This window comes from Hemiscyllium ocellatum, chromosome 16 (genome assembly GCF_020745735.1).
Source record: "Hemiscyllium ocellatum isolate sHemOce1 chromosome 16, sHemOce1.pat.X.cur, whole genome shotgun sequence".
NCBI classification, from domain to species: domain Eukaryota; kingdom Metazoa; phylum Chordata; class Chondrichthyes; order Orectolobiformes; family Hemiscylliidae; genus Hemiscyllium; species Hemiscyllium ocellatum.
The window spans coordinates 69,364,702-69,508,880 of NC_083416.1; the positions used below are offsets into that span (position 1 = coordinate 69,364,702).

Genomic DNA, 144,179 nt, shown 5'->3' on the forward strand with positions numbered 1-144,179 from the left:
GCTAACCCTTTCCAGCTTCAGCTCCTCATTAGTTTCTTCTAACACCACTAACCTTATTCTTCAGTAGCCTCCCTCTGGTCTTTCAATATGCAAGCTTGTTTGTGATTAACAAAATATGAGACGTAGGTTAACATAAACAAAAAGTGACAGACAGGATCTGATCTGTTTTTGTTGCCTTACTTCAGTGACTTATTGTTGTGAAGCTCTCCTGACTTTGACTTTATTCATTTTAACATATCTACTCGTTATGTAAAATTCAAAACACAAAGTTTCAATTATGTAGGAATACTGAAACTTGAACAAAGCCTTTTCATTAATTTTTAAATATGCTCTAAAAATATTACACTTTAGTGCATTCAGCATTGCATATCGACAAATCCAGCTGCAAAATCAGGATCAGTAAGTTTGGCATAGTTATTCGATCAAGAGTTGTCGGGTTGGATGGAGCTTGGTAACACAGTGGAAAGAAGCATGGGATTCTGAAAGTTCACCTGCCAGTGTATTAGCCACTACATTAATGTTTACTTCTAGGTTCATTGGTCAATGGATTGAACGGAAATGATCATGAGTATGTATTTCTGTTTTAACTCCAGTAATTAACCCTTCAGGAATTTTGAACAGTACATGGGGAAGTGACAAATGGAGTACGCACATTCAAAGACTGCATCTTGGTTTCATGATAATTCATTGGATACGATGCTGGGATATACAAGGTCCTGCAGGGAGATAATGTTCCCCATTAAGAGAATGATTGTCAGCAAAACAGAGGCCATGGTTGGAGGGAATAGAGTAGGTCAGTAGCAGAATATGGAGCTATGTACCTGGATTCAATGCTGAAAGCTGTTCAATGACTAAGCATGGCAAAAAAGGTGAGACCTGTGACGCATTAAACTGTATCATCATGGATGTGACCTGCCCAAGCATAGTCAGAGCATCACTCCTCCCATTAGCCATGTCTGCCACCACTTCCGCCCCCACCAACACCAATCACCTGCATTCTGCTGACACATCCCCCCCACATATCCCACTGTCACCATTCCCGGCCCCCAGAACCCTGAGGGGAGCACCACCCCTGCTCATGACTCCACCCCCATTCCCCCCACCATCACACCCATTCCAGTTACTGGCTCCGCCCCCATTCCCAGCTCCACACCCACACCAGATCCCAGCTCCCAGCCCTGCCGAGTTTTCACCATCCCTCCAGACCTTCCCCTCATTGAGGACAAACGATCAGTCCTCAGCAAAGAACTGACCTTCATCCCCCTCCGTCCACGCATCAATGAATTTAATACACGCCGTGATGTAGAACACTTCGTCCGCTGCCTTCACCTCTGAGCTTACTTTCACAATCAGGACTCCTGCCCACCTTCCGAGGACCCCTTCGCCCACCTCCAACACACTGCATCCACCTGGACACTCCACACTGGCGTATCAACTGCCCACAACCTCTTCATTTCCAACTGCTGCTGGGACATTAACCACCTCAACCTGTCTACCCCCCCTCCCCCACTCCAACCTCTCACTCTCACAACGCGCAACCCTCCAATCCCTCTGCTCCAATCCCAACCTCACCATCAAGCCAGCGGATAAAGGGGGCACAGTGGTAGTGTGGCGCACTGACCTCTACACCGCTGAAGCCAAACGCCAACTCGAGGACACCTCTTCCTACTGCCCCGTGAACCTTGACCCCACCCCCCCATCACCAAACCATCATCTCCCAGACCATACAGAACCTCATTACCTCAGGAGATCTCCCACCCACAGCTTCCAACCTCACAGTTCGGGAACCCTGCACTGCCCGGTTCTACCTCCTTCCCAAGATGCACAAGCCTGGCCACCCTGGCCAACCCATTATCTCAGCATGCCCCTGCCCTACTGAACTCATTTCTACCTACCTCGACACTGTCCTATCCCCCCTACTCCAGGAACTCCCCACATGTGTTCAAGACACCACTCACGCCCTCCACCTCCTCCAAGACTTCCGTTTCCCCGGCCCCAACGCCTCATCTTCACCATGCATATCCAATCCTTCTAACCTCCATCTGCCATGATCAGGGCATCCTTCTTTAGAGACCACAATTTCCCTTCCCACATGGTTAAAGATGCCCTCCAATGCATTTCGTCTACATCCCGCACCTCCGCCCTCAGACCCCACCCCTCCAACCGTAACAAGGACAGAACACCCCTGGTGCTCACCTTCCACCCTACCAACCTTCGCATAAACCAAATCATCCACCGACATTTCCGCCACCTCCAAAAAGACCCCACCAATAGGGATATATTTCCCTCCCCACCCCTTTCCGCCTTCCGCAAAGACTGTTCCCTCCGTGACTATTTGGTCAGGTCCACGGTCCCCTACAATCCACCCTTCCATCCTGGCACCTTCCCCTGCCACCACAGCAACTGCAAAACCTGCGCTCACACCTCCTCCCTCACCTCCATCCAAGGCCCTAAAGGAGCCTTCCACATCCATCAAAGTTTTACCTGCACATCCACTAATATCATTTATTGCATCCGTTGCTCCCGATGCGGTCTCCTCTACACTGGGGAGTCTGGGCACCTCCTAGCAGTGCGCTTTAGGGAACATCTCCGGGACACCTGCACCAATCAACCACACCATCCTGTGGCCCAACATTTCAACTCCCCCTCCCACTCTGCTAAAGACATGGAGGACCTGGGCCTCTTTCACCGCCACTCCCTCACCACCAGACGCCTGGAAGAAGAATGCCTCATCTTCCGTCTCGGAACACTTCAACCCCAGGGCATGAACATGGACTTCAACAGTCTCCTCATTTCCTCTTTCCCCACCTCACCCTAGTTCCAAACATCCAGCTCAGCACTGTCCCCATGACTTGTCCTACCTGTCTATCTTCTTTTCCGCCTATCCACTCCACCCTCCTCCCTGACCTATCATCTTCATCCCCTCCCCCACTCACCTATTGTACTCTATGCTACTTTCACCACACCCCCACCTTCCTCTAGCTTATCTCTCCACCCTTCAGGCTCTCTGCCTTTATTCCTGATGAAGGGCTTTTGCCCGAAACGTCGATTTTACTGCTCCTTGGATGCTGCCTGAACTGCTGTGCTCTTCCAGCACCACTAATCCAGAATCTGGTTTCCAGCATCTTCAATCAATGTTTTTACCTACAGGAGTGTATTCTCTGCCTGTGCACCCTATATCCACCTAGCCTCTCGCACGTTGTACCTTTCCTCTACAGCTCCTTCTGCTGGTATCAGCCTGGCTGGTGCTATTGATGTTTCTGATCATATTGGTCTTCATCTGAAGTCCAAGATAAAAGAGTGGAAGTGGCATCAATGTGTAGAGACTACATCTTTTTATTTTGCTGTATTTTTAGTCATGGACTGAAATGGGTTGAGGGCTATATTAGCAACCAAGGACTATGGGTGATATTGCTGCATTTTTTAAAAACAAGTTCTCAGCAGTTATTGGAAGAGCACTGTTTTTACTGCAAATTGTGGGGGGAAGGTAAAAATAATTTTCAGATGAACTGGCACCAGGATGATGCATACAAAGGGGGATTTAGTTGGCAACAAGTTAGTTTGTGGAATGGAGATCGATTGTCGATGACAAAGGCGTTCTGCCTGCCAAAAACTATATGGTTGGCTGGCAAGTAGCTGAATAGCTTGTGGATGTAAGTATTTTAGCCAGAAGGCTTTGATCTTCAAGAAAGCAAAATGGTATCCGTTTTGCTGCAGTAAAAAAAATCCTGAAGAAAGCCAGTCTAATTTCCTTCACCAATTGCTGCAAATCTGTGGCTTTTAACTAGAGACTTTGTACTTTGTGAATCAGTCACTCTCTGCCTCTTGTAAGGAAGTGGACATCACCTGAAGAGAGAGAGAGAGAGAGAGAGATCAAGGAATGAGATCGTTGACCAAGTGAGCCCTAACAAGCTAAAGAATGAGCGGGTATGCAGTGGCATAACGGTAATATCACTGGACTATTAATTCAGAATTGTAGCTAATTTCTGTGGTCAAGGATTATATTCACCATGGTTATTGGTGAAATTTGAATTTAATAAAATCTGGAATTAAATACAAGTCTAATGGTGACCATGTACCTCTGTCAATTGTCGTTTACTAATATCTTTTAGGAAATCTGTCATCCTTACCTAGTCTGGCCTACATGTGACTCCAGACCCACAGCAATGTGATTGACTCTTAACAACTGCCAATCTGTCAATTTGATGGGCAATAAATGCTAGTCAGCAATGCCCACATCTTGTGAACAAATTTAAAAAAAGACTGTGATGAATCCTGTGGACAGAAGCCATTGAACTACCTTCTTAGTTTATCCTTTCCTCATAACACCAACACTTTTTCTCTGTCTGTATGTGTGTGTAGAGGGAGTTGAGAAGGGGGTTATAAGTTTAACTAATACATTTATGTCAACAGTTGAGAGCTGTTTCCCTGTAGCTCAAACTTATTTATAAATAATAAATAATATTTCTTGCTAAGTATGAAAACCTGGTCTGTACATTTTGCTAACCTGGGTCAATAAAGACAGGAAAATTGGGAAATTTTATCTAACTTTATCAAAACTTTATCTTCTGTGAAACTCCAGAAATATCGAGGCTTGATTTCCAGCACATTATCTCAGTGAGTCATGCAAAATGCCTGTCTGATAGATTACGAATCCAATGTGAAGAACAGACATACAAAATCCCTCAGAAATGTTCCACACAATCTAGGCTGACACTTTAATGCAGTACTGAAGGACTGCTGCATCTTTGGAGGTGCTATCTGTCAACCTAAAAGCAGCCTCTCATTTTAGCCGGACAGAAAAAAAAATCATATGGCACCTTTTGGATAACGAGAAGAAACTTCAAATCTCTTATCAAACCAACATCACTGAACAATTGACCTTTTTTGCTTCAGGTAGGACTTTGCTGTGTGGAAATTGGAAATCATATTCGATTACATAACAGCAGTAAGAATAGTTCAAAAAAAGAGCTGTGAAGGAGATTGCATTGTCCAGGGAATGTTATTCTCACTTATCATATACTGACATGTCTCAACCACCATCATTAATTTAGTAACCCTCTCATTCAAAGTCATATTTCCTTTACTTATTCATTCATTCATACTTCCAGCCATTCTCTCCTCATTAATTCAGTCATTCATTCAATCACTTTTAGATTATTCTAATTTAATTACCTCAACCGCATAATTTTATATCATTTACCAGCTCCCAAACCCTGCTACTTGGCTGACTTTGTAAATAAACTTTCATTGTAAAATCTTTCCGTTTTCAGAATTCGCATGTGAACAGGAATATAGAACATTCAGAAGCAGGTGAACAAATCTTAAGCCATCAGTAAAACTATCAATGAAAAGTCTCATCAACAAAGAGAAAGCAAAACACCGCAGTCACTGAAACAAACAGAAAGTGCTGGAAACACTCAGTAGGGCAGGCAGCATCCATGGGAGAAAAAAAATGGGTTCCCAATTCAGGTCTGGCCTATGAGCAAAACTGGAAAATGTTGGAGATGTAACAGGTATTAAGCCTGTGATAGACTATGGGGAGAGGGGGAAAGAACAATGGCAGCAGGGTGGCTCACTGATTGGCACTGCTATGTCACAGTGCCAGGGACCTGGGTTCGATTCCCCCCTCGGGTGACTGTCTGTGCGGCGTTTGCATATTCTCCCCATGTCTGCACAGGTTTCCTCTGGTTCCTTCCCACAGTTCAAAGATGTGCAGGTTATGTGGATTAGTCACGGGAAATGTAGGGTTACAGGGATGGGGTGGGTCTGGGTGGGTCGCTCTCTGGAGAGTTCATGTGGACTGAACGGCCTGCTTCCACACTGTAGTGAGTCTATGAACAAAAGAGAAGATCTGTGATAGAGTGGAAGGCAGGAATGGTTTAAGACAGAAAATTCAGTCGATAGTGTAACGGGACAAATGAGGAAGCAAAAAAGGGGTCAATGGAATAGAATTACTCCCCATAGAAATGGGATAGAGGACACAATTAGAAATAGCTGAACAATCTTGAAGTCCAGATGGATTTTGAGCCAGATTTTTGTTTCCAAGGCAGGAAATTTCACAGCTCGCTGCACCAGCCTTGGGAAGAAGTGCCTCATCTGAATAGATTTTAATCTCAGTCGGACGTATGAAGGAGACCTGCTACCCCAGATACAGATCGGAGAAGGCCATAGTAACTTCAGATGCCTGAGGCAGACTGTTCATTAGGCCATGGTTCTCAGGGATTTCACACCACTTGTTACCTTAAATTGTCAGCCCTCACCTTCTATCACCCCGCAATGGCATTCCTTGCCAATCTATGACTCATCCATCCACCCCATAGTCCTTATAGACCCACATGCCAAGTTAGTACAACTCATCCTGTTCCCGTGGATATTCATTGTCTCCATGGCAATTTCACTCCAATTATCTGCAACATACCCATTATCCAGCAATGGGCATATCTCAGATGTCATGTTGAGATTAAAAAAATAGTAATTAAACATTTAATTAAATACGTGGTGGATCAGTACAAAAGCAATTGTACAAAAAGGCACTTCACAGCTTGGTAGCTACAGACCATATCTGTCCTTTACCAGCATTTCCACATGAAAGTAAAGATGGGCTCTAACTGAATTCTAACGACTGTGCTGATTTGGTTTGAGTCATTCCCCTTCCTCTTTCTCATGCTGGTGATCAACTGGAAATGGGGAAGGGGTGTCAGAATCTGGGACCGTCTCACCACTGTTACATGCCTATGGAGACATTGAAAATTTTGCAAAATTCTGGTCCACCATGTCCAATCAAAAGGTGAGGTGTCATTTTTCAATCCTCCATGGCGAATTATTGGAATAGTGTTGAAAGCTGAGGCTGGAAAGATCAGATTGGAAGTGAAGCAAAGATTTCAAAAACATTGAAATCCCTTAGTCTCTTACACCAAGAGGTTGGGAAACTGTATTACAAACACTAATGTGAAAATCTTGTTCATGATGTTGCTTTGGAACAAATAAAATATCAGGTGTCCCCCACTTTATTGCTAGAAAAGAGACGGGGGGGGGTGGCGAAACTGTACGCATGGTTCATTATTCACATTTATATGTGATTGATACTACTTTAATAACAAATACAATACATAAAACCATATTGTTTTATGTAAATTCACATGGAATAAGATAAATTTGTTTCGCCTTCCAGTTCTATCAAGGATTCCATTACATCCATTTCCGTCCCTCAGGTAAAATTCTATAGATAGCCAATCTCATACACCTGCTTGTGTGTAACAGGAATGGTGGATGGATTTGTCCATTCATTTTTATGGAAAGAGGCTACCATTATGAACAGTGACGAATCTGGTGCCACATGACGTAAGGCCATTTTAGTCTGCGATTTGAGAACTCAACAGCAGGATATTTTTTTCAGGTAACATGAGTAAAAGCTTATAAAGGGGGAAAATTCCTCTGTGCATTCCGTGTGAAGCAATTATAAATCTGTCTAAAAATGGTTTGGAGTTCTATTCTGTTTGGTCCACAAAATAAATGTTCTCATGTGATCTTAACTTTGTCCACCCCAATCCAACACTGGCACCTTCGCATCATTGTTTATTGGACTGTGAATGATGGTTAAGAAGGTAATGCTGCCACCTGTCAGTTACCAGCGGTATTGCAATGTTAGCCTGAGCATCTCTAAGCATGAAGTCACAGAAACAAATCATTTGGTGGTTGCTGCATTTGTATACCTACAGATAATTATCCTGCATAGAGAATAACTCTGTTGCACTGCAGGTGTCAAACTTGTAAATTTCTGTATCATATTATAGCTATTAATAATATGCATAGTGAGTATCTTATTAAATAAAATGAAGGGGGAAGGGGGAAAGTTTAAAGGAGATGTTAAGAGTCAAGTTTTTTTTACACAGTGGGTGGTAATTGCCTAGAAAGTGCTGCCTGAAGAGGCAGTAGATGCAATTACATTGGCATATTTAAGAGACATCTTGACAGATGCAGTGGGTTCTGACATAACTTCCCTCCTCGAGCAACCTCACGTTATAAGAAAATCGCACAATAGCCACACCATTTAAATTTAATGGGGCTGGAATCACATTATAGCCTATACAGGTAAGGAAAGTTCACGTTCTACAAATAATGGTCTAAATTCTTCAATCGCATTAAAGCCAATTCTGTTGAGGAAACGTGTTATAGCAGAGCAGACTGTACATGAATATGCATGGAATAGAGGGTTATGGATTACGTGGAGGACAAGGGCTTTTAGTCTAGAAAGGCATCTTGAGTCAGCACAAACTTGCAGGGCCAAAGGACCTGTTCTTATGTTATACTGTTCTTTGAAGTAGCAGTAATATGAACTGTCTTCAGGATACATTGCAGAAATTCACCAGTGCTCAGTGAATCTCTTAAACATTAATTGGCCCTGCCTCAGTATTACTTTCCAATTTTTTCAATGCTTTCCTGACTCTGTGGAGGATCTCCAGGCTCTATGCCTGTGACTCATGCTAGTGTGTCTCCTTATTGTCTCCTGGTTACAACCCAGCATTTCTGATTTATATCCATATGATCAATCGGACTGACCAATATAGATGCAAACAAATATTAGTATCTGCTGTTATTGCTGTTCTACTCTTGCTACTGTAAACATAGTTAGATCAAATTAAACCTAAACTTTACTCCCTCGTTTGAATGTAAGTATAAATTGAACAAATCTTAGTGAACTCAAAATTTCCACATTCCAAATGATTATACTTTTCTTTTAAAAGAAATCAACACGTCCAGATGAATTATGATACCTCTGGAACAGATGGAACTTGATCTCAAGCCTCCTGGCTGAGAGGTAGGGCACTACTACTGTACCACAAGAACCCCCTCCAATGACTGAAAAGTTAATAGGCAGCCTATAATGATTAATAGATTATCATTCTATGACTTATGTCTCTTAGCCAAAATTGTACCCATGGAATCACTTGTCCTTTTTTTCCGCAAGTCTTAAATGTTTCTCACAAGTTGGTTGCATGCCCTTGTTTTTCAAAGGGAATAAATTGATGCTGTTGTACAAACATAGATCTTACTGTATAAACCATTCTGATGAAGAGTCATTGGACTCAAAATGTTAACTCTGATTTTTCTCCACAGATGCTGCCAGACCTGCTGAGCTTTTCCAACAATTTCTATTTTTGATTTACAAATCTGCCATTCTTTCAGTTTTTAAAACCTTTCTATTTCCACTGGTTATCGCAAGCATTCATGAAATCTTGACATAACTGATAGACATTTGTCGAAGTAAGCATACCTTTACAACACCTAATTGAACAACTCCGAGAGATAGGAACTGCTGAAACCTGCATGTCATAGAATCCCTGTACTGTGGAAGCAGGCAGTTTGGCCCACCAAGTGCACACTGATGTTCCAAAGAGCATCTTACTCATGCCCACCCCATAATCCTACAACCCTGCAGTTACCATGGCTAACCCACCAGGCCTGCACATCCCTGGATATTATGGACAATTTAGCATAGCCAAACCACCTATGCTACAAATCTTTGGATTGTGGAAAGAAACTGGAGCACCAGAAGGAAACCCACACAAACACAGGGAGAATATGCAAACTCTACATAGCCATTCATCCAAGGATGGAATTGAACCCAGGTCCTTGGTGCTGCAGAGGCAGCAATGCTAACCACTGGGCCACCATGCCACTCCTTTCTAAGCTGTGCAATGGAAATGTGGTTCTGCAGGCCATAAAGATATAGATATTCAGTAAAAAATAAAATTGTATATTAAATACTTAGTGTCAGATCTACTAGGTCAGCAAAACTTTTCCAAAATTCATACAGAACTATATTGCTCAGTGTACAAATAAATGTTGAGTATATCTTTAAAAAGTCGTTATTCATGCTTTGATACTGTTGGACATTAATTCTCATGTGCAAGAATCATACAGAAAGTAGAAGCAAGTTCTTATGAGTGACGGCATAAAACTTTAATCAATTAACACGAGACAGTAAGTCGAGTTGGCAAGAGAATGCAATATTTACCAATTCACCAACCAGCACACTTTGTCACTCATCCAGAGTTCAATTTTAGGCAACATTGTATGTCTCCTTGTGGAAGGGATCTGTGGCATTTTATAATTGAGTCCAGAATAAATATGGTGATGGCTGAAAATGTTCGAGTAAAAAATGAGGTCTGCAGATGCTGGAGATCACAGCTGAAAATGTGTTGCTGGTCAAAGCACAGCAGGCCAGGCAGCATCTCAGGAATAGAGAATTTGACGTTTCGAGCATAAGCCCTTCATCAGGAGTGAGCTTTGAGGGGCCACGAGTGTGGGGGTAAGTACATGAAAGTTTTTGGTACTTACTGTCTTTAATCTCTGATATGGCTAGGAAGAACTGTTTGTTGAGTTTGTGGATTCTTCTGTAGATGAAGAACAGCAGGGGTCCTTTGCAGGTCTGTGAGAGTGTTGTCCTGAGCTGGGGTAGGATGACCCTTTTACAGTATTTGTTAAACATAGTTAGTGTTACATAGTTTGTCTGCAAATGGTTGATCTTATTCCTAACTCATTGGAACAAAATTAGACAAGAAATCCAGTATTTGTTGCCAATCCTAGTTCCCCTTGAGAAAGCAGTGGTGAGCAACCTTTTAGAATCAATGCAGTCCATTTGGTATAGAAGGACCCAGATGTAATTAAGGAGGGAATTCAGTCTTTTGACCCACAAAATAAAAGGCAAAACATTTCCACATCAGGATGGTGACTCTGGAGGGGAACTTGCAAGTGATGGTGTTCTCATGTTTCTGTTTCTGTTGTTCCTCTCCAAGATAGTGGCCACAGATTTAGAAGATGATGTCTAAGGAACCTTGATGATTCTCTGCAATGTTTCTTGTGGATTGTTCACGTCACATCTTATGAATGGATAAAATAAAAACCTTGCCCTTGGACTACATATATGTCCTAGATAAGTTCCTGTTTCCTTTGGAAATTCATTCTTTGTGAAATTTATTACTGAGCCAGTTAACTATAGTTGTTTAAATGGGTCTTATATTTATACATTTTTCCACAGGTTTTTAGGACTATTGCAACATCATTTAAGTAAACTACACACCTTAGGCACTTTAGCTACATCTTGATTCATAAGTCTTTGGACTGAGGCTTGGACATTTATAAACACAAATGGCATGTCTTGACATTGGCTGTGCATGAGCGTTAATGGCGGAAGGAGCAAATAATTGTGAATTTCACACAAGCTGCTTTGTCCTACGAGGTATCAACTTCTTGAGTTTTGTGGGAGCTGAAATCATCCAGGCAAGTGGGGAGTATCCCGTCACATAGCGATTTGTGTCTTGTACATGGACAGGTTTATTGGAAGTCATGAAGTGAGTTCTCTGATTTGTTCCTTTCGCTACAGAATCTATGTGGCTAGTCCAATTTGGTTTCTGGTCAGTTATATCCACCAGCCATTCCCCTTCCCCCCACCATCCATCCCCCACCCCCTCCCCCACCCAACTGCCCCAACCCTGGAAGATGTTGATAGTGAAGAATTCAGTAATGGTAATGTCATTGAATGTCAAGTGATGATGGTTAGACTCTCTGTTGTTGGTCATTGCTTGGCACAAATGTTGCTTGCCACTTGCCAGCCCAAATCCGTTTCTTGTGTGGGCCTTGCGGCATTTTAACATTCTGCTTCAACATCAGAAAAGTTAGTGTGTGGTGCTGAATATTGTTCAACCACTAGCAATGGCACAATATTCATTGCCACTTCTGACCTGATGATGAAAGAAATGTCATTGACAAAGCAGCTGATGATGGTTGGGTCCAGGGCACTAACCTAACAATCTCCTGCAGAGGTGCGCTGGAGTTGAGGTAATTGACCTCCAACAACCACAAGCATTTTTCTTTGTGCCAGGTTCCAATCAGCAGAAAACTTCCTCCTGACTCCCATAGCCTCTAGTTTTGCTTGGTTTTACTTTTGTTTAAATGCACCTTAAGCCAAAGGCAGTCACTCTCACCTCACCTCTGGAATTAAGCTCTTCTGTCTATGTTTCACTTGTGACACATGAGCATCACTGGCTGGCCAGTATTTATTGCCTGTCTCTAATTCTCTTGATAAGGCGATGGTTTAGGCGGACCCACAACATCCTTAGGAAGGGAATTCTGGGATTTTGACCCAACGATACATTTCCAAGTCAGGATGGTGAGTGGCTTGGAGGGAACCATGCAGGTGGTTGTGTTCCCATGTATCTGTTACCTTTATGCTTCTAGATGGAAGTACGTTTGGAAGGTGCTGTTTATGGATCTTTGATGACTTTCAGCAGTGCATGATGTGGATAGTACACACTGTTGCTACTGAACATCAGTGGTGGAGAGAGTGTATACTTCTGTATGTGGTCAAGAGTGTGTTGCTGGAAAAGTACAGCAGGTCAGGCAGCACCCAAGGAGCAGGACAATTCATGTTTCGGGCCAGAGTCCTTCATGAAGGGCTCCGGCCCGAAGTGTCAATTCTCCTGTTCCTCGGATGCTGCCTGACCTCCTGTAGTTTTCCAGCAACACACTCTCGATTCTGATCTCCAGCATCTGCAGTCCTCACTTTGTCATTCTGAATGTGGTGCCAATCAAGTGGGCTGTTTTGTCCTGAATGGTGTCAAGCTTCTTCAGTGTTGTTGGAGCTGCACCCAAACAGGCAAATGGAGAGTATTCCATCACACTCCTGGCTTGTGCTTTGTAGGCTGTGAACAAACTTTGAGAAGACAGGAGATGAGTTACTCACTGCAGCACTCTTAGCCTCTAACATTGGTTTTATATTACTAGTCTACTTGAGTTTATGGTCAATGGTAACACCCAGGATGTTGATTGTGCGGAATTCAGTGAGGCATTGGTTGCAGTGTCTCTTATTGGAGATGATCATTGCCTGGCAGTTTTGTGGTGTGAATGTTACTTGCCAGTTGCCTGGGTATGCCAGACCTTGTTACATTTAAACATGAACTGGACTTGAACTATTGTGCTGGAATAGTGTAGAGAATAAAGGAAAATAATAAGAAATTGTTTAATTCCTGCATGAAGACTGAGTGAGATTGAGTTAGAGAATAATTTTCTTTTGTTGTTTTATATATCTCTTACGTATACCTGATGACAAAATGTATTTAACAAAGGAGTTTCATCTAAGGATGGAGCCATGTAGGGGGGAACCATAAATGGATGAAAGTTCAACTGCTACATAACTGAAATACCAGGAAAATATTGCAACTTGAAAAAAATCAAGTGCTGCATATTTTTGCTATGCTTTTTAGAGCAGTGAGTGGGATATTTTGAGTGGCACTGAGTTTCTTTCAGCTAAGGAAATTCTGCCTGACGACAGCCTTCTGATTTGTTGAAGTGCAGCTTGATACAAAGCCGCAAGGGCAACCGGAAACATCCAGAGGCTTTAAACTGAAAATATCCATCAGTCAGTCTCCTTGTTCATGGAAAAAAAACACAAAAATAGAAAGCTTAAAAAGAAGCATTCAAGCAAGAAAAGACTTGAATCCATCCAATCAACTATTAATGTGAGGAGTGACCATTGCTTTACATGATGTGGTGTGCCAGTGTTGGACTGGGGTGGACGAAATTAAATATCACACAACACCAGGTTATCATCCAACAGATTCATTTGAAAGTACAAGCTTTTGGAACACTGCTTACTAGCTACCTGACAAAGGAGCAGTGCTCTGAAACCTTGTACTTTCAAATAAACCTGTTGGACTATAACCTTGTTTTTAACATTGTTTTACTTACAGCAGAATGTTATCAGTGTGAAGAAATCAAGAGGAACTGTGTGAGATCACTTCATCCATCCTTGAAACTGGACTTCTGGTCTTTGCAGTTTTGTTTATCCTGTCTATGTTCATTCTCACCCTTAAGATGTGTCAAAACCATCTGTCTTTTGCTTGTCTTTAGCATGAATTAGTGTTTGTGCATTTGGGGATTTTAAAGGGGATTTCATGTAGATCAGAAATCCTTTCTTTTCTCTGCCATTTTGTTAAGTTTCATTTCACAATAAACATAAATATTTTCTGTTAATGACAAAACCTGGTGTGAATTGCTCTTGCCCTGAGTTGCAGTCAGTCAGGCAAATTGATCATCTCAGTGGTCTGAAGGGATTTTATACATTTGTGCTGACTGGTGGAACAGTGGGGCATGATTGTTAGTGTACTCTTGCCAGTTAAGATGTGACATACTGAATGGAGACAATGGGATAAGGATTTTTCTCTTTCATTTTTAATCTATTGTGGCGAAAGTCTTTGCAGGAATTGTGGAAATTCTGACAATTCTCCCCCCAACTCCAAGGAATGTTCATCAGTAGTGCTGAAAACATTGCAAATGCCTGCCTACATTTGGTAAGTGCTGTTTACATGTCATTACCTAATAATTTATGTATGCCACACAAACTTTGTCAGGTATACAAGAATTCCTGGGTCATTGCAATATAAATGTCTGTGCAGATATGGGTGAATTTTCAACAACTGCAACTGAGGCAAAACAAAACAATATGGAAAGGCTACCATTTGTTGTAGACAATGCAGAAGATTAAAGATACATTCAAAACTAAGTTTCAAAATAAATGTTGACATGATTTCTTCACTCAGCATTTCCAGTGACAAGAACCAAACAATTTTACTCCTTCTCAAAGTGGGCAATCTCCTGGTCACAGAAATAACAATGATTTTCAATTATGTAATAGTCTGAGCACCCTTGATTTTAATCACTCCATCATTGGAAAGTACGTTGAAGATTGCCAAGGCTCTAAGCTCTGGGTTGCCCTCTCTAAAACTCAATTTTCTCATTTTACACACCAATTAAACCTGCATCACCAACCCTAGGAACTCCTTAATTCCTCAGCTTTGAACTCTGTGTGTTAGTGGTTTGGTACAAGACATGTGTAAATACTTAGGGGAATTTTAGCATCTTTATTTAAATGGATTTGGCTAAATTCCAGATAATGTAAAAATAGCACCATAAACTTTTCTCTAAATTCATTCATGGAATATAGGCATCTCTGGCTAGTTCTGGAATTATTGCCTATTCCTTAAGAAGATGGTGGTGAACTGTTGTCTTGAACTATTGCAGTCTATTTGACGTAAGTAAACCCACAATGCTGTTAGAGTGGGAGATCTAGGATTTTGACACAGCGACATGGATGGAACCACAATACATTCCCAAGTTATGATGGTAAGTGGCTTGGATGGCAACTTTCAGGTGATGGTGTTACCATATATCTATTGCCCTTGTCCTTTTAGATAGTAATGGATGTGGGTTTGGAAGGTGTTGCCTAAGGAGCTTTGGTAAATTTCGGCAGTACATCTTCTAAATGGTACACACGGCTGATACTGAGCATCGGTGGTGGAGGGAATGGATGTTTGTCATCCCAATTAAGAGGCTGCTTTATTCTAGATGGTGTCCAGCTTCCTGAGTGTTGTTGGAGCTGCAATCATACTGGCAAGTGGGGAATATTTCATCACATTTCTGATTTGTGCCTTGTAGATGATGGACAGGATTTGAGGAGTCAGGAGATGAGTTACTTGTTTTTGGATTCCTAACCTCTGACCTGCTCATGTAACTGCAGCATATATATGGCATGTTTTATTCAGTTTATGGTCAATAGTGACCTCCAGGATGTTTGTAGTGGAGGGAGGAGGTTCATTGATTGTAATGCCATTAAATTTCAAGAATGGATGGTTGGATTCTGTTTAACTGGAGATGGTTATCACCTGCCTTTTTGTGGCACAAATTGCTAACAACCCTGGATACGTCCAGATCTTGTTGAATTTTGACATGGAATGCTTCAGTATATGCAATCATCTGTGAATATCTGAAAATCTGACCTTATACTTGAGGGAAGGTCATTAATGAAGCAGCTGAAGATTGTTAGGCCTATGAAGTTATCTGAGAAACTTCTGCAGGGATCTCCTGGAGCTGCATCCATGACAACTTCCATCTAGAAACACAAGGGCAAAAAGTACATAGGAACACCATTGCCTGCAGTGTTGATCTAATATTCCTCACATCCTTTTTCCTACCTTTCCACATAATCCTTAATTTCCCTTGCTGATCAAGAAACTATCTCAGCCTTAAATATGCACAAGGACTCTGACATCACAATTCCCTGTAGCCAGGAGTTGCAAAGACTCAAAACCCTCTGAGAGAAGAAATTCCTCCTCATCTTAATTTTAACTTGGTGCCTCTTAATTCTGAGACTGTGCCGTCTGGCCCCCGACTTTCTCATGAGAGGGGTCATCTCTTAGCACCTACCCTGTGAAACCCTCAAGAATCCTATATGTTTCAATGAGATCACATTGTTCTAAACTCCATTACATAGAGTCCTAATCTTTGTTTAACAAAGACAATCAGACTACTAGGACACACTAGGAATCATCTCAATGAACTTTTTCTGAACTGTCTCCAATGAAATAATATTTTCTTTAAATAAGGATATCCCACCTTGCAGTAATACATCCAAGCCCCTTTCTGTTACAGTTTTCTGCAATTTCTCCCATTTAATTAATACTCTTTTCATTTTGTTCTCCTTTCCAAAATGAACAATTTCACATTTTTACCCTTGTTCAAATATAGCCTTCATGTCAAGTGCAGTCAGTCTCACTTTCATCTTCGGAATCAAATTCTTTTCTCACTGTCTGAACGAAGTCTGTAATTAGGTCATTTATATTTCTATAAACATCTTTAACATCATAAAATGTTCCACTGTGCTTCAAAGGAAGATTAGTAGACAGACTTTGATACTAACTACATAAGGAGATATTAGGGTAGATGGTCAAAAGTTTGGTTGAATGAGTAGTTTTTAGACAAGTGGAGAGAGAGAGAGAGACAGAGAGAAAAATTATGACGGAACAAGGTTTCTGGGAGGATGTCCAAGATTTAGAGTCTGACTGCTGAAGGTAAAGTCAACCGGTGGTGAGGCAAAGGAAATTGAGGATGTGATTTTCTAATAATGGAAGAGAACAAATGTGGTTTTCAGAACATTGTGATTGACAATGAAGGGCTTATGCCCGAAATGTCAATTCTCCTGCTCCTCGGATGCTGCCTGACCCGCTGTGCTTTTCCAGCAACACATCTCAACTCTGATCTTCAGCATCTGCAGTCTGCTCTTTCTCCTCCTGATTGACAAGCCTGCCAGACTTCTTTAAGGATGTGACAGAAATGATGGTCAATGTGCACGTAAGACTTTTCAAAGATAGCAGATGGAAGTCTACTGATGAAGATCAAATGGAATGGAATTAGTGAATGAAATAGCAGTTGTAGGGAGGAAGCAGAGAGTAGTTGTTAAGGGCAGTTTCTCATATTTGTTATAGTTTCCTCTATATTTGCTTTAAACTTATTTCTACTTACTATGTACATCAGTGATTGTAATTTTAGATGGAGTGATGCTTAAATTCCATAATGGCCCCCTGGCGTGGTGAAGCATAGTGTGGCGAAGCGTGGCGTGTTGTTGTGTGGTGAAGCATAGTGTGGTGAAGCGTGGCGTGTTGTTGTGTGGCGAAGCATGGTGTGGCGAAGCGTGGCGTGGCATGACATGGCTATCTCTTGACCTGGCACAGCAGCGTCCTCCTGGTGTGTAATGTCAATCGCACGCTCTGGAAATGGGACTGGTGTGAACTGGAAGCTAAGCGCCAGAGTTCTCTGTTATATTGAATTGTTATTTCTGTAAATTTGGACATTTTATTTCTGTACTGTCTAAAATCTTGTAACAAAAGAAACTGTGCCTGGGTACTTATCTATCTAAGTCACTGCTGTAATTGGAAATGTGTAAACGTTTCACTATACTCAGTGAGTATATGTGATAATAAAGACTATTCTAATTCTAAAAAGCTTAACCATTAAAACAATTCACAGGACTGAATAAAAATACAGAAGATATTAATGTGATGGTTGCATGATCAGAAAGTGGGATATAAAAGTCAAATCACAGTAAATGTGAGGGATGCACTGGGATCATATTGTCTAAAATAGAGCTCTACCTCTCTCTTGAGGGAAATACTTACTGAGCTGAGTGAACAGAAAAACTGGCAGAGATGTAGGGTGGCACTAAAATGCACAGTAATTAAATTCATTGTGTTTAGATATCCTGCAGAGCCTCTGCTGTGCAATTCTTTTCATTAGATTTATTGTGAGATTTTCATTGAATATAAAAACATATTGAGATCCTCAAGGGATACACAATTTGAAATCATTGCGTATTTGGGTAACCCAGAGACTGACAAGGTTGATCGAAATGTAGGCATAGAGAGCAGTATACATTATTTTTCAACAGCCTGAAGAAATCTTGCTGTTTCTTTTGTTCCATAAGATTTGAATGAGCAACGTTTCCAGTATGCACATTCTGCTGGCTGTTATAATTGCATCAGTGCCCCATGTATCTCATAGGAACCTATATGCATTCAGAAGGCTCCCACATGATTCAGCCACTGCTTGAACTGCAAAGCCCCATAGGCACTGAGATAGAAAGGCATACATTGACTGTCACAACCTGAACTTCCAGTTTTCTTGTGCAAAATGAGTTATAACACTTTACCTTTCTTCAGTTTGCTTAGAGTGCTAAAGTAAATATAGCATTTGCCACTTGGCCTTTCAGGTATCTTCTCACGTATGTCTAGTCAGAGTATCATCACTGCTTTGTTCCAATAGCATAAAGATAGAGATAGAGAGACCTTGCAGTATCCTGATGATTTTTTCAGCATCATGAAATAATTTAGAGTACAATCAATGTATTGCAATTTTAATTCAGGGAAAATCTGAGAGGTTCAGCGTGGGAATTCCAGAACTTAAAGCAGCAATAGTCAAAGGTAAGAGTGGAAATCTCACCATGCAAAGAGTTTTCTTCTGCTCTTGGAAGTTTGGGGGATGGTGGAACATAATTATGCAGGAAATGAAAAATTAATTTCTCAGATGATGGGATGAAACTACAATATTGCATCTTTAGAAGTTTGTGTTCTCTACATCAGAGAGACTGAGCACAAACTCACAGAACATCTTTAATCTGTTCACACCAACCAGCCCCACTTTCCGGTGGCCATCTATTTCAACTCCCCTGATGACATGGGCCTCCTCCACTACCTAAACAATGCCATCTGCAAACTGAAGGGGAAACATCTCAATTTCCACCTTGAGAGCCTACAACCACATGGACTCAACACTGAATTCACCAGCTTCCAAATCTCTTCTCCCTCCCCCCACCTCATCCTAGATTCAACCCTCGAATTTGGCTCCACACTCTTGACCTGACCTACATGTCCATCTTCCTTTCCACCTATCCACTCCACATTTCCCACCAACCTATCACAATCATCTCCTACCTTCGCCCACCTATTGCCATCCCAAGTACCTTTCCCCCAGCCACACCCTCCCATTTATTTCTCACCCCCTTCCCCCCTCCCCAGTCCTGATGAGGGGTTAAGCCCAAAATGTCGACTCTCTTGCTCCTCAGATGCTGTCTGACCTGCTGTGCTTTTTCCAGCATCATGTTATCGACTAATGATTCAGCTTTTCACAGCAGCAAATGTCAGGAAGCATTTTTGCGCATAATTGCACAAACTGAATGCTCCTGACAAAGCAATCTCACGAGAATTAATTGCATCTTATAAATTAAGTTCAATGAAAGTGAGGAATACTGGCCTTCAGATTCACAATTGCATTTAAAAGCAATACAATAAGCTATGCTTGCTGGAGTTCGAGTGCATATTGGTTGCTTTTTCTCCTTTAGGGTTCATTGATGCGCAACTGTTTAAAAACCAAAAGTCATCATTTCAAACAGAGATAATACGATTATTTTTATCAGAGAGTTATGAATCGTTGCATCTCTCTTCTTCAAAATAGGATGGAGGCAGAGGCTTTGTATATTTTAAAGACAAAAGTAGATAGATTCTTGAGTAAGATGGAGCCAAAAAGTTACAGCTGGTAGGAGGGACTGTGGAGTAATCAAACCAACCATCATCTTACTAAATGTCAGGATGGGTTCACGGGCAAAGTAATCTTGTCCTGCTCCTAATTCGTATGGTCATGTACATGAATGTATTGCTATACAACTATGGGTTGTCACCCTCTAGGAGACTAAGGTTTCCTCTTCAGCATACACGCTTTTGATTCATGGCATTGTTTTTCTCTTCTGGTGACTGTATTCAGTTTGATATTTTCACAGGATTGTGAATGAAACAAGGCTCATCATACTTATGTAACATGCGCTGATCAAACAACATTGAGCTGTTTATGCCATCAAGTCTGGGAACTTGAACCAGGACAGAGTATGTGAGTTTGAGATTCTCATACAAACACATGGGCTCATGGAAATGTATTACAACGTTATGTGTAGGCTAAGTCAAATGATGTAATGAGTAATGGTTAAGAAATAAACAACATGTCCAATTTGCATACAATCACACAACCTTCACTCAAGACAACATGAACACTAAAGGAATCATAGCTGATAACAACCACACATCCATGACAATGATACAAGTCCATCTGGGATGATAGACTACAGAGCAAAGCTATAGCACCAGATCTGGTCATTTCAAAAGGTAGTCAATTTTTGGAATTCTTTATTGAAAACGACTGTTGAGGCTGTATCATTAAGTATATTCAAGGCTAAGGCTGTCACTTTTAATCAGTAAGGGAAATAAGGGCTAGTGATTTGGAAGGAAAGTAAAACTGAGGATTATGGGCTTCCCATTAATGTCGTCTGACTCTTATGGATTATGCTAGATGGATTGGCATATACCACAAAGCAGCATCAGTGCCTTTTAATTGAGAGTTTGAAACAGGCTCCATCTACCCATTAGAATGAAACAAAAAGATCTCACAGTATAAAATAAAGGGGAGAGGAACTCTTCAACGGTCCTTGCTAATCTTTATCACTCGACCACTGTGAGCAAAAACAAATTATCTGGTCACCAATCTGATTGCTGTTTTTATAGTCTAATTTCTCAGTTTTCATAAACACAGTACTCTGTCGTACCTCACCAATCACCATCCCTGATCCTGACACCTCTATTACCCCATCTAGACTCTTTCAATTAAACTTTGGGAAGGCAAAAGCTATTGTCTTTGAGCCCTGCCCTAAACTCTGTTCCTTTGTCATTGATTTCATCCTTTGACACCATTTCAGTTTGAACTAGACTGGTTGCAAGGTCTGTGTTAATTTGACCCCAGGCTGAGTTTGCTTTCAAAGTAACTTGGATTAACATTTTCTTTTCTTGTTAATCTTTGAAGGTTGAATCCTTATACACTTTTGCCAAAAATGCAATGATGATGAGATCATACAAGATTTTTAAAACAACCTTATGTTGGTTGAGTAGAAGCAAATGGCAGAACCAGCGTTTGACTTGACACTGAAAAGCCCTCTTTAGTAGAGAAAATCTCTGCAGGAGTTCCTCAAATTAGTGTCTGAGATTCAAACATCTTCAGCGGTTTCATAAATGATGTTTGCTCCATCGTAAGGTCAAAAGTGGGCATGTTTGCTGACGATTACACAATGCTCAGCACCATTCCTGTCTCCTAAGATACTGAAGCAGTCTAGATTCAAATGCAATGAGATTTGGACAATATCCAGGCTTGGGATGACAAATGGCTAGTAAAATTCACACTATACAAATGCCAGGCAATGACCATTTTCAATAAAAGATAATCTAACCACAGCTCCTTGACATTCAATGGTGTTACCATCACTGAATTACCCCATTACCAACAGCCTGGGGGATACCATTGAAAAAAAAACTTAACATAAACACTGTGGCTGCAAGGGCAGGTCAGAGGCTAGGAACATCGCAGTGAGTAACTCACCTCCTGGATTCCCAAAGTCTATCTAACATCTACAACTTACATATCAGATTCTGGATTAGTGGTGCTGGAAGAGCACAGCAGTTCAGGCAGCATCCAAGGAGCAATAAAATCGACATTTTGAGCAAAAGCCCTTCATCAGGAATAAAGGCAGAGAGCCTGAAGGGTGGAGAGATAAGGTACAGGAGGGTGAGGGTGGGGAGAAAGTAGCATAGAGTACAATAGGTGAGTGGGGGAGGGGATGAAGGTGATAAGTTAGGGAGAAAGGTGGAGTGGATAGGTGGTAAAGAAGATAGACAGGTAGGACAAGTCATAGGGACAGTGCTGAGCTGGAAGTTTGGAACTAGGGTGAGGTGCAGGAAGGGGAAATGAGGAAACTGTTGAAGTCCACATTGATGCCCTGGGGTTGAAGTATTCTGAGGCAGAAGATGAGGCGTTCTTCCTCCAGGTGTCTGGTGGTGAGGGTGTGGTGGTGAAGGAGGCCCAAGACCTCCATGTCCTCGGCAGAGTGGGAGGGGGAGTTGAAATGTTGGGCCACAGGACGGTGTCCCAGAGATGTTCCCTAAAGCGCACTGTTACGAGGCGTCCAGTCTCCCCAATGTAGAGGAGACCGCAACGAGAGCAACGTATACAATAAATGATATTGGTGGATGTGTAGGTAAAACTTTGATGGATGTGGGAGGCTCCTTTAGGGCCTTGGATGGAGGTGAGGGAGAAGGTGTGGGTGCAGGTTTTACAGTTCCTGCGGTGGCAGGGGAAGGTGCCAGGATGGGAGGGTGTGTTGTAGGGGGGCGTGGACCTGACCAAGTAGTCACGGAGGGAACGATCTTTGTGGAAGGTGGAAAAGGGTGGGGAGGGAAATATATCCCTGGTGGTGAGGTCTTTTTGGAGGTGGTGGAAATGTCGGCGGATGATTTGTTTATGTGAAGGTTGGTAGGGTGAAAGGTGAGCACCAGGAGCGTTCTGTCCTTGTTGGAGGGGTGGGGTCTGAGGGTGGAGGTGCGGGATGTGGATGAGATGCGTTGGAGGGCATCTTTAACCGTGTGGGAAGGGAAATTGTGGTCTCTAAAGAAGGAAGCCATCTGGTGTGTTCTGTTGTGGAACTGGTCCTCCTGGGAGCAGATACGGTAGAGGCGGAGGAATTGGGAATACGCGATGGCATTTTTGCAAGAGGTAGGGTGGACTGTAATAGAATACTCCCCACTTGCCCGGATAGGCGCAGCTCCAACAACACTCAAGAAGATTTACACCATCCAGGACACAGCAGCCTGCCTGATTGACACTAAATCCACGAGCATCTACTCCCTCCACCACTGACACTCAGTATCAGCAGTGTGTACTATGTACAAGATGTACTGCAGAGATCCACCAAAGCACATTCCAAACCCACAAATAGCAGACACATGGAACACCACCCACCAGTAAGATCCCCTCCGAGGCATTCAGCATGCTGATTTGGAAATATATCACTGTTTCTTCATTGTCGCTGGGTAAACATCCTGGAGTTCTCTCCCTAAGGACATTATGGGTCAACCACGACAAACGGTCTACAGCAGTTCAAGAAGGCAGCTCACCACCTCCTTCTCAAGGGCAACTAGCAATGGGCAATAGATGCTGGTCAGTTATTAAATCATACAATTACACAGCACAGAAACAGACTCTTCAGTTAGTGAAGGCCAAGTCCCATGAGTGATAAAAGTAAAACACATTAAGAGCACCTGATTGCTACATTCAGAGACTATGACCTGGATCTTTTGAGGATATTACAGAGTTTAACATAGGCATGCTTGTTGTACGTAATTTAATCTGCAAAATAATCATAAAATTGCAAGCTCTTTCTTTGTCATTAAACTGAATAATTTTAATTCATGGATCTTTGTAAAAGAAAACAATTTGCTCAATATCCTGGCTAATATTCCTTCTTCAACCTTCACTACTAAAAATAGAAAATTCCTTAATTTGCACTTTGCAAGATCTTCTTGTGTGCAAATAATATGCTAAATGACAATTGTAATTACATTTGAGGAAAATAATTTATGGCTGCAAAGCACTTTGGGAAGTGATAAAGTTCTATATGCTTATTAATCCCTTTTTAAAATCTGTTGAATCAATGTGGTTATTGTCCTAATATACTTCAAAAATGTTCCAGATTTGTGTAAGGATTTGTGGCTCAGGAGCCGGTTGTTGTGATTGTGGGTATGTTCGCTGAGCTGGGAATGTTAGCAGACGTTTCGTCCCCTGTCTAGGTGACATCTTCAGTGCCTTGGAGCCTCCTGTGAAGAGCTGCTGTACTGTGTCTTCTGGAATTTATTTGGTTCCGTTTCTGCTGCTTCTGGTTGTCGATTCCAGTTGTTCGTGTAGTCGCCGGTATATTGGGACCAGGTCTATGTGCTTGCTGATGGAGTCCATGGATGGATACCATGTTTTGTGAAATTCTCTGGCTGTCCTCTGTCTTAGTCAGCTGTCTCTAGTAGTCATACATGCAGATGACAGGGACCACATATTCGACTGGGACAACACAACAATCATAGGACAAGCTAAACTGAGGATAGCCAGAGAATCTCTAGAAGCATGGCACCGGAAGCAGAAGGAGCGGACCCATATAAATTCCAGCAGCACTTCACAGGAGGCTCCAAAGCATTGAAGATATCACCTCGACAGAGTCTGCAAATCAACTTCCCAACTCAGCAAACATACCCACAACTATGAAAACTTCAGTACAGTATTTGGATTCAGGTACATTTGATCAATTCGAACAATGGCCTCCCTGCATCTGGTGCAATGATGAGTTCGAACACAAGGTAAATTGCAAGACAGCTGTTGATGCTCACATTGCTGTATGCTTCATGTCCACACAAGCTTGTTTCACTTAAAAAGACCTGAGTAAGCCACCGCATGCAAAGCAAGGCTTACATCTCTGTGCATTTCCACACATCACTATAAGCTTGAACCTGTCTGCAGACATTTTTAGCAGGCCTAAACTTCTTATCTCACAGACACACAACTCTGCCCAAAGGTGCATCCATTCACAGATATACAAATTACCTCTAAATAAAATATTCCCAGCTCATTGATGCACAATGTATTTTTATCATTCCCTTCATGTTGCAAATTAATTGCCCTCTCATTTTGATCTCTTTTTGAATCTGGATCACTGACAGATAAATGTTCCTGTATGTTACACTGAGACTTGAAGGATCACATTATTTAAGAATGCCATCAATCTGAGCAAAAGCAGTTCTGGCTTGCGATCATTTAAATTAGATTCAGGAGAATTTGAAAATCAAACCATGAAATCTCAGTCTTACATTAATTATACTGTACATGAATCCTCACTATCCTTTGCAACTTCCACTCATTGTTTACAGCAGTTATGTGCTGATGACACAGAGCAATCAGAAGCAGCCAATCATCCATCACAGAGAAAATCTTTGTCATGCAGGATTGAATTTTACTAAAAATCAGCTAAGTGTCAGTTCCATAGAGTCATTCTGCCTGTGTGCTCTAGTGAGTTTCTCATGCAATTCTCTATAGTTCCCCTCATTATTTCTGCTCCAGGCATCAATGGTGCCTCACATGTATTATCATGTAATCAGCAGTGGCAGATGTGTTTGCCACTGTCATGACCTGGATTTCCTGGAACTGGTGCCACTGGTGGCACGATGGCACAGTGGTTAGCACTGCTGCTTCACAGCGCCAGTGACCTGGGTTCAATTCCCGCTTCAGGCACTAACTGTGTGGAGTTTGCACGTTCTCCCCATGTCTGCGTGGGTTTCCTCCGGGTCCCTCCCACAGTCCAAAGATGTGCGGGTCAGGTGAATTGGCCATGCTAAATTGCCCGTAGTGTTAGGCAAGGGGTAAATGTAAGGGTATGGGTGGGTTGTGCTTTGGCGGGTCGGTGTGGACTTGTTGGGCTGAAGGGCCTGTTTCCACATTGTAAGTAATCTAATCTAATTTATTGCCCAGCCATGCACCAGAGAAAGCACTGGCAGCTTGGAGCTGTCCTTCACAGTGCACGGAGTGGGAGGGGTACAGAAAAGAAATCCTCCTGATGGCACATAATGGGGCATGGGTGACACTTCTTTGTAAAGCCAAGCCCACATTCATAAATATATTGCATCTTTACCACAGCACCCCTCAAATTGACTGTCATTGTAACTGCAACTACAAGAAACAAGCTGCGTAGGTTACCTAGCCTTCACTCCATACCATGTTAGAATCCTTCATAAGGAAGTGCTACTCTGTCCCTTATGCTTAATGTAGCATAACATTTTCTCATTGTTCAATTTGGGAGTATTTCAAACCGGTAAGACTTCAAATGGTAGGAAATGTTTATTTATCCAACAACACTGAAGGTGAAGAAAAAGCCAATAACAGAAAGGTGCATTTGCTTTATGAGCTGATAGGGATCACTTCTTGTTCAAGCAAAAACAAATTTACAGTCAATGAATGATCACTGCATCCAGCTCCTGTCTATTGGAATCAGCGATCAGTGAAATCTTTGTTGTGCCTAAATCTGCCTTGATGTATCAGGTTAATAGGATTCTCCCCCTGCTTAATGTCCTCACCTTCCTCCTCAGAAGATTGCTGCCAGCTGTCCCAGCTCTTCAGCATTCCTCATATCCTCACATTGCCAGCTCCAGCTGTGCAGAGCAGGATAATGTGGCAGGGTAGTGTAATATAAGGTTCCCCCTAGACCAATCAAAGTAGTGGAACCTTCTGTTCAGGAGGTTTGTCATCTGCCCTGGTCAAAGATTGGGCTACACTCACTACACATGATGTCTACACTCCCCCTCAGCTGGGAGTGACATAACAGAGTTAACAGCTCTTTATATTCTGTATTTTTGACTGTAGACTGAAACAGGAAAAGGACAGTATTAAAAATCATGAACTGTCGAAGGGATAGCTGTACTTCTTAAAAGCAAGGTATCTGATGCTTATTACAAGTGTTGCTTGAACTACTGCTTGTTCAAGCTGTCAGGAAGGATGACAGGCCAGTTGGAAGCAGGGATTACACACAGAGGGACATTCAACACACAACAAATAGCTGTTTGGTTTGTGCAATACTGACCACTTGTTGATTACAATACCATGTGATTGGGTCTCAGATTGATGAACTGCTTGGAGATGTGAAAATTTGGTTAGAAGTTTTTGAATGTCCAGAACAAAAGGCGCTGTTCTTTTTCTCTACAGTAAAGAAAAACCTTGTTCAGTAATGTTACAATAGCTATGTGGATTTCCCATCCTTAGCTCCATGCCATTTTAAAATCTGTTTAAGGCAGTTCCACACTGTCCCTTATGCCCAGTGTAGCATGACATCCTCTCCATAAGACCACAAGAAATAGAAAATGGAGGAGGCTTAACATTCCTGAACATTCACTCCTGCCTTCTCGAATGAAGCAGACACCTCCTAATGGAAATGTTACAAGCATTCATTGTAGCAACACGAGTGCAGGATTTAGGCTCCTGTGTTAAAATCCCAGCCAACTTCATTGGCCTGTTGAAAGCAGAAACTCAATAAAAATTCCCAAATTAACTCAAAATTTAGCCTGTTAACAACACTTCAATGATTTATGATTTAGTTTTCAACAAAAAGTTATTGCTGACAAAAATAAATCAACAATCAATTAATGCACCAAAACAGAACATTGAAATAGATAGCAAATAGGGAATATGTAACATTTTCCTCATCAGAACATTGTCCTAATAGTTTTCAGAATGATTCTGTTCTGTTGCTCCATTACCCAAATTGTTTGGATTAAACTTTACCTAAAATGCACACCAATAATATAGAATTAATTCTTCTTGAATATCAGCAAGTATTACCATTGATGAATCATTTATTCTGCACAACTCCTGCACTGTCATTGTTCTTATGCTTTATTTTATTTTAAAATGTCTTGTTCTGCTCTCGGTCTTTGTGTTGTGCATATTCAGAGAAATCAAGTCAAAGTCTTAACATTTTCCAGACCGCTTGTCCTTTTGCAGTATTTCAGAGTCAAGATAAGAACAAGCTGAGCACAGTAAAGGAGTGTGTATGGCACTGGTTAAGATAGTTAGGGAAAATTAGATTAGATTACTTACAGTATGGAAACAGGCCCTTCGGCCCAACAAGTCCACACTGACCCGCAACCCACCCAAACCCATTCCCCCACATTTACCCCTTCACCTAACACTACGGGCAATTTAGCATGGCCAATTCACCTAACCTGCACATTTATGGATTGTGGGAGGACACGGGGAGAATGTGCAAACTCCACACAGAGAGTCGCCTGAGGTGGGAATTGAACCCGGGTCTCTGGTGCTGTGAGGCAGCAGTGCTAACCACTGTGCCACCCACAAAACATAAAGTTCCAAACCAGCACTCTGAAGCATCTATATTCTGGCTTTAGTTAATACTAGAAGTGGATGAATTAATCGAGGCAAAAGTGAGGACTGCAGATGCTGGAGATCAGAGTCCAGATTAGCGCGGTACTGGAAAAGCACAACAGGTCAGGCAGCATCCAAGGAACAGGAAAATCAACATTTTGGGCAATGATGAAGGGGTTTTGCCTGAAATGTCGATTTTCCTGCTCTACGGATGCTGCCTGACCTGCTGTGCCTTTCCAGCCCCACTTTAATCTAGACTGTGGATGGATTATGTCAGGTTTAGATCTGGAAATAACTATTTCATGCTTTAACCTGACAGCTGCCCTAATTGCATCTGCTTCTGTAATTTAGAAAGCTTTTGGGGATAAATTTTAGTAACGTTACCAAAATTGATTAGAATGTAGATTTCACTACCAGAGGAGGTTGGTGAGGCAAGGATGACACCTATGTGGCAGGGTCTCCTCTGTCAGTCCTGGGGTGGGGGGAAAGGTTAGTCTTCCTTGGGACCACATTGTCCACGAGAACTTCCATGTAATTTCCCCTTATCGATCATGTCTGAGGCAAGTGAATCAAAGTGTGTAGCAAAACTCCACTTGGCAGTGTTTGACCAGGTAAAGCTGCAGTTTAAATATGGTATTGGTGCTCAGATTCCAGGCATTTCTCAGCAATGCTGAGTATTTTCACCTACAATGGGTGGGACAATATCAGTGGGGAAACCACAGAGGTGTGGTGTGGCAGTGAGATAAATTTGGGACAAACACATGAGAAACCCTCTCAGCTAAGCAGAGAAAACCAGAGTGAAACTCAACAAAGTAAAAAATGAGGTCTGCAGATGCTGGAGATCACAGCTGAAAATGTGTTGCTGGTTAAAGCACAGCAGGCCAGGCAGCATCTCAGGAATAGGGAATTCGACGTTTCGAGCATAAGCCCTTCATCAGGAATGAGAGAGAGTAGCCAAGCAGGCTAAGATAAAAGGTAGGGAGGAGGGAGTTGGGGGAGGGGCGATGGAGGTGGGATAGGTGGAAGGAGGTCAAGGTGAGGGTGATAGGCCGGAGTAGGGTGGGGGCGGAGAGGTCAGGAAGAAGATTGCAGGTTAGGAGGGCGGTGCTGAGTTGAGGGAACCGACTGAGACAAGGTGGGGGGAGGGGAAATGAGGAAACTGGAGAAATCCCACACCTCCACACTCACTTCCCTCCAAGGCCCCAAGGGATCCTTCCATATCCGCCACAAGTTCACCTGTACCTCCACACACATCATCTATTGCATCCGCTGCACCTGATGTGGCCTCCTCTATATTGGGGAGACAGGCCGCTTACTTGCGGAACGCTTCAGAGAACACCTCTGGGCCGCCCGGACCAACCAACCCAACCACCCCGTGGCTCAACACTTTAACTCTCCCTCCCACTCCACCGAGGACATGCAGGTCCTTGGACTCCTCCACCGGCAGAACATAACAACACGACGGCTGGAAGAGGAGCGCCTCATCTTCTGTCTGGGAACCCTCCAACCACAAGGTATGAATTCAGATTTCTCCAGTTTCCTCATTTCCCCTCCCCCCACCTTGTCTCAGTCGGTTCCCTCAACTCAGCACCGCCCTCCTAACCTGCAATCTTCTTCCTGACCTCTCCGCCCCCACCCTACTCCGGCCTATCACCCTCACCTTGACCTCCTTCCACCTATCCCACCTCCATCGCCCCTCCCCCAACTCCCTCCTCCCTACCTTTTATCTTAGCCTGCTTGGCTACTCTCTCTCATTCCTGATGAAGGGCTTATGCTCGAAACGTCGAATTCCCTATTCCTGAGATGCTGCCTAACCTGCTGTGCTTTAACCAGCAACAAATTTTCAGCTCTGAAACTCAACAAAAATGACAATTAGCTAATTTCTGGTGAGATTCAGCCCTCTCTGTTTTTTTGCCCCTACCAAAGCATCCAACTTCACATTTATTTACATCATATCTGGCCAATTATAACCCATTCACTTAGCTTAAGTACCTTTTTGAGTCCTCCTCAGAATTTATATTCTCAACCAGTTCCCATGCATCTGTTGTTCTTCTTTTAAATAATATCTGTCCTGATATAATGCCATAGTTCCATTCCTGTGCGATCATTCATTATAAGAAGATCGCGAAATAGCAGCACCATTTAATCAATGGGAACAGAATCACATTACAGCCAGTATAGGTAAGGAAAGTATGCATTCTACAAATAATAGTCTAGATTCTTCAATAGCGTTATAGCCAATTCGCAATGAAAAAAATGTGGGTTACAGGAGAACCAACTGTAGATCAAGCTTCAGTTAACAAGCAACTTGCCTCAGGAAACAAACCTTTCAGTCAGGCACAGAACAAAGTGTTTGAAATGAGTTTCTGATTCAGACTTAGCTTATAATTAGCATGTTACTCACTTCAGTAGGTGTCTGGATATAGTAATTAAACCTTGTATGACAGTAAAGCCACACAGTTTTCTATTGTAGCTGTAAAGTAACAAGTTGTGCAAAATGATCCTGTTTTTCCAAAAAGATGGCCCAGATTTAAGAGTCAATAGGAGACCTTCAGTACGCCTTTCACTTATACCTGCCCATTTTGGGATTTGGCAAAATCTTACACTTTGTCTTATTAGTGGCACACAGGTGTTGCTAGCAAGGCAAGGATTTATTGCCCATCTCAAATTGTCCCTGAGAAGTTTCTAATTCTAATTCGAAGTTAGTGATGAGTTGTCATTTTGAACCTCTGCAGACCAGGAGCTGTTAAAGAGGGAATTACATGATTTGACTCAGCAACAACGAAGAAACCATGAACTATCCCAGGTCACCACTTTAGGAGCACCTCAGCTTGGGTTGTTATGGTTTTGATGGTAGGAAAATGTTTAAAAATCAAACTCGACTACTTCATCAGCCATACCAAAACTGTCAACATAATCACCAAACTCTTTCTCTTTATTCCTGTTATCTAGAAAGCAGGAGACTGTCATCAGATTCCTTCAATAAACTTAAAAATAACATGTCTACTAAAACAAACATTTTATCTAAGTAAGTGGAAAAACTGATTATTAACTAAGGTACTATGCAAACTTAAATTATACCCTCCTTAATCCCATCATATGCAAACACTCATACATATTCAAGTAGGACCTGGCACACAGCTCTGGAACGCTTTATACAATTGAAGACATAGGCAAGAAAATAACATCATTCCTGTAGGTCAAGGTTTCAAATTCAGAAGATAGAATGTGTTAACCTCCTTCAGCTTCCTGCCACAAGTTCAAGTTATAGCTGGTCGTTAAGCAATAGAAAACCCTCAACCTAGGCATGTAGAGGGTCTTTGAATTGAATTTAGTTGTCAGTGTTAATCAAGGGATACTGAAACTGGAAACTTACTCTGTTTTCCAAAAGATACTTCCAAATTCCATACTACAGCATCTGGAAGTGGGCGGGGGTTACTGGGGGGAGGACAGTGCTGGAATATGTTCACGTGGCTTATGCTTTTGGCCCTCCTCATTCAATATCCTTACTGTTCAGCTCCCTCAGTGTGCAAAGAAGTAGCCATCAATGAATTGTCCAGCAGGGGTTATTCCAGTATGAAGGGCATGGAGAGTTATTGGTGTAGAGACTATGAGAGTGTGAGAACAAATGACAGGTGTTGCAGGCAATTGTGAGAGCATGAGCCTTTGTGGGAGGTGGATAAATTGGCAGAGATAGAGTGCAAGATAGCAGAAAACAATGTGTGACACCTTGGCTGAGTGGAGAAGGACATTGACCTTCTTTCTGCATTTCTGGCCAATATTCCTCACCCTGGAATCAGCACTGACCCAGTGGTGAGCTTAGACCAAGCTAGCAGGGTGTGATGGTACTACCTCCTTTGCCGATGCTCTTGGAAGAGAACTCTCCTTATATGCAAGGACTTCAATGTCAGTGTTGAAGAATCCTGGTGCCTTCCTCACTATGTTCTGACTCTGTCCTTCTCCAAGCAGGGCAGCTTCAGAATGTCACTGCTGATCTGGGTGCACGGCGACCATTTAAAAATGGCACTAATGCAAGAGATGCCAGTACTTGGTAGATATCCACTGAGTGGTGATGTGTTCCAGGAAAAACAAGTGAAAAGATGGAGCTAGACTTAGACATGAGGGGCACCATGACAACACCATGGTCAAGGCTGTCGCCAGGGTGAGGAATATTGGCCAGAATTGCAGAAAGAAGGACAAGTCCTTCTGTACCCAGCCAGCATTAAGTGCCACATTTTGTTTTCTACTACCTCACACTCACTCTCTCTCTGCTAATTTAACTACTTCCCACAAAGGTTCATGCTTTCACAATGAGTTAAGTGAGACACAGGGAGAAAACCCACTGGGATTCATGGTGAGAAACCTTCCAAGATACTCAATGTAAATTGGACTTAGCCAAACACATGTAAGCCTTTTTTGTTTTTTCCACAAAGATTGCTGAAGCTGCATTGATGAGACTGTGCATGACTTTTTAAAATTCTAATCTGTTCAGGTTATTTTCAAACATCAGTCAAGGTGCCACATAGAAATGTGACTGGAGGAAGGCAACATAAGGTGGTTCTGTCTGTTGTATTACTGGAGCTGTTGAACATCCAAGGGAAAAGAAATAATGACAATATTTGAAAAAAAACTATAGCAAGTTAATGGTACAGTAAATGAACACATGGTTGAAAGGAAGTTCTGCAAACACATAATAGACAGTTTTAGAATTAAGTTATAAATGAAATAATCAAAGATTTGGAACCACCCACCTTTCTACATGCTTTTTGTCAGTTGTGTACTTGGTTCTAAATTTTAAAAAAATTAAGTATTTTGATTAAATCAGAAATGCTGAAAATACTCAGCAAATCAGGTAAATCCATGAGGCAGAATTCGCTTTTCATCCGAACTGGGAAAAGTTACAATGTAACTGATTTTAAGCGAGTGAAGGGAGTTGAACAAAAGGGAAAGTCTGTGACAGAGTGGGAGATAGGACAGGTCTAATCCACAAACTGTTAGCAAAGGACATGGCAATCCAATAAGTAAGGAACAAAAGTTCCCCCTGTATTCCGTGAGATCTAACCTTACTCACCAGTCTCCAATGGGAAACCTTGTAAAACACCTTACTGAAGTCCATCTAGATCACATCTACAGCTCTGCCCTCATCAATCATCTTTGCTACTTCTTCAAAAAAATTCAATCAAGATAGTAGAGAAATGAAGTAAAAGTTCAAAGATAAAAAGCCAGGCAAAAAAGAAATTGAGAAAACAGAGGAAGGATGAGGTAGTGAACAGGTACATGAAAGAGATTATTACAGTTGGGCAAGAGGGAGTAAAGGTGAGAAAGATATACAAGGTACACATTTTCAGGGTGAGAACAATTATATCTACCTGACATTTTGCCAGGACATGAGCAAAAAGAAAATTGAGAAGAAAAATATATAGCACATGTAGGAAGCTACTTCAAAGAATAATCTCAGAGAAAATATTTTGGAAATGAAATAGGGCTGTCATTATGGATCATTAATATCAGACTGCACAGAATACTGTTGGGCAGACACTAGGCATTGCCTTGCAAACATAGGGAAATCAGTAGCATTTCTTCATTATTGCTTGGAATCCGATTTTAATACATGAGAGAGGAACTTTCAAGCGGATTGAAGTAGACTGAAGTAAAGGGATCACTGACAAGTGGAAAGCTTTCAAAAAAAGCGATAAAGAGAGTTCAGAGGCATCATGTTCCTGTTAGAGTGAAGGGCAAGGCAAGTAAGAGTAGGGAACAATGGATGAATAAAGGTATTGAGGTTCTGGTCAAGAATAAGTAGTAGTCATATATTAATATAGACAAGTTCAAGTGAATTTGTTGAAGAATATGAGTTATAGGAGCATTCTTAAAAGGAAAAACAAGAGGACAAAAAGGGTATGTGAGATTGCCTTGGCAGATAAGTTTAAGGATAATCCAGAGATTCTGCAAGTACATTAAGAGCAAAAGAGCAACTAGAGAGAGAATCAGGTGCCTTAAAGTTAAACAAGGTCATCTACAGTCATAGAAATATATAGCACGGAAACTGACCCTTTGGTCCAACTTGTCCATGTCGACCAGATTTCCTAAATAAATCTAGTTTAATTTGCCAACATTTGGCCCCATATCCCCCTAAACCCTTCCTATTCATGCATGCATTCAGATGACTTTTAAATGTTGTAATTGTACCAGCCTCCACCACTTCCTTCGGCAGTTCATTCCATACACGCAACACTGTCTCTGCGAAAAAGTTGTCCTTCGGTCCCTTTTAAACTTTCCCTTCTCACCTTCAACCTATGCCCTCTGGTTTTGGACCCTCACACTCCAGGGCTTTGAAACTTGCATCACATGTATGTAATCTCTGTATCTTAAGTTCCACATCCCGGATTCATTCGTTCAAATGAATATTCTGTAGTGCCACTAAACATTAAGAGGAAGTAGGTTGTTCTCTAAACATTCAGAGTTTTTAGTGTCTGTAAAATCACCTGGGAGGCATTTTTGATCCACAGTAAATAGTTTAAAAGCTCAATTAGTGCTTCCTACAGCAGTACTAGATAAAACTGAATACAGTATACCAACTAAAAGCAAACTATTGTGGATGCTGGATATCTAAAATAAGTCTAGTAGAAGATGTGGAGGGAAATGGAGTCAATGTTCAAGTCCTTATGACTCTTCTTCAGAGGAAGATGCTGCAAGACCTGGAGTCATAGAAAGTCACACAGCATGAAAACAAAGCCTTAAGTGCAACCACTCCATGCCAACCATAATCCCCAACTAAACTAATCCCACTTGCCCTCTTTTGGCCTATAGCCCTCCAAACACTTATTAATCATGTACTTATCTCTTTTTTAAAAAAAATGTTGTAACTGTACCTGCATCCATAATTTCCTCTGGAAATTCATTCCACAAACTGCAATGTGTAAAAAACTTTTCCCACATCTTTTTAACAAGCTTTTGCTGAGCTTCTCTAGCAATTTCTGTTTTTATGACAGTACACCAGTTGTGGTCTAATCATAGTTATGTATAAATTAATTGCATATTTATTCTTTTACTCGAAGGCATATTTCTAAATCCCTAGTTACTTTTATTGGTTTGTTTATTGGCTCCATATATCTGCACTTGTATTTTCATGAAATATTATTTGAGCACTGTTCTCTACCCCTTTGTAGAACTTTTCCATTTATTTTCATTCCTATTCTTCATTTTTACCTCCCGAAATGTTAAGCTTGTGAAATGTAAATAAATATAATTATCTCCTGCCTTAAAATAATCCCTGTTTAAGAACAATTGCCAGAAATTGGCAATCCCTCCACAGCAGTTGAGGCTATCTACACTATTGAGCTCTATGGATCTTTTAAAGTCTGCTATTAGATGAGAATACACTCTGCTTCTGCTGATGCTCATTCATGCAAGCATGGCATTTTCTTGAAGGTTTGTTAAATAGTTATTTTCTTCTTGAATGTTGACAGGCATGAGGATAAGGATGAATCTAGAATTAACATTGAGCATGGAATCACATCAAATTGAGTCTTTTTTTGTCCTTTCTTCTTGCTTGAAGTCATGCTGAATTGTAAATTAGATGGAAATTAGTATTTAGTGAAGGAAATTGATATTAAAGAAAACATTTTTTTTTGCCATGATCAAATAAAGCTTTGAAGAGTTTTCAGAAAAATAAAATATGATAGAATGGCGAGAATGTAAAATTGAAGTTGTTGCTTAATAGAGATAGTATTAGACAAACTACAGGAGAGGAGGGGAAAATTTGAAGGCTCTGGCAGATAATCCTCAGAGTAATAATGTTGGTTAGCCTTTCATTATGAGCAAATCAGACTTCTTTCGTGAAATGTGTAGTGTGAGGTTATGGCCTTGTTTGGACCATTAATTTATTCCTGTTGATTTTTTTTTTGTTTGGTTAATAGGGAAGAGAAACATTTCTCAACAGTGAAAGTAATAGGAATTAAACTGACACTGTGCGATGAAAACTAATTTTCAAAGTGAAAACTTCTTCCCCGAAGACCTCATTAGTGATAAACACATTCCACACTTGAAACAAGGAATAATTTCAATTCAATTGTTTATAATTCCAAATTCAGCTAATGAGCAGGCTAATAAAAGGAAACTGAGTAAAGACCAAAATTATCTCTAAACAGAAAAGAACATCCAAGGGCTGGCACAGGCATGACGGTTAGAATGGCCTCTTCTTGTGCTGTAAGCTTCTATACACCAAGATAACAATAAGTACAAAAGCAGTCCAAAGTACAGAGTATGATTTTAATTAGCATTAAAAAAAAGCAACCAACTTCCATTTGCACATTTATTATACAGAAGAATAACAACAGTGATAGTAATTTAGAACAAAACAAGCCGACAGATGATCTAGCAGTTGTATGTATTACCCTGAGGAGACTCTAACAAACTTACATTATTAGTTTCAGATCACAAATAATTCTCAGAATACACAAGCATATTCTAATCCATGAACTAACCATTTAACCTATGCTAGATATTTGTCTCACAGACTGTTGAGTAACGATGGAAGGAAAGAGGTAGGGAAGAAAGGATGGAGATGAGGAAGAGGAAAGGAATGAAACAAACCTTTTTAGGTTATACAGCAGCCTTCTTTTGATCCTCCATTACAATTGATACATATTAAAAAAAAGACTGATAGTTTGATTTTAATAGGAATTGATATAATTATTAAGCAACTGTTAATACTTTGAATATTGTGCAAACCTGATCCAGCAATTACGTACTGTCACGGTAAACATTCGGTATTGACAGAAATAGTAATTCAATTGATGTATGATGTATACCACACAAACGTTCGGTTTTTATTTACACACATAGATTAGTATACAGAGAGTTGTGGCTAAAATCATGACCTCTACTAATGTAATAGAATATAAAGGTCCAAAATGTTTGCATCATGCAATTTAAAACTTCAGCAAATAGCTTCCCATAAAATCTACTAAAGTGTTTTAAAAACAAAGTTTGCTCGTATCAGTGGCAGACCAATTACAAAAGATGATTGAAATGAACTACGCTAGCTGTATATAAGGGCCACTTTTTAGAGTCTGTAGAATAGATCTTGAATAGTCAAAATGGATACCCATGAATTATATCAAAGCCTTCAAGACTATTCTCTAAAAGCTAATCTTTAACCATTAATGGGCCTCAAGAACTGATCACTAAATACATACAGGTAATGCCTTATTTCTTTGAGAATCTAATCAGGCTGCTGGAGACAGTAATTGCTGGGAGCACATTATTATATTCATTTTTGCACTCACTGAAAAAAACAATTCTAACCACCTGTAAGCAACTGATTATAGCATTTTAACCTCTCCAAATTCTCAATAACCTTTATGAGTTGACATCTCCAACAACATAATTACTGTTTCTTTAAATATAACTCTGATAAATTTATTGTCAATCAGCCCTAGTATCTCTGATTTGTTGTAAAATATTGTCTGAAATCATTCCTGTGAAATACCTTGGAACAATCTACTACATTAAAAAGTGCAAGTTTTTAAAAAGTTGTTGCTGAGCTGCAACAAATTATTTGAGGAATAAAAAATGATTTGAATCAAGTACAGCCATAAACTCCTGTAATAGTACAAAGTTGAAAGTAAGTATGAAGGGGAGAAAGCCAATTCAAAGTGCATGAAACATTTATTTTCCCTTTCTTCAAGTTATTTTGGACAAAAAAAAAATCATTTGTTTAGAAACACTAATTTTGCACTGGTTATATTAATTAGAATTTAGTGTTAAAATTCTTCATCCTTGTGCAAATTACTTAATTTTTTTTATAGCAGAGGAAACATCTCAAGAATGAATCCAATCTATCTTGAAAATGTTTAACACTTATCCATATAAAAAACGGATCTTGTTTAATGTATTATTTTATCTGAGCAGTCATTATCCAAGTTGAAAGTAAATGCAAACCACTTGTTCAATCTAAAATACTCATAACTACGTATGACTCATAAAAACAGCGTCTTAACAGCTAGTTGGCATTCTGAACCAAACAGATGCCATCAGCAGAAATGTGGCATAATCACATAATTCACTCCAGATTAAGACAGCTTTTAATATGCTGAAAACTAACCTCTTCATCAAATTCAATTTGTTTATACTAAAGCCCAACACTTATAGTTTATTCCACATGATTCTCTTCTGTAACCCCTTTTTGCTGCCCCAAAGTAAAAATACTTTAGTTAAGCAAATAAAATTAAACTGTAGTACTTCATGTACTGTACATATTTTACATATATTTTCATTAACAGTTATAGTATCAGCTAATATAAAAAGCACCTCTCTACACAGTATAATGCTGCTCGCCTACATAACACGGTACACCAGCCATTTTCTAGCCTCCAGAATGAAAATTACAAATTAATGTTAGATTTGCAAAGAAACAGGAAAAATAGACACTAGATGAATGCACTGAAATGTATTTCAAGTGACCTTACATCCAACAAACTGGTGCAACTATCAGTGTAATATAGTTTGCAGGGGTCTCTGAGGTAAATTCTTCACCAGTTCCCTAATATTTTTAATAATAAAATGCCATTAAAATCCTACACAAGATCTATTTTCTCAAAGATAAAAAATAAAGTGAACATTAATTTTGAATATGTAAAAAAGGTATGGATTCACCAGCTTACAATAAATACATTATAACTCATCAAACTGAAACAAAACTTTGTGAAAGCTGTCTGTTTTCCATAATCTCTGTCAGCAGGAAATGGGGAAGGGGAAGAATACAAATCATCTTAGATCTGGGAGAATCAAGAAACAGATTTTGGTCTGAATTGGTGAATAGGGAAACAATATTATTACAATCTGATTTAAGGTCACCTCTGATCTAAAAAACCAACAGGTATCTGGACTTGACCACAAATGCAAAGCAAGACACAAATGACAGGAAGCTTAGGTCAGCTACCTTCTGAACCTGATCAAGTTGCACTTGCTATCAATCATATACAAAAGTTGCACTGGATATAGAGCATCATGGAAGGAAAAAAACCTTTTTAACACCAAAAATTAACGGGAAGCTGTCACTGAAAATTGTAACAATTTGAAAATGTAAAAAATGAATTTCCAAGTTAAATTAAGTAGATTATTAAAACAAAAGCCTCCCACAGCCCCACAAAAACAGAAACTTGATTACATAGACATTTACAAATTAAACTTTGGAGTACACTATCAATGACTAGCACCAGTGATTTAATTCCCTGCTCTGAACTTTGTAACACCACAGGATCCACCTAGAAACCGAACATAATTGTCCATTAATAAAACAAAGGCATTAAGTTACATGCATTTCACTCAAAACCACCTCTGTTCCTGCCTTATAAACAAAGTTTTGTACAGACTACTACTTATTCATCTGCACTGAAGACAATAAAGTGCTTAGGGGAAAGCAAATAAAAGGTAAACAAATCCAAATCACTTTGGACACTATACAATAGAATTAAACTAAACTATCTGTGGTTACCAGCAGTAATATTGGTAAGGGGAACTGTATAAAACACCAGTTCTTCAATGGACACATAGGTCCCAGCTACAAATCCCACAAAGCCCACCACGCTGATCATAATATTCTTGGCAATCTTCCATCGGCTGATTCCCTCACAATAATAGGTGGTAATTTCGAGAAGTGGGGGAAAGATTAATGCTAGCGTGCTGCTACTAATGGACCCAACTAATGTGATCACAATTTCCAGACGTGGTATCAAGATAGCCAAGACACCTGTAGGAACAAAAAACAATATTGAGAAAAACAAATCAAAATGAATAATTTCACATTCAACTTCAATTATGGAAAATCTTTTAATATAATTATTTGGCTGCAACGTGCTTAAAGTTTTGTTGGTTATTTGGGCAAACATTCCAGTCAGTTTGGACACAGTCTAGTACCACCAAGATAAATGACAAAATTCTTCTACTGGCATTTATTGAGATTGTAACCATGATTCCAGAACAACTTTGATCTTCAAACAGCAGTAATACTGAACATTTAAATAATTGCTTTAACAGGGAGATGTAACTCCAGTTAAGATGCAGGAATGTGATCACAAGTTTGGATACTGTTTCAAACTTGCCTCCTGTCCCAGAACCCGCCTCAGATTAATATCTCGTCTGAAAGACTGAGGTCACAATTTTGGCCTTAACAGTATCTCTGTCATGACAAACACAGCAAAAACAGAAAGATATATTCCCAAATGTACCATTTTTGATTTTCCCAGGAGTTTCATGGGATTGCACAATTCACGAAGACAGCCAAACATTTAAATCCAATTTTGATATCCTTGCTTTCTGGACAAGGCATGCATGAGACAGCCTGGGTCTGTTTCAGTGAATTTATTTTTGGATTGCCGGAGTACGCCTGTGGATATAATCCCAGTACATCTTGAGAAAGGGATTATTAAAATAGACAGAAAATAGCTGAAAAGTTGCAAAACAAATTTGAATTACTGAACTGTTAGGCTATCAAGAGATTTACCAGAAATTTGAGCATCTCCATTTGGATTGGTGCTGTATATAAATTCCACAATTCTCCATTATTAACTAATGGGGTTAAGGCAGATAAGAAGCTTGGCCCCGGTGTTTAGGCATCCTAGGATCCTAAAAGTTGTTACAGAAATACTAAATGCATTCATCGTAATTATCCAAAGATCCTTGCATCAAATGATTTGAAAACTTCCACTTTGACACCCCCTATTCAAGAAAGGAGGCTAAAAGTATGGCATTATACACCAATTAGTCTAACTCCATTGTTGGAAAAATATTGGAATCAGTTATTAAGGATGTAATAGCTGTACATTTGGAAAATCAATCTAATCAAACAGAATCAATGTGGCTTCATGAAAGGGAAGGTGTGTCTCATTAATTTTTCAGGAATTAGCAAATATGGCACAGTGGTTAGCATTGCTACCCCACAATGTCAGAGACCTCAGTTCAATTCTAGCTTTGGATGACTGCCTTGTGTGGAATTTGCACATTTTCCCCATTTTTTTCCTGCCAGATGCTCTGGCTTCTTCCCACGGCTCAAAGAGTAGTGTCCAGGGATGTGCCAGCTAGCTAGATTAGCTGTGGTGAATTCAGGGTCACAGCAATAGCGTCGGGCGCTCTTTGGAGGGTCAGTGCATACGCAATGGGACAAATAGCCTTTTTCTGCACTGCAGGAATTCTGTGATTCCAACTGAACCTCCAGAAGGTGTTTGACAATTTACTTCTTAAAGACTAAGTCATAATATATGAAACCAGTGTTGTATGTAGTATATTGGTATGGACAGAAAAAAGCAAGTTGGGAAAAGGGTTCTTCTTCAGGTTGGCAACCAGTGGTTTTCCACAGGGATCAGTGCTGGAACCGCAACTGCTTACAATATATATTACTGACTTGGAGGAAGGAAGTGAATGTACTGTAACCAAATTTTCAGATATTCAAATAGGCAGAAACACAGCTCAGAGAGGGACACAGTTTACAGGAAGATATTGATAGGATAATTAAGTGGGCAAAAAGCTGGCAAATGCAATATATTGTGGGAAAATGTGAATTTGTTCATTTTAGAAGGGAGTACGAAAGAAGAGAATTATTTAAATGGAGGAAATCTGCAAAAGCTGAAATACAAAGGGATTTAGGCATACCTCTGCATGAAACATCGAAAGCTAGCAAACAGCTGCAGCAGATAACCCGGAGGACAAATACAATGTAGCCCTTTACTTCAAGGACGTTGGAGTATAAGAATCAGACACTCCAACAGTAATTTTGCAACATGCTAGTGAGACCATCTGGAGTATTCAGCAGTGTCGGTCCCATTAATTGAAGAAAGGTATTCTTTCATGAGAGAGAATTGAGAGAAGGCTCACTGGGATAACCCTAGGTATGGAGAAATTGTCTTATCAACAAAGGTTAAGCCAGAGGTTGGGACTTGACTGATTGGAGTTTAGGTAAAAACAATGACTGCAGATGCTGGAAACCAGATTCTGGATTAGTGGTGCTGGAAGAGCACAGCAGTTCAGGCAGCATCCGAGGAGCAGTAAAATCGATGTTTCGGGCAAAAGCCCTTCGTCAGGAATAAAGGCAGACAGCCTGAAGCGTGGAGAGATAAGCTAGAGGAGGGTGGGGGTGGGGAGAAAGTAGCATAGAGTACAATAGGTGAGTGGGGAAGGGGATGAAGGTGATAAGTCAGGGGCAGGGAGAGTGTGGAGTGGATAGATGGAAAAGAAGATAGGCAGCTAGGACAAGTCATGAGGACAGTGCTGAGCTGGAAGTTTGGAACTAGGGTGAGGTGGGGGAAGGGGAAATGAGGAAACTGTTGAAGTCCACATTGATGCCCTGGGATTGAAGTGTTCCGAGGCGGAAGATGAGGCGTTCTTCTTCCAGGCGTCTGGTGGTGAGGGAGCGGCGGTGAAGGAGGCTCAGGACCTCAATGTCCACGGCAGAGTGGGAGTGGGAGTTGAAATGTTGGGCCACAGGGCAGTGTGGTTGGTTGGTGCAGGTGTCCCAGAGGAGTTCCCTAAAGCGCTCTGCGAGGAGGTGTCCAGTCTCCCCATTGTAGAGGAGACCATATCAGGAGCAACGGATACAATAAATGATATTAGTGGATGTGCAGGTAAAACTTTGATGGATGTGGAAGGCTCCTTTAAGGCCTTGGATGGAGGTGAGGGAGGAGGTGTGAGCGCAGGTTTTGCAATTCCTGCAGTGGCAGGGCAAGGTGCCAGGATGGGAGGGTGGGTTGTAGGGGGCGTAGACTTGACCAGGTAGTCACGGAGGGAACAATCTTTGCGGAAGGTGGAAAGGGGTGGGGAGGGAAATATATCCCTGGTGGAGGGGTCTTTATGGAGGTGGCGGAAATGCTGGTGGATGATTTGGTTTATGCGAAGGTTGGTAGGGTGGAAGGTGAGCACCAGGGGCGTTCCGTCCTTGTTACGGTTGGAGGGATGGGGTCTGAGGGTGGAGGTGCGGGATATGGACAAGATGCGTTGGAGGGCATCTTTAACCACGTAGGAAGGGAAATTGCGGTCTCTGAATAAGGAGGCCAGCTGGTGTGTTCTGTGGTTGAACTAGTCCTCCTGGGAGCAGATACAGCAGAGGCGGAGTAATTGGGAATACGGGATGGCATTTTTGCAAGAGGTAGTGTGGGAAGAGGTGAAATCCAGGTAGCGGTGGGAATCGGTGGATTTGTAAAAAATGTCAGTGTCAAGTTGGTCATCATTAATGGAGATGGAGAGGTCCAGGAAGGGGAAGGAGGTGTCAGAGATGGTCCAGGTAAATTTAAGGTCAGGATAGAATATGTTGGTGAAGTTAATGAATTGCTCAACCTCCTTGCGGGAGCACGAGGTAGTGCCAATGCAGTCATCAATGTAGCAGAGGAAGAGATGGGGAGTGGTGCCGATGTAATTATGGAAGATCGAATGTTCTACCTAGCCAACAAAGAGACAGGCAGAGCTAGGGCCCATACGTGTGCCCATGGCTACCCCTTTGGTCTGCAGGAATTGGGAGGATTCGAAGGAGAAATTGTTAAGGGTGAGGACCAGTTCGGCCAAACGAATGAGAGTGTCGGTGGAAGGGTACTGTTGGGGATGTCGGGAGAGGAAAAAACGAAAGGCTTGGAGGCCCTGGTCATGCGGATGGAGGTGTAGAGGGATTGGATATCCATGGTGAAGATGAGGCGTTGGGGGCCAGGCAAACGGAAGTCTTGGAGGAGATGGAGGGCGTGGGTGGTGTCTCGAATGTATGTGGGGAGTTCCTGGACTGGGGGGATAGGACAGTGTCGAGGTAGATAGAGATGAGTTCAGTGGGGCAGGAGCATGCTGAGACAATGGGTCGGCCAGGGTGATCAGGCTTGTGGATCTTGGGAAGGAGGCAGAACCGAGCAGTGCAGGGTTCCTAGACAATGAGATTGGAAGCTGTTTCCTGAGGTGATGAGGTTCTGTATGGTCTGGGAGATAATGGTTTGGTGATGGGGGGGGGTGGGTTCATGGTCAAAGGGGTGGTAGGAAGTGTTGTCCTCGAGTTGGCGTTTGGCTTCAGCGGTATAGAGGTCAGTGTGCCAGACTACCACTGCGTTTAGAAGAATGAGAGGTGATCTCATTGAAAAATATAGGATTCTTAAGCAGCTTGACAGAGACAATACTGCAAGATGTCTTCCTTCATGGAAGAGTCTAGAACAGGCACAGCCTCAGAATAAAGGGTCTCCACTGCAAGACTGAAATGAGGAATTTCTTCTCTGGGAGAGCTTGAGTGTTTTCCTTTCTAGCTCCTTACAGCAAGTAAATGAAGAGTCCTTGTGTATATTTAAGGCTACGATAGACAGATCCTCAAGACACAGGGGATTTGAGGAATACGGGAAAAGACAGGAAAGTGGACATGAGGAAGACTGGATCAGCCATGATTCTCATGAATAGTGGAGCAGACCTACTCTTGTTCCGATGTCTTAGGATTTTTTTTTATAAACAGTGCTGCGTTTTCTATTTCATCACAAGTGTTTTGGACTCTGAGTGGTGACTAAATTTTTGATCCTTCTTGCACGTGAAGGAAGTGTGTTTTTACAAGATTTTACAGAAATGAAGGAATTCAAAGTAGCAAATGTATTTTTTAAATGAATGTTATTGCTTTGCTCAATGGAATGAAGTCTGCAAAACTCTATTTAACAATTTTATTTTCAAGTACATGGACAATGAAATTTGACAATAGGTGAATGGGCAAAGGATGTTTGTTAAATGGATAAGATAGGGTGAAAATGTTGACCAAGGATCTAGAAAAGGTCAGGATGGTGAGTACAGGTGCAAAGAATGGCACAGAGGGTAAAGAGAGCCCTGGGATTGGTAGGTGCAGCATGGATCATCAGCATCTTGGGGATGGTAGAGGGGATATATCAAGCATAAGAGATAGACAGAGAGGCATAGCATGGCATTGAGGGTATGGGGTGTATGCATGAGGCATGGGGAGTGTGTTGGGGAGAGGGTTTGGGAGAGCTGTAGCCTGCAGTACAACGCCAACATGTGGAAGCAAGTGTTTGGTCCAGCTTGCAACCAGCAGCCTCCACTCCTGCCATGGGGCTGGCCTGGTTGACAGTTGGGATGACATATCTAATTAGACTCTTAGCTTTTTAAAAAAAAAACTTTTGAGTATTATTGGCTAGCCCTGCATTTATTGCCTATCTCTAAATAAGAGTCAATCACATTGCTACGGGTCTGGAGTCACATGTAGGCCAGACCAGGTTTCCTTCCCTTAGGACATTAGTGAACTCGATGGGATTTCCCCACCAACCAACAATGGTGATTATTACTCTTAATTCCGTATTTTTAAAAATTGAATTCAAATCCCACCATCTGCCATGACAGGATGCCAACTCAGGTTCCCAGAACATTACTTGGGTTCTCAGAATTAATAGCCTAGCAACATTATTACCAGGCTAAGGCATCCCCGTTCAGTCAGTTGGTTGGCTACCAGTATGGTCCAGACTGGAGCCCACAGTGTAGAGTTTGATTCCCATTGCAGCTGGGTGAACATAAGAAAGATTGAGAACATTTAGATTGATTCTGGCCTACTGAATGCTAACAGATAAGAACTAAATTACTCATTGGGTAGAAGAATTACAAAAAAAATGAGCATCTAAGCTCAGAAGGTAATAGGGAAAGTCTTTATTGCAAAAGGATAGGGAAATATAAAAGTTAGGAAGTTTTGCTAAAACTGTCTAGGGCACTAGCCCTTGTGAATACTGAACAATTTTACACCTCTTATCTAAGGAAAGATGAACTGGTATTTGAAGCAGTCCAGATCAGGTTCATCAGGTGATACCAAGTACAGAGGAACCGTCAGATGAGGGGAGATGAAGTACTCATTGGAATATAAAACAATGAGAATTAAACTTATTGAAACATACAGGATTCTTAGAGGACTTGACAGGGTTCATGTGGAAAGTTTGTTTCCTCTTGTGAGAAAGTCAGACTAAGGGACCACATATTTAAGATAGAGAGGAGGAGGAAAGTCTTCTCTAGATAGTTGCGAATCTGTGGAACTCTTTACCACAGGGCAATAAAAGCTGTGTTAAGCAGATACAAGGTCGAGATAAGACAGATTTTTAAGCAGTAAGGAAATCAGAGATTACGAGGAAATGGCAGGTAAATACAGTTGAGGATTATTAGATTGATCATGATCTCACGGAATGAATGGGGAAGAATCAATGAGTTGAATGGCCTAATTCTGCTCTTATGTCTTATAGGTAAACACATAAGAGAGCTATGCCATTACTAACACTGTAGTCCAGTTGGTGGCAGTGTTAGGAGGCAGCAAGTTACAGATTACAGTTTAATTGCACTTAAGAGATCCCATGAGACTATTCAATGAATTGAGGATTTTTTTTGGTTTTACAGCCACCATTTATTCAAAATCAGTTAAAGATCATCTAGTATCGCATTGCAGTCTGTGGGTGCTTGTAATGTGCAGACATTAATTATGCAGAAGTGAGGACTGCAGATACTGGAGATTAGAGTCAAGATTGGAATGATGCTGGAAAAGCACCGCAGGTCAGACAGCATCCGAGAAGCAGGGAAAAACAAAATTGATGTTTCGGGTAGGAGCCCTTCACCAGGAATGAGGCTGGAAGCCTCGAGGGTGGAAGAGTAAATGGGAGGGGTGGGGCTGGGAAGAAGGTAGTGTGCAAGAGGTGGATGGAGGATGGGGTAGAGGTGATAGGTCAGAGAGGGTGGAGGATACGGGTTTATGTAGAGGAGGGTGGGGTGCAAGGTGAGGACCAGGTGAGGGCTCACCTTCCACCCCACCAACCTCCGCATAAACCCTATCCACCCTCATCTTCGACCTATCACCTTTACCCCTTCCTCCATCTGGCTATTGCACTCTCAACTACCTTCTCCCCAGCCCATCCCTCTCATTTATCTCTCCACCCCAGAGGCTCCTACAGGAAACGTGGATTTTCCTGCTCCTCGGATGCTACCTGACTCGCTGAGCTTTTCCAGCACCACTCTAATCTGGAGGTATTAATTATGCCACAAAAATACTACATTGGTAGGTGAAGTGATTTGGGAAATCATGCAGACATGAAAGACACAACGTATATGCAGGTGTTTTTTTTCATGATACAGCTTGTTATGAGAAAAAAAAGTTTATTACTTGATGTAACTGATAAAGGAGAAATTTAATTCTTCAGTCCTCTAGAATTATTTTATAGCATTATCTGATTATGTGATGAGGTAGTCAGGGCAAGTGAAAGGTGGCTTCTGGATTCTGAAGACGTCTGACTAAACTTTTTGCCTGGGGCAGAATTACACTATTGTCTTCTATACCTATTCATACTCAGTGTAGCTGCAAGTACTGATCAAGATATATTAATTATTGCTTGTATAAGATTAGGAAACTGTGAAAACTGACCTCAACAAGAAAGTGCAAGAATATAAAAACAAACTATAACAGAAGTCTCGTTATCTGGAACTGAAACTTATGTATTCTGTGTACAGAATCACAGTTCTGCATTGCATTCAAAAGAATCTTGGGTTAGATCAAAAATTAAATGGCTTATTAATGTATTTTAAACCATCTAATAAATTGCTGATGAAGTGCATAACTTGAATGTTGACACTTCAAAATGCTGTGTGACCCCACTATTGCTAGCAACTTGCTCTTATTTGCTAAAAGTCTGCAGTGATAACATATGAATTGGCTGGGATTAAAAATTAAATCATACTACTCTATCAACATGCATGAATTCTGGGCTTATCTCACTACTTTGTGAAACACTAGTCAGATATGATTTACACTCAGTTCTGAAGTTGGGTCACTGGACTTTAAAAAAGTTAACTCCGCTTTCTCTGCGCAGATGTCGCCAGACCCGCTGACTTTCTCTCAATTTGTGCTTTTGTTTCAGATTGACATACTTAATACTCCCAGTATCAATATTCCTTATCAGCTGCCTTAGTAACCATGGAGTATTCACATCAATTGTATACAATTCTTCTTTTATATAATGCATGTATGGCAGCAATTTTAAAAAGTGATATGCTAAAATATAGAGACTACTCAATTCACAGCTGAGCATTTGTTAATTTTGTAATATATACTGTATATTTCAGATGTGAATTAGTGACACTTAAGTATAATTGTACAGAGCTTTAAACTATAGAGGTGGTATACTTGGTATCATTAAAAGCATTCTCACATTAAAAAAAACCTTCACAGTCCTGAAATTGTCGCTGCTGATAAAAAAATATTTTGGGAATTTCAGTAACCATATTTCTCTACCCTGAAACACACGTGTAATAGCTAGCCTGATTAAAAACGGAGGTAAAAACAATGACTGCAAATGCTGGAAACCAGATTCTGGATTAGTGGTGCTGGAAGAGCACAGCAGTTCAGGCTGAATTCAGTGCAAAGTCAGTAAATGTCTTCATTGAACTATTGTGATGTAAAGTTTGATTTGCATATATTCTAATTTTTTTTTAGTTTGGACTTTTGAGTTTGAACTAATGGTGTAAAAGTTTTCGGTGTCTACTGATTAATTTGTTAGCATTCCTGTCACCATGTAATGTATTTTAAAAACTATCCAAGTATGTGCTTTGGAGGAAATTGGGAATGTGTTTACATTGGGAGAGTTTAAGAATGAACAAAATAGAATGCACTACATTAAGCTTTCAGTTAGAAGATTCTTGAATTTTTGAGTGTGCTCAGGGGAAATACCTATAGCTTTGAAAACAACTTTTTGGTTGCATTTGGACAATTCTACAAAGTTCTTAGCTGAAGCTGGTCCTATATAGCAGTTGCTCCTGAGAAAGGGAGAAGTTAGTTTAGAATTGCTAGAAGTAGATTATCTTGGTGTAACAGTTTAGTTTAAAAGTTCCAGATCAATAGTGCTTGGTTGAAAATCCTGGAAGAGTTATGTGAAACAAACACACATGCTGGAGAAATTTAGCAGTTCTGGGAATATATGTGAAGAGAGAAGTAGATTGATATTTCAAGTCCAGTATATCTCTTCCAGACCTGTTGAGTTGCTCTCCAGCATTTTCTGCGTTTGTTTCAGATTTCCAGCATCTGCAGTATTTTGCTTTTATTTAAGAGTTATGTGAAGCAGTAACAGACTAGGTTCAGTTTTAGCACAAATCAAAGAAGAAGCCATCAGATTTTCATGGCCAGGAAATGAAGCCACAGTTATGTCAATCTGTACATAGGATAGAGATGAACATTCGCTCCAGTATTTCAGTACTATGAATGTGATGGGGTTGGTTCCTTGAAGTTTAATTTTTTATTTCTCTTCCCAAACAGGAGATGACTTCCAATGAAACAAAACCAGTTGGTATGTAATTAAATTAAAAGCACACTAGCTTTCTGTAAAGTACTGGAGTCTAGAGGCTGGATTGGTTTGCACTACATACACAGGAGTTTAGATGAATGAGGGGTTTGTTCAGAAACCTATAAAATTCTAAAATGACTAGAAAGGGTAAGTGCAGGAAGCATGACTGAGGAGGCTAGGACTAGGGGTCACACTAAGAATATGTGGTAGGCTACTTAGGATTGAGATGAGGAGAAATATCTTAACACAGTGATGAATCTGTGGAATTCTCTGCCACAGAAAGTGGTGGAGGCCAAATCACTGAATGCTTTCAAGGAAGAGTTAGATATAGTCCTTAGGGCTAAAGGGATCAAAGGGCATGAGGAGAAAGTGGGAATTGGGTACATAGTTGGATGATTAACTAATATAATGGAGAAGCAGGTTCAAAAGGGCTAAATGGCTTACTCCTGTTTTCTTTATTCAAATTCATTCTCCTTTAGGAGAAAGTGAGGACTGCAGATGCTGGAGATCAGAGCTGAAAATGTGTTGCTGGAAAAGCGCAGCAGGTCAGGCAACATCCAAGGAGCAGGAGAATCGACGTTTCGGGCATGAGCCCTTCTTCAGGAATAAGGAGAGTGCACCAAGCAGGCTAAGATAAAAGGTAGGGAGCTCCCTACCTTTTATCTTAGCCTGCTTGGCACACTCTCTTCATTCCTGAAGAAAGGCTCATGCCCGAAACGTCGATTCTCCTGCTCCTTGGATGCTGTCTGACCTGCTGCGCTTTTCCAGCAACACATTTTCAGCTTCATTCTCCTTTAGGCTTGGAGATGCTAGATAATATGGAACGAAAGTCAAATTTTAACATTTTGACACCTATAATATGGTGGTTCTGACTGAGTTCTGAGAAATGAAACAAATGCAATTTTAAGTAAACGAAAAATTTTAACCTTCAGCACTAGAAAAAATGCATCATTTTTGGCATCTATATTCTTCCCCCAATTGAGCCTTTTTATTGTACCTCCATTATAATATAGCAAATTACCCTACATTTTGTGTAAACCATAGGTTCCAGCAAATAAATTGGAATTCATACACATTTAGTAACTTCCAAACTGGTCAAGACATCAAGTAAATACTTTTGTGGTCAGCAAATCTTGTAAATGAAGATGTTTCATTCTTTGAGTGAGTAAGTATTGCTGGCAACACAAAAACAGATCAATGAGACGAAATCTTGGAGCTACGCAAAAGGGAAAGTGGGTGGTCAAGAGCAAGTTAGCCCACAAGACAAAGTGAGGATATGGTCAATAACTATAGGCAAATGGCACTCATATTGCAATTATTTTGCCCCAATATTTACAGCAGAAAATTAGGTCAGCCTTCCAAAACTCCTAAACAAATTAATTGTGGATTAGGGCCAGGCCTGAATAAAATTAACATAAGAAAATTTATTGCATTAAAAAAAGTGACAAATTCCCAGGGCCTGACAGTGCGTCATTTCCACCTGAGGATGCTCAAGAAAGCAGAGGACCACATTGAAAAGTTAGAGTTAGTGCCTCTACAAAGCTCCCTAGATACAGGAGTCATTCCTTGGTTTGGAAAAATTGCCCATATCACCCCATATCATTTTTAAGAATGGTGAAAGGGGAAAACCAGGTAATTACAGGCCTGCTGAACTAACATCTGTGGTGGGGAAGTTATTAGAGTTTATAGTCAAGGAGGGGGCAAGTGAGAACCATAAATTTTCAGTTTATCAGGAAGAGCTAGCATGGATTCATGACAAATAGGTCAAGCCTGACAAACCTCTACAAATGTTTTGAAGAGGTAACTAAGATTGTGGACAGGAGTATGCCTATGGATATTATTTACATGGACTTCCAGAAGGCATTAATAAGGTTTGCATAACAGACTGCTAACTAAGCTAGAAGCCCAACAGAATAGAGGGCATATTACTGACATTGTTGGAAAATTGGTTTCAATGTAAGCAAGTGTGAAGTTATCGATTTTGGACCAAATTGAGGATAGGTCCAGATATTTTCCAGATGGTATTAAGTTAATTTCAGTGAATGTTCAAAGAGACTTGAGGATTCAGGTGCACAGATGTTTAAAATTAACAAGCAGGTGCAGAAAATAAATCAAGCAAGCTAACCGAATGCTGGCCTTTATATCTTGAGGACTGGAGTCGAAGGATACAGGCATTATGCTGCAGTTAACAAAACCTTGCTTAGGTCACTTGCAGTAGATTATATTACTTAAAGTGTGGAAACAGGCCCTTCAGCTCAACAAGTCCACACCGACCCTCTGAAGAGCAACCCACCCAGACCCATTCCCCTACATTTGCCCCCTCACCTAACACTAAGGGCAATTTAGCATGAGCTGAAAATGCGTTGATGGAAAAGCGCAGCAGGTCAGGCAGCATCCAAGGAACAGGAAATTCGACATTTCGGGCATAAGCCCTTCTTCAGGCAATTTAGCATGGCCAATTCACCTGACCTGCACATTTTTGGACTGTGGGAGGAAACCGGAGCACCCAGAGGAAACCCACGCAGACATGAGGAGAATGTGCAAACTCCACACAGAGTGTGGAGACGGGAATTGAACCCAGGTCTCTGGCACTGAGAGGCAGCAGTGCTAACCACTGTGCCACTCACTTTTTTTTTCTTTTTAATTTCTGTAGTGACAGTTGGAAGTCAATGTTGTCATAACATTGAAGTAGTTTGCAAGAATTTTAATGTTTACAGACCAAACGTCTTATGGAAGTAGTTACATTTAGATTAGATTACTTACAGTATGGAAACAGGCCCTTCGGCCCAACAAGTGCACAGCAGATCTGGGCATCACATCTTGGCTTTGGAGGGAGTACAACACAAGCTTACAAGAATGATGTCTGGACTTCAGGGGTAAAATTATGAGGAGAGATTACACAAATCAGATGTTTTTTCTAGAATTTAGAAGGTTAAAGAGTGATCATATCAAAGTCATCAAGATATTAACAGCAAAAGACCACGCAGATAGAGAAACTATTTTCATTGTAGAAGTAAGGATATTGTCTGAGAATTAGGGCCAGATCATTAAGGAGAGATGTTAGGAGGCATTTCTACACACAAAGAGTGATAAATGTTTGGCACTCTGTTCTATAAATGGCAGCGGATGCCAGATAAGTTTTCTTTTTGGTTAAGTACTGAGGAACATGGGCTGAAGGCAGGTAAATGGAATTAGATCATGGTAGTACAGGCAAGAGGGGCTGAATTGTCTTCCCCTGTTCCGATATGCTGAATGAATTTTTAAAAATTGTGTGGCATGAGACATTAATAACTTTTCATACCAATAAAAAACCCACATTCTAAATACCCACCCAAACAGAACACGTTTTCATAAACAAACTGGTTCCAAGATAATTTTTATTTCTCCATCCCAATGCAAAAATAGCTTAGGTTCCAAATTTGTACAGAATTACCAGGAAAATTCTGGTATGGGGACTCACCTTAATTTCATGCATTCAAATTAAGATTACCGGACTAGTGATATAAAAATCCTCTTTTTGTATCCATTTAGTACTTTGCAACATTTAGGAAACAAACAATGGGTCACTAAATAGCTGTTACATTCAATTCTGCATGCAATTAGAAGGGCATTTGACGACACATTTTCAATGGGTCACTTGGTTCAGGTTCAAGTGTTATTGAACAGCCAACTTTAGGCAATTGGACGGGTGCAGAGGACGTGGTTACCAATGTTAAGCTGCTCATTCAGTCAGATACTGAAATGCTGAGAGAAGACACTCCACATTGAAAGGTTGCTGCGGCAGCAGGTTGCAAACTGTTAGGATTCAGAGGACGTCCAGCGAGCTAGGAGGTGTTGCAAAGTTTTAGAAAAGTACTGGAACCAGAAAAGGAGCCATTTACCATTAATATGCTGAGAGGTGGTGGAGGAAAAAACCCTTAAGCAGTAATTGCTTTGACCACCTGAGCAAGATTAGAGCTCAGAGAAACACTGGCATTATGCCAAACTGTTGACACCAACTGTTTGTGAAAAGTTGAAATTATGCCACCCAAGTGTAGGTGCTGGAAGGTGGTTTCCAAAATTCATAGGACTGCAGTCCAAACAGGGAGAGTGAACTACAAAAACACAAGTAGTCATCGAGACAGTTCATGCCAAAGTAGATTGAGGGATATTTAAAACTGGTTTTCAACAATGAAGAAATTGAAGCACTTAAACAGTTTTAATGAGATTTAGTGAACTCATATCATTAATGTTAAGAAATCAGAGGGATCTACCTTGACTGCACTTGCTAGTTGATGTACTCTGTGGGATATTAGACCCACATCAGTAGTCTGTTACCCATAGTAACACCACATTAATTTTGGATGCTGACATATGCTACATTATATTACAGTTCTGCGTAAAGTTAAGTGTGGTTTGTTGAAAACCATGAAATCTTGTAGCTTATTTTCATGTTAAGTACCTAGGATCTCAGTTTCTCAATCATATAAATGTTATTGGTATCTAGAAAGATCAGACAAATTTAGTGGCCTCGTCTGCTTTAATATTAGTTGATATGGCAAATGGATTTATGATGTAAAGCCACTTTTATTTAATCTGTCATTATACAACACTAAATTAAAAACTATCAAAGATCTTAAATTTTGTTTCTTCCTCTTTTTAAAATCTATTACAGCTCGAACACTTCCCAGTTTTGTTGAAACTTCATGGACCTGAAACATGAACTCTTAAGCCACTGATGACAAACTGAAAATTTCCATTATTGATTTTTCATTTCAGGTTTTCAGCATTTAGTTTTTTTCTTTTTCTATCTAATTAAAGTCAACATCGGATTGAAGGAAGAGACAATGTTGCCAAAAAGTACAATTTGCCTTTAGAATTCAAAGAGTAACCTAATTATGGTTCACTAATGTCTGTTAGGGAAGGAAACTGCCATCCTCACCTGGTCTGGCTTACGTGTGACTCCACACCCACAGCAATGTGGTTGACTCTTAAGTGCCCTATTGGCAATTAGGGAATGGCAATAAATGTTACCTACCCAGCAATGCCCTCATCCTGTGAATGAATGAATTAAAGAAAGAAACAGACAATAAAGAGAGAATGAGGGATACAGGTTGTAAAAGTTGCTACAGTTATTAATAAGGAATGTATTGTTAGGAGTAAACTTTGGATCTTAAGAGGTTAGAAAGGAGAAATTATAATACAGAGTTGGATGATAATATTAAATACATACATTACATTGCTCACAATAGAAAACTATTCCAAAAATAGTGATGAACCAAGATGGCATAGTAGTAATATCAATCCAGGAGGACTATTAATCCAGAGGCCCAGACCAATGACCTGGGATACAGTTTCAAACCCACAATGCAACTATTTGAATTTTAATTCAATTAATATTGTCATAATTGTCATAAAATCTACTTGCTTCACTAATGTCTTTCATGGAAGGAAATCTGCCATCCTGGTCTGACCTAAATACAACTCCAGACCCTAGCAATGTGGTAAACTCAACTGCCCTGTGACGACCTTAGCAAGCCACTTCAAGGGTAATTTCAGTGACACCCCCATCTTGTAAATAAATACATTTTAAAAAGCCTTGCGATCAGTTTCAGTTCTAAATAGCTAACTTTCTCAGTAGGTTGGTCATATAAACCAACATATATTCCATACATTTATTTCATTACAAGTCCAAAAGTTAGGGGAAGCCAATAGTTTGCTTCTGGCTCAGTTTCAAGTTTAAAGTTCTACACAATTCCAAAGTAACACAAAGCTTTTTCCTCTTGGTCTGTTTTCCAAATTTCTTATCAAAGTTCAAGCTCAAACATTCACTTAACCTGCTTCAGAGCATTAATTTTATGATGAATGCCCAAAAGCATAGCTATAACTTTTAAAAAGTGGCTTAGTGATTTATAGGATTTTGTGGATTGGGACTTTTACCTTTTCTGGCTCACATTGATCTGCACTTTGGTGTAGGGTTTTAAATGAGATCTTAATTTGTGTCGGTACAGGATAAGAAGGCTAAAATAAGCTAGTACACAACACAAATGTAAGAACCAAATATTACAGCCATCACTATGGAGTGAAGTCAAACATAAAATGAAAACCCGCAAAGACTAAATGCCCTGTTAAATACAAAGGAGTGCAGTTAAATTAAGGAACTCAATTCCAATAATCCTGAGATTACATGCTGACAAGAACAGTTAATAATGCATTCCAATACATATGTACTAGCAAAACCATGAACAAATAGGCATAAGGCACTTTATTAATGTAACAAATGTAACTTCTGAGCATTGCTTATGCACCTGTGAAATTTAAAATATAGCTTATTATATATAAGCAGGTCTTCATCAGTGCAAAATGTGGAACAACTGTCACAAGATTACATCTGATGAGCATTTACTACTAGGTAAGATGTTATACCTCAAAGGAATTTTCTACATGGGTCTGTTTTTCTTACCTCCAATCTAAGTATCCCATCTTAACAGCCTCATGGTAACTCAGACACTTTGTATACAATCTTCAATGCTTCTTTTCCTATTAGTTTGGAATGATTTGCTGCCTGACCTAGATGTTAAACTAAAACGCAAAACTTTTGCAGGAGTTCCACACATGATGCAAATCAGTTCTGCAAAAGAACCATAAATTATAAGTACCACTATGCATATAATTATATTACTTTTCTTTTAAAAAAAAACCATGAGGTGTGGGCATTGCTAACTCGGCCAGCATTTATTTCCTGACCCTAAGAGCCAACCACATTGCTGTGGGGTGTTAAGTCACATTCAGGCAAAGATGGCAAATTTCACTCTCTACAGGACATTAGTGAACCAGATGGGGTTTTCAATTATCAATAGTGGTTACATAGTCTATATTAGGCTAGCTTTTAATGGCAGATTTTTATTGGAATCAAATCTCACCATCTGTCATGATGAGATTCCAACACGTTCCCAGAACATTAGTCTGGGCCTCTGACATTACCATTACATCATGCAGCAACTCAATGATGGAGTTCCTCTCCATTTATACTTCAGCTGCTGATAGAATTAGAACCTGGATGGTTTTAAAAACAAACTTTGAACAACTATTTAAATTTTATATAACCTAGAATTTTAATTTGAAGTGCACTGCCATTAATGTATAAGACAAATATTTCACTGTCTTGGTGTCAAAAATAGCAATAAACTGAAGAATTAATTAGCAATTAAAATCATACTATGAAAATAGGGCCCCAATCTCAGAAAAGGATTCAAGTCAGTCCGTCAGTCTTAAGACATCAAGAAACTAAATACTTCAAACTGTTCAAAGCTAAACTTATAGCATTAGGTGCCAGATGCTAATAAATTCATTCACTACTTCTAATCGAAATTTTCAACAGGTGTCTGGTAAATGGATTGGGTCCGAAGTGCTTGGTGTAAGGGGGCCATGTACATGAATTGCTTAAGATGGTCAAATTCAGAAGATTTATAAATAAAGAGCACCAAAACAATTTTAACACCTAAAACAGTTATGTTTAAGTAAGGAACATTTTAATTTGCAGTTGTAATAAATGTACCAAACTAGTGGTATAAAATCTTCGAGTAAAAAGTGAGGTCTGCAGATGCTGGAGATCAGAGCTGAAAATGTGTTGCTGGTTAAAGCACAGCAGGTTAGGCAGCATCCAAGGAACAGGAAATTCGACGTTTCGGGCCAGAGCCCTTCATCATTCCTGATGAAGGGCTCTGGCCCGAAATGTCGAATTTCCTGTTCCTTAGATGCTACCTAACCTGCTGTGCTTTAACCAGCAACACATTTTCAGTAGTGGTATAAAATAACAGCTATATGCAACTGAGTAAATTGACAAATGAAATTTAATGAATTACAGACAGACAATGGTGAGATAATGTGCTGGATTTGTGAAATGTGGCATTTTTCTGGACCCAAAAGTGATTGAAGGCAAATACGTCTGCAGCAAATGTCTGAAGCCAATGGAACACCAACAGTTTCTGAATTGGAGGCTGACTCGAATACATAGTAACGCAGAGAAGGGGAGAGATATCTGAGCATTGTTCCAGAAGGCAGTCACACATCCCTTAGGATAAACCGGTCTAATTCCATCTGGATTAACAAAGCATGAGTCCATAAAGAGGCTCTTCAGCTCATTATGTCTGTGCTGTTCAAACATCTATTTATTCTGATCTCATTTTCTAGCACCTTGCCTATAGCCTATGACATTTCAAATGCTGCCTAATTTTTAAAAAAATATTCTGTGCATTCCCCTTTTAGGCAGCAAGTACCAGTTGTCATCACCTTCTGCTTGAAGGAAAAGGTTTTCCCAAATCCTGAAAATCTCCTGCGCCATACCTTAAAACAGTGCTCCCTTGATTTTGAATTTCTATAAACAGCATAAGTTTTTCCTGATCTATACCCCTTATAAATTTGTTCACCTCAAACAGGCTTTCCCCCTCAACCTGCTCTAAGGAAAGCAACCTTAGCCTATCTAGGCTCTCTTTATGAATTAATTTCTCCAGCCCAGAAAATAAAAACTGCAAACAGTACTCTAGCTGTGGTCTAAATAACATTATATTTGGCTCTATTATAACCACCTTGTTTAATGTACACAATGCCTTCACTAATACAGGCAAGTAGCCTTCATAACCATCTTATCTACGTGACATACTGCCTTCAAGGGTCTATGAACTTGAACACCAAGTACCCTCTGGTCCTCTATACTTCCTCAGGTGTGCAATCCCTTGCCTACATACAAACTGGGAAAGCTAGATGGACAATAGTCTGGATGAGGAGTTCAAAATTATTTCAACTAACATTCCACTGAACCGTGCAGTCTCTGGGAAACTCAGTGCATATTGATCAGTGTGTTGATGCATGACAAGTCTGCTTTCAGTGCAGATTCATGGAGGCATGTTTGGACCAGGTAGAGACCCAGTGGCTGCATCAACGAGGTGGGGCCTAAGTAGACAAGTAGTGATAAAGTAGAGTTTAGACCATTCTGGTACCCAGCAGCTGCACTGGCAAGGTCCAGCAAGGACTCAGTGGCAAAGGCAGTGGAGGTGAGATGGCACTGAAGGATGGCAACAGCGCAGCAAAGGGACTTGTGCCTGGTCCATGACATGACAGAGCATTTAAGAAGTACTACCAAGTTGGACGTTTTTTAAAATACCTTCATGTTTCTGCCTTTATACTTTATGTTTTGGTTTATTTTTGTGCTTAAAGATGGCGCCAGAGTGTGGAAACACTACACAATACTTTTCATTATTTTGTTAACAAGATACTAAAAATCAAATGAAATCAAGCTTCAGGAAGAACCTGCCAGACATGGAGATCAGAGAATCAGATACTGGACAAGAGGTTAGTGGGTAAATTGCTTTGAAGATATTGTTATAAAAAACTACATTCTATAAACAGAGCAGTGATGTCATATTGCAATTGTACAAAAGACTAGTGCAGCCACACTTAAAATATTGTGTACAGTTCTGGTCGCCCCATTACAGGATGTGAAAGCATTGGAAACGGTGCAGAGGAGATTTACCAGGATGTTGCCTGGTCTGGAGCAAAGGTCTTTTGAGGAAAGGCTGAGTGACTTAGATCTATTATCATTGGAGAGAAGGAGGCTAAGAGGGGATTTAATAGAGACATACAAGATGATCAGAGGATTAGATAGGGTGGACAGTGAGAGGCTTTTTCCTAGAATGATGACATCAGCTTGTACGAGAGGGCATAGCTGCAAATTAAGAGGTGACAGATTTAAGACAGATGTCAGAGGCAGGTTCTTTACTCAGAGTGGAAAGGTCGTGAAATGCCCTGCCTGCCAATGTAGTTAACTCCGCCACATTGGGGGCATTTAAACAGTCCTTGGATAAGCAGATGAATGACGATGGGACAGTGTAGTGGGATGGGCTTTGATAAGTTCACAGGTCAGCGCAACATCAAGGCCTGAAGGGCTTGTTCTGTGCTGTTTGTTCTATGTAATGAACAAATGACCTGATAATAAAGGCATCTGTAGGTATAATTGAGGATATTATTCAATTTTACATCCAGTTTGAAAAAGATGAAGTGAGGATGCAAGACTAGTATTCAAGACTTGAATAAAGACAACTACATGAGCTGAAGTGAACTTGGACACTAAACTCAACACATAAATTGATGACACATTTAAGGAGATACTTCAAAGTGTTTGAAATAAGTATGTTCCCACCATAAAGAAAAGATTGATGCTTTTTCTAAAAAAAAACTTCAGGAAAAAGGTCCAATTATGCAAAGCCAAGTGACACGCCAGATGATTGGACAGAATATAAAAGAGCAGAGAATTACTAAAAATCAGTAAGCGGAAAAACGTTAAGAGTATGACAGGAAAACAGGTAGAAACAACTGATTGCAAAAGTTTTCAGAGATTGTGACAGCGAAGGTGAATAGTAAGCAAAAAGTGAGTTGGTCCTCCAAGGAGTGACAGAGTTAACAGCAGATAAAGAAATGGCAGATGAAATGAACAAATATTTGCTTATCTTCATTGTGGAGAATATAAAATCTCCAGTAATAGTTCAAAATTAGAAAGTAGAAGGAAGTGAGCAACTTAGTGAAATTATAATTATTAGGAACACAGTACACCCTCACCCTCAAAAAAGAAATTCCCCAGGTAATTGTGGTTCCAGTCAGGAGACCCAAATTTTCAGAATGTGAACATTATTGTTGCTTGATAACAAGATTAAATGTACAGAAGGATCATCTTCTTTGTGGATATATTTCTCCCTGACCAAATAATTCATTTTTAAAGGAGCCAATTATTCAGGCTTTGAGTTAACAAGAGTGAATTTATTTATTTAAATTAGAAGAAATAATAACATTTAAACACAGAAGGAATGAGCATCCAAACTGGGAAAAAAAATCCAAATAGTATGGATTAGTCTCTACGGGTCATTTGAGAAGACCAGATAGAGAGTAAATGTTGATTGTTGAATAGTCAGTTTAGAGATTCCTGGCTTTGCAGTTTCGTGGAGATTTTTTTTATCCCATTTCGTTTCGACTAGCTTGCCTCCTTTCAGCATTGAGAGCAAGTGTGCCCCTTACTTTCAACCCAGGAGTGATTATGTGTTTCTTCAACTGTGACCCTCACAGCACACTAGCATTTGAACCTAGATTAATACAAGTGAGTATCTCAGCCTACTGGCAAACACTTGCCCCTCAAATCACCACGACGACCACCAGGGTTGAATTAGTTTTTAATCCACTGTATGATCATGGAAGGGGAGGTCATAAAATAAGTACTTTGTCTATACTACTGTCTTTTCTAGCCATGTTCAGTCCGAGATAGCTCCCAAGAGTTTAGAGTTTAGTTTGTAATGGATTTCTCCCTCGTTAAGTCCATCCCTTTGAAAGCTCCCTGACATCTCATCAGGTGTGATAACTAGGGATCTCTTCCCAGGCAGCCACTAAATTTACATCCACAGACAATTTTTCAGACGTAACAGACCTCTTAAAAATTCATTGCAATTAAAAGTTCAATATGTTTGCCACCTGGGGTTACTTTTTTGGTCATGGCACTTCTAAACATTAGAGAGTACAGGCCTAATCTCTTCAATCTCTCCACCTAGGATAGTCCTACCATTCCAGCAATCAGTATGACGAACTTCTGCTGCACAAAGTACAGCAACTCCTTTATTAGGAAAGAGGACCAAAACTGTACACAACATCCAGGCATTGTCTCATTAAAAGAAGGTTCTGGAGAACTGAAGATATCATTACTCCCCTACTCAAATCGCCTTGCAGTAAAGGCCAATAATGATATTTGCCTTCCTAATTGTTTGCTGCATCTGCATGTTAGCCTTCAAGATTTATGAACAAGGCCATCCAAGAAGAACATAAGCATTTCCCAATCTCTCTCCATTCAAGAAAATTCTGCCTGCTATTTCTACCAAAACGTGAATACTTGGGCAACTACTCCATATGACCATTTTCTTGATTATTCACTCAATCTGTCCAAATAATCTCACTACATTCCTATCTAAACGTGTAATCTGTAAGCTTTGAAATAGCACATTTGGCACCATATCCGAATCAATGATGTAGATTGGGAATAAACTTAGAATAGCTCACTAGTCTCAGCCTGTCAGTTGGAGAAGAACACATTTATTCTGACCCAGTTATCCTTCTGTTAACTAAAGCTCAATCCATCTCAATATATTACCAAGTGGTCAAATTTCCTTTACCGACTCTTATAGGACCTTACTGAAATACTTCTCAAAATCCAAATATATCACACTGGCTGGCTCTTCCTTATTGATTCTGCTTCTAATATCCTAAAAACTTCCCCCAGTTTGTCAGATGGGATTTACCCACTGTAAACCCATACTGAATCTGCCCAAATCTGAGCACTTAGACGTAGAGGTTCATTTATCACATCTTTGATAACAGGTTCTAGAATTTTCCTGACTATTGTCATCAGGTTAACAGGTTTGCAGTTCAGTGTTCTCCCCTCCCCCTTTCTTAAATAGTAGGGTTACACATGCAGCCCTTTTAACCCACAGGCACAATTCTCAAATCTCTAGATTTATGAAAGATGACGAGCAAAGCACTCATCACCATCACCTCTTTCAACAATCTAGGATATGGATCAGGTCCACGGGAACTATCACCACATGTAAATTGTGGAATCAAGTGTTTAGCTAAAACCTATCTCACTCACTAACTCACATGGTGGCCTTTCAGTGTTTATGCCTCCTGGCGTATCCCTCAATTTTAAAATCCAAGTAAGTAATTTCATCATCTTTTATGCTCTTCCACAAATGATTAGCCCAAAGTTGGATCAGCATGGACATTAACAAAAGTAATAGTACACAATATCATCACTGGTGTTTAGAGAAATCTCTGCAGCTGCACCACTCTCATCACCCTCTAACTGGATATTGGTATAGATGGTCCTTGAGAATACACTGAACACAGACTGGTCAGCTGCAGTAGTTTTCCAAGAGATGGTCTGCAATACAGATGTTTCTAAAACAGTTTATCATTTGTACTGACATCCTTTGATGTCATTTTCTGAGTTTCTGCAATAGAGGATCTGATTACAGATTCAAGTCGGAGGGTAGTCGTCATGCTTTTGGATCCAGGATAACAAACCACCTCATGATTTGTGATCCTGCCATCAGGCCCTCACGATGGAGGTCAGGTTTCTTTGGTAGTGTTCCTGATCTTAACAACAGATCCAGAGTACTGCACCATACAGCAAGTTTAGGACAATGACCTGGTAGAGTTTGATTTTTGCCATCAGCTCAATGCTACAATACTTCCAGTCAATATGGAGTGAACTTCCTTCTGGATACATGTACTTCACTAAGTGTTATCGCACTGGTAACATTCACTAACTGGTCTAACTATACTGTATGGCAAGAGAAGACAAGACAAAATGCTTACATCAGATGTTATCAAATGTAGAAACATTAAGGAATTGCAGCATGGAAGTTTGGCCCACTGTACACCAGAACAAACTAGATTATTTGTCACGACTCAGTAGTATATGTTTAAGCCCTTTTTACAAAAAAACAAAAAAGCAAAACAGGTGAATAAATATTTGAAGAACTTGTTTCTATCTCAATTACTGTGCCAATGCACTTCATGCTCCAATAAATCTTTGCACTTAGAAACATCTATCACTGCTCTTCCTCATTTGAAAACATTCAGACACTGGATAAAGTGTTTGCTTCCCCATAGCTGTTTTTTTAAAACTCAGACTTCCACCGTCTTCATGCTACAAATAGGCATCAAATCTCAATTACATTTTAATCTCAACTACATTTTCTCATCCCAAATATCTTGATGAATCTGTGTAGCATGTTACCTTACATCCTTTCTACAATGGAATGTCCAGAACTGCAATGCTGTGGTCTAGCCACTGCTTTATTCAAATCCACCATTTCACTTTCAATCTAGGTTCTTATTTATACAAATTGAAATACAATCATTTGTATCCATCTGCACTCAAAATACGTCTGTTCACCTGCAAACTCTAAACATCGTTGAGTGCACAAAATAGTTTTTTTTCCCGTTCCTAATAACCTCTGCAGCAAATTTATCACCTGGCTGCCCACTTCATGTTTTTTGCACCTTCCTACATACTGTAATTTCCATGCAATAAAATTATCAATATTGTCCTCATGTTCTGTATAAGCAACCTTATTACTAACAAAGATGGACTTCGCAGTGAACCCATTTGCCATTTACTATTCTAACAGTTCAATCCTTGTCTACGTTGCAATCTACCCACCTTGGTTATGCTCTCTTACACCCTCTTCTGTTAAGTAGCAGATACAAAAACATTTGAAAACACATACCAATAGATTTAAAAACCTCATTAGAGTTGATCTTTCTCTGCACTCTTCTCTAGCTGCAACACAATACTGTGCGTTTTATTACCCTGATATATATACAGTATGATTCATCTGGTAACATTTTGATTCACGTGACAATAACAAACCAAATTAAATATTGCTAAACACTGACTTTTGCAACCAGCTTCCTTAGAGTTATCTAATATTTATGGTTCAAATAGTGCACGTTATTACCTGTCCACTTGGTCACTTCAAAGAACAAGTACAAAAACATCTCATTTTAATGAACTGTATTAGATGTCAGATTCATGTATATATTTGACCTCTAATAAGCTAGTTGGTTTATACAGTCCCTGGTTAATCCTTCAAAATGCTAAACTTCTATGTAAAATATCTGCTCCTCAATTGATTGCCTCAACAGTCATCAGGACACAATAATTTAATCAACCTCTGGTGATGTTTATAAGCTTTGAAATTCCACTATTTGTAAAATCATTAAAAATTTAATCCTGTTTCCATATGAGCAGTCTATCTTTAGTCTTAAAGCCATTTCCTTTGATCTCGTCATATCCCATGTTCCATTTATCCCTTCTAAGCTCTACTTGCTTTAATCTATTTTCACATCCCATGTTTCATTTATCATTTCTAATCTCCCCCACAATTTCTACATTTGTGTTTTAGTATTAGCAGAATTGGAAGCTTACTTTTTTAAATTTTAAACTTAATTTACATTGAGTTTTGATGCATCTATTTGTTTACTTTAAAAGGTATCAATTAATTTGAAGGTGTTTGATTTGATATCCTATTTCCTGCTTTTGACAAGTTCATCTGAGTGATCCCATTGTTTTACAGACAGTTCCCTCTTCTGGCCTCGCCTTTAAAAACAAAACTTAAATTTTCTACCTCACACCCCTTTAAAACAATAAAAGAATCATTGCACAGGGATTTGCATTTTCTTGGTCTTTGCGGTGGTCCTTGTAATTGAGTCAAATTATTTTCACACCAGCTCCCAAACCTAGAATGTTCTGTAGAATTTCTCAGGGCCCCTTTTCAGTGTTCAGAGGCTTCTTTATAAGGTCACCCAGTCACAAAGCAATATTGTCAACATAACTATGGAAGGTAATGACATATTTGAACTCTCAAAAAGCAAAATAAGAATTTATTAGCATTCCACAGTAAGCATCACTATGCCATTCATTTTCGAGACATCACTGTACTTAATTGGAGCAGGACAACACTTTAGCAACATCTCTTTCATTCCCCCCCCCATCCCAAAATGACACACACCTGGCATACAATTCAACAGAATTAGCTATTGCCCCACATACAGCTTCCACAGTGAGGTCATGCTTCACAGAGTCATAGAGGTGTACAACATGGAAACAGACCCTTCAGTCCAACCCGTTCATGCCGACCAGATATCCCAACCCAATCTAGTCCCACCTGCCAGCACCTGGCCCATATCCCTCCAAACTCTTCCTATTCATATACCCATCCAAATGCCTCTTAAATGTTGCAATTGTACCAGCCACCACCACATCCTCTGGCAGCTCATTTCATACACGTACCACCCTCTGCGTGAAAACGTTGCCCCTTAGGTCTCTGATATCTTTCCCCTCTCACCCTAAACCTATGCCCTCTAGTTCTGGACTCCCTGACCCCAGGGAAAAGACTTTGTCTATTTATCCTATCCATGCCCCTCATAATTTTGTAAACCTCTATAGGGTCACCCCTCAGCCTCCGATGCTCCAGGGAAAACATCCCCAGCCTGTTCAACCTCTCCCCATAGTTCAAATCCTCCGGCCCTGGCACCATCCTTGTAAATCTTTTCTGAACCCTTTCAAGTTTCACAACATCTTTCCGATAGAAAGGAGACCAGAATTGCACGCAATATTCCAACAGTGGCCTAACCAATGTCCTGTACAGCCGCAACATGACCTCCCAACTCCTGTACTCAATACTCTGACCAATAAAGGAAAGCATACCAAATGCCTTCTTCACTATCCTATCTACCTGCGACTCCACTTTCAAGGAGCTATGAACCTGCACTCCAAGGTCTCTTTGTTCAGCAACACTCCCTAGGACCTTACCATTTACCATTAAGTGTATAAGTCCAGCTAAGTTTTGCTTTCCCAAAATGCAGCACCTCGCATTTATCTGAATTAAACCCCATCTGCCACTTCTCAGCCCATTGGCCCATCTGGTCAAGATCCTGTTGTAATCGGAGGTAACCCTCTTCACTGTCCACTACACCTCCAATTTTGGTGTCATCTGCAAACTTACTAACTGTACCTCTTATGCTCGCATCCATATCATTTATGTAAATGACAAAAAGTAGAGGGCCCAGCACCGATCCTTGTGTCACTCCACTGGTCACAGGCCTCCACCATCACCCTCTGTCTTCAACCTTTGAGCCAGTTCTGTATCCAAATGGTTAGTTCTCCCTGTATTTCATGAGATCTAACCTTGCTAATCAGTCTCCCAAGGGGAACCTTGTTGAACGCCTTACTGAAGTCCATATAGATCACATCTACTGCTCTTGATTTTCCCTGGTTTCTCTTCCATCCAAACACTCAGCCCTGAAATTCAGATCCTCATTCACCAATTTTCTCCTGCTCACCACTTTTCAACAGGCTTTTTCATACCCCACCTCAACAGCTTCAAGCACAGGAGAAAAGCAGCATGCGATTAGGAGACCAGGTCACAGAACCTGTCACTTTTTAAAAAAAATATTCACTCATGGGACGTGGGCTACTCTGGTTGACCAGCAGGTTTTTTGTCCGTATCTATTTGCCCTTAAGATGGTGAGCTTCCTTTTTCAACCACTGCAGTCTACATGCTATAAGGTGACCAACAATGCCATTAAGAAGGGAATTCCAGGATTCTGACCCAGCAGTGAAGAGATGGCAATACATTTCCAAATCAGGATGCTGAGTGGCTTGGAGAGGTGATTTTCCCATGTATTCGCTGTCCTTGTCCTTCTAGGTGGAAGTGGTCATGGGTTTGGAAAGTACAAAGTATCTTTACTGAATCTCTGCAGTGCATCTGGTAGATAATACATACTGCTGGTACTGAATGTCAGTAGAGGAAAGAGTGGTTGCTTATGAGTGTAGTATCAGTCAAACGTGCTGCTTTGTCTGGGATGATATCAATCTTCTTGAGCGTTGTTGGAGCTGCACCCAACCAGGCATGGGGAGTTGTCCATTACACTCCTAACTGGTGCCTTGTAGATGTTGGACAGGTTTTGGGAAGTTGGAAAGTGAGTTATTCACTGAAGAATTTCTAGCCTCTGATCTGTCCTTGTAGTGGTGTTTATGTGGCAGTTGAATTTCTGGTTAATGGCAACCCTGTGGGTTTGCTATTGGGGGCGGGGGGGGATTCAGTGATGGTAGCACAATTGAATGTGAAGGGTTGGTGTTAAGATTGTCTCTTATTGGAGATGGCCATTGCCTGACCTTTGCATGGCTCAAGTGTTATTGTAACTTGTCAGCTCAAGCATGAATATTGACTAGACCTTGTTGCAGCTGCTGAAAATGTGTTGCTGGAAAAGCACAGCAGGTCAGGCAGCATCCAATGAGCAGGAGAATCGACGTTTCAGGCATGAGCCCTTCTTCAGGGAAGGTCACTGATGAAGCAACTGAAGATGGTTGGGTCCAGGAAGCTCCCTTGAAACTCCTGTAGAGTTGACATAGAACCGAGATAACCGAGCTTCAAAATCCACAATCACCCCATGATGTGCCAGGTAAGATTCCAACCAGCGACAGTTTGCCCAATACCCACTCATTAAAGTTTTGCTATGGCACCTTGATACCACCCTGTCAAATGCAATATGGGTTAATCCTAACCCCATCGCCTGATGTCAAGGGTTGTCACTCTCACCTTACCTCTAGAATCCACACTTGAACCAAGGCTGTCATTAGGTCAAGAGCAGAACGTCCCTGGCAGAACCAAACCAGGCATCACTGAGCAGATGCTGCTTAATTGCACTGTTGTTGACATCTTCCACAAATTTACTGATGAAGAGTAATCTGATGGGACAGCAATTGGCCAGGTTGGATTTGTCATGCTGCGTATATTAAGTTTACTTTTTTATATTGTCAGCTAGATGCCAGGGACGTAACTGTACTGGAACAGCGTGGCTACAGGAGTGGCAAGGTCTTGAGCACTAGTCTTCAGTACTATTGTCAGAATATTATCAGAGCCCACAGCCTTTGCAATGTCCAGTGCCTCGAACCATTTCTTGAATGACATGGAATGAATCAAATTGACTGAAGACTACTACCTGTAATACTGGGGACACTGGAGGTGGCAGAGATGGACCATCCACTTAGCACTTTGTCTCAAGATGGCTGCAAATGCTTCAGCTTTAGATTTTGCACTGACCTATTCTATCATTGAAGATGGGGATATTCTTGGAGTTTACCCTCCACTAAGTTGTTTATTTGTACACTAGCATTCAGAACTGGATGTACCACAACTGCAGAACTTAAGATTGTTCTGTTGATTGCGGGATCGCTTAGCTCTGTGCATCAGTTGTTGTTTATGCTGTTTGACTTGCAAGTAATCCTGTTCTGTAGCTTCACCAGGCTGACACATCATTTTTAAGTACGCCTCATGCTGCTCCTGGCATACTCTCCATCAAACCAGCATTGATGCCCTGGCTTAATGATAATAGCTGAATGGAGGGATATGCCAGGCCATGAGGCTGCAGATTGTGGTGAAGTAGAATTCTGCTGCACTTGATGGTCTACTGCACCTCATGGATGCCCAGTCTTGAGTTTCTAGATCTGTTCAAAATCTGTCCCATATAGCACAGTGATAATGCCACACAACATGATGGAGGACATTCTTAATATGAAGTTGGGACTTCATCTCCAAAAGGATTGAGTGGTGGTTACTCTTACTGATACTGTCATGGATAGATACATCTGCATTTGGCAGATTGACAATAAGGCCAAATATGTTTTCCCCGCTTGCTAGTACCCTCCCCACCTACCACAGACCCTGGCTGCATGATGACCTTTACAAGCCATCAGTAGTGCTGTTGCCAAGCCACTCTTACTGGTGGATATTGAAATTCCACACCCAGAGCACATTTTGCACTCTCGCTACCCACCGTGCGTCCTCCAAATGTTCAAAGTAGAGGAGTACTGGTTCATCAAACAAGGACAGATAGTACATGGTTATCAGCAGGTGTTTCCTTTCCTACGTCTGACCTGAAGCCTTGAGACTTTGTGGGGTCCGGAGCCAACGTTGAGGATTCCCATGCAACTCCCTCCAAAATGCATACCACTGTGCCACTACTTTTGTGGGGTCTGTCCTGCCAGTGGGACAGTTCATTTCCAGGGATGGCGACAATTGTGTATGGAACAAGCATACCTATGGAATTATGCCTAACAGAATATCAGACTGTAATTGACTAATCTGTGAGACAGCTCTCCCTATTTTGGCACTAGCCATCAGATGTTACTAAAAAAGGTCTGTGCAGGATCGACTGGCTTCACCATTGAATGTTCCAGTGTCTAGGTCGATATTGGGTGGTCTGTCCAGTTTCATTTAATTTCTTTGTTTAGACTTAGTAGCAATTGATATATTCGAGTGGCTTGTTCAGTCATTTCAGAGAACAAAGAGTGAGTCAACCACTTCCACTTAAGGAGAAAGATGTTCCTCTTTTTGGTTGTCTCAGATGATTGAACATACAGCATAGAACCGTACAGCACAATATTGGCCCTTCATGCCATGTTGTTGTGCCATGCATTTATCTTAATCTAAAACCAACTTAACCTACATACTCCCTAATTTATTGCCGTCCATGTGCTTGTCCAGTTGTCACTTAAATGTTCCTAATGTCTCTGACTCTACCACCACAGCTGGAAGTGCGTTCCACGTACTCACCACTCTCTGCGTAAAGAACCTACCTCTGACATCTCCCTTAAGCCGTTCTCCAATCATCTTAAGATTATGATCCCTCATGACAGCCATCTCTGCCATGGGAAAATGTCTCTGGCTATCCACTCTATGCCCGTCATTACTTTGTACACCTCTATCAAGTCACCTCCTTCCTTCTTTTCTCCAGTGTGAAAATCGCCAGCTCCCTCAACCTCTCTTCATAAGACAAGCCCTCCAATCCAGGCAGCATTCTAGTAAATCACCTCTGCACCCTCTATAAAGCATCTACATCCTTCCTATAATGAGCCAACCAGAACTGGATACAATATTCCAAGTGTGGTCTAACCAGAGTTTTATAGAGCTGTAGCAAAGCCTTGTGTCTCTTAAACCTAATCCCCTGTTAATGAAAGCCAAAGCATCATACATCTTCTTAACAACACTCATCAATTTTCCATGTTTTTTGTTTTTGGAGTGTGCTGCTTACTGGTGAAAATTCACCTGCTGCCCTATATATCTTGAACACTGCCACATACACCAGATTGATAATCAGATATGTCCCCAATCTATGACGTAAGGTAGCACATCCAAACAATAAAGAGAAAATAACAATTTCAACTAATTAATGAGCGCTTTCATTTTACAAATGAAGATTAAATGCAGGCAATCCATTTTATTTTGTAATAGGTTGAGACCGCATTATAACTTTTCAAAAAAAGTTGACGTGAGCTAAAAATGGACCTTATTTGCTTGGTTTCTTAAATATACAAAATATTTACCAACGTTTACTAAGCAGAACCTCTATAAAGACAGCAACACAGTTGGGACTGTACATTTACATTTTGAAAGAGTATGCAGAGACATCTTAAGTAGGAAAAGCAATTTAGACGAGTTATGAGGAATGTACTATTTCCCTCTGCACAATAAATTCTGCATCAAATCTTAATCCCTCTTCGGGGTTCTTTATTCAACTTCATTACAACCTGATAAAACATTCCACAAAAGTGTAAGAAAACTGCGTCATTTCAGGTAGAGGGACAGATCTTATTAACAAGATCAACACATTACATCTCTACTTTATCGAATGCCATATTTTGATGGTATACTCTTTACGGCTAATTTATTCTCACCCCACCCCGAACCCTCCCAATACACACCAGCTGATTAAAGCAGCGATTACAGAAGGCAGGTCACAACCTGCAAATGCAAACAGGGATGGACAATAAAATGCTAGCCCAGACAGTGTCACTTATGTTCCACAAGTGAAATAAGAAAAATTAAAAAATGGAAAAAAAAACCTAAAAACTTATACCAATAGTTACAAGGACTGTCTTGTCAGCAATGCAGATATGCCTGAAAACTGGAGGTTGAATATTTCGTTTATGGATTCCCAACCTCCCTAATTAGTCAGGGCAAATTTTTAAAGCCTTCAAGTTGTATGTAATGCTGAGCCCCATCAACATCGTAACTGTGGTGATGTGCCAGACATATCTGGTGCACCGTTGATTGTTTTCTAGGTCTTTAACAGTTCACTATAGCGTACTTGGCAAGATATTGTACGAATTAATCAACTAAGAATGACAATGATAGCCAAAAGCTATAGCATTACAGCTGGGATTAAGAGCATCCAACCAATGCTTATAAAAGTTGAATGCGTACTGAGAATAATTCAGATTTCCTATAAACTAACATCGAACCATTTGAAAGAAGTACTTGTTCAACTTTGCATACAAACTTCCACACAAGAGAAATTCTAGCTAATGATTTAACAACATGGGGCCAGGTAGTGCCTTTGATGTAGCAAAACATCCCAAAGCATTTCATTTGAGCTCTCTCAAACCAACATTAACAGTAAACCGTAAAGATTTTTAACAATTAATTCACAAAATGTCATGTGGCAGTAATTGTTGGCTATTGAATTCCAAACTTCTAAACACTCTACATGTCAAGAAGCATTGCCTAACGTTATTTCAGAAAGTCTAGATCATGTCTTCCTGCACAGTGCCCAACCACAGACTCCTCCCCATAAATCAGCATTACAGCCCCCATTTGTGGAAATGTCTCTTTGTAATTTAATTAAAGTTTAAGTGTCATTTTGGTAAAGAACATCAATGCTTTTGTTGTTTTTCTTTAAAAACCCACCCAAAACTATACATGAACATCTACTGTCATCCTGAAAACAGTATACATGCAAAACACATATGCAGCAGTACACCTGCATTCTATCCCATTTGCTCAAATTTATTGCGCTTATTTGGAAGTCAGGGCGTTTTGTAAACTTTGAAAGTGCAGAATTTTCTACACAATTCCCTCTTGGCATGGTCATATAATGATTAATGCAATGATTATGCACAACCTGTTCAGTCTTTCCTGTTACAATCTGGTTATGACTTCCTGCATTGCTATCCTACACTCGTGGCTTGTTCTTTCCTAATTTTCCAAATCTGCCCTTGTGAAATTCCTCTCCTAAGTTCCACTCCTTAGCTTAAAATTCCTCTCGACAGCCTAATTGTGATTTGCTAGCACACTGATCGTAGAACAAGTCAGGGGAAGGTTATCTTAACAGGGCAGCCAATACTGGTCCCAGTGATTCACATAGTGAAACCTCCTTCTCCGTGTCCAATTTTTTGAGCTAAACATTAAATTGTCAAAAGTACTTATCCTACAACAAATTATTTGCAGTTCAGTTAGCAATCCAGAGATTTTTACTTCTACATTTCTGATTTTATATCTAGCCTGTGGTTACTCATACTTCCTGATCTGAACCTCTATTCTTTGCCTTACCTGTGCTGTCATCACCCACATGGACCACAACCTAACTGTTTCTCTACACTCCAAGCTCCTCTCCAGCCCTAGGGATACCCTCTTGGCAGACAACACAGCCACTAGGACTCATGCTTTCAGCTGATTAAACAGTATTTCCCTAACTAAGCTGGTGCCTACTATAATTACATTCCTTTGCACCATCCCATTCGAATGACTTCCACATCACAATGCTATAAACAAATTTGCTTATCCTCCATCCAGTCCTGCTCACGTTAACACAAGTTGCAAGAACTTTGATCATAGTGAATAATTGTAAGGCCTGAAACTCCTGCACTTCTACTTTCTGGATTTCTGTATCTGGCTCAGTCCCCAAGGCCCTGATGATGGGCCAAATCTGAAGTACCAACCCCAAAGGTATGATTGCCTCCCTAGTGCATGAGAATGCTCGAAACTGACTCCTGTACATCAACTCGGAGCAACACTCCTCACGCTTCAGGCATTTAAGGCAGTTGCTGTTGCTGTGGATCACATTGATATCCCCCAGCTTCTACATGCTATAACTGCAACACATCACTCACCCTGCCATCTTTATGGTGCTTGCTTAATTAGATTTCAGAAGCATTATTCAGTTGTTACTCAAAGTTTTACAAGGTGATGCTTCAACTTGATAATCTATAGATTGAATTAAATACTTGTATCTCCCTAGTACAGTTATAATTACTACCCACATTAAAAGGAAATATCTTTAACAAACTCACCCATAACCTAAATTGCAGATGGAGGTCTGAAATAAAAGTAGGAAGCACTAGAGAAACTGCTGATGCATTCCAGCATCTTTAAAAAAAAAGATCAACTTCCATCTAAGTGCTCACCAAATAAAGCCTTAAACTGTCATTAGCTGGAAGCAGGAAAAAAAAATGCAAAAGCCACATCTTCATGCCCCTCTGCACCAAAATCCCAAATTAACACTAGTACCTCAGCACACTTGAGTTCAACAAATTCAGATCATGACTACGGTTTTTACTGTATCATGGGAATCAGTAAGGATTTTGCTCTTCCCATTTATGCCTTGTCCAAAATCCTTCTTTTGAAATGGTGCCACATGGCAGGTTGGTTAGCAAATTAGAAATGTTTGGAATTGATTGGCCCTTGACAGCATGCGTTTGGAATTTGGCTAAAAGATAGGAAACAGAAGATTGGCATAGATGTACATTTCTCAGACTCAAGACAAGTTGTAGGTGGTGATCGCATGGGATCAGTGCTAGGACCCTTGCTTATATTGAATTACATAAATGATTTGGAGATGAGTGTTGAAGGCAAAGTCTCTAAATTTGCAGTTGATACTAAGCTATACGGTCTTCAGAGGGACATTGATAAGTTAGACAAATGGACAGACACCTGGTAGATGACTTTCAATTCGGAGAATTGAGGTAATGCATTCTGGTAGAAGAAAAATGGAGACTCAATAGAGTCAATTTAATCTTGAGAGGCATACATGAGCAGAGCAACCTGAAGGGTCACACGTATGATTCTCAGAAGGTGGCTCAGCAGGTTGAAGTAGCTAAGGCGCTTAAAAGATCCTTGGTATTATAAATAGAGACAGTATAAAAGCAAGGAAGTGATGCTACACTCAGCCAAATCATTGGTGAGAAGACATTTGGAGTATTGTGCTCAGTTCTGGGGCACCTTAATTTTGGAGACCATTCAAAAGATGATTTACTAGAATGATACCAGGAATGAGGGATTTTAGATGCAAAAAAAATGAGAAATTAGGATAATTCTCCTCGGAGTAGAGAAGGTTAAGGTGATCTTATTGAAGTGCTCAAAATTATGAACAATTTTGACAGAGTAAAGAATAATACTCTATTTCCACTTGGTATGTTACTAATGAGGTGTCGCAATTTCAAGATTGTCAGTAATAGAGCTAGGAGTGAGATGAAGAGAAACTTCATCACCATTAGGATTTGCCTGGGACAGTGGTGGTGGTGGACTTCACTGGAGGTTTCAAGAGAGCTGGATATATATTTGCAAGAGACACATTCAGAGGGCTAGAGAAATAGGGTTGAAGAATGGAACTAACTGGGTAGTTCTTTCAGGAGCTGGTACAGACACGATGGGTCAAATGGTCTCCTTCTGTGCTGTATGATTCTATGATCCAAAGAGTAAACCTGCCTCATTACTATCCTCACTTACCTTGCACCATCATTCTTTTTGCCATTAAGTCACTCTTGATTTTCCACTCTAACACACCTTAGCTTTGTTCCAAACCCCTCATGTCCAATTTTCCTACTTTTGTATTTGTTTAAAATCCGTTATAGGAACACTTTTTGCATCAACAATCTAGCCTCAGAACATTGTTATTTTCTCTCTCCACCAAACTGCCTACTATTGAGTACTTCTAACAATATGATTTTATTTCATATTTCCACTACTTGCAGTGGTGTTCTACTGTTTTGTAGACAGCATTCTTTTGGATTAGTGATCCTAGCGCTTGCCTGAAGATATGCTCGAAATATAACTCTAAATTGCGTTGCATGGAAATGAAACATCAAAGGCTGCTTCTGTTTGCCTAATCCACGGTAACAAAACAGAAGCTGAAAAGAACAGCTAAAACATTTCGGAAGCTTAGCCCTCCAACAAAAAAAGAAATTTACTTACAGGTAATTATTACTAGAACGGTTCGAACAGCTAAGTTAACCCACAACTCCCAGCGTTCTGAGACCTTGGCTACAAAAACTGGGACAATTATCTCTGCTGCAACGAAGAACTGGACAGCGTAGGTGATGAAGATTCCAAAAGAATACAAAATCTTCACAGACTGGTACAACCTAGAAGAAAAGTTTTGCACACAATTTAAGGCTGGAGTGATTCGAAATATGCTATCATATTTGATCTCAAACTTTCTATTTTCTTCCCCGCGCCCCCACCACATCCTACACCCCATTACACGCCATTCAGCAACCAGTACAACATTAAGATGCATGAGAAAGACACCAAGGGCAATCCGTCCTTTCATTTGTGACAGATATTGCTGTTTCCACATTATCTCACCCTTCCAAACATGTAACAGCCTTCCACATGCATCTTCATGCTAGCATAGCATGTCCTGAAATATTCAATGTTACTTTCTGCCCTTACTCCATTTTAACCTGATGGAAGAGTAATGTACAATCGGAGTCTCACTTAGATTTCAGGCGGAATAGAGGAGTGCAAAGTCTGGGAGTGAGGGAGGCAAAGGGAGTGGCCAGGAACAAGCCACCGTTTTGCCCCATCAGGAGGGGACCAAGGACAGAGAGCAGCTTTCTCCCCCAGTACGAAGAGGGGATGTGAGGAACTGCTAGGTCTGGTTTGGCAAATGGGATGAATTCAGGTTAGAGAGCCTGGTCAGCACGGCCGTGTTGGTCTGAAGGATCTGATTCCATGCTGTATGACTAAAATCTTGAGAAGCATGGACAGAATAAAAGTCAAGAGTCTTTTATTCTAGGATACAATTTTCAATTACTAGGGAATATATGTTTAAGGTAAAAAAGGTAAGTTTACAAGGAGATGAGAGAGGCAGTTTTCTTTAAAATAAACACAGAGGGTTAAGTGCTTGGAATGCACTGCCAGAGAAGGTGGTGGAAGTGGATATAATGGCAATGTTTAAGAGGCATCTTGACAAATATAAGAATAGATAGGGACTGGCAGGATACAGACAGCGCAAAAGCCACTGGTTTTCAGTTTAATGGCATCATGTGTCAGCACAATCTTGCATGTCCGAAGAGCCTGTTCCTATGCTGTGCTATACTTTGTTCTTTGAGTTCTCCAGATTCTGTAGCTTAATAATGTAACTAGTAGGACAATATTAAAATGCCAAATAAAACACAGTTAATTTGAATTCATAACTGCTATAGTTTTACTATATACGTTAGCTATGAAATGGTCTTTCCACAAGCAAGCTCATTTGTAATTTAAAGTAACTGAGTTAACCATCACGAACCTTCCAGCTCAACGAGCAAACTTACATCCAGAACCTCAACTTGAGCTACAAATCTTCTCAAAACACTCTTAAAAACATGATTTGCTATATGCTGAAAGTAGTGTTCAAAAGTTAGTCACTGAAGACAAGATTGACAACTGTTTTTTTAGGAAACAAAACTTACCAGCAGGCTGGTAAATTGAGTGTGATGCTTCCTGCAATTTCACTCCCAAAACGAATGTATCCCATGACTCCTAGTGTTAAATATAGCGTTGTAACAATTGCCATGCCCAAATATAGGATTAATGGAAATTTCTGTGGATCCTCTAACTTATTTTCTAGTGGAAGTACCTTAAACAAAACACATAATTAAACCACATCAGATATTTATCTTTATTCATTCATTCTCACAAAACAAAGGTATCACTGGAGAGGTTCACACTTATTGCTCATTCATAACTTTCTTTGAAACACTGGAAGGTTAAACTGGATATCACCTGGGAATGGACACAGATACGGTGCTTGATTAACTTATGCCAATTGATTGCATTGCAGACAAGATGCCAAAGTCATGCAGCTCAATCATTTTCATGACTTCAGCGAGTAGTCAGCGTTGTTGCTCTTAGTTGCACATATCATCAGGGAGCTCAGTATCAGTAATACCTAGCAGAAGACAGACAACCCATAAAATGAGGTGAAGCGAAGGCAGAACTCCAAAGTGCCCAATGATACCTCACAGCTCAGGACCCTAAAATGTCAACTCATGACCCACACTTTGAAAGGTTTAATCTAGCACTACTGAACACTATCCTCAACCTTTTCAACAGAAGGTGTCTTCTGGCTGTTGGTACTGTTGAGATCATTTGGAACATTGTGGTAGATGAGTCAGCCATGATTACTGATAGAGAAAGCAAACACGATTGTCAATGCTGCAACGCAGGTCTTAACAGAAGCTACAGAAAGGAGGAAAGAAAACCTGAACTTTCAGAAATGTGAGGCCATCCAGACATAATCAGAAGGGAGTGGCAAGAAATGGTGGCAAAGGTCAATACCAGAACTTTAGCCTTAGGTCCTGCAATTTATTGATCTTTCAAGTGGTCAAGGTCAATAAATGATCAAATACCAATTATCAACTATACCACTAAAATCATCCATTGATAGATTCACTTCAGTTCCATTCACCAACTAACAATATCCATAGGAACAAGAACAACTCAAGGCTAGAAATAGGCCATTCAGCCCATCGAGTCTACTCTGCCATTAAAGGAAATCATAGCTTATCTGATGAACCTCATCTCCAATTTCCGGCCTTCTCCAAGAACCCTAAATCCTTTAGTAATTATAAATCTGGACCCCTTGAAATACTAAATGACACAGCTTTGACAGTCTGTGCTAAAGCATTCCACACATTTACTTCCTTAACAGAAGAAATCCCTTCTCATCTGTCTTAAATATGTGACTCCTTACTCTGAGACTAAGCCACCAGTCCTAAATACTGCCCACATTTATCTTGTCAAGTCCCCTATGAATTCTGTATTCTTCATTAAGGTAATCTCTCATAAGAGCAAACAGGTTTCATCACAAACTGGAGGTACAGAGGTTTCTTTTCAAAGGTGGGAACAATTAACTGGGCAGATGGTTCCTGGCAAACTTCCCTTTAACTCATTTTATTTTTAGCAGGCTTTCTTCCAAATAAACTAAAAACCTTTCCAACCCAGTAATATTCAAAACCAGTAGCAAACAGGATCCACAGCGAAGCAAGCCGTAAAGAGATTCTAAGCTGTCATAGAATCAAAGATATACAACCCAGAAACAGACACTTCAATCCAACTTGTTCGTACCAACCAGATATCGTTTAAAATATTATAATTTTATCAGCCTCCACCACTGGCAACTCATCCTATACATGCACCATCCTCTGTGTGGAAAAGGTTGCCCCTTAGGTCACTTTTAAATCTTTCATACTAAATCTATGCCCTCTCGTTTGGACTCCTCCACTCTGGGGAAAACACCTTCATAATGTTATAAACCTCTACAAAAGGTCACTCCTCAGCCTTCAAAGCTCCAGGGAAAATAGCCCCAGCCTAATCAGCCTCTCTCTACAGCTCAAATCCTCCAAACCTGGCAGTATCCTTGTAAATCTTTTCTGAACCCTTTCTAGTGTCATAATATCCTTCATATAGCAGTTTTAAAAAAGTCTGAGTCCACAGTGAACATTCAATGGCTTCTTGTAAAGGAATCTCCACTCCAGAAATACCTACAAAACAATAAATGTGATTTTCCCCAAAACTCAAAGCCTCCAATATTAAAATCGTACATCTTTATTTTTAAAAAAAGAGGTCCAAAATTGGCACCCAAACTGAAATCCATTTATCAATTTTAAATATCAGCTTCCTCCTCCATTTTGTAATACCTTTGCATTAATGGCAAACTTGAAAACTTTCTCACCCATTTAAAAGGATCAAAGTATGGTGAATAGTTGGAAACCAGAGTAGATGTGAAAAACTGCTGGCTACATCCTGCCGATTAAGTATCTGTCCCTTACCCCATATCCAGAACTACTTTATTCAGACTTCCAGAAGATACTGGATAGGCAATACTCATATTTCCTTGCTCACTTTTTTCTTACACCAGTCAACTGACTCCCTGAAGATAACTGAACTTTTAAAAATGTGCAAAATCTCAAAGCATGAAGAATTGCAACAGCAGCCAAAAGAAATTATCCAGCAACTAAACAGCTGTTAGGGAGGACGGATTTCTTTTATGCATTGTATTTCAGATTCAACTTTGCTGAATAATAGCTATCATAACCTACAACACGAGTCGCTACATTGGCAGACAATGAGCTCTTTCGCTTGCAGACATATATGCATGCAATAACCTTTATGCGAAAATGATATCAGGCACACTTTCACTGGATCTGCATACAAAACAATGTGTAGTCTGAAAAGACCTTGTAGCACTCAAAACAGGTGCTGCAGAACACAATTTAACTTTTTTGGGTTTTTAGGTCCAGTGGAAGGTTAGCACAATTATAAAAAAAGACTGATTTAAAACAGAGCTGGCACCAAATCAGAATACGGACAGATGAAATTAGGACAGGGTTCAAAGGGCAGAGTACGGATAATTTTAATTGTTTATGAAACAAAGAACATTTTAGTGCATCACTAAAATGGACAATCATAAAAATGAGGTGCAGGAGAAACTCAGCAACTCTGGCAGAATCTATGGAGAGGGGAGCAAATTAACATTCTAAGTTCAAATTACTTTTTAAAATTCTAAGTTCTGAAGAACTGAGTCATATCAAACTTGAAACATGAACTTTGAGTTTCTTTAGCGTTTCATTTTTGTTTCAGATCTCCAGCACCTGCAATACTTGGCTTTTATCTAATCATTATCTCATTATTTGGTTAGACCTTGTTAAGTTCAAATTGGCTATTGAATTTTCTACCTTACAACAGTGACTACAGTTCAAAACACCTTCAATGCTTGTAAAGCACACCAGGATGTTGAGAGTTTGAAAGGGATGCCATTAAATGCTAACTCTGCCAGTGCAGTTCTTCAAATTCAGGCAAATGGTAGAAATGGTCTTCAGTCTTCATCTAAAAGACACAAAGGCTTTGTGAATGTCAGAAAAGCTACATGAAAATGTGAAAAATAAAGCAAAGGTCTCTTTTTGTTGTGGCAGGTTCCACTGCAGATGTTAATAAATGGAATTCCAATTATCAGGAGTGAGGTGTAAGTTAGATTTAAATAGCTCTTCAATAGTCTGCCAATACTATCAGTGACATAAATATTTTCACTCACCACACCAATGCCTTCAAATGCAAATATGGCAGTTCCAAAAAACATTGCATAGGATTTCCAGCCAGCTACAGGTGGTAAATCATTTGTATATGTTGCACTCTGCAAGAAAGACAATAGCATTTGATGACATTTTGAAGTGCCAATTTTCACAATATATTCCCCCGCTATAGATATACTGACATTGGAGGCAGCCCAGAGAAGATTTACTATATTAATCCTGGGTATCTTATGAGTAAAGGTTGAGACTGTGTGCACTGGAATTTTGAAAAAGAGAGGCAACCTCACTCAGATTCTCGGGGGACTTGATAGGGTAGATGCAGAAAGGTTGTTTTCATTTAAACAGTAAGGGGGTCAAAGATTATGGGGAAAAGACAGGAAAGTGGAGTTAAGGATTATTACAAAAGCCATAATCTCATTGAATGGCAGAGCAGACTCAGTGGGGTGAATGCACTACTGTTCTTACATCTCACAGCTGGACTATTCATAACCAGAATGTTCAAATTTAATTCCAGAATAACAATGATCATATTTCATAGAGAAAATGGAAGAAAGAAAAGAGCGAACACAAAAATGAGTCATTTCAGGGCATATAAGAAATAAGAAATTTACTAATTTGGAATTGGATACAGATTGTTAGGTGAATGGCCCAAAATTTGGCAGATGTAATTTAACACTGATAAGTGAGAAAAAGACAAATGACCTAAATGGAGAGAAACCTCAGAGTGGTTCAGGAGAGAGAGAGAGACCTGCGTGACATGCACGAAATTGCAGAAAACGGAAATGCAGCTATAGCAACTAACAAGTGAAATGGAATTCTAGCATTTTTGCTAAGGAATAAAGTGTTGCTGCAACTGTACAAGGCATTAGTGAGATCGCACCTGGTGTACTGCATACAATTCTGGTCACCCTCCCTCCAAGATTTTTCACAAAACGGCGAAGAGAGAGCGTGGGGAGAAGCGAGGGCTGCCAGGAAGGGTAAGTGATTGTTTTTTTTAAGTGGGTGAGATGGAAAATGGAAAAGTAGATTTCTTTTTTAAAAGAAAAGAGAATGTTGATTGGGGTTTGGTTGCCCTTTTACATGAAGTAGAAGTTACCATACAGTTAGTGAGCAAATAGGAATGCAAACAAATATGCTAATCTTCATTACAAAAGTGACTGAAATAGATAGATTGAGTATCAAGGGGAGCAAGGGTTATGGGGAGAAAGCAGAAGAATGGTTTTGAGAAACTCCTCAGCCATGATTAAGTAGCGGAGCAGATTTGATTGGCTGAATGGCTTAATTTGTCCTTCTAATTCTTATGGAAATACAGAGGTAAAGTAGTCTTGGAAATGGTTTCACCAACACCCTGTATACGTGTAGAGTACAATGTACAGGTTTGTTCTCCTTTTTAAAGGAAGATTATACTACCCTCAAAAAAGTGCATGGAAGATTCACTAGCCTGATTTCTGAGAGGAGAATTTCCCAAAAAGAAGTAGAGTAAACTGGAGCTGGATTTCCTTGAATTTAGGGGAAGAGGAGATGAATTCAATAAGATGTATAAAATTATTAAGGCAGAGGGAACACTCTGGGAGGATATTTCTCCAAGTTGGAGAGTCAAACAGAGGCCAGTGGGAGAAGAGATTGGCCATTTGGGAGAGAGATGGAAAATCATCTTCGCTCCAGAGGGGTTTGATTCCCTTTAATGGTCAGAGCATAGAGTACAGAAGTTGGGAGATCATGTTGCAGCTATACAGGACATTGGTTAGGCCACTTTTGGAATACTGTGTGCTATTCTGGTCTCCTTCCTATCGGAAGGATGTTGTGAAACTTGAAAGGGTTCAGAAAAAATTTAGAAGGATGTTGCCAGGGTTGGAGGACTTGAGCTACAGGGAGAGGCTGAATAAGGTGACCTTACAGAGGTTTATAAAATCTTAAGGGGCATGGATAGGGTAAATAGACAAGGTCTTTTCGCTGGGGTGGGAACTAAAGGGCATAGATTTAGGGTGAGAGGGGAAAAATTTAAAAACGGACCGATGAGGCAATCTTTTCATGCAGAGGGTGGTGCGTGTATAGAATAAACTACCAGAGAAAGTGGTGGAGGCTGGTACAATTACAAGATTTAAAAGGGAGTGGGGAGGGAAATATATACCTGGTGGTGGGGTCTTTTTGGAGGTGGCGGAAATGTCGGCGGATGATTTGGTTTATGCGAAGGTTGGTAGGGTGGAAGGTGAGCACCAGGGGCGTTCTGTCCTTGTTACAGTTGGAGGGGTGGAGTCTGAGGGCAGAGGTGCGGGATGTGGACGAGATGCGTTGGAAGCCATCTTTAACCACATGGGAAGGGAAATTGCGGTCACGAAAGAAGGAGTCCATCTGGTGTGTTCTGTGGTTGAACTGGTCCTCCTGAGAGCAGACATGGCAGAGGCGGACATTTATCTAATCTGCAACTAGCAGTCCAGTCAACTGAGCTAATGCACCCTCTTTCCCTGCCATGGTAGGCTTTTACAGGACAAAGTATCAAATAAAGTTTGGTCAAACAAATGGTTTATTTACAAAAATAAACAAACAAACTTCAGACAAAACACTACCTTCAGCCTCAAGAAAATGAAAGACTATTTTATGAAATGAATACCAGAGAGAAAAAAAACAAGTGGGAAAAAATTCATAGCATTGATTACTCACAGTGAAAATGTACCAGTAGATGAAAACGAGACTGACACACATTGCTACGTTGGCGAGCAGAGAAAAGGGAGCCAGGTATTTCAAGTTGCGAATATATACCAACAGAATGATGAATGGCAGAAAACTAAGCATGTAGAGACGGCTGTCCATACTACCAGGTTCCAAAGTTGAGACATTTTGATTGCAGTTATTATTTGTAGCATTTGCTACATCCACAACCTTAAAAAGGTGAAAAGTACAAAAATTCAAATATTTAATTCAAAACACACTCAGCACACAAAGATGTCTTATTCTTATATCCTTTTATTAGCAAATAATAACATTATTGAAACTGTCAATGAGTTTGCAAGAACTTGCTTAATTGTAACATTTATTGGGTTCTACACCATTGCCCAAATTTTATTTTTAAAGCTGCAGGTGATTAACCAAAGATGAAAATGTCGATAGGCAAATTCTTGCATTTATAGTAAGATTTTGTGCTCAAACTTAGAACTGATTCAAAAAAGGAACAATTTCACAAACTTTGCAAAGCAATATCATAGTTATTCCACAAACTGCCACTGGAGTGAATAAAACGTTAAATACTATAGAATTTTAAGCTATGAATACTATTTTATTTCCCTACTTCCTACAGCTCCCCATACCCTTTTTCTCTAAAAAAACAAGAAATTAACAGAATGTCATGTGCCATGTTTGCCAGCTTAGCACAAAGGTGAAGCTTAAGAGAACTGTGGATTCAAAACATACTTCCAGATATGAATACCAACATTCATTCATCAGTGCATTAAGGTCATAGGACCTATGAGCAAATATTAGGCCAGTCTGCTCTCCCATTCAATTATGGCTGATAAGTTTCTCAACCCCATTCTCCTGTTTTGTCCTGGTAACCCTTGAACCTCACTCTTATATATACTCAATAACCTGGCCTCCACAGCCTTCTGTGGCAACGAATTGCATAGATTTGCCATGCTCTGGCTGAAGTTTCTCCTTACCTCCATTCTAAAAGGTGTTCTCTTTCCTCTCAGGTTGTGCCCTTGGATCCCAGTCTCTCCTACCAATGGAAACATCTTCCCACCATCAGTCCAGGCCATTAAGTATTCTGTTCGTTTCAAGTAATCAGATTCCCCCTCATCCTACTAAACTCCATTGAGTACACACCCAGAATTCTCAAACGCTCCTCATATGTGAAGCTATTCATTCCTGGGACCATTCTCAACAACCTCCTCTGAACACATTAAGGCCAGTGCATCCTTCCTGAGAGCTGGGGCTCAAAACTGCACATAATACTCCATACGTAGTCTGACCAGAGTCTCAGAAGTACATCCCTGCTTTTATATTCAAGTGCTCTCAAAACAAATGCTAACAATGCATTTGCTTGCCTAACTACTGACTCAACCTGCAAGTTTACCTTGAAAGAAACCTGGACTAGAACTCTCAAGTCTGTTTGCACTTCAGACTTCTGAATTTCCTCCCCATTTAGAAACTAGCCCATGCCCCTATTCTTCCTACCAAAGTACATGACCTCACACTTTCTCATATGGTACTCCACTTGCCACTACTTTACGCATTCTCCTAACCAGTCTACATCCTTCTACAGCCTCTCCACCACCTCAATGCTACCTGTCCCTCTATCTGTCTTGGTATCATGTGCAAATTTGGCCAGAATGCCCTCAGTTCCTTCATTTAGATCATTAGTGCATAAAGTGAAAGGTTGTGGTTCCAACAACAGCTGCCATCGTGAGAAGGACCCTTTCATCCCTATTCTCAGCTTTCTGCCAGACAGCCAAGCTTCTATCCATGCTAGCACCTTGCCTCTGATACCATAGGCCCTTATCTTACTCCATAGCCTCCTGTGCGGCACCTTGTCAAATGCGTTCTTGATGTCCAGGAAGATAACATCCATTGGCTCTACTTAGTCTAACCTGCTCATTACTTTCTCAAAGAATTCTAAAAGATTTGTCAGGCATGACCTCCGCCCTCGATGAAACCATGCTGACTTTGCCTTATGTTACCATACACTTCCAAGTAATTCATAAATCTTATCCTTCATAATGGATTCCAGGATCTTCCCCACAACCGAGGCTAGGCTAATCCGTCTGTAATTTTTGGTCTTTTACCTTACTCACTTTTTAAATAGGGGTGTCAAGTTAGTGATTTTCCAGTCCTCTGGGACCCATCCTGATTCTAGCAATTCCTGAAAGATTATCACTAACGCCTCCATTATCTCTTCAGCTCTCTCCCTGAGAACTCTGAGGTGCAGTCCATCTGGTTCAGGTGATTTATCCACCTTCAGGCCATTCAGCTTTTCTAACACCTTTGCCTTGGTAACGGACAACATACTCAGCTCTGCCCTATCACTCTTGAATTTTTGGGATACTTTTCGCGTCTTCCATCTTGAAGATCAACACAAAGTAATTACTCAATTTCTCAGCCATTTCCATCTTCCCCCGACATCATTTTCCAGCAGCCAAAGTCCATTTTTGTCCTTTAGATATCGAAAGAGACTTACAGTCTTCCTTTAGATTACTGGCGAGCTTACACTTATATTTAATCTTCTCCCTCCTTATTTTTTTTGTGTGGATCTCTGTTGGTCACTGTAAAATTCCCAATCCTCTGGTTTCCTACTGCCTTCCAACATCTCATATGCTTTCTCTTTTGCTTGTATGCTATCCCTAACTTCCCCAGTCAGCTATAGTTGCCTCATCAACCCTATACCATATTCTTTTTCCTCAGGATGAATCTCTGCTATGTCTCCTGAATTACTCCTAGAAACTCTCGCCATTGCTGTTCCACTGTCTTCCCTGCTTGGCTCCTCCATCGTATCTTTGTAGTTGCCTTTATTCAAGGTAATACTGTTACCTCTGATTCTATCTTCTCCCTCTCAAACTGCAGAGTAAATTTAATATCTTCAGGTGAAATAGAGGGACATAAAAGGAATGGGTGAGTTGCATTACTGATTAGAGAAAATGTCACAGCTGCACTGAGAGGACACCTCAGAGAGTTCATCGAGCCAAGCCATAAATTGGTAAAATTTAAGAAGAAAGGTGCAATTGGTTTGATAGGGTTATACTATAGGCCTCTCAATACGCAGAGGGAGATTCAGGAACAGATATGTAAGCAGGTCACGGAAAGATGTGAAAACAACAGGATTGTTCTAAGTGAAGGACTGCTGCATGAGGAGATTCAACAGTGGTCAAGAATCACAAATGTTTTTGATTGAGCTAATGAACCAAAAAACATGATTTAATAGATTGGCAAAAAATAATTAGAGGCAACAGGAAGGTGTGGGAAGCATTACAGCACCTTGTTAGGGCCTGCAATGAACAGCCTGAAAGTTTGGTAATATCAGAATCAGTATTAATTTTCAGTAAAGTTTAATGTAAAGGATTGATCAAAGGAAATAAAAGATTAGTCTATGGGAAAGGAACAGGAATATGAGATTAATGGGTTGGTTGCACAAAAGAATCTGCAGAGTTCTGATAGGCTGCCAAAATTATTTTTCTTTGCCAATATTCCACATTTCATTTCAGTATTGCTGTAAGCATATACAGTATTATGAGAAGCTGGGAATTCATGTGTGCAATACTCTATTTCTCTGCCTTTGTACTTTAATTAATCACAGTACGAGCTCCTATCTCACGTCCAACTGGAGTGATTTATTAAATAGCACTGCCAAAGTAATTCACAAATTAAATCATACCTGCTTAATGTTGTCAGCCAGAAATACAAAGTAAACACAACAAAACCCCAGCTGGGTAAGGATCAAAAAGAACTCCACCAAAATCCTGGAAGAGAATAGCAAAAGACATCACCAAGAGTTAACTGTTCGAACTAATATGGCCAAAACAAAATGCATAGCAATTTTAATGAAAGCAGCTGAGGGCCATGACTGGGACAGAAGACGAGCAAATGGAACGGAGCAGTCATTATGCAGCCCCAGTCATGGTAACTTGACATGGTGGGAGAAGATAGAAATGCAGAAGGAAATTGAGATATGGGTGTAAATAGGAGTTTGTCATAAGTGAAGCTGGGGTGAAGAGCTTATGCTTGAAACGTTTACTCTCCTGCTCCTCAGATGCCGCCTGATTAGCTGTACCTTTTTCACTTTTTGACTGTGAAATTGGGGTGAGACAAACTTCATTGAGGGAAGGGCAGGAGTGGTAGCTCAACATTTCAGGGTTTAGGTGCTTCAAGTGAGATAAAGGGATGTCAAAGAGGTGGGAGAGTTGCATTACTGATTAAAGAGAATATCACAGCTGCGCTAACAGAGGACATCTCAGAGGCTTCATAATCGGTAAAACTTAAGAAAGGTGCAATCGGTTTGATGGGGTTATATTAAAGGCCGAGTAAAAAATGAGGTCTGCAGATGCTGGAGATCACAGCTGCAAATGTGTTGCTGGTCAAAGCACAGCAGGCCAGGCAGCATCTCAGGAATAGAGAATTCCTGTGCAGAGGAGATGACCTGGGGGGTCATATTAAAGGCCTCCTAATAGCTAGAGGGAGATACAGGAAGAGATATATAAGCAGGTCATAGAAAGATGTAAAAACAACAGGATTGCTGTAGATGATTTTAACTTCTCCAAAATTAACTAACTCCCATATTGTTGATGTTAGGTAAATAAAGGAGACTTTCTTGAAACAATATGGAGATAAAACAATTAGGGAAGAGCTGCACTGGACCTTGTATTGGGGTATGTACCTGGACAGGTGTTCAATGTTTCAGTGAGGGAGCATTTTGGGAATAGTGACCATAATTCCATAAGTTTTAAGATAGTTAGGATAAGGATAAAACTGGTCCTAAGGTGAAAGTATTAAATTGGGGGAAGGCTAATCTATCAGTATTAGGCATAAACTGTAGAAATTAGTTTGGAAACAGTTCTTTGATGGTAAATTCACTTCCAACATGCTCATTGCTGTTAATTGCCAGAAGATCAAAGTTCAGAACCAACATATTCTTGTGAGGGCGAAAGACAAGGATGGCAAGATTAAAGAAATCTTGGCTGACGAGAGATATTGAAACTTTTGCCAAAAAGAAAAAAGCAGCATATAAAAAGGTTTAGGAAACTGAAATCAAACAAGATTCTTGAGTAACTTGTTTGGAAGCAGCAAATAATTTAAATGGGAAATTAGGAAAGTTAGGATGAGACAACTGTCTTTGTCAAGTAGGATTAAAAAGAGAATCCCAAGGCATTTTATATACATTAGGACAAGAGGGAAACTAGGGAAAGCACAAGTCCACGCAAGGACAACAGAGGGAATTTATGTGTGAAGTTAGAGAAAGTAGGTGAGATCCTTAGTGAATATTAAGGTGAAATATTCATTAAGGACATGTTTGCCTCAACAGTCAGAGCATTGAATATAAAATTGGTACGTCACATTGCAGCGGGACAAGACTTTAGTTAGGCCTTATTTGCTGCCACACAACAGGAAGGCTGAGGAGGCTTTGGAGAGGATGTAAGAGGTTTACCAGAATGCTGTCTGGATTGGAGTGTACTAGTTAGGAGAGGTTGAGCAAACTTTAACTCTTCTGGCTGGAGTTTGAAGCTGAAAGGTGATCTTATGGAAGTATATAAAACTATGAGAAGCATGAATAGAGTGGAAATGGCAAATAGAAAGAGTCTTAAGGTTAAAGGTGAGCAGGGAAAGGTTTAAACAGGATGCACGATGCAAGTTTTTTTCTCCCATAGAGTGGCAGATGCCTCAAACTTGCTGCCAGGAGAGATGGCAGAAGCAGTCATTTAGCAAAGTTAAAGAGGTATGTAGACAGATACGTGAATGAGCAAGGAAGAGGGGGATACCAACCAGCCACAGGCAGATGGGATTAGTTGAGAATGGCATCGTGGTCAGCACAGACACAGTGGGCCATAGGGCCTGTTCCTGTGCTGTACTGTTCTATTCTAATGTTCTGTGTGATGATATCCATGCAGTGTAACAGTACAAGAGGAAGAGAAAGAGGAGATCAAAAACAGACATTTCAAATATTACTTGCTTTAAGATTTACATTATTATTTTTAACTTCTATTTACAAACTCTCAGAACATCTCAGCAATCCAAATACCTTCCAACAAAAGAATGCTTTTGCAGCCAAAGGTTGGGGCATTCTTCCAAACTGTACATCACCACGCTTCCATAATCTAGATATGGTTTCTGTAACCTAAATTTAAAAACACACTCTTAAAACCTCAGCATTCCACATACTCAATGTGACAAATTCAAAAGAAGGTATCTTTCTCACTGAATAGAACCAAGATCAGATACCCACAAAAACTATTACTCCCTCAGAAGGCAAACAGAGAGCAAGTGTATGTCAGAAACACAGAACAATGGATCCAAAGTAATTCAGACAATTTAAATGCAACTTTTATTTTACACAAAATACAGAAATGTCTCAGAACAAAAAGTTAATTGCAATGCAAGTGGCAATTTTCCATATCTGGAAGAACAGGAAAAGCTTACAATATTACAGATTGATTAGCACGGTGAAAGCCTTTTACATTAATATCAAAAACTCTACAGAACTTGGAATGCAGCTCACAACCACCTTCTCCAGGGCAACTGGGATGGGCAATAAATGCTGGCCGACTCAGTGACACCCACGCCTCAGTAAATAATTCAGAAAGTTACAATCTTTTGGCAAATGGTTAAGCTCACGATTTGCCAAAGTTTCTCCAGAATCCGTAAGTCAAATGGGTGATTGAATACTATCCATATGCTTAGATGGTCACAGCTATAACATTCAGAAAATTTGACATTGCAGAGTCAGACTCATATAGCACGGGAACAGGTCCTTACGGTCGATGCCAACCAACAAACACCAAACTGCACTAATGCCATTTACTTGCATTTGGAACATAAAATACCAGGATGTAGTAGGCTAAGTACTCATCTAGATGGTTAAAAATGCTGCAAGAGAATGCATGTTCCATATTTCTACCAACCCATGGGTGAAAACTTCTTCCTTAGATTTTCTCTAAACTTACACTCCCTGGTTTTAATACACATCTGTTATGGGGAAGAGATTGTCATGATTTGCTTTGTCTGTGCCTTGCATCATTTTTTAAACTTCAAATCCGATCCCGTCCTCAGTGTATTGTGTATAGTCCTTGGGGGATCATATTGCGGCTGTACAGAACATTGGTTAGGCAACTATTGAAATATTGCATGCAATTCTGACCTCCCTACTGCAGGAAGGATGTTGTGAAACTTGAAAGGGTTCAGAAAAGATATGCAAGGATGTTGCCAAGGTTTGAGCTATAGCGAGAGGTTGAATAAGCTGGGGCTATTTTCCCTGTAGTGTCGGAGGCTGAGGGGTGACTTTATACAGGTGTATAAAATCATGAGGGGCATGGATAGGGTAAATAGACAAGGTATTTTCCCCGGGAGGGGGAAGCCCAAAACGAGAGGGCACAGGTTTAAGGCGAGAGAGGTAAGATTTAAAAAGGGACTTAATGGACTCATGTTCACACAGAGGGTGCAGGGTGTTATGGAATGAGCCGCCAGAGGAAGTAATGGAGGCTGGTACAATTACATATTTAAAAGGCATCTGGCTGGGTATATGAATGGGAAAGGCTTGGAGGGATATGGTTCAAATGCTGGCAAATGGGACTAGATGAATTTAGGATATCTGGTAAATAGGGAAAGTCTTTTCCCCGAGGTCGGGGAGTCCAGAACTAGAAGGCATAGGTTTAGGGTGATGGGGAAAGATATAAGAGAGACCTAAGGGGCAACTTTTTCACACAGAGAGTGGTACGTGTATGGAATGAGCTGCCAGAGGAAGTGGTGAAGGCTGGTACAATTGCAACATTTAAGAGGCATTTGGATGGGTATATGAATAGGAAGGGTTTGGAGGGATATGGGCCGGGTGCTGGCAGGTGGGACCAGATTGGGTTGGGATATCTGGTCGGCATGGACGAGTTGGACCGATGGGTCTGTTTCCATTATGTACACCTCTATGACTTGTCTTTTCTGCTCCAATGAAAACAAACCCTGCCTTATCGAGTCTCTGCTTATAATTGAGACATTCCGTCCCATCTCTTCTATACACCTTTCCAGTAGAATCATGTCCTTCTGATAGTGTGGCAACTAGAACTGCACACTGCTCCATTGTGGTCTAACTAAATGCTTTAAGAAGTTGTAAAAAATGTCCTTGCTCCTATATTCTACAGCTGGCTAATGAGGGCAAGCATCTGTAGATTTTCACCACCCTGCATACCTTTGCCGACACCATCAGGGATCAATGAACTTGCTCACCAAGGACTCAGTACTCCTAGAGACTCACCATTCTTCTGCATATTATTCCCTTATTACATCTCCCAAAATGTATCATCTTATATTGAGTGTATTAAATTTCACCTGCTGGTGCTCTGCCTAATTTACCAGCTGGTCAATATCAGACTGCAGCCTGGGACCATCCTCCTCCCCATCAACATAACCAGTTTCCAGAAGAAATAATAAACCACTTCAGTTGACCAGCTCCTCATCATAAACCTAAACATCAATTTATCCACTGTTGGCTTATGAGAGTGCAATTGTGTTAAGGTAAAGTCACCATAAGCCTACTAAACAATAAGGCTGCTCTTTCATTACAGAAGGAACTGATGGTGGTTTAACCTAAGGGTTACCATGTCCAGGTGGCTGAGGCATAGTCAAAAATAAAGATCAAGTTTGAGCATGTGTTAAATGGTGCTATTTGGAATTATATTTTTTAAATTCATTTAGAATTTGCGATCCAAGGTGCAAAAGAGCTATGTTGCACCTTTATGGAATGGGTTGATAAACTTGATAAAATAGCCAAATTTTAGATTTCTAACCAATCACTTACCAATAATAATCATTTACTTTAAATGCATGAATAAATTGAGATAGTTAGGACTATATAGGAAGTGAAAATGAATGAAATGAAAAATGAAACATTACAGGTGCTCACTACAGAAATTAGCAGAATCAAAACTTACTTAGCTGATAGATAGCGACTGCATTTGACCAGCAAACGCATACAATGTACAGCTACCACTCCCATGATAACGAGGCTGATTGGACCAAGCTGTGGAAAAAGGGATTTAAAACTTTAAATTATACATAGATCAAGATGGAAAGCAGCAGCTAAATTTATAGGCAAAGAGAATGGAATTTGGAAAGATAAACTGGTACAAAGACAAAGCAAGAGTATAGCCATGGAAATAATAAAAAATGGTGACCAAAAGTGTTCAAGATAAATATATTCAGCTAAAAATCAAGAAATATCTAATACTGTAACAATGAAAAATACATAAGTGCTGACATAAGAAAGGTGACAAGGAATGAGGCATTAGGAACAAAAAAACAAAAAGGAACAGTGGATTAAAATATCGAGAGTTATAAAAACAGTACTTTAGAGACAAAAGAAAAGTTAGCTAGCTTAATATTAATGAAGATTCCATTATCTTTTGTTCCAATGTGTGATAGCTTATCAATCTGTAAATTAGAAATATAAAAACAAATGGTCAGCAGGTTTCAAATTTGAAGAAAGAAAGGGAGACAGTTAATATTACAAGTCCAATATGCCTCATCAATTTTGAAACAGGGTCATACTGGATTTGTAAAGTTAACTATATTTGTCTCCACAGATGTTGACAGACTAGCTGAGTTTCTCCAAAATTTGTTTTAGACTTCCAGTATCTGCAGCATTTAGCTTTCAAGACAATTAATTCTTAAAAATGCACGACAAAAGTGCGTAAGTTAATGAGCCATAATACTTTAAAGAAATGCACTGGATCCTATTCTTAACGGGTACTGGCAACTGTTATATTTAAACCTGAGATTGAAATCAAAGATATAGTAAATAATATTATAACAGTCTGGTCAAAATGTACAATGAAAATGCATCAGCCTTGGCATCACCAATCTGCGCAAGATTTCTTTCAGGTGATGGCTTTCTGCTTGTAGGAGCATAGGTCAGTTATTTTGAGGAAAACCCTTAGGTTGACTTCTGAACGTAACCTTGTACCAATTTAAATACTGTAATGTCTTAAAGATTTAGATTTAATATACAGTTTACAGTTGATAATGGAAAGTATTCGTGGATTATTCCTCTTCTGTTCAAAATTGTGTCCAAATCCCCATCTGTCAACAATTACAAAAAGGTACTCCTACGACACGACAACATCAGCTAAAAAAAAAATCCAGAGAAGGAAAAAAAATCCCCTTTCCCCAAAGTCTCTAAAGGGGCCCTGTACAGTGCTAATAAAAATGTAAGTATCTCACCACAATACCCGCATTCTTCACTGCCAGTGGGAGGCTGAGGAGCCCGGTTCCTATGTTGCCTTTCAACAAGTGAATTAATGTCTCAATAGGTCTGAAATGCAAACAAAACTAATACTGCTTAACATACAATGATCCTATAGTTCAAACATATTTTGGATATAGAAATTTAATCCAGAATTTAAAAACTGCACTTTTGGTTCTTTGTCAATTCTAACAAAACACCAGATCATACAGTACAACAGTAGAGAACTTATTTGTGCTGCAAAAATTAATTCTGTTCACTATGTCTAAATGCACTCTTCAAAACAGTAATGACAGTCGAGAGTGTGGTGCTCGAAAAGCACAGCAGGTCAGACAGCATCCAAGGAGAAGGAGAATTGACGCTTCGGGCAAAAGCCCTTATGAATGAGGCTGAGGGGTTGGCAAGATAAATGGGAGAGGGGGTTGGAGCTATAGCTGAGAGTGCTACAGGTCGATAGAGGTGGGGGTAATGGTGATAGGTCGGAGAGGAGCGTAAAGCGGACAGGTGGGAAGGAAGATGGACAGATAAGACAGGTCATGAGGGCGTTGGGTGGTTAGGGAGTGGCGACAGAGGCAGCCCAGGACCTGCATGTCCTTGTCGGAGTGGGAGAGGGAGTTGAAATGTTTGGCCCTGGGGTGGTGGGGTTGGTACTAATGTCAGGCCAGCCTGAATCTAGGCTTGATTGCACCAATGACCAATCACTATGCTCAAATTTAGAGTATATCACTCCGAATTTTAAACAATTAACCATGCTTTTCTCTAAACTTACATTTGAAGATAATCGGTTTGGTTCCAAACAATGTTTTATAAATCCCTCAGAGTATGGAACAAAAAAGAAAACAGGACAATTATGGGCAATTACTGTTTTGAAGGCACATTAGCAACAAAATCAGTTTTGATTAGTTGGAACAGTTAGTTCGAGGCTGATCAGTAATGCAGAGGAACGCTAATGATGCAGATGCAATTCTGGTACCAAGTAAGGGCACCAAGAAGGCTCTGCCTCCTCCATCTCACCCAGAGGTGTAGTGACTCAGCACCATTTTTCCCTCTCTAATTAGAGAGCAACTTATGGTCCTCTCAGATTAAGATGACTTGCAATTCAAACAATTCACAAAAAAAACAATAGTTCTACTTCAAAACTTTAAAACACTTACGTTGTGCCAGTTCTTTCATTTATACGCTGATAATTTCCAAAATTATCAGATGACCGTGAAGAACTATCAGGTGAAGAACTCAAGTGGTCATGGTCTGGACTGTTTTCTGTGGAACTATAATCATTGTAGTCTTCACTGGTCAGCTTTTTTGTTGACATGATGGCAGCTTCACAACTGCTGTGTAAGAATGTAGAAGTGATAAAGTAACCCAGCAAAAATATCATGTGGGGATGAAAGGAAGATGCACAGCTCTTCAAACAAGCTATACTTTAACAATGCATTCAATTTTGACTCCACATTAAACATACAATGCACAGTGCCTTATACGACAGCACAATATTCCATGTCAGATCATCACTGCTAGATCAATTTTCAAAAACTGCCTAGTGCCAAATGTTATGGACCAAACCACACTCCCTCAAAACTTTTCAACAAGGTAACCCAGACCCTAACTTTTCTGGCTCTGTTCGCAAAATTGATATTCCAGAAGTGATGGAGTTGGTCAAAACCCCTCAGTTTTAAACAAAACAGAATTTATTCAAAGAGTACCAAATAAAACACAAACAAAAGAGAACAAAATACAGAATAACTTAATCTATCAGAAAACCCAACAGACTATCCCACCTTAATGATGCTGTTCCAAATTACTGCAACAATCCCCATAAACACACCTCAGCAAAAAAAAGGTAAAATCAAACACACAGTCTGAAAGAAGAGAGAAAGAGAGAGAGAGATGTCAAAAAGATTCAGTATGGAACACATTCTTCCATGAAACTGTTTCTTTAACTACCAGCCTCAAAAAAACAACTGCTTGCTCTGAGTAGCCAGAATGTTAAAACAAAGACAAACCAAACCACAGAAAAGCTGACCGGGGAGGGGGGGGGGGGGGGGGGGGGGACCAGCCACTCCCCTTTCATTGTACATGTGTTTCTTTTTAAACTTTTCCTGAGGCAGTATCTGTTAGCTATAATCAAATTAGTCCTAAAACCCATCCAAACTAGATATCATGGCAACTCTGTGTGTACAACACTTTTGAAAAAAGCCGAGAACAACACACTTGATGAAGGGAGTAGCATCGTCACACAAGAGAACTGTACACAATGAAAACTCCTCACATACGCACCAACAACATATGTAGGAAAAAGGATGGGGATGAAAGGCAGAAATTGAGGGAGCTAGGACAGAAGCTTAGAACTAGAACGAGCAGTTGTTATCTCTGGTTTGTACAAGTGCCATGTGCTGGCAGATGAGGAATACGGTGACAAAACAGTTGAACCTGTGGCTACAGAAATAGTGCAGGAGGGAGTCAGATATTTGGATAATTGGGGCTCATTCTGGTGTAGGTGGGCTCTCCAAAACAGGATGGTCTATACCTAAACCAGAGGAGTACCAATATCCTTTTTTTTTGGTGGGGGAGAAAGAGGAGGAGATGGCTTACTAATGTTTAAAATTAGGATTAAAACTAATTCAGCATGGGAATGGGAACTGGAATTGTAGCTCCAGGAGGCTGAGAGTAATGATGTCATGAATAAGGTTTCAAGATCACAGGAGTGTATTGGCAGGTAGAAAGATGGCTTGAAGTGTGTCTATTTCAACACTAGGAGCATCTGGAATTAGGTAGGTGAACTTGTCGCACGGGTTTATACCTGGGACTTCAATGTGTGGCCATTTCGGAGATATGGATAGAGCAGGGACAGGAATGGTTGTTGCAGGTTCCGGTGTTTAGATGTTTCAGTAAGAACAGGAAAGGTGGTAAAAGAGGGACAAATGTGGCAGAAAGGATGTTTGATGAGGACTCCTTAGGAGGATTTAAATTAGTAAGGTGGAGGGAGGGGGAGAACCCAGGGAGATAGTGAAGAAAGAGATCAATCTGAGACTGGTACAGCTGAGAATAGAAGTGAGTCAAACAGTCAGGGCAGGCAGGACTAATAAATTAAACTGCATTTGTTTCAATGCAAGGGGCCTAACAGGGAAGGCAGATGAACTCAGGGCATGGTTAGGAACATGGTACTGGGATATCATAGCAATTACAGAAACATGGCTCAGGGATGGGCAGGACTGGCAGCTTAATGTTCCAGGATACAAATGCTACAGGAAGGATAGAAAGGGAAGCAAGAGAGGAGGGGGAGTGGCATTTTTGATAAGGGATAGCATTACAGTTGCTAGGATACTCATGGAAATACATCCAGCAAAGTTATTTGGGTGGACCTGAGAAATAAGAAAGGGATGATCACCTTATTGGGATTGTATTATAGAACCCCCAATGGTCAGAGGGAAATTGAGAAACAAACTTGTAAGGAGATCTCAGCTATCTGTAAGAATAATAGGGTAGTTATGGTAGGGGATTTTACCTTTCCAAACATCGACTGGGACTGCCATAGTGTTAAAGGTTTAGATGGAGAAGAACTTCTTAAGTGCGCACAAGACAATTTTCTGATTCAGTATGTGGATATACCTACTAAATAAGGTGCAAAACTTGACCTACTCTTGGGAAATAAGGCAGGGCAGGTGACAGAGGTGTCAGTGGGGGAGCACTTTGGGGCCAGTGACCATAATTCTATTTGTTTTAAAATAGTGATGGAAAAGGATAGACCAGATCTAAAAGTTGAAGTTCTAAATTGGAGAAAGACCAATTCTGACGGTATTAGACAAGAACTTTCAAAAGCTGATTGGAGGCAGATATTCGCAGGTAAAGGGATGGCTGGAAATTGGGAAGCCTTCTGAAGTGAGATAACAAGAATTCAGAAAAAGTATATGCCTGTCAGGGTGAAAAGGGAAGGCTGGTAGATATAGGGAATGCTGGATGACTAAAGAAATTGAGGGCATGGTTAAGACAAAGAAAGAAGCATATGTCAAGGTATAGACAACAGATCGAGTGAATCCTTAGAAGAGTATAAAGGAAGTAGGAGTATACTTAAAGAGGGAAATCAGGAGGGCAAAAAGGAGACATGAGATAGCTTTGGCAAATAGAATTAAGGAGAATCCAAAGGGATAAAAGGGTAACTAGGGCCCCTCAAAGATCAGCAAGGCAACCTTTGTGTGGAGCCACAGAAAATGGAGGAGATACTAAATGAATATTTTGCATCAGTATTTATTGTGGAAAAGGACATGGAAGATATAGACTGTAGAGAAATAGATGGTGACATCTTCCAAAATGTCCAGATTACAGAGGAGGAAGTGCTGAATGTCTTCAAACATTTAAAGATGGATAAATCCACAGGACCTGATCAGGTGTACGTGAGACCTCTGTGAGAAGCTAGAGAAGTGAGTGCTGGGCCTCTTGCTGAGATATTTGTATCATCGATAGTCACAAGTGAGGTGCCAGATGACTGAGGTTGGCTAATGTGGTGCTACTGTTTAAGAAGGGCGGTAAAGACAAACCAGGGAACTATAGACCAGTGAGCCTGACCTCAGTGGTAGGCAAGTTGTTGGAGGGAATCCTGAGGGACAGGATGTACATGTATTTGGAAAGGGAAGGACTGATTCGAGACAGTCAACATGGCTTTGTGTGTGGGAAATCATGTCTCACAAAATTGATTGAGTTTTTTGAAGAAGTAACAAAGATGATTGATGAGGACAGAGGAGTAGATGTGATCTATATGTACTTCATTAAGGCATTCGACAAGGTTCCCCATGGAAGACCGATTCCCAAGGTTAGACCTCATGGGATACAGGGAGAACTAGCCATTTGGATACAGAACTGGCTCAAAGGTAGAAGACATAGTGCGGTGTTGGAGGGTTGTTTTTCAGACTGGAGGCCTGTGACCAGTGGAGTACCATAAGGATTGGTGCTGGGTCCTCTACATTTTATCATTTATATAAATGATTTGGATGCGAGCATAAGAGGTACAGTTAGTAAGTTTGCAGATGACACCAAAATTGGAGGTGTAGTGGACAGCGAAGAGGGTTACTTCAGATTACAACAGGATCTTGACCAGATGGGTCAATGTGCTGAGAAGTGGCAGATGGAATTTAATTCAGATAAATGCAGCACTTCGCATTTTGGGAAAGCAAATCTTAGCATGACTTGTACACTTAATGGTAAGGTCCAAGGGAGTGTTGCTGAACAAAGAGACCTTGGAGTGCAGGTTCGTAGCTCCTTGAAAGTGGAACCGCAAGTAGATAGGATAGTGAAGGCACCGTTTGGTGTACTTTCCTTTATTGGTCAAAGTATTGAGTACACGGGTTAGGAGGTCATGTTGCAGCTGTACAGGACATTGGTTAGGCCACTGTTGGAATATTGCATGCAATTCTGGTCTCCTTCCTATCGGAAAGATGTTGTGAAACTTGAAAGGGTTCATAAAAGATTTACAAGGATGTTGCCAGGGTTGGAGGATTTGAGCTACAGGGAGAGGCTGAACAGGCTGGGGCTGTTTTCCCTGGAGCGTCAGAGGCTGAGGGGTGACCTTATCGAGGTTTACAAAATTATGAGAGGCATGGATAGGATAAATAGACAAAATCTTTTCCCTGGGGTCGGGGTGTCCAGAACAAGAGGACATAGGTCTATCTTATATCTTACCCCTCTCACCCTAAACCTAAGGGACAACTTTTTCACCCAAGGGTGGTACGTGTATGGAATGAGCTGCCAGAGGATGTGGTGGAGGCTGGAACAATTGCAACATTTAAGAGGCATTTGGATGGGTACATGAATAGGAAGGGTTTGGAGGGATATGGGCCGGGTGCTGGCAGGTGGGACTAGATTGGGTTGGGATATCTGGTCGGCATGGACAGGTTGGACCGAAGGGCCTGTTTCCATGCTGTACATCTCTATGACACGACGACTCGACTACTGAAGTACTATGGACGGAGATTAGAAACAGGAAAGAAGAGGTCACCCTGTTGGGAGTTTTCTATAGGCCTCCGAATAGTTCCAGAGACATGGAGGAAAGGATTGAAATGATGATTCTGGATAGGAGTGAAAGTACCAGGGTAGCGGTTATGGTGTACTTTAAATTTCTAAACGTTGATTGGAGATACTATAGTTCGAGTACTTTACGTGTCAGTTTTTGTCCGTCGTGTGCAGGAGAGTTTCCTGACACAGTATGTAGATAGGCTAACAAGGGGAGAAGCCACACTGGATTTGTTATTGGTTAAGAATAGGCCACGTGTTAGATTTGGAGGTAGATGAGCACTTTGGTGATAGTGACTAGGTTAAGTTTACTTTAGCAATGGAAAGGGACAAGTATATACCACAGGGCAAGAGTTATAGCTGGGGGAAAGACACTTACGATGCGATTAGGCAAGCCTTAGGATGCATAAGATGGGAAAGGAAAATGCAAGGGATGGGCACAATTGAAATGTGGAGCTTATTCAAGGGACAGCTACGGTGTGTCCTTGATTAAATTTGTACCTGTCAGGCAGGCAGGAAGTAGTCGAACAAGGGAACTGTAGTTTACTAAAGATGTTGAAGATCTTGTCAAGAGAAAGGAGGCGGTTTGTGTAAAGATAAGACATGAAGGTTCAGTTAGGGTGCTTGAGAGTTACAAGAAGGACCTGGAATATTGCGTGCAATTCTGGTCTCCTTCCCCTCGGAAGGATGCTGTGAAACTTGAAAGGGTTCAGAAAAGGTTTAAGGATGTTGCCAGAGTTGGAGGATTTGAGCTATATGGAGAGTTGAATAGGCTGGGGTTGTTTTCCCTGGAGTGTAAAAGGCTGAGGGGTGACCTATAGACGTTTATAAAATCATGAGGGACATGGATAGGGTAAATAGACAAACCCTTATCCCTGGGATGGGCAAGTCCAGAACTAGAGGGTGTAGGCTTAGGGTGAGAGGGGAAACATATGAAAGAGACTTAAGCGGCAACATTTTCACACATGTGCGTGTGTGGAGACTGGTACAATTACAACATTTAAAAGGCATCTGGATGGGTATATGAATAGGAAGGGTTTGGAGGGATATGGGCCGGGTGCTGGCAGATGGGACTAGATTGGGGTGGGATATCTGGTCGGCATGATCGAGTTGGACTGAACGATCTGTTTCTGTGCTGTACATCTGTATGATTCTATGACCTAGAGAGAGAGCTAAGAGCCAGGAGTGGACATGAGAAATCTTTGGCAGGTATGATCAAGGAAAACCCAAAAGCTTTGTCTAGGTATGTCAGGAATAAAAGAATGACTCGAGTAAGATTATGACCTGTCAAGGACAGCAATGGGAAGTTGTGCGTGGGGTCCAAGAGATAGGAGAGGTGCTAAATGAAGATTTTTCATATTCACACTCAAAAAAGACAATGTTGTTGAGGAGAATACGGAGATAGACTGGGCAGGATTGAGGTTCATGAGGAGGTGGTGTTAGCAATTCTGGAAAGTGTGAAAATAGTTAGGTCCCCTTGGCCAGATAGGATTTATCCCAGGATTCTCTAGGAAGCTAGACAGGAGATTGCAAAGCCTTTGACTTTGATCATTATGTTGTCATTGTCTACAGGAATATTGCCAGAAGACTGGAGAATAGCAAACATTGTCCCCTTGTTCAAGAAGGGGAATAGAGACATCTCTGGCAATTATTGACCAGTGAGCCTTACTTCTGTTGTGGGCAAAGCTTTTGGAAAGGATTATAAGAGATAGGATTTATAATCATTTAGAAAGGAATAATTTGATTAGGGATAGTCAACATGGTTTTATGAAGGGTCGGTCGTGCCTCACAAACCTTACTGAGTTCTTTGAGAAGGTCACCAAACAGATGGATGAGGGTAAAGTGGTTGATGTGGTGTATATGGATTTCAGTAAAGCTTTGATAAGGTTCCACATGGTAGGCTATTGCAGAAAATACAGTGGCATGGGATTGAGGGTACTTTAGCGATTTGGATCAGAAATTGGATAGCTGAAAAAATACAAAAGGGTGGTGGTTGATGAGAAATATTCATCCTGGAATTCGGTTCCTTGTGGTGTATTGCAATGATCTGTTGTTTTTATAAATGACCTGGATGAGGACCTGGAAGGAAAGGTTAATAAATTTGTGAATGACACTAAAGTCGATGGAGCTGCGGACAGTGCAGAAGGATGTTGCAGGTTATATAGGGACATGGATAAGCTCTGCAGAGCTGGGCTGAGAAATGGCAAATGGAGTTTAATGTGGATTCACTTTGGAAGGAGTAACAGGAATACAGAGTACTGGGCTAACAGTAAGATTCCTGGCAGTGTGGACAAGCAGAGAGATCGTGGAGTCCATGTGCATACATCCCTGAAAGTTGCCACCCAGGTTGATAGGGTTGTTAAGAATGCATATGATTTCTTAGTGTTTATTGGTAAACGGATTGAGTTTCAGAGCAAAGAGGTCCTGTTGCAGATGTACAAAACTGGTGCAGCTGCATTTGGAGTATTGCGTACAGATCTGATTGCTGCATTAAAGGAAGGACATGCAAGCACCGGAAAGGATTCAGAGGAGATTTACCAGGATATTGCCTAAATGGAGGGAAGGAAAAAGTGAGGACTGCAGATGCTGGAGATCAGAGCTGAAAATGTGTTGCTGGAAAAGCGCAGCAGGTCAGGCAGCATGCAAAGAGCATTCGCCTGCTCTTTGGATGCTGTCTGACCTGCTGCGCTTTTCCAGCAACACATTTTCAGCTCTAATATGCAGGGAAGGTCTTAGTATCAACGATAGTCACAGGTGAGGTGCTGGAAGACTGAAGTTTGGCAAATGTGATGATACTGTTTAAGAAGGGTGGTAAGGACAAGTCAGGGAACTACAGACCAGTGAGTCTGACCTCGGTGGTGGGCAAGGTGTTGGAGGGAATCCTGAGGGACAGGATGTACATGTATTTGGAAAGGGAAGGACTGATTCGGGATAGTCAACATGGCTTTGTGTGTGGGAAATCATGTCTCACAAAATTGATTGAGTTTTTTTGATGAAGTAACAAAGAGGATTGATGAGGACAGAGCAGTAGATGTGATCTATATGGACTTCAGTAAGGCATTCGACAAGGTACCCCATGGGAGACTGATTCCCAAGGTTAGATCTCATGAAATACAGGGAGAACTAGCCATTTGGATACAGAACTGGCTCAAAAGTAGAAGACAGAGGGTGGTCGTGGGGGTTGTTTTTCAGACTGGAGGCCTGTGACCAGTGGAGTGCCACAAGGATTGGTGCTGGGTCCTCTACTTTTTGTCATTTACATAAATGATTTGGATACGAGCGTAAGAGGTATAGTTAGTAAGTTTGCAGATGACACCAAAATTGAAGGTGTAGTGGACAGCGAAGAGGGTTACTTCAGATTACAACAGGATCTGGACCAGGTGGGCCAATGGGCTGAGAAGTGGCAGATGGAGTTTAATTCAGATAAATGCGAAGTGCTGCATTTTGGGAAAGCAAATCTTAGCAGGACTTATACACTTAATGGTAAGGACCGAGGGAGGGTTGCTGAACAAAGAGATCTTGGAGTGCAGGTTCATAGCTTCTTGAAAGTGGAGTCACAGGTAGATAGGATAGTGAAGGCGGCGTTTGGTTTGCTTTCCTTTATTGGTCAGAGTATTGAGTACAGGAGTTGGGAGGTCATGTTGCGACTGTACAGGGCATTGGTTAGGCCACTGTAGGAATATTGCATGCAATTCTGGTCTCCTTCCTACTGGAAAGATATTGTGAAACTTGAAAGGGTTCATAAAAGATTTACAAGGACGTTGCCAGGGTTGGAGGATTTGAGCTATAGGGAGAGGCTGAAGAGGCTGGGGCTGTTTTCCCTGGAGCGGAGGCTGGGGGTGTAAATCTTATAGAGGTTTACAAAATTATGAGGGGCATGGATAGGATAAATAGGCAAAGTCTTTTCCCTGGAGTGGGGGAGTCCAGAACTAGAGGGCACAGGTTTAGGGTGAGAGGGAAAGATATAAGAGAGACCTAAGGGGCAATTTTTTCATGCAGAGGGTGGTACGTGTATGGAATGAGCTGCCACAGGATGTGGTGGAGGCTGGTACAATTGCAACATTAAAGAGGCATTTGGATGGGTATATGAATGGGAGTGGTTTGGAGCGATACGGGCCAGGAGCTGACAGGTGGGACTAGATTGGGTTGGTCCGAAGGATCTGTTTCCAAGTAGTGGTTCTGTTCGCCGAGCTGGAAATTTTAGTTGCAAACGTTTCGTCCCCTGGCTAGGAGACATCATCAGTGCTGTGGAGCCTCCTGCGAAGCGCTTCTTTGATGTTTCTTCCGGTATTTATAGTGGTATGTCCTTGCCGCTTCCGGGTGTCAGTTTCAGCTGTCCGCTGTAGTGGTTGGTATATTGGGTCTAGGTCGATGTGTATGTTGATGGAGTTTGTGGATGAATGCCATGCCTCTAGGAATTCCCTGGCTGTTCTCTGTCTGGCTTGCCCTATGATAGTAGTGTTTTCCCGGTCGAATTCATGTTGCTTGTTGTCCGAGTGTGTGGCTACTAGGGATAGCTGATCGTGTCGTTTCGTGGCTAGTTGGTGTTCATGTATGCGGATTGTTAGCTGTCTTCCTGTTTGTCCTATATAGTGTTTTGTGCAGTCCTTGCATGGTATTTTATAAACTACATTAGTTTTGCTCATGTTGGGTATTGGCTCCTTTGTTCTAGTAAGTTGTTGTCCGAGTGTGGCTGTTGGTTTGTGTGCCGTTATGAGTCCTAAGGGTCGCAGTAGTCTGGCTGTCAGTTCTGAAACGCTCCTGATGTATGGTAGTGTGGCTAGTCCTTTTGGTTGTGGCATGTCCTCGTTCCGTGGTCTATCTCTTAGGCATCTGTTGATAAAGTTGCGTGGGTATCCGTTTTTGGCGAATACCTTGTATACGTGTTCCTCTTCCTCTTTTCGCAGTTCTGGTGTACTGCAGTGTGTTGTAGCTCTCTTGAATAGTGTCCTGATGCAGCTTCGTTTGTGTGTGTTGGGGTGGTTACTTTCATAGTTTAGGACTTGGTCTGTGTGTGTTGGTTTCCTGTGTACCCTTGTGGTGAATTCTCCGTTCGGTGTTCTCTGTACTATCACGTCTAGGAATGGGAGTTGGCTATCCTTTTCTACTTCTCTCGTCCCATTCCAAGACGTGATAGTACAGAGAACACCGAACGGAGAATTCACCACAAGGGTACACAGGAAAACAACACACACAGACCAAGTCCTAAACTATGAAAGTTACCACCCCAACACACACAAACGAAGCTGCATCAGGACACTATTCAAAAGAGCTACAACACACTGCAGTACACCAGAACTGCGAAAAGAGGAAGAGGAACACGTATACAAGGTATTCGCCAAAAACGGATACCCACGCAACTTTATCAACAGATGCCTAAGAGATAGACCACGGAACGAGGACATGCCACAACCAAAAGGACTAGCCACACTACCATACATCAGGAGCGTTTCAGAACTGACAGCCAGACTACTGCGACCCTTAGGACTCATAACGGCACACAAACCAACAGCCACACTCGGACAACAACTTACTAGAACAAAGGAGCCAATACCCAACATGAGCAAAACTAATGTAGTTTATAAAATACAAGGACTGCACAAAACACTATATAGGACAAACAGGAAGACAGCTAACAATCCGCATACATGAACACCAACTAGCCACGAAACGACACGATCAGCTATCCCTAGTAGCCACACACTCAGACAACAAGCAACATGAATTCGACCGGGAAAACACTACTATCATAGGGCAAGCCAGACAGAGAACAGCCAGGGAATTCCTAGAGGCATGGCATTCATCCACAAACTCCATCAACAAACACATCGACCTAGACCCAATATACCAACCACTACAGTGGACAGCTGAAACTGACACCCAGAAGCGGCAAGGACATACCACTATAAATACCGGAAGAAACATCAAAGAAGCGCTTCACAGGAGGCTCCACAGCACTGATGATGTCTCCTAGCCAGGGGACAAAATGTTTGCAACTAAAACTTCCAGCTCGGCAAATAGAACCACTACAACAAGCACCCGAGCTACAAATCTTCGCACAAACTTTGAAGATCTGTTTCCATGCTGTACATCTCTATGACTATGACAGGCTGAGGGACCTGAAGCTATTTTCATTAGAGTGAAGAAGGTGAAGAGGTGACTTAACAGAGGCATACAAGATGATCAGAGGATTAGATAAGGTGGCCAGTGAGAGCCTTTTTCCTTGGATAGTGATAGCTAGCATGAATGGACATTGCTTTAAACTGAGGGGTGATAGATATCGGACAGATGTCAGAGGTAGGTTCTTTACATAGAATAGTAAGGGCGTTGTAATGCCCTGCCTGCAACAGTAGTAGACTTGCCAACTTTAAGTGCATTTAAATGGTCATTGGATAAATATATGGATGAAACTGAACAATGTGGGTTCAATTGGCTTCAAATCAGTTTCAGTGCAACAGAGGGCCAAAGGGCCTGTACTGTACTGTATTGGTTCATGTTCTATGACAGCCTGAACATGCATTGCTTATAACATCTCTGCCTTTAATTAGACTATTTTGGCTCCATTTCCACTCAATAATCTTAATCTGAGCCAAAGTCTTCCACATTCAAAATGCAAGTTACTCTATCTTGTCAATATGTAGAATCCACAAAAATAAGCCTGCTCATCTGTAATACTCTTAAAATCACCTGTGCAACTTTCTAAAGTCTTGATACCCTCCTATCAGTGCTCAAAACTGAACACAAAACTCCAGCTGAAGACAAACCAAAACTAGTTTCACATCATTTGTGTTTTCACTCAAATCCTTCAGAAGGTGTACATTCCCACAACTCTGTTCCTCTTTATAATTGCTCAGTTGACACTCATTCTCCCCAAAATGTTTCATTTCACTTTTCTACCTAAATTTCCTCCACCCAAATCAGTCTACATCCTCCCAAAATTGGCTCCCATCCTTAATGTCTTCTACAACCCTGAGTTGCAAATCATCTGCAAACTCTTAAATTATACTCCATATATTTAAGTGACAGGTAATTAATGTGGTCAACAAGAAAATAAGTGGAACTCAAAACTGGAAGATCATGGTACATCTCTCTCTCTCTCCAGAAGAAAAATAAATGGTAAATCACACTCAACATCTTGTCCATTAGCTTTTTTTAAAAAACGTATGTGGATTTTCAGAAGGCTTTTGATAAGGTCCCTCACAAGTAGGCAAAGTTGAAGCATGGAACAGGAAGTAACATTATAACACAGATCAAGAATTGGTTGATCAACAGGATGTAGTGGGGTTTAATAGGTCTTTTTCGGAGTTGCAGGCAAAGCATTTGATAAGGTGCCCCATGGTAGGCTGCTGCACAAAATAGAGAGGCATGGGATTGAGGGTGATTTGGCAGTTTGGATCAGAAATTGGCTAGCTGTAAGAAGACAGAGGGTAGCGATTGAAGGGAAATGTTCATCCTGGAGTACCTCAAGGACCTGTTTTGGATCCACTGTTGTTGGTCATTTTTATAAACAACCTGGATGATGGTGTAGAAATTAAGTTAGGACATTTGCAGACGACACTAAGGTTGGTACAGTTGTAGATAGTGATGAAGGATGTTGTAGGTTACAAAGGGACATAGATAAACTGCAGAGCTGGGCTGAGGGGTGGAAAATAAAAGTTTGAAGTAATAGGAATGCAGAGTACTGGGCGAGTGGTAAGATTCTTGGTAGTGTAGATGAGCAGAGTGATCTCAGTGTTCATGTACATAAATCCCTTAAAGTTGCCACCCAGGCTGATCGGGTTGTTAAGATGACATAAGGTATGTTAGCTTTTGTTCGTAGAGAGATCAACTTTCAGAGCCATGAGGTCATACTGCAACTATACAAAACTCTGCTGCAGCCACAGTTCTGGTTACTGCATTATAGGAAGGATGTGGAAGCTTTGGAAAGGGCTCAGAAGAGATTTACTATGACGTTGCCTGGTATGGAGGGTAAGTCTTACAAGCAAAGGTTGAGGGACTTGAGGCTGTTTTTGGTAAAGAGAAGGGAGATTGAGAGGTGACTTAATTGAGGCATACAAGATAATTAGAGGGTTAGATCGGGTGGACAGTGAGAGCCTTTTTCCTAGGATGGTGATGGCTAGCGCGAAGCAGCATAGCTTCAAATTGAGAGGTGATAGATATAGGACAATTAGTTTAGTTACCCAGAGTAGTAGGGGCATGGAACACACTGCCTCCAAAAGATGTAGACTCGCCAACTTTACAGGCATTTAAGTATCATTGGATAGGCACGTGGGCGAGAATGGAATAGTGTAGGTTAGGTGGTCTTTGGATTGGTTTCACAGAGCATCACAACATCGAGGCCGAAGGGCCTTACTGCGCTGTAATGTTCTATGTTCTTCAATAATCACAATTTCCCCTCTCAAATGGTCGACGATGCCCTCCAGCGCATCTCCTCCATTTCCCGCACTAACGCCCAAAAACCCCACCCCTCCCAATGCAGCAATGACAGAACACTCCGGTCCACATGTTCCATCCCAATATCCTCCATATGCATCACATCATTCTCCGCAATCTACAAACGGACCCCACCAAAGATATATTTCCGTCACTACCCCTAACAGCATTGCAAAGAGACCATTCCCCGACTCCCTCGTCAGATCCACGCGCCCCCCACTCCACCCCCAACACCTTTCCCTGCCACCAGGAGAAGTGCAAAACCTGCATCCACACCTGTCCCCTCACCTCCGTTCAAGGATCCTTTCACATCTGGCAGATATTTACCTGTACCTCCACCAATGTCATCTACTGTATCTGTTGCACCCAGTGTAGTCTCCTCTACATCAAGAACATACGATCCACAAGTTGTTGTCCTGTCAGGGAATATCTCTGGTACACCCACACCACCCAACCCCACCACCCCGTGGCTGAACACTTCAACTCCCCATCCCGTTCCATGAAGGACATGCAGGTCCTACACATCCTCCATTGTCAAACCCTTAGCACCTGTGCCTGGAGGAAGAACACCTCATATTCCACCTGCAACCGTGCGGCATCAATATGGATTTCACCAATTTCCTCATTTTCCCTCCCCCCCACATTATCCCAGTCCCAACCCTCCAACTCAGTACTGCCTTCCTGACCTGTCCATCACCCTTCCCATCTATCTGCTCCACCCTCCTCGCTCAACTACCACCTTCTCACCCACCTTCATATCCCTATCACATTCTCAGCTCCCTTCCCCCATCCCCCCAATTTATCCCTCAGCACCCACAGCCCATTAGTTTCATTTTCAATGAAGACTTATGCCTGAAACGTCAACTCTCCTGCTCCTCAGATGCTGGTCTAACCTGCTGTGCTTTTCCAGCAGCACACCCTATAGTCCAACAAGTTGAGCGGCACCGTGGGCGGCACAGTGGCTAGCACTGCTGCCTCACAGCGCCAGAGACCCGGGTTCAATTCCCACCTCAGGCGACTCTCTGTGTGGAGTTTGCACATTCTCCCCGTGTCTGCGTGGGTTTACTCCGGGTGCTCCGGTTTCCTCACACAATCCAAAAGTGTGCAGGTAAGGTGAATTGGCCATGTTAAATTGCACATAGTGTTGGGTGAAGGGGTAAATGTAGGGGAATGGGTCTGGGTTGGTTGGGCTTCGGAGGGTCGGTGTGGACTTGTTGGGCCGAAGGGCCTGTTTGCACACTAAGTAATCTAATCTAATCTAAAGTTGTTTTGAAATCACAAGCTTTCTGAGCATTGCTCCTTCATCAGGCAAAGACTCCTGACATCACTAAATGGCACCAAAGATGGTGCAATCAACATTGGGTTGAGAAGCCAATGCTGGAGCTGAGGGTTGTAACCTAGAAAACAAAAACATGAGTTGACCAAATGTCCTGTTAAATCTACCATCGTGGGCTTCAACTCTCCACACTCGTCAATCTCGAAAAACCGAAAATCTCTCTACCCCAGCCCAAAGAATGTTTACCACCAGAGGCACCAGAACTGTCAGCCAAACAGTTCTGAAGTGGAGTTAAGAGAGATGGGCAATAGTGAAAGCACGGAAGGATTTCAATACAGAGAAATGAATTCAAAAATCAAAGCCGACCTAACCAGTACTGCATGCTACAGCGGTGAAAGCCAAGACACGTAAAAGCGGGTGGGATGTTTCCAGCCGAGCATCACAGCAGCAGGAAGGGACAGGTCACAATCCGGCTGCTGTGATTGATCCCAGGCCGGTCTGGCCTAATACCGGAAGATAAACATTGCGGCTCAGGCGCACCCTCACCCTCACATTTCGCGCAAACATTTCAATTCGTGCCAGAAGCGAGAATCTGCGTCTTCCTTACCCGGATCACCCCTGCCCCGATAACGGATTCCCTTTGATCCACGACTCCCACTCTCGAAGCGACCGGGCCCCGGCTACAGGCGGTCACGTGGCGATCATTGTCACGTGCTGGTCAGCTGACCGGCCCGCGCTCGACTCGAGCGGAGGTGAGGAAGGCGGTTAAACTGTCACTCCAGCTCGGCCCGCCCCTTCACCAACTCCTCCTCCCGCCTCCGCTTCTCCCCCCCCCTTCCCCTTCCTCCCTCCCCTCTCCCCTACCCCTTCCCTTCCCTCCCTCCCCTCTCCCCTTCCCCCCTCCCTTACCCCTTCCCTCCGCCCCTCTCCCCTACCCCTTCCCTCCTCTCCCCTACCCCTTCCCTCCCCCCCTCCCCTACCCCTTCCCTCCCCCCCTCTCCCCTACCCCCCTCTCCCCTACCCCCCTCTCCCCTACCCCTTCCCTCTCCCCTATTTCCAGGGTGACTTTCTGAGGGGAGTCTATACATTCACCTTTTGTCTGTGTGCGTTTCCTCCCACAATCCAAAGATATGCACGTTAGGTGAATTGGCCATGCTAAATTGCCCATAGTGTTCAGAGATGTGTAGGGTAAGTGCATTAGGGGTAAATGGTGAGCAATCCGTTCAGGGAATGGGCCTGGGTGGGTTAATCTTTGGAGGATTAGTGTGGACTTGTTGGGCTGAAGGGCCTGTTTCCACTTGATAGGGATTCTATTAAAAACAATTCAAATCATGGAACTAAGCATGACAAAGTTGCCCCGAAAGTAAGAACTGTCAGAATCTGTGAAGTGGTGACATCCAATCACACAGGATGGTGATCTCCCATGTTTGCTGTTGATTGGCTCATTTTGAGCTGGGGGGGGGATAAGATGGGAGGCTGTTGAGGCCAGAGGTTATGGTGGGAATGTAAGGGAAGTGGCAGACAAATTTGGAAGCTACAGGAATGGGAAGCAAGAAGTGAGACCTGCAAACTGGAAGGTGAGGTTGCAAGCTAGAAGAGCAGTTGCAGATGACACAGAAACAATGCAAGAGAGGTAAGGGCTGAAAAGTATCAACAGGATCTGAAAAAGGGAGACAGCAGAGTTAAATCCTTCAAGTATTGCAAAGAACACTCGTCAATATGATAATTTTATTATGTAGCAATTTTATTCAAAGTTTATATTTAAGTGTTATCACATATTAAAACATTTTGAATTTCTTGAGTTGCAATGAATGTGTTATGGACAAACATACAGCTGTGACCTCATCAGTCTGTGGAAAGAGTTTTTTGTGTGGTGACTTTTTTTGTATAGGTATACATCAATTCTATGTTTTAAAAGTTGCTAACTTATTCTGTTGAGTTGCTCCAATTCAAATTTTGTGCTGCCTAGGAAATTAAATTTATGCTGTGTGCTGAGAGTTTATGTTTAATAATTATTGACCATCATGGTTTAGTGATTATTGACCATAATTGTAAATTCTTTTAGTTCTGTTTATGCTTGAGTTGAAAAAATCTATATGTCAACATATGCAGAAGGTAATGTCATGTGATTACATCACCTAATAGTGAGAATAAAAAAAGAGCCAGTGAAAAATCAATTTATTTCCTTAGAATCAAAAAGTAGCCCTCAAGGAAATCTCAAGAGTAGCCCTTGAGAAAAAATTATGACGTCCTGCTTAATGATTCCATTTGTAACATATACTTGCACACACAAACATTGAAGAAAGGAAGAAATGAGAAAGGAAAGAAGTTAAAGTTCTTTAAACCAAAGCTATAAGAATTCTTTCTTATGAATGAGAGTCCAGCACACAAATGTTTAGTTGAGATTCTTTCAAGACAGCCGTACATGACAAGGTTGACTTTCTTAGGAATTTAGACAGTCAAATTGCTGATGAAAACGTATTTGAGGTAAGCTGGAAATCGGTTGACTTCATGTATAAACCACAGGTCTCTTTTCAAAATCGCATAGGAGAGATATTGAAATCAGAGGCAGACTTTTTTGTTTGCTAACCTTGGAGCTGCTTATTCTTTTGGTGCTACTAGCAAAATGACTAAAGTTAAAGGTGATTCAAATTAACTGGCAGTTTTAATCACCTCACTGGGGTTTGAGGTTTTGCCTGTTAGTTAACAAAGTGTATTTTAGAACCATAGAAATTCAGAGCAGGAGTAAACCTTTTAGTTCTTCAAGCCTGTCTCATTATTCATTTTGAGCAGAGCTGATCCTCAATGCCATATTCATGCTCTTTCCCCATACCTGGGGAAAACCTCAAACCCCATAAAGGGGATGCCTTTAAAATATAAAACATTTAACTCTTGAGTATAGCATAACTAGCCTCCACAGCCTTCCGTGGTAGAGAATTTCATAGGTTCACAACCCTTTTGAGTGAAGAAACTTTTACTTAACTCAGTCCTAAATGGTATACCCCATATCCTGGGTCTATGACCCCTGATTCTAGGCTCCCCACCCAGAGGAAAAATCCTCTCTGCATCCAGTCTGTCCAACACTATTAGAACTTTATACATTTCAATCAGCTCGCCTTAGTGACCGCCGCCACCACACACACACACACACACACACTCCCAACACCCCCATCCTTCTAAACTCTAGTGAACAGAAGACCTTTTGAACCAATAGGACAATCCTGACATCCCCATCATCAGCCCAGTAAATCTTCACTGCACTCCCTCTATGACAAGTAAATCCTTTCTTAGGCAGGAGATGAAAACTGCATGCAATGCCCTAGGTATGGTTATTTCAAGGTCCTGTTCAGCTACAGTAAGATATTCTTGCTTCTGAACTTAAATTCTCTTCTAATGAAGGCTAATATTCCATTTGCCTTCTCAATTGTTTGCTAGAACTGCCTGTCTCCTTTCACTGATTGTACAAGAACACCGAGATTGCTTTCTATACCCAGACTTCCTAATATATCATCACTAAAATAATACCTTTCTGTTTTTCACACCAAGTTGTATAGCAAGGTTTGAGTAGATTTGTAGCTCAGGTTGAGGTTTTGGATGTAGGTTTGCTCACTGAGCTGGAAGGTTCATTTCCAGACACTTCATTATCCTACTAGGTAACATCTTCAGTGGGCCTCAAGCAAAGAAATACTGAAAATGCCTGCTTTCTATTTATATATTTGGGTTGGTGATGTCATTTCCTGTGATGTTATTTCCTGTGGTGAAGTCACTTCCTGGTCCTTTTCTCAGGGGGTGGTAGATGGGGTCCAACTTGATGTGTTTGTTGGTAAAGTTCTGGTAGGAATGCAATGCTTCTCGTGCGTGTCTTTGTTTGGCTTGTCCAAGGATGGATGTGTTGTCCCAGTCAAAGTGGTGTCCTTCCTCATCAGTATGTGACCAACTAGCCACAAAAAGACATAACCCTCTCTCACTAGTATCCTCACATGCGGATGAGGAATTCTGTCATCATGGTCATTGACATATATCATGAGCAGCTGGGACCCCGAGTACCAATACCTGCAGTACTTTGATTGTTAGAAAATGCTGACATAAAGTGACCTAATTATTCCTACTCTCTGTTTTCTGTCTGTAGCCTATCCTTAATATATGTTGGTGTATGTGCTTTAAAATACAATGTGCTTTACTTTTGTTTAACAACCTTCAATGTGGGACCTCAGCAAAAGTCTCCTGATAGTCCAAATGTACTATATCCATTGACTTCTCCTTATCAATGCAGTAACACCTTCAATAAACTCTAAAACATTTGTCAAACAATTTTTTATTGTCTATACTGACTATGCCCAAGTAGATCATTTTTATCCAAATGTTCATTTCTGTCTGTAATAATAGATTCTAGCATTTTTCTACTAAAGTTTAAGGTTCTGTGCATCCCTTTTTCTTCACTATGAGTTGGCACTTGCAAGCTCCCAATCTGCAGGAAACAGTTCACAATCTGTGGAATTTTAGAAAATGATTACCATTGCATCAATTATCTCTATAGCAACCTCTGGAATGTAGACTATCAGGTCCAAACTTACTAACTTGCAGCCACATTAACTTCTCCAGTACAACCTGCTTACCGATTTTTAATTCCCTTCAATTCTTCATTCTCCCTAGTCTCTCGAATTCTGGGACTTACTTCTTTTTTTTCTCAATAAGAGACACAAAGTGATCTTTTAGCCTCTCTTACTATTTATAAATTATCTTAACTGTGCTTTTAATGGACCATATTTGATTTAAGCACATATTTCCTTTTTCTATACCTGTCAAACCTTTTACAGTCCATTTTTATGTTTTGTTCAAGATTGCATTTTTATTATATTAGAGTCCTAGAGTTGTACAGCACAGAAACAGACCCTTTTGTCCAACTTGTCCATGCCGACCAGATATCCTAACCCAATCTAGTCCCACCTGCCAGCACCTGACCGATATCCCTCCAAACCCTTCCTGTTCATATACCCATTCAGATGCCTTTTAAATGTTGCAATTGTACTAGCCTCCACCACTTCCTTTGGCAGCTCATTTCCATACACACACCACCCTCTGCGTGAAAAAAATCCTCTTAGGTCTCTTTTATATCTTTCCCCTCTCACCCTAAACCTATGCCCTCTAATTCTGGACTCCCCCACTCCAGGGAAAAGACTTTGTCTATTGAACCTATTTCTGCCCCTCATGATTTTATAAACCTCTATAAAGTCACCCCTCCGACTCTGACGCTCCAAGGAACACAGCCCTAGCCTATTCAACCTCCCTATAGCTCAAATCCTCCAATCCTGGCAACATCCTTGTAAATCTTTTCTGAATCCTTTCGTGTTTCACAACATCTTTCCAATAGGAAGGAGACCAGAATTGCACGCAATATTCCAACAGTGGCCTAACCAATGTCCTGTATAGCTGCAGCATGACATCCCAACTCCTGTACCCAATACTCAGACCAATAAAGGAAAGCATACCAAACACCTTCACTATCCTATCTACCTGTGACTCCACATTCAAGGAACAATGAACCTGCACTCCAAGATCTCTTTGTTCAGCACACTCTTCTTCCTTTCCTACCAGTTTCTTGGTCTTCTTTTGCTGTATTCTAAAAACTTGCTAAGCTCAGATTTATTACTATTTCTGACCATGTTCTAAGCCTTTTGTTTTTGCCTTACGCACTCCTTCAATTCTTTTGTCAACCTCAAGTGATTGACCTTTTTTGAGTTTTTGCACCTTGGAAGAATGTCTGGTTTCTGTAAGTCATGTAAGAGTTCTTTAAAATCTATCCTTTGCTCATGTACATTCATGTCTTTAATGTATTTTCCAATCCAACGGAGCCAACTCATGCCTCATATTTTAATCATGTATTTTAAATTCAACACCCTTCTTTCAAAATGAACAACTTCACTTACATAAATTCTGTAAAATTCTATTTACAAACTTCAAAAGGTGCTGGAAATCAGAAATAAAATTCTCTCATTGTCTCATCCTTCACAAATGGGATTATTAACTATCTCTTTTTCATACATTACACTAGATGTCATGACTGTCCCGGGTAGTACATTGTAAACGAAACTCCGGTATTTCCAAAGTTACCACAAAAGTTAATGTGATTTTCAGACCAAGGTTGACAAAAAGCACGAACCTACTTTCTGTACTGAACAAGAAGGTATTATTTATTACAAGTAATTAGATTCTAATTACAAGTAAACAGTTAAACTAAATTAAGGAAGCACCACAAATTAAAAGTATAAACCTCTTGTAATATCCGCCTTATTGACACAGACAAACAGAAACAGGGAGATGAAAATCATGGTTGGAGGGAAGACTGAGATAATAGTACATGCCACAGGTCTAGCCCGTTCTGTGAAACAGTGTAGTTGCAGTCACCCGAGCCATCTTCCACTTCATCTGAGGATCTATGATAGACCATGTTTGCAGGAACAACACAGGAATGGGAGGTGGAGAATGTACCCAACATGGCCCTCATCCTGATGGCCACCTTTCTGTGCAGCTGCATCAAGCTGTACGTAGACCCTCAGTACACAAATATGAAGTGTCACCAGATACCAAGGTTCTACCTGTCCCCAGTATTGTGAAGGATGGGACTGGACATACTGCCATGGGATGCTCCAAGGAGTTGGAACATTCCGTATCACCTGTCCTTCAAAGAGAAATTTGCAAAGAAAAGCATCTCTGACCACAATTCCGTCAGGAAGTGGTCAGTATGTAGCACCCTCAGGATGAGGAAAGATTGGATCATGTCATATGGGTTCCCTAAGCAGACTGTCAAAGTAATTTGGCAGAATGCCTCATCACTAGAACTTCTAACAAGTACCAAGAGATGGCTTGGCTGGCAGTGAGAAGGATGCTACCTGTGAGATCCTTCTTGTACATCCAGATATAATGGTGTTTGATGAGGTTCATCCTGAGCAGGTCCATGATGCAGGACTCTACTCTCTACAGACTATTTCCCAAGACGCACACTGAGGCAAACATCAACTGCACCTGGAGGATAATCAACTTGATGAATGATGCTCGTTGGTATGCACACAACGTTTGGTCTTCCAGAGCAAGGAGTTGACCTCAATCGAGTGTTGCAGACTGTCACATTCTAAGGTCCAGGACTATGCGCTAAAGGACACACTAAAGCTTGGAGCAGCTGCTGCCATAATGCAGTGTTGAGGGGTGGTGTGGCGTGGGAGGGAGGAACACTGTGTGTGGTTTTCCTGCTGACGTTAAATGGGGGTCAGCTCAGTTATTGAATCGTCCTAGTGCATCAAATTCATGTAAATGTAGTCTTGTACAAGTTTGAAATGCCTTTTAGTTTGTTTGGATAGAATCAACTTGCACTTTTTGTTTGTTTCCTTGATAGGCTACCGTCCAGAATTGAACTGTGCTTGTGACTGCAATATGGATAAAGACATTTTATGAATAATGTATGTTTTGAAATTTAAGAAGTGAAAACTGTCCCATAGAATTTTGTACGGCTGGATTGGCTCTAGATGATCCAAAAGTTTCTCTTTGATCATCCTTTTCCTGAATGTTTCCGTGGCTTTGCAAGAGGCATGTGATTGTAATTTCACTTCTGTAAAGGTCTCTTACTTAGCTCATTGAATGTCACGACTTTCAGCAAGGAAAGACAACCAATCGTCTTTAGGCAGAAAGAGAACTTTTGTCTTTGGTAATTGGTCTCCGGTCCACAAACCAATAAGCTCCACTTATACACAACTCCTCAGCTCTAATTCATCTGCACTTTGCTGGAACACACAGCTACACAGAGTTCACAACAGATATCAAATTCCTTACTTTCAAACATGCCGCCTTCCTGGTAAATCCCTAGGTTTAAAATGGTATTTTTTTTTATTTCAGTTGACTGTTTTAAAACACATAAAAATAAAAAGACATGGTCTTTACAGTGCGTTTAAATAACCATCTTCTCATCAGCTCTTCAACTTTTGTTGCCAATTAATATGAAAGAATAAAGTGCAGTCTGGCACTACCCCACTGGTTCTCACTTACCACCCCACCAATCTCCGCATACAGCGTATCATCCGCCGTCATTTCCGCCAACTCCAAACGGATCCCACCACCAGGGATATATTTCCCTCCCCTCCCCTATCAGCGTTCCGCAAAGACCACTCCCTTCGTGACTCCCTCGTCAGGTCCACACCCCCCACCAACCCAACCTCCACTCCCGGCACCTTCCCCTGCAACCGCAGGAAATGCAAAACTTGCACCCACACCTCCTCCCTTATTTCTCTCCAAGGCCCCAAGGGATCCTTCCATATCTGCCACAAATTCACCTGCACCTCCACACACATCATCTGTTGCATCCGCTGCACCCGATGTGGCCTCCTCTATATTGGGGAGACAGGCCGCCTACTTGCAGAACGCTTCAGGGAACACCTCTGGGATGCTGAACCAACCAACCCAACCACCCCGTGGCTCAACACTTTAACTCTCCCTCCCACTCCACCGAAGACATGCACGTCCTTGGACTCCTCCATCGCCAGAACATAACACGACGGTTGGAGGAAGAGCGCCTCATCTTCCGCCTGGGAACCCTCCAGCCACAAGGGATGAACTCGGATTTCTCCAGTTTCCTCATTTCCCCTCCCCCCACCTTGTCTCAGTTGATTTCCTTGGACTCAGCACCGCCCTCCTAACCTGCAATCCTCTTTCTGACCTCTCCGCCCCTACCCCCACTCCGGCCTATCACCCTCACCTTGACCTCCTTCAACCTATCACATCTCCATCGCCCCTCCCCCAAAGTCCCTCCTCCCTACCTTTTATCTTAGCCTGCCTGGCACCCTCTCCTCATTCCTGATGAAGGGCTCTGGCCTGAAACGTTGAATTTCCTGTTCCTTGGATGCTGCCTAACCTGCTGTGCTTTAACCAGCAACACATTTTCAACCTTGAATTTAAACCATGGAAATGTCTTCTGCTTTGGTCTTCAGTTCACAATGTAACATTTCTTTTCCAGTTTACATCATGACTACTCTTTCTCAGAAATCAGGTTATTTTTACATTGTCCCACTGAAAACAGTCACAATGGCTCAATAAATAGGAACTATCAGGCAAATGCGAGGCTGATGCATGGGACTCAGCTGGGTCTTCATTGTGACAATCTGTATTGTTCCATAAAAATGGCATAAAACCTCATGAAGAGTACTAGATTAATTGAGGCAGATCTTTTTCTTATATATGAACATAGGAGGTTTAATTAGTAGGCTTGCAGATGACACCAAAACTGGAGGTGTAGTGGACAGCGAAGAAGGTTACCTCAGATTACAGCGGGATCTTGATCAGATGCGTCAATGGGTTGAAGAGTGGCAGATGGAGTTTAATTTAGATAAATGTGAGGTGCTGCATTTTGAAAAGCCAAATCACATCAGGACTTATACACTTAATGATAAGGTCCTGGGGAATACTGCTGAACAAAGGGACCTTGGAGTGCAGGTTCACAGTTCCTTGAAGTCACAGGTAGATAGGATAGTGAAGAAGGTGTTAGGTATGCTTTCCTTTATTGGTCAGAATATTGAATAAAGGAGGTCATATTGCGGCTGTACGGGACATTTGTTAGTCCACAGTTGGAATATTGCGTGCAATTCTGGTCTCCTTCCTATCGAAAGGATTGGAAGATTTGAGCTATAGAGAGAGGCTGAATAGGCTGGGGCCATTTTCCCTCGTGTGTCAAAGGCTGAGCGGTGTTCTTATAGAGGTTTATAATATCATGAGGGGCATGGACAGGATAAATAGACAAGATCTTTTCCCTGAGGTGGGGGATTAACAAGGTTAGATCTCATGGAATACAGGGAGAACTAGCCATTTGGATACAGAACTGGCTCAAAAGTAGAAGACTGGTGGTGGAGGGTTGTTTTTCAGACTTGGAGGCCTGTGACCAGTGAAGTGCCACGAGGATCGGTACTGGGCTCTCTACTTTTCGTCATTTACATAAATGATTTGGATGCGAGCATAAGGGGTAGAGTTAGTAAGTTTGTAGATGACACCAAAATTGGAGGTGTAGTGGACAGCGAAGAGCGTTACCTCCGATCAGGACCAGATGGGCCAATGGTCTGAAGTGGCAGATGGAGTTTAATTCCAATAAATGCGAGGTGCTGCATTTTGGGAAAGCAAATCTTAGCAGGACTTATACACTTAATGGTAAGGTCCTAGGGAGTGTTGCTGAACAAAGAGACCTTGGAATGCAGTTCATAGCTCCTTGACAGTGGAGTCGCAGGTAGATAGGATAGTGAAGAAGGCGTTTGGTATGCTTTCCTTTATTGGTCAGAGTATTGAGTACAGGAACTGGGAGGTCATGTTGCAGCTGTACAGGACATTGGTTAGGCCACTGTTGGAATATTGCAATTCTGGTCTCCTTCCTATCAGAAAAATGTTGTGAAACCTGACAGGGTTCTGAAAAGATTTACAAGGATGTTACCAGGATTGGAGGATCTGGCTGCAGGAAGAGGCTGAACAGGCTGGGGCTGTTTTACCTGGAGCCTCAGAGGCTGAGGGGTGACTTTATAGAGGTTTACAAAATTATGCGGGAAATGGATAGGATAAACAGACAAAGTCTTTTACCTTGGGTCGGGGAGTCCAGAACTAGAGGGCATGGTTTAGGGTAGAGGGGAAAGATATAAAAGAGACCTAAGGGGCAACCTTTTCACACAGAGGGTGGTACGTGTATGGATGAGCTGCCAGAGGATGTGGTGGTGGCTGGTACAATTGCAACATTTAAGAGGCATTTGGGTGGGTGTTTGAATAGGAAGGGTTTGGAGGGATATGGGCCAGGTGCTGGAAGGTGGGACTAGATTGGGTTGGAATATCTGGTTGGCATGGTCGAGTTGAACCAAAGCGATTGTTTCCATGCTGTACATCTCAATGACTCTAATTAGCTTAAAATCTGAAGTGTCTGAATTATGTTGATAGGAATCAAGAGTGTCGTACTGTAAAAGCACAGCAAGTCAGGCAGCATCCAAGGAGCAGGAGAATCGATGTTTCAGGCATAAACCCTTCATCAGGAATGAGGCTTGTGGGCTGGGGGCTGAGAGATAACTGGGAGGGGGTGGGATTGGGATGATGGTACCTGAGAAAGTGATGGGGAGGGGGAGCGAATAATTCGGAAAAATGATGGACAGGTCAGGAGGGCGGTGCCATGTTGGATGCTTGGGAATGGGATAATGTAGGGGAGTGGAAATGAGAACTGTTGAAATCCACATTGATCCCATGTGGTTGCAGGGTCCCACGGCAGAATATGAGACGTTCTTCTTCCAGGCATTGGGTGATAACAGTTTAGCAGTGGAGGAAGCCCAGTACCTGCATGTCCTTCATGGAGTGGGAGGGGGAGTTGAAGTGTTTGGCCATGGGACAGTGGGGTTGAGGGGTGTGGGTGTCCCAGAGATGTTCTGTGGGATCTGCAAGATGGCATCCTGTATCCCCGATGTAGAGGAGACCACATTGGGTGCAATGGATACAGTAGATGACATTGGTAGAGGTACAGGTAACTTTCTGTCAAATGTGGAAGGATCCTTTAGGGCCTTGGACAGAGTTGAGGGGAGTGGTGTGGGTGCAAGTTTTGCACTCCCTGCAGCGACAGGGAAAGGTGCCAGGAGTGGAGTGTGAGCTGGTAGGGGACATAGACCTGACGAGGGAGTCACTGAGGGAATAGTCTCTCCAGAATACTGATGGGGTGGGGAGGGAAATATATCTCTGGTCTCTTATGTTGATTAAGGTCAAACCTAATAGGGTGAAAAGTGATTCATATTCTTCTCTCTTCATCATCCCAATACCTCCCACCCACCTCACATCATGTTAAAACCGCTTTCTCACACTCAATTTTTCTCAAAAAATGTCTTACTTACATTCATCAGTCCTTCTTCTTTCGTCACCAAACTACCACTATGTCTTCATCAACGTCCTCAAAACTGACAGTCATCTACACTAGAGTTATCATCTTTTATCTGGGATAACAAAAATGAATTAATTCCTTTTGTTCCTTTGTTATTCAAATGTAAGTTGTGGAATCATTTTGTTCTTCTTTTATATGTGTAAGACGAAAAAAAATTTTAACAGCTCTTCCTTAACCGTAGCACTATTTGGTAGTCATTTGATAGGTAGTTTCAATTTAAGACGACAAGTTGTCAGCCGAAGGAGTAGGCGTGGAATACTTCACAATGTTCACTCTGAAGACAGTGAATGGAACAAGACCACTAAATGTAAAAGATTCCTTTTTGGACTTGCTAGGTAAAAGGAGCTATCAGAATGTTCTTCTTAGACTGTTCATCAGGATTGAGGATGACACGAACTGAAAACAAAAAATGCTGGAGATCACAATGAATCAGGCAGCATCCAAGGAGAGAGAGCAAGGTAATGTTTTGAGTCTAGATGACTCTTCATCAGAGCTGAGGATAACATGTTTGCCCACACCAGTGTGATATATTCTGAGGGTGATGAAATATACGATTTGTGTTCTACAGTCTCTGCCACATGTGGAACAAGTGGTGCTTTAAGAGTTGTGTAGATTAATGGTTTGGAGTTTTGTGGAGTTTCTCCAATGTGCCCCTATGTATTCCTGCCAAACTCTCATATGTTCAGTACCTTCTTGAATGACTCTTCTCCATTCTAGTCAATCATAGGCCATGAATCAGTGGGAATATTTAAGATTGATTTGAGAACACACCTAAAGTCTTTCCATTGTCATCCTGGGAGTCTTCTCTGGCGACTGAGTAACAAATAGAGCAGTTGCTTTGGGCGGCTGGTGTCAGCAGTTGAACAAGTCCCAGCCAGCTACCCTAAGTAAAAAGATTTCAAATATTCATAGCACATATTTGCAAAGTTTGGGTCACTAGCATGGGTGAAAATGTTTATTAATCACTGGGCTACTGTCATAAGCCAGTGCATTCCCATCTCCAAAAAAAATTGATGTCTGAAAATAATTTGAAATTGGTCTACTAGAGCATAGTTCTGACTCAACCTCATGAGTATTTTGATATGCATGAAGTCTAGAGGGGAGGCAATGGCCTAGTGGTATTATTGTTGGAATATTAATCCAAAGGCCTCATCCTGATGAAGGGCTTTTGCCCGAAACGTTGATTTTCCTGCTCCTCAGATGTTGCTTGACCTGCTGTGCTTTTCCAGCACCACTATAATCTAGACTATTAATCCAGAGACCCAGGTAACGGGAGGTGGTGGAATTTGAATTCAAATTCAATAAATATCTGGAATTAAGAGTCTAATGATATCCATAAATCCATTGTTGTTTGAAAAAAAACATCTGGTTCACTAATGTCTTTTAAGGAAGGAAACTGCCATTCTTACCTGGTCTGGTCTACATGTGACTTCAGACTGACAGCAATGTGGTTGACTCTTAACTTAGGGATGGGCAATAAATGCTGGCCTGGCAAGTGATGACCTCGTTCCATGAATGAATAAAAAATACCCAGCACAAGCGGGCAATTTTTTAGAATGTATTATTTTTAAACAAAAAGCATTTAAATTATTGCACCCAGCCCGCTAGATGTGATTAAGTCAATATTAAGTAACTGAAAAAGACTTTTAAATATTACACAACCATTTGACGATTACATTTGTATATATTTGGCTTGTTACAAATACAAAAAAATTATTGTCTGTTTGTGTTTGTGAACAGGAAAAAGCACAATCACCCTTGAGGGTGTGCAAATGTCTGCAATTATCTGAAACTTGCAAAAGTTTCAAGTCAGGTGGGAAGGCCCATTTCCAAGCTGTATGACTCGATGACTCTACAATTAATTTGATATCAGGGGATGTCTAGTTACAGGGCAAAGCTTCTGATGAATGACTTTTTACACAATTGAGCACAGAAATCTATGCGGCATTGAATGTTGTTGCGGTTAGAATTCTGTGGCCTTCAGCAGTGAAAGAAGTGTGGGAGTTACCATATCAGAATGGAGAAGGTAATTGGTCTTTTTTTCAACATTGTTGGCAGTTCCTCCATTCCATGAACAGGTGGTAACATCAGGTGGGACTGAACAGTCTCATGGTGTGGCCTGCTGGGCTGCTCCTCTGAAAAGAGGACTTCTCTCCATTTCACCATTTCCTCAACCTCTCAGGTCCCTGTCAGGGAATTGCAGCATCAGCCTTCCTTCTCAGACATTGTCAGAAAATATCCTGCGCCCAGCAGAGGAGCTTTGAAATACCAATGCTTGCCCAGCATCATTTCAAAGACGGCATGGAAGTGAGGGAGTCCAGTTCTTCAGTGGATATGTGCTGAGTGACAAGTTGTTCTGGAAATGGCACAACGTAGGGATGGTGCTTGAATCAAATGACAGGAAAGCTATGGGTGGGGATAAGTAGTTAATGTTTCGTAAGTTTGGACAAGAAATCACGTGCCGAGAGTCCCTCCAAACAATTTGATGCAACTTGTCTATCCAAAAAACGTAAGGTTCAGCCAATGTATTCAGAACAACCTTGATGGTACGAACAAGACAGGTGGGGAATATTTTGTTCAGATAATTGATTGTTCAGACAACTGATTGTTTGTTTGGATTAGGTTTTTATGGGACCTTGAGATCTTGTTCGGATAATCCAAAATTCAGATAATTGATGTTCTGTACAAGGAATAATATAAAAATATCTGGGCATTTGCAAACCATTTTTCTGGCAAAGTTCACAGGAGGGCAATAGAAGGCCCAGTAATTAGGTCACAATAAAAATGTGCTGTGTTTCAGACTTGAATTTCTAAGAGACACAGTTTGGTCAGAATTTCTCTCCATTCCAAATAATGTATCATTGACTTTGTGCACGTTGAAAACATTTTATACTGTCCCTTGCAATAAATGGACAACGTAGGAGCAAATTACTGCTGATGCCAGAATCCGGACTGAAAACAAAAAAATGCTGGAAATTGCAGCAGGTCAGGCAGCATCCATGGCTCTGGCACCTGGACTCATAAACAAATCATTCCCTGCTTAGGTCGAAACAGATGAGGTACAGTATCAAATCATCTCTTCAAATGAGGAAAATCATTCCCCAGCCCCAATCTCAGAAGGTACTGACCCATTATGACATTTCCTTTGCTGGGGCCAATCATCTTGGGATCTTTCAAATTGAGTGTCAAAGTTATTATCAACTTGAAACAAGACTCAGACAAGTATTTGAATTGTCCAAACCCAATCTTTATTTAATCATGCATGGGGAGAGGTCCGGTAAACATATAGGAAGCAATCTCCAAAGATTATTTAAATTACAGTCTTTTACATCAAAATCATGGAAAGTCTACACATGACTGATTCATTTTAGTAACAAGCACAGTTATGATAAAATGACGTGCTGATAAGAAATTAATGGAGCTACAGTCTTACAGTTACATAGTTAGTATTCTATAGGTCACAACTTGTTCAAGTCACAGAAACTGTGTCTCTTCCCAGGCATTCCAGCCAAAAAGGCCTAAACGTGCAAAGGCTTTTGTCTTATGACCATAAGATGTCTGCTTGACTAATCAGTTGTCTGCTTTAAAATGGTTACTGCTTAATGTTTTTAGCTGAATACCTTTTTTATTGTTAACAATAATACATTTTAGTCCTTAAACTATTTTGTCCTTCCTACAATCATTAAGCTATTCCATCTTTCATGCTAGCCTCGTAAGCAGCTTTTGGCACATTCTCTCTGTCTGACGATCTGACTGGCAAGTTAAATCATGATTTGCACTTTGAGAATATAATCACAAAGTACTGGGTTTAGAATTTTCAAACTCCATTCTCACTGAACGCTCACTGTGAACTGACCAAAGAAGGTTTATTCCAGGATGAATTGATTCAGACTCGGGCCAAATTGGAGTTTTCATCTCCAGTTTGACATGTACCTGGATATTTGATTGTGCAACATTTAATCACATGGTAAGTGGGCAGACAACTTTGCTCTTGCGATTCATAACCATGTGACATTTGCTGACTTGATATTTGCAATTTGTCTATGTTGTTGTGTTCATCTTGGTTGATTGAATATCACCAAACCCCAAATCAAGCACTTAACTTTATATTGAATAATGAGTCAAGTAAGTTATATACAGGAAATCAAGGAACATAATGAATAGAAAGGTTTAATGATGAACGATGTTTAAATAAAACTAATTTTATATGTTTCCACAGTCTTGAGCAACGAGAGCATAAAGTAAATGCTACAAGAAACATTATTGATATAAGTGGCATCTAACCAAACCTTTATGCTTTATAATATTCAGCAATTTATAAAATTTAAACAATAAGGCTCAGGGATGGATAGGACTGGCTGCTTTATGTTCCAGGATACAAATGCTAGAGGAAAGATAGAAAGGGAGGCAAGAGAGGAGAGGGAGTAGCATTTTTGAGAAGGGATAACATTACAGCTGTACAGAGGGAGGATATTCCCGGAAATACATCCAGGGAAGTTATTTGGGTAGAATTGAGAAATAAGAAAGAGATAATCATCTTATTGGGATTGTATAATAGACCCCCTAATAGTAAGTGGAAAATTGAGAAACAGATTTGTAAGGAGATTTGTTATCTGTAAGAATAATAGAATGGTTATGGTAGGAGATTTTAACTTTCCAAACATAGACTGGAACTGCTATTGTGTTAAGGGTTTAGATGGAGAGAAATCTATTAAGAGTGTACAAGAAAATTTTCTGAGTCAGTCTGTGGATGTACTTACTTGAGAAGTATAAACTTGACCTACTCTTGGGAAATAAGGCAGGGCAGGTGACTGAGGCATCAGTGGGGGAGCACTTTGGCACCAGCAACCATAAACTATTAGTTTCAAAATAGTGATGGTAAAGGATAGACCAGATCTAACAGTTGAAGTTCTAAATTGGAGGAAGGCTAGTTTTGACGGTATTAGGCATGAACTTTCAAAAGCTGATTAGAGGCAGATGTTCGCAGGTAAAGGGACAACTGGAAAATGGGAAGCCTTCAGAAATTAGATAACGAGAGTCCAGAGATAGAATATTCCTATTAAGGTGAAAGGAAAGGCTGGTAGGTGTAGGGAATGCTGCATGACTAGAGAAATTGAGGATTGCTTAAGAAAAAGAAGGAAGCATATGTCAGGTATATACAGGAGAAATTAAGTGAATCCTTAGAGTATAAAGGCAGTAGGAGTATACAAAAGAGGGAAATTAGGAAGGCAAAAAGGGGACATGAGGTAGCTTTGGCAAATAGAGTTAAGGATTTTTATAAATACATTAAGGACAAAAGGTTAACTATGGAGAGAATAGGGCCCTTCAAATATCAGCAAGCTATGGAAGTGATTGCTGGGCCCCTTGCTGACTTATTTGTTTCATCAATAGTCACAGGTGAGGTGCCAGAAGACTGGAGGTTGGCTAACATGGTGCCACTATTTTGGAAAGGTGGTAAGGACAAGCCAGGGAACTATAGACCGGTGAGCCTGACGTCAGTGGTGGACACGTTGTGGGAGAGAATCCTGAGGGACAGGATGTACATGTATTCGGAAAAGCAAGGACTGATTAGGGATAGTCAACATGGCTTTGTGCGTTGGAAATCATGTCTCACAAACTTGATTGAGTTTCTGAAGAAGTAACAAAGAGGATTGATGAGGGTAGAGCAGTAGACATGATCTATCTTTGCAGCTGTACAGGAGATTGGTTAGGCCACTGTTGGAATATTGCATGCAATTCTGGTCTCCTTCCTATTGGAAGGATGTTGTGAAACTTAAAAGGATTCAGAAAAGATTTATAAGGATGTTGTCAGGGTTGAAGGATTTGAGTGAGAGGGAGAGGCTGAACAGGCTGGGGCTGTTTTCCCTGGAGTGTTTAAGGCTGAGGGGTGACCTCATAGAGGTTTATAAAATCATGAGGGCATGGATAAGATAAATAGACAGTTTTTTTTTCCCTGGGGTAGGGGAGTCCAGAGCTAGAGGGTATAGGTTTAGAGTGAGAGGGGATAGATATATAAGGGACCTAAGGGGCAACTTTTTCATGCAGAGGGTGGTGCTTGTGTGGAATGAGCTGCCAGAGGAAATGGTGGAGACTGATACAATTGCATTCTTTAAAAGACACCTGGATTGGTATATGAATAGGAAGGGTTCAGAGGGATATGGGCCAAGTGCTGGCTGGTGGGACTTGATTACTTTGGTCCAACTTGTCCATGCCGACCAGATATCCCAAAGGGTCTGTTTCCATGCTGTACATCTCTATGGCTCTATGAACACCAAAGCTAAACCTAATTCAGTTCACTGGCTTCAACTCTCTAATGCAGAAGTTCAACTTCTAGGAGCAGAGTGTCAGTTATCACTGAAAAGCATCAAAGCTACCTGCCTGCAATAATCAAAAACATTGTGCCTGTACAACCAAGCACATCATAAAACTACAGGCACTCTCTCTCTCATCCAGTTTACATTACTCTTTCTCTCCCTCCATCCTTCTCAGTTTTTTTTCTCTTTGTTCTCATTTTGCACAGAATTTCAACTTTTGAAAAATGGGTTGACCTATGGGATACAGTATTGTTGAGGTGGGTGTGGGGGCAAGGTCAAAGTGTGAAATAGACTCCGTTCCAGATTTAGCTAAAGATGGAAGATTGACAATCAACTTAATCCATGGAGCAAGTTGAATTTTAAGTCTTGAAAACTGTGTTGTCCAGGATTTGGGGACTGAGTCAGCTTGCTGTTGTGTACCTGTGCGGATTGAGAAGGGAGTGACGTAGCATCCCAAGACCTCCAACCTATCTCCATCCTACCACCAGGCTCTCTGATGTTCCCATGACCAACAGGTCTCTAACACCCCTCCCCGAACCCCCACTCCACTTCCACCCAATAGCTCCAGCAAGAGATCTTTAAACTACCTTAGTATCGACTCCAACCTCTTTGAAGCAGACTGGCCTCCAAGCAGAGAACCAGTCTGTGTCATCACTGACGTTAAACTAGGGGTGTGAAAACGTTATGTCAAGCCAGTAAAACTTCCTTTTTTTATTTTCTCTCTCTCCCATTTTTGATTCTCCCTCCCCATTTTGTTAGTCACTTTCTCAGCTTATTACATCGTAGTAACAGCATGTACATTACATCTGAGATACATCAGAGTTTTTTTTGGCAGGCTGCTCTTAAAAGGTAATTATACATTACTGTTAGTTACATTGATTTCACACTGAGACTGGAAACAGGTTAGCTCCTGCCATGAGAAGTCACTGACATCTTGATGGACAGAGCTTATTTTGGGATATCAATTAACTATTTCAGGTAGGAACGGTCTAAAATAATGTTTAAAATTTGAATTGACATTGAATTCCTATTTGCTACAAATTCAAATAAAGATAACAACATTCAATTTTGGGAGTGGATTCTAAGACCTGTTATATGTCCAGCCATATTTCAATAGAAAGTAATTTTCAGTTGGGTGTACAATTGTCAGGCAAATCACCACCAACCATTTTGTACTCCTGCTATTGTTGGATTTTGCTCCCATCTTGTAAACATTGTCATAATGCAAGATGACCTTTGTTGTTTTCACTGTTAGCATCTTTTTGTTACATGTGTGTACGTTGATTCTAGTCAAACAATAAGAAGCATATTGAAAGTAGTTGATCTTAAACTTTCAGAGTATCAACACTAGTCCACTGTGCACACGACTGTAAGAAAAGAAAGGATATCTGAAAGATGTGAGCTGTTATGTACTTCAGAATGTGAATGTACATGAAATAGGAAATCAACACAAGGTTTACACTAATCTCATCATAATTTGTTTTATTTGGAACATAAACAGCAATAAATGTGAAGGTGCCTCAGAAATTATTTTTAAAGGTGTCATATAATTATTGCTGAATTGCTTGGCCTGTGTATCTCCTCCTCCTCCTCCTTGGGCAGTCTCTCAGACTTACTTCCATTCAGGTTCAATGAATTCAGGGAGGTGCAATATATGGCCTCAGTCTGTCAGAAAGGGGCAGGTAGTGCCTGAAGAGTCAGGTCGATGAGACGTCTATGCACCCTCCTGACATTATGACATTGACTCTCCACATTCCCAATTCTACTGTCCTCCTTGGAATTTCCATAACGATTGCCTGGATACCTTGTCCTTAGTCATAGAGGTGTACAGCATGGAAACAGACCCTTCGGTCCAACCTGTCCATGCCGACCGGATATCCCAACCCAATCTAGTCCCACCTGCTAGCACCCGGCCTATATCCCTCCAAACCCTTCCTATTCATATACCCATCCAAATGCCTCTTAAATGTTGCAATTGTACCAGCCTCCACCACTTCCTCGGGCAGCTCATTCCATACATGTACCACCCTCTGCATGAAAATGTTGCCTCTTAGGTCTCTCTTATATCTTTCCCCTCTCACACTAAACCTATGCCCTCTAGTTCTGGTCCCCACCCCAGGGAAAAGACTTTGTCTATTTATCCTATCTATGCTTTTGTAAACCTCTATAAGGTCACCCCTCAACCTCCGATTCTCCAGCGAAAACAGCCCCAGCATGTTCAACCTCTCCCTATAGCTCAAATCCTCCTACCCTAGCAACATCCTTGTAAATCTTTTCAGAACCCTTTCAAGTTTCACAACATCTTTCCGATAGGAAGGACACCAGAATTGCACGCAATATTCCAACAGTGGCCTAACCAATGTCCTGTACAGCCGCAACATGACTTCTCAACTCCTGTACTCAATACTCCGACCAATAAAAGAAGCATACCAGTCTTCTTCACTATCCTATCTACCTGCAACTCTACTTTCAAGGAGCTATGAACCTGCACTCCAAGGTCTCTTTGTTCAGCAACACTCCCTAGGACCTTGCCATTAAGTGTATAAGTCCTGCTAAGAATTGCTTTCCCAAAATACAGCATCTCGCATTTATCTGAATTAAACTCCATCTCCTACTTCTCAGCCCAATGACCCATCTGGTCAAGATCCTGTTGTAATCTGAGGTTGCCTTTTTTGCTGTCCACTACACTTCCAATTTTGGTGCCACCTGCAAATTCACTAATTTTACCTCTTATGCTCACATCCAAATCATTTATGTAAATGACAAAAAAGAACACCGATCCTTGCGGCACTCCACTAGTCATAGGCCTCCAGTCTGAAAAACAACCCTCCACCACCACTGTCTGTCTTCTACCTTCTGTATCCAAATGGCTAGTTCTCCCTGTATTCTGTGAGATCTAACCTTGCTAATCAGTCTCCCATGGGGAATCTTGTTGAACGCCTTACTGAAGTCCATATAGATCATATCTACTGCACTGCCCTCATCAATCCTCTTTGTTACTTCATCAAAAAACTCAGTCAAGTTCATGAGACATGATTTCCCACGCACAAAGCCTCGTTGACTATCCCTAATCAGTCCTTGCCTTTCCAAATACATGTCCATCCTGTCCCTCAGGGTTCCCTCCAACAACTTGCCCACCACCGATGTCAGGCTCACTGGCCTATAGTTCCCTAGCTTGTCCATACCATCCTTCTTAAACAGTGGCACCATGTTAGCCAACCTCCAGTCTTCTGGCACCTTACCTGTGACTATCAATGATACAAATATCTCAGCAAGAGGCCCAGCAATCACTTGTCTAGCTTCCCACAGAGTGCTGGGGTACACCTGATCAGGTCCTGGGGATTTATCCACCTTTGTGTTTCAAGACATCCAACACTTCCTCCTCTGTAATATGGACATTTAGATTTGAGACTTTGGTCCACAAATATTGTTTTCTTCATGTCACTACAGGTTGACTGGGCACATTGGCAGCAATGATTAATTTCATCATCCACATCTCTCTTCTTTGATAGAAGGCTCCAAATCTGAATGAAAGAATACTCCACGTTTTCCTTTTTCTTGTCTCTGGTCTTAAAATCATAGAATCCTTACAGTATAGAAGCCGGTCATTCATCCCATTTCCACCCCGATCCTCCAAATAGCAACCCACGCAGACTATTGCCCCACCTATCCCTGTAAGATTGCATTTCCCCAGGCTAATCACTTAGCCTGCACATCCCTGGACACTGGGCAAATTAGCACGACCAATCCACCCAACCTGCACATCTTTGGATGGTGGGAGAAAACCACCTCAAGAAAATCCACGCAGACACAGGGAGAATGTGCAAACTCCGCACAGACAGTTGCTCCAGGGTGGAATTGAACACATGTCCTTGGCGCTGTGAGGAAGCAGTGCTAACCATTGGCCTACCATGTCCCCAAAGGCCTTAACCAATGGCAGCTTGGATTTTCAGAAGTGCTATGCTGTGTGAACTCATGAAAGTGAACCCTAGTGTTTAGGTTTTTCAATGATAGACATATTTTCTCATATGCTTTAGTGATTGATAAAGAACTGGAACTCCGCTTCTGGAATGCATATGCAAGTGTCAGTTACATCCCTGAAGTTCAACTGAAGTTGCTGTGATTTTGATTTTTTGATTGAAAGTAGATGGAAGAGTAACACATTTGCTGTGTAGATTATCTCCCTGTACATGGGGAATTTGCTGAAGGTGAGGTGTAGTATTGCAGCAAGGAATATTAAGAAGAATGTTGGTACAATAATACAACCTTGGTGACTGCAGCCTTCACTAATGTAATGCCTACGGTGGCTCTATTGGTGAGGATTATGGAATGCTCATCATTGGGGCAAAACTGGAGGATGGTGACAAATCTATGAGGAAGCCAATATTGAGGAAGATGTTCCATAAACCTTAACTCCTGGAAGAAAAAGCTATAATGCAGTTCAGAAAAGTAAAAATTATGTCTTGATTTGTTCTTAACATTTAAAAAAATATGGTACGTGTATTCAGCATGTTGAGTCAGGCTGGGTACATTGTGTAATTTTGCATGTATGTTGTTATATTAGCTGTTTGAAAATCCAGATATTGGGCCTTCTGAATCATTAGTGGTTTACTCGTAATTTCAATGGTCACTGCCCAGTCCTCCTCCCTCAGCTGGGGAATTTCTTGGGCTGATCCCTATTTCCCAGAAGTCTTATTGAAATCAAGAAATGCTTCACTAATGGGAATACTTTAGGTGCCAATGCAAAGATGAACATTTGAAGAACAAGAAATGAATCACTTTACCATGAGTCAGATATTTTTGGCAATATTCAGCAAGTCAGTTAACATCTTGTACCAAACCTAGGTGTGACTATAAAGTTTCTGTTATAAACCGGTTAAGGATATCAACATTGTTGTTTTGAAGTGAATGAACTTTACAATCAAAAATTCTTACTAAGGAAATACAGCTGTAACAAAGAACACATTTTACTATATGCAGTTTTTAAAAAAATCCACTGTATGTTTAACTTAGTCTCTAACATCTGGAATTAATCTGAGGTAAAATAATGAATTAACAGACGAATTGTGTTCAAACTTCACCACAGCACATCAAATGGAAATGGAAGGCAGATCCCATGGATTTCTTAACATGCTCACCCAGACATAAGTGACTCTGTGTTGCCAAATCTGATTAAAATTCTGCCTCCTTCACGTTGGATTCATCACTTTGCGCAATCCAGCATAGGAGTCTCTTAACAATTCCTCTTCTCCTTCAGGAACAACATTTGCTTGGTGCAGTTTGGGATCCAGAGAAGGCAAGGCACAGTGCCAGCCTGGGTGAATTGAGTTGCTATGTGGAGCAATTTCAAGAAGATTCAGCAATGCACAGCAGCAGTTATGTCTGGGTGAACTGCTGAGAAATTCATGCAATTTGTCTTGACAGTCTCTTTCATCTGATGTGCTCTGTAGGGTGCGCAAACACAAATTGTCTCTTAATTCATAATTTACATCAGATGAATTCTGGATGTTAAAGAATAAGCTATATATAATGTAAAGTAAAATGTTTTTTTCTGTTATGGCTTTATTCTCTTCATGAGTTCATTGGATTTGTAAAGTGTGTTGACTTTAAAAAAAAACCTTGATGATCCTTAATCAGATTGTAATCAAAACTTTGCAGTCACACCTGGATTCATAACAAGGTATTAATGACCTGTTAAGTATTGCCAGAAATAATTGACTCCATTGTCAAATGTTCTGCCAATTGTTTAACTTGGTATTTGCACTTCAATTAGTCATACAGTCACAGATGTACAGTGCGGAAAACAAACCCTTCGGTCCAACTCATCCTTGCTGACCAGATAACCTAAATTAATCTAGTTTCATTTGTCAGCATATGGCCCACATCCCCTAAACCCTTCCTATTCATGTACCCATTCCGATGCATTTTAAATTGTGTAATTGTACCAGTTTCCGCCACTTCCACTGGTAACTCATCCTATACATGCACCACCATCTGCGTGAAAAAGTGATCCCTTATGATCCTATTAAATCTTTTCCTTCTCACCATAAACCTCTGTCTTCTAGTTTTGGACTCCCCTACCCTGGGAAATAGACCATCACTATACACTCTATCCATTCTCCTCATGGTTTTATAAACTTCTACAAAGACAACTTGTTAAAAAAAATGTAAAGAATATCAACATGTTATTCGTAGATACTTTTTCATACCTCACTGTAACCTTTTCCTTTGTAAAGCACAAAGGTTTATGGAACATACTCCTCCATATTGGCTCTCTCATAAAGACCTCATCATCCTACAGCTTCACCGGGATGACGTGCATGTGTAATCTTCACCAACAGAACTACCATAGACCCTAAAGACTGCAGTCACCAAGGTTGATTCCTTGTATTTTTATGTATCATGGCACCAACGTTCTTCTTAATATTCCTTCAAAGTTTGTGAGAAGATTTGTAGCTCGGGTGCTCGTTGTGGTTCTGTTCGCCGAGCTGGGAGTTTTTCTTGCAAACGTTTCATCCCCTTTCTAGGTGACATTTTCAGTGCTTGGGAGCCTCCTGTGAAGCGCTTCTGTGCTGATTCCTCCGGCATTTATACTGGTTTGAATCTGCCGCTTCCGGTTGTCAGTAGCTGTCCGCTGCAGTGGCCAGTATTTGGGTCTATGTCGATGTGTCTGTTGATCGAATTCGTGGATGAGTGCCATTCTTCTAGGAATTCCCTGGCTGTTCTCTGTTTGGCCTGTCCTATAATGGTGGTGTTGTCCCAATCAAATTCATGTTGTTTGTCATCTGAGTGTATGGCTACTAGGGATAGCTGGTCGTGTCGTTTCTTGGCCAGTTGGTGTTCATGGATGCGGGTTGTTAGCTGTCTTCCTGTTTGTCCTATGTAGTGTTTTGTGCAGTCCTTGCATGGGATTTTGTAAACCACATTGGTTTTGCTCCTGCTGGGTATCGGGTCCTTTGTCCTGGTGAGTTGTTGTCTGAGAGTGGCTATTGGTTTGTGTGTTGTTATGAGTCCTAGTGGTCGCAGCAATCTGGCTGTCAGTTCAGAAATGCTCCTGATGTATGGGAGTGTGGCCAGTCCTTTGGGTTGTGGCATGTCCTCATTTCGTTGTCTTTCCCTGAGGCATCTGTTAATGAAATTGCATGGGTATCCGTTTTTGTTGAATACCTTGTATAGGTGTTCTTCTTCCTCTTTTTGAAGTTCAGGTGTGCTGCAGTGTGTTGTGGCCCTTTTGAATAATGTCCTGATGCAACTTCGTTTGTGTGTGTTGGGGTGGTTGCTTTCAGGACTTGGTCTGTGTGTGTGGCTTTTCTGTATACCTTCGTGGTGAATTCTCCGTTTGGTGTTCTTTGTACCATTACATCCAGGAATGGGAGCTGGTTGTCCTTTTCTTCCTCTCATATTCCTTGCTCCAACATTATGCTTCAGCTTCAACAAATTCCCCATGTGCAGGGAGATAGTCTAAACAACAGATGGGATACTCTCCCACCCATACTGTTTTCAATCAAACTTTAAGATTAACTACTTCAATGTGCTTCCTGGTCTTGACTAGAACCAACATGCACATATATTCCAAAAAGCTGCTCATCAATGTTCAAAAACTGGGAGCAAAATCCACCAATGGCAGGAGTACAAAGTGGGTGGTGCTGATTTGCCTGACAATTGTACACCCAATTGGAAATTACTTTCTATTGAAATATGACTGGATATAAAACAGGTCCTGGAATCCACTCCCAAAATTGAACATTTTGTTTATTTGAGTTTGAATTACTATTTGCTACAATGACAATTCAATTTTTAAGCATTGTATAAGACCATTCCTACCTGAAAGGGTTAACCAACATCCCAAAATAAGCTCTGTCCATCAAGGTGTAAATGACTTCTCATGGCAGGAGCTAACCTGTCTCCGGTCTCAGCGTGAAATCGATGTTGCTAACTGTAATGCATACTTACTCAAAAGTGCAGCCTGAATTCTAACAAAAAACTCTTGACGTAACTTGCTAAGTACTATGTAATAAACTTATTCTGTTTATAAACACTCAGCCCTTCAGCTGCCTAGGTCTTAATGTGGGCATCCTTATCCACTTGGGATCACTAATTTTGATTGTTAGCAATAAGAAAGATTGGTAGCAGTGAATCAATCTTTAGAAGAAGAAGAAGAAGAAGAATCCCTACAGTGTGGAAACAGGCTCTTCAGCCCAACAAGTCCACATTGACCCTCCAAAGACTAACCCACCCAGATCCATTCCCCTACCCTATATTTACCCCTGACTAATGCCCCAACCCACACATCCCTGAACATTATGGACAATTTAGCATGGCCAATTCACGTAACCTGTACATTTTTGGATTGCGGGAGGAAACTGGAGTAAACCCACACAGACGTAGGAGAATATGCAAATTCCACACAGATAGTTGCCTGAGGTTGGAATTGAACCTGGCTCCAAATCAAAAGCAACTCAGGTGGTTCCAGTGGACAGGATCATAACAGATACTATGCCAGGAGAGATGGCATCTGACAACGAAAGTTGATATTTGTTGGATGCATCTGATTGGTCCAAATTTGGACCAATGTTAATTTGATTTTTATGCATTTTAAAGATGAATCTTAATTGTTCACTATGTAATAGTTACCTCATAGCATTATTCCTATATGATAGCTTTTGAGTGAAACTCAAGCAGCAAACAATTATTATTGATAATTTTTTAAATCCTGAAGCCAATCATGCTGAAAACATTCATGAATAATGCATGCGCGTGGGAGTCAGTTTGCCCAGAATGACATGTGCCAGGACCTTGGCAGGTCTGCATTTTATCTGATTAGTATAGGCTGTTGATATGGCTGCCACATACAAGAGGTCTGCAGCTATGTTAATAAGGAACCAGAATTTCTACATCTTGGAAAGACTGGTGAGTCTGAGGCAAATACAAACTTGGAGAAGAACACAAATTGTAAGGGGGAGATTAACACAAACTGGGGACAGAGAGAGGGTGGGTGGAAAAGAGAGAGAGAGGGAGAAATCCAAATTGCAGACAGAAAGTGAAGGGAAAAGGTACACTGCTGAAATTCACCAAGGCTAGTTAGACAGCAACTTCCAACCCATGACCTCTGTTTGGACAGGGACAGCAGATAGATGAACATTACAAAGTACGGGTTCTCCTCCAAGGTGTGCACATTCCTGACAGAAGTATATTGACATTCCTTCAGTTCCAGTGGGTTAATATCCTAGAATTCCTTCCCTAATATCATTAGAGGTTTACGACAGCAAATGGTTTGCAGTGGTTTAAGAAGCAAGCTCACTCTTACCTTCTCAAGAATAACGAGGGACAAGCAATAAATACTGGCCCAGACAGCAGTGCCCACTTCTCGTGAATGAATGAGAAAGAAAGACAATTTAGATAAGAAGAGCTCAAAATGGGAAAGAGAGAAATAATCACAAATGGTGGGAAGAAAGAGAGAAAAGTACAAACTGGGAAAGAGAATATCAAACTGGAGAAGGAGAAACTAAAATAGGAAAGAGAGAGAAACAAAGAGGAAGGAAGTTTCACTGGCTTGATATAAAGTTTTCACAGCCCAGTGTGATATCAGTGATGCCACAGACTGGTTCTCTGCCTGGAGGCCAGTCTGGTTTTAAGAGGTTAGAACCGATCAGTAGGATGGTTTGAAGAACTCTTGGAAGGATGATTGACCAGTTGAGGGAATTGGGGATCGGATGATCATGGAAATATCAGAAAGCCTTGTGGTAGGATGGGGGGGTAGGTTGGAATTCTTGTGGTACAACTTCTGTTTGCGTTTTCTTCTGCTGGTACTTTGGTAAAAGATCTCCTTTCCTGTTCAATACCCAAGTGACCAGGATCTTCAAATCCCTGTCGCAGAATCGTGATGCCATTTTCGTCTTAAAAATCTTCAGGAAATGGGCTTACTGAGAAGGGCAGCTTCAGAATGCCAGTGAACCTCTTCTCAACCCACTCAGGCATCATGGCAGCAAAGCTGACTGATTCCCCAAAGCCAGGACAGTTCCAGATTGATTGGGTTGATTATCAATCTTCCATCCTCAGCTAAATCTGGAACTGAGTGGCTTTAGTGCACGTTTGGGTCAGAAAATGTAAATTTCACTCTTTGACCTTGCCCCCACACCAACCTCAACAATTCCATAATCCATAACTCAACCCTTTGTAAAAGAAAAACTAAAATTCAGTGTAAAATGAGAGAGGAGGGAGGCAAATAAACTGAGAGGGGGTTGGGAGAGGAAAAGTACCATAAACTGGATGACAGAGTCCATCCAGGTCTATGATATGCTCGGTCGTACAGGTACAATATATTTGATTATTGCAGTCAGGTAGCTTTGATGCTTCTCAGTGATAACTGACACTCTGCTCCTAGAAGTTGAACTTCTGCGTGAGACAGGTGGAACTGAATTAGGTTTGGTTTTAGTGTTATTGATTAGACAATAGACAAGAGGCCATTCTCCCCTTCGAGCCTGCACAGTCATTCAATATGATCATGGCTGATCATTCCTAATTGGTATCCTCTTCCTGCCTTATCTCCATAACCCTTGATTCCACTATCTTTGAGAACTCTATCCAACTCTTTCTTAAATGAATCCAGAGACTGGGCCTCCACTGCCCTCTTGGGCAGAGCATTCCATACAGCCACCACTCTCTGGGAGAAGAAGTTTCTCCTCATCTCTGTCCTAAATGGTCTACCCTGTATTTTTAAGCTGTGTCCTCTGGTTCGGCACTCATCCATCAGCAGAAACATGTTTCTTGCTGCCAGAGTGTCCAATCCTTTCGTAATCTTCTATGTCTCCATCAGATCCCCTCTCGGTCTTCTAAACTCAAGGGTATACAAGCCCAGTCGCTTCAGTCTTTCAGTGTAAGGTAATCCCTCCATTCCAGGAATTGACCTCGTGAACCTACGCTGCACTCCCAATTTTATAATTAGCTGAATATTATAAAGCATAAATCTTTAGTTTGATGTCACTCCTATCAATAATGTTTCTTGTAATTGGTAGTATTTACTTTGTGTTCTCATTGCTCAAGACTGTAGAAACTGTAAAACTAGTTTTATTTAAACATTGCTCATCATTACATCTTTCTATTCATTGCATTCCTTGATTTACTGTATATATCTCATTTGACTCATGATTCAACATGAAACTGAATGCGTGATTTGGGGAACCATGTCCAGTGCCCTCCAGGTCTGATAGAGAGTCAGGTCCAACATCCTCAGGGATTGCTGGAGAGACAGGTCCAGTACCCTCCGGGTCTGCTGCAGAGCCAGTTCTTCATGTATGCTGCTATAGTGTTTGCTTCCACCACCACCACCACCTCTATTGGTCCACCAATGGTCCCCAGGACTGAAAGCACAACGACAGGGGAAAAGGGAACCTGGCATGGACTCCTCGTAAGAAGACAGTGTGTGTGGTGTAAGGAAGCACCCAGCCAATGGAGAAACCACACAGCCCCCTCAGAAGTTTTCACTTGGGGCACTCCAGAGGTGTCCAACCTTCCACCTGCACCAGACATTCCCTCCCTTTGATCCTTGGAAGTTGGCAGCAAGGAGGGTCATCTTAGTTCAAACAAAAGACATTTGGCACGCTTGGGCTATCCAGACACAAATATCCCTGGGATCACCAAACTAAACCTCTCTGGTCAGTAGATTCCACTGCTGAGGAGGTTCCTTCCATGCTAGTTGCAGGATGTGATGGAAGGGAGAGAAGGAAGCAAACTAATTGAAGGCACTTTGATAGCATGAATGACAATGCACTGTACATTATTTGATGAATGACGCTGCTTTGATCTTACATCTGGTTATTTGTTTCTCTGTGTAACCACGAATGTAACTGTTCCAACATGAAGCATGACCTCATGTCCACATAGGCTGTAGCATGAATCTATATCCATGGGGAGAGCCTACTGCAGTGTCTGGAAGCGAGAGGAAAGTACATTGAGGGCAATGGGTCCTGCTGACACCATTGGCATTTGATCGATAACAGCCCTGATCTTTCACAGCTTCTTGAGATGGTGTGAATGAGTTGGTCCACAATGTCTGGGGCAGGGAGGTACCCAGCAAACAGGATCCATTACATTAGGACAGCCAGGGATTAGGGACACTGCATGTCTGTGTCCATTATACTGCATGAGTCTGTGTGACATATTGCTTCCATTTAAAATGCTATCATAGTGAAGGGTGTTGTTGCAGTTCCCACCCTTACAGTTTGGAACACTTAGCCCACTCACGTTGAGTTTGGTTGCATCGACTTCTTTCCCTATTGAGCAGTTCTGATTTCTAGCATGAGAAAGGTGACAGTGAATACTTTTTGGTCAGCGGCTTACAATCTCCACCTCTCCATGTCAGTCAGAGCGCAAACACCCAGATCCCCTTTCTGATAGCCCTTCCTGTAAGCCCCATTGGCTTTATTCCTGCTCCGGTCCTCACTCAGTCTGTCAACATGATCCTGCCTCTGCCCATCTCCCCAGTCTCTGGCAAATGATGCGACCGGGCCAGGTGCAGTCATACATTGTCAGAGAGTCGTATAGCACGGCAATAGACCCTTCGGTTCAACCGATCCATGCCGATCACAATCCCAAACTAAACCAGTTCCACCTACCTTTTCTTGGCCCATATTCATCCAAACATTTCTGATCCTTGTACTATTGTCCCCTGGAAGCCATGGTGCTCTTGATTATGTGTGACACACACCCGTACCCCGCATGACCCCCTTCCCATCCATGCTTTACCATATCTGTTTTTGCAGATACTATTGCCCCTCCCCCATCCCCAGCTTTAGTTGTTAGCACAGGTGTGGGTTTGACATAATACACTGCCATAGAGCAGGAAATTTGCCCATTTAAATGAGAACAAGCCGCCTGATTGTGTGGCAGCACCAACTGACAAAACAGCACATGGATGGTGCAAGCATGCAAGTAGGTGCTAGATGATCAAGCACTAACAGGGCTGCCCTGTGATGTAGCTTGGTCCACCTATGAGCTGGGCTCTTGCCCCTGCACATAGTGTCCCTGTTGTAGCGACTTAATGCTGGTGCTCCCTGAAATGCTTCCTGAGCAGCCTGCAAATGTGTTGGATAGGTGCCATAATAGTCATGAGTGGTTGGTAAATGTTGGATGGCAATATCCATCGGTGATGTGTACATGCAGCTGGTGCCCTTAGAGCCATGCCTTGGAATGCCAAGTAGTCCTATGCACAATAGAGGTCTTTCAAAGTGAGCTGAGGATGCCGGATATCCGTGTTTATGGTTCAGTTGCACAGAATCTTTGACAGATAAAGCCACTGCAACACCTTGAAGCTTTTGGCATTGCTGCCAGCCAGACCAGTGTGAGAAAAAAAACACTCTAGAGTATTAATTTACTTAATTTGTAGAGTTTTATGTGCCTGATGGATGAATGGATCAAATCTGCTCTTTTGTCCATGATTCACAAATAATGAAGGAACAATCTGAACTTTTGTTAAAGAAGTGGTGGATTTTCGGTATTTTACTTAATACTGTTTTTTTTTTCATTAGGGAGTTTGAATCATTTGTAAACTGGGCAATGACTCCATGGAATAAGTTTGGGCTTGTCAGCAGATTGATAATTCAAAAATATATCTAAATTTCCCCCACCAGCAAACATTTCCATACGCTTCTAAAAATATCTAGCATCAAGCAATAACTGAAAAACCGAAACTTTCCAAAGCTCAGTGAAAAAGCATGAGAGGAATGATTAAATACAATTGTAATGTAGAACTCGCCTATAGCTCAATATTCAGTGAGCAGCACAACAAAGGATACTAACTATAATTCCAACATATCAGAACATAGAACAGCACAGGAACAGACTCATTAATGTTGTGCCGAACTAAAATAACCCCTTCTGCCTGTCTTTCATCCATATCCCTCCATATTCTTCTAGTAGTATTCAGAGTAGATGAAAAGGAAGAATTAAATAAAGTAGGCATCCTAAATGATGGCCATATGTTGAAGGCGCCATAATGATTAAAGTTTTAAGTAAATACTGGCGACAATTTTTAATCACTGGGCGTAATGGTAATATGTGACCCACGTTTTTCAACGATCAGATGGATGTTTCTGCAGGACAGAAGGAAATAGCAGGTTAGGATTTGCAAAATCCCTGACATAGCAGACTCCAAATGAATTATCTGAGAAATTGAAGATTCTGCTGATGATTCTCCTGTGCCTGGAATGGTTGAAAATATTTAATGGAAATCAGAAGAATCGGTAGGATCATACAGTTAAGTAAATAGCTACTAAGAAACGTTAAGTAGTTAAAAACCTAATCTAAATCTTGGGTAACTATTAAGCTGAGCTCCCCAGCTGACAGTCACCGATATTTTCAGCAAAGAAATAGGCCATTCAGCCCATCAATCACCAATATGCTTCAATGTTCTAAAGATTTCTCAAACAACAACCCTTTTAATGTGTTCAAGACTCCACCATCCTCTGGGTGAAATATATCTCTCCTCAAACTCTCTCTTAAACTTTTACCTCATACTTTAAATAACCAGGGGGGATAGATTTAATCATAGCTCAGACTCTCGAGCCCATGCAATGTCCTGGTTAATCTCCTCTGTATCCTCTCTAGTGCAATCACATCCTTCCTGTAATGTAGTGACCACAACCGCATGTGGTATTCCAAATGTGGCTGAATCAGCAGGTTTACAGTTCAAGTGTAACCTCCTTGATCTTGTATTCTATTAGCCCTAGATTCAAGGATCTCTGGATTTACAAGGTATCTCTGACTTTTAGTGCTTCTAAGTGTCCAACCATTTGTAGTGCAAGCCTTTACCTTAGCCAACTCCTATGGCGTTGCCCAGATATTTCTATGTTGAATATCATTTGCCACTGCTCTTCCCAGATGACGAGTCCATCAATATCCTCCTGCCATTTATGGCCATCCTCCTCACCATTTACCATCCGACCACTTTGTGTCATCAGCACATGCCTTGATCATACTATCTGCATTTAAGTCCAAATCATTAGTGTACACCACACATAGCAAGGGAGCCAGTACTGTGTCCTGTGGAATCTACTGGAAATACACTTCTGGTTATAGAAATTGCCCTCTGCTTTCTACATCTCAGTCATGTTTGGATCCAATGTGGCAGTGGATGCTTACTTTCTTGAGGGGTTCGCCATTAGGGACCTTGTCAAAAGCCTTGCTAAAGGGCAGGTATACCACATCAAAAGCATTACATTGCTCAACATTCCTGGTTACCTCCTCAAAAAATCTGATCAAATTTGTCAAACCTGCCTTTCCCTCAATAAATCCATGCTGACTATCCCTGATTAATCCGTGTCTCTCCAAGTGCAGATAGCTTCTGTCCCTCAGAGGTTTTTTCTAATAACCTCCAAACCAATGAGATTGGACTGATTGTCTTTATAATTTTATGGCCTGTCCAATCCTCCTTCTTTTCAATAATGGGTCAATGTTAATGTCCTCCAGTCCTCTAATACATCATGGGTGGCCAGAAAGGCATTGAAAATTGTTGCTCCAATATCTCCTCCTTTCTTCCCTGAACAGGCAGGGATACATCTCATCCAGGCCTACAGATTTATCCACTTTTAAGGCTGTTAAACCCACAAACATCTTCCCTCTCTGTCTATGTTAATTGCATCAAGTATTTCACAGTCTTCCACCTTGATGTCTAAAACTGGGTCATCTATTTTCCATTGTCAAGACCGGTAGAAAATATTTTTTGATATCTGTACCCGTTTCTTCAGGGTCCTCCAAGACACACATTACAACCTATGGTCCATGGGCAATACATTATCACAAGTTAACCTCTTGGTCTTTTATGCATTTTTATTAAAAAAAACTTGCATTTTCCTTTATTCTGCCCACCAATTCTTTCTCATGTATTTTCTTTGCTTTCTTAAAAAAGAAATTAAGTTCCTGCATTTCTTATATTCTCATAGGGACTTAGCCCTACTGAGCCCTCAAGCTCTGCCTCAAGTTTCTCTATTGTTCTTAATTCTAATCTTTTATGTCCCTTGACAACCAGCAAATATTGCTCCCAGTCTACTTAGGCCAGAAGGCATCTTAACTTACCACGTGCACCCAACTACACCACCCAGATCCGCTATACGTGTTCCAGTCACACCTACTCGCCCTACAAATGAACTCCTCAGAGGCCATTATCCCGTCACTAAATGACCTTTTTTTTTTTCACAAATTCCCAGTCTTTGACAGCATTGCCTCCTACTGAGTTGGACACTACAGTCCCTAACATTCAATCTTTTACCTCAGCCTACTCTCCCTGATTGAACCAGATTAACAGCCCCAAAGAGGAACTCAGCTGTTACAATCTCTACCTCCTCACCATCAACAGACCTAATGTCTCCTCTGTCCACCCAACAACAACAACCCCTTTTTCTCCCAGGATGGATAAAGAGAAGATGACAAAAAAAGCTAGCAGTACTCCAGGTGGAGAAATCACCAGGCCCAGATGGGATGTAACCTAGATTGCTGAGAGAGTTAAGATATAAGCAATAATTAATGGAGGGAAACAGAATTACAGAACTGGAAGGCACTGCCATGTCAATGTCTGGACATCTATTAAAGTAAAAACAACAACATTTCCAATGCCTGGACTAAAAGACTGTGTTATATATGAAGACATTCAGAGCTATAAATATGATTTTGTTAATGATGAATCTGTATCCCACAAGAACTACTTTTCTCATGGAAGACCTTTTAAATAATAAAAACTGTAGGCGAGGTAAGTTAGCATTGAAATGATTCCTCGTATTTCTGGATGGTGCCCTCCAGTAAAAATCATGAGGCTAAAAAGGCACAATAAGATGGCTGAATTATTAACCCAATTTGTTAAGAAGCATGGATGGACTATTTTTGATGAACCCCGCTTAAAAGATATTAATCGGAAGTTATGGATACCCGATGTAATTCTATTTAAGGATGGTCAGGCAGTGCTGGTTGACATCACAATATATTTAGAAAATGACAATGACTCGCTGGAACAAGCTTGGTTGGAGAAGACATCGAAATATCGACACTTAAAGAAGGAGATATTGGACCTCACTAAAGTTACAAATATATCCTTTTATGGCTTTG

General features: G+C 41.1%; 1 protein-coding gene across 4 annotated transcripts; it reads right to left on the reverse strand.

Annotated features, from left to right (window-relative positions):
- Positions 1-36,447: 36,447 nt before the first annotated feature.
- slc36a1 (solute carrier family 36 member 1) lies at positions 36,448-109,563 on the reverse strand. 4 transcript variants are annotated; one of them, XM_060837355.1, is made up of 11 exons: positions 109,450-109,563; positions 94,285-94,458; positions 93,109-93,199; positions 91,821-91,909; positions 88,925-89,020; positions 86,567-86,651; positions 82,867-83,085; positions 80,208-80,306; positions 76,585-76,751; positions 75,101-75,270; positions 36,448-39,928 (listed from the first exon to the last, which is right to left on the reverse strand). In XM_060837355.1, the coding sequence occupies exons 2-11, from the start codon at positions 94,440-94,442 to the stop codon at positions 39,660-39,662; spliced, it is 1,443 nt and encodes a 480-aa protein (XP_060693338.1). In that variant the 5' UTR covers positions 94,443-94,458; positions 109,450-109,563; the 3' UTR covers positions 36,448-39,659. The 4 variants fall into 4 exon arrangements, with proteins under 4 accessions (XP_060693338.1, XP_060693337.1, XP_060693341.1 ...); XM_060837354.1 differs by having other exon boundaries at positions 94,285-94,461; XM_060837358.1 differs by lacking the exon at positions 75,101-75,270 and having other exon boundaries at positions 39,785-39,928; positions 94,285-94,461.
- Between the last annotated feature and the right edge of the window lie 34,616 nt (positions 109,564-144,179).

What these genes read in the sequence shown, in the direction of transcription:
- slc36a1 (XM_060837355.1), bottom strand. Translation starts at nt 94,442, where the DNA reads ATGTCAACAAAAAAGCTGACCAGTGAAGACTACAATGATTATAGTTCC. An exon ending in AAGCATTCTTTTGTTGGAAG is followed by an intron (nt 86,652 to 88,924) that starts GTATTTGGATTG and finishes ATTCTCTTCCAG; the next exon opens with GATTTTGGTGGAGTTCTTTT. An exon ending in CTCAATTTACCAGCCTGCTG is followed by an intron (nt 75,271 to 76,584) that starts GTAAGTTTTGTT and finishes CTTTTCTTCTAG; the next exon opens with GTTGTACCAGTCTGTGAAGA.